At 41.4% G+C, this 144179-nt stretch overlaps 3 protein-coding genes and 1 pseudogene across 5 annotated transcripts in view; 3 read left to right on the top strand and 1 right to left on the bottom strand.

Annotated features, from left to right (window-relative positions):
- Mcf2l2 (MCF.2 cell line derived transforming sequence-like 2) overlaps positions 1 to 16902 on the top strand; it is a 214640-nt gene extending 197738 nt beyond the window's left edge. The window contains exons 27-30 of the mRNA XM_070029674.1: positions 983 to 1080; positions 13781 to 13869; positions 14205 to 14320; positions 14392 to 16902. Of these exons, the coding sequence (XP_069885775.1) occupies positions 983 to 1080; positions 13781 to 13869; positions 14205 to 14320; positions 14392 to 14503 (415 nt within the window). The 3' untranslated portion in view covers positions 14504 to 16902. The remainder of the gene's footprint in view (positions 1 to 982; positions 1081 to 13780; positions 13870 to 14204; positions 14321 to 14391) is intronic.
- Positions 16903 to 30983: 14081 nt separating this feature from the next.
- On the top strand, positions 30984 to 67771 carry Lamp3 (lysosomal associated membrane protein 3). 2 transcript variants are annotated; one of them, XM_070029672.1, is made up of 6 exons: positions 30984 to 31223; positions 41948 to 42675; positions 44134 to 44262; positions 52422 to 52479; positions 53880 to 54047; positions 58322 to 59155. In XM_070029672.1, exons 1-6 carry the CDS (start codon positions 31175 to 31177, stop codon positions 58459 to 58461), a joined length of 1272 nt encoding a protein of 423 aa, XP_069885773.1. In that variant the 5' UTR covers positions 30984 to 31174; the 3' UTR covers positions 58462 to 59155. The 2 variants fall into 2 exon arrangements, with proteins under 2 accessions (XP_069885773.1, XP_069885774.1); XM_070029673.1 differs by lacking the exon at positions 58322 to 59155 and adding an exon at positions 65693 to 67771 and having other exon boundaries at positions 30996 to 31223.
- A 13281-nt stretch (positions 67772 to 81052) lies between these two features.
- On the top strand, positions 81053 to 142232 carry Mccc1 (methylcrotonyl-CoA carboxylase subunit 1). The gene is made up of 19 exons (XM_070029670.1): positions 81053 to 81218; positions 86623 to 86669; positions 87862 to 87998; positions 91479 to 91574; positions 100146 to 100267; positions 100711 to 100858; positions 100947 to 101068; positions 102362 to 102473; positions 104633 to 104714; positions 109849 to 109976; positions 113380 to 113563; positions 119388 to 119497; positions 121450 to 121666; positions 123551 to 123637; positions 128873 to 128922; positions 133800 to 133937; positions 135140 to 135250; positions 139457 to 139528; positions 141325 to 142232. The coding sequence occupies exons 1-19, from the start codon at positions 81136 to 81138 to the stop codon at positions 141451 to 141453; spliced, it is 2175 nt and encodes a 724-aa protein (XP_069885771.1). The 5' UTR covers positions 81053 to 81135; the 3' UTR covers positions 141454 to 142232.
- On the bottom strand, positions 108876 to 109319 carry LOC138831631 (small ribosomal subunit protein eS24-like; annotated as a pseudogene). The gene has a single exon (XR_011373406.1). The product of XR_011373406.1 is annotated as a small ribosomal subunit protein eS24-like (transcript).
- Positions 142233 to 144179: the final 1947 nt, after the last annotated feature.

Here is a 144179-nt window from a genome sequence, read left to right as displayed (position 1 = left end):
AACCAGTTCAGGCATCATCAGGGCCTGCTTGTATTCTCTAGGCTCACAGGTCTGACCCTAATGGATCTACCCCAGCTCCAGCCTGAAGAGATGACAGATGAGTGGGTGTGCTCTAGTGGTATCTACCCCTCCTCTCCACCCCCAGGATATTACAAAGAACTCTAGTACAGCACTTCACAAGAGTGTTTTTATATAATTTTTTTATTTATTAGTTTTCTCTCTCTACCAGACCATGAACCTCTAGGTCATTGTGGTTGTATTTCTAGTTTAGCTTCCCTTGGGCTTCATATGCAATCTGAATGATCAAACAGGACTAGCAAATGACTCTAAAAACAAAGCCTGAGGGCTCGTGAGGTTTAGGGTAGGCACAGCTCATTTATTTTGGACCTCCTATCTAGAATGTATTTATTGACATAACCAAATCCAAAAGACATGGTACAATAGTTGGCATTTTAAAGACAGAAGAAGAGAACTATAGAAAGACAGTGAAGCCATTTTAAGAGGGCAGAAGCAGAGTTGCCTCTCCCCATTTAAGATTTGTAGCCAGGTTAACTATATAACAGTGGTCCTTGGAAAGTCTTTTAGACCATGGGTAAGAGAGGAGACAGACATCAGCCCTTGAGTATTGGGCAAGATAAGCTGGTGTGAGCCAGCATTGCTCTGGCTGGGAGAAGAAATGCATGTGTCAAGCCTTTTTTTTTTTTTTGGTTGGTCGTGGGGCTTGAACTCTGGGCCTAGGCGCTGTCCCTCAACTCTTTAGCTCAAGGCTAGTGCTTTACCACTTGAGCTACAACACCACTTCTATTTTTCTGGTGGTTTATTGGAGATAAGAGTCTCATGTACTTCCTTGCCCAGGCTGGTTTTGAACCATGATCCTCAGATCTCAGCCTCCTGAGTAGCTAGGATTACAGGCATGAGCTACTAGCACCTGGCTTGTGCCATGCCTTTTAATAATTCAATGTCTATGTATCTTTCCTTAAAGCAAAGGCAATGGAGGGGAATGTGCTCCCTGGATTGACAATGTGGAAAGGGCTACAACTAGGAAAGAAGACCCAGGCTTCAGCACACATGGGATTAAAGGTAAGAGCCAGTGGAGGGTGATACATCCATGCTCAGATGCTGAGAAAGATACTACCTGAGACCCAGCCCTTCCTTGGTTATTTGGGAGAATATGGAAACATGGTATTTGGCCAGGATTCTCACATTAAGAACTAACTAACTTCCTCTTTAGAAAGTGGTCCTCTTCTACAATGATGATTGCAGGGATAGCAGCATTACTTGAAGGTCTTGTACTTTAGAATCAAAACACTGGATGGTGATGATCTATTCCTTGCTCTAGCCAAGATTTATAGATTATATCTCCTCTCAGAACTGTCTGTAGTGATATTAAAAGCTTTGGATCTGGGTAATTTTCTATAGGATTTCAGCTCTGACTTATCGGCCATTGCTTTCTTATAGGCACAATTGGATATAACAAAAGAAATTCAGATATATGAGTATTTTATATCTTATGTTTCAATGGCTTAAGAGTTGGTTATGTTTATGGGGCTTTAAAAATGCTATTTTCATTGACTTTTTTTTTCAATCACTTCTAAAGAAAATCTTTGTCCCTCCCTCCCCAAAAAAGCCCTCCTATTTTATGGTTTCGCCACTGCTGGTAGTGCATGTCTCGGGAATTTACAAGTTTTGGCTTTTGGACTCTGCCTTAGTCAGCTCAGGCTATCACAGACAAAATACCATAGATGAAGTGACTTAAATGATAGAAATGTATTTTTCACAGTTCTGGAGGCTAGAAGTGTGAGATCAGAGTGCCAGTGTAGTCAGTTCTATTGAATACTCACTTCCATAGATGGCTGCTTCCTCAATGTTTGTGGGGGAAGGAGTAGAGCCAACTCTCCAACAACTCTCTCTCTCTCTCTCCCTCTCTCTCTCTCTCTCCCTCTCTCTCTCTCTCCCTTTCTCTCTCTCTCCCTTTCTCTCTCTCTCCCTTTCTCTCTCTCTCTCTCTCTCTCTCTCTCTCTCTCTCTCTCTCTCTCTCTCTCTCTCTCTCTCTCTCTCTCTCTCTCTCTCTCAAGGACACTAATTTAATCAGATCAGGACCCCATCTTGAACTCATGTAGCCTTCATTACCTTCTAAAGGCTCCATCTCTGAATACCATCACTTTAGGGCTTTGGCATATGGATGGGGTAGACTATTTGATGGAATACAAAATGTATCTTTAGGGCCATGTTTAATTTGGCAATGCCTCTAGAATGAGTTTTTTAGCTCAACATACATTTATTGAGCACCTAGACAGTATAAAAAATCATTTCTCTCTCTCTATTTTTCTCTCTCTCACAAACATACACACACACACACACACACACACACACACACACACACTCACACACACACAGTAACAAGATGTCTCGCTGGACTTCACTTCTTAAAAGTCTCAGCTGAAACTACGCCCTGGTGGTTTATGCCTATAATCCTAGTTACTCAGGAGGCTGAGATCTGAGGATTGCAGTTCTAAGCCAGCCCAACTAGAAAATCCCCATGAAACTCTTATCTCCAATTACCACTCAAAAACCAGAAGAGGCTTTGTGACTCAAGTAGTAGAACACTAGCCTTGAGTACAAAGCTCAGGAAGAGTACCCAGGCCTTGAGTTCATGCCCCAAACCACCACCACCAACCACAATAAAGTCTCAGCTGAGAACCAAGCCTTCAACACATGGGCCTTTGCAGGACACAAACCAGATGCATCTCCAATGTTAGGAACACTGGCTGGTCCCATGAGGCAGACATGTAGAAGGAGAGATTTTGACCTTAGGTGACCTTTCTGAGAGTTAAGCACAGCACATTCCATCAGCTTCTCAGAAGGTTGATTGATTCCTTAAAACTAAATCTTTACATTGTGAAAAGTAGTATGTAGACCGAAATGCCCAAATGCTGGTAGGGATGTAGGGCAACAGGAATTGGCTCTACAGTTAGCCATAGTGAATGGGGGAATGAGGCGCGGTATGGCTATCTTGCAAGATACTTTGGCAATTCTTACAAAGCTCAGGATAGCCTTGCCAGTAACCCAGCAGTCACACTCCTTGGTATTTACCCTAATGAGATGCAAACTGTGAAAAATGTCTATACAATAGAATAATTTTGAATGATTTTTAAACAAGCCATCTAGACTCAAAGACATGAGGAAATCTTAAATACATTTTTGAAGTAAAATGTGCCACTATGAAAAGACTATATACCAGGCACTGGTAGCAAGCTATACTAGTAGGCTGATATCTGAGGATTACAGTTCCTGCCAATCTGGGCAAGAAAGTCTGTGAGACTTTTATCCCCACTAAAAACTACCCTCCAGGGCTGGGAAGGTGGCTCAGTGGTAGAGTGCTTGCCTTCCTCAGCACCACATAAGCAGAAAAAGCTAGAAGTGACGCTGTGGCTCAAGTGGTAGGGCACTAGCTTTGAGCTGAAGAGCTGAGGGACAGTGCTCAGGCCCAGAGTTCAGGCCCCATGACCGACAAAAATAAATAAATAAATAAATAAAATAAATGGCAAAATCATTGAAAAAAAAAAAACTACCCTCCAAAAAAACAAGCTGGAAGTGGAGTTATAGCTCATGTGGTAGAGCTCTAGCCTTGAGCACAAAAACACAGGGATAGCACCCAGGCCAAGAATTCAAGCCCCTGGACTAGCAATAAAGAAAAAAGAAAGAAAAAAAGGTTGTGTACTATAGGATTCCAACTATATGTCATTCTAAGAGAGCCAGAACCATAGAGAGAGCTAAAAGATCAGTGATTATTGAAGAGTTCTGGGAGCAGAAGTGGTGAAGCAGTAAGGTGAAGCACCAAGATTTTTAGGGCAGTGACACTGTTCTATATGGTTCTGTAAAAATGAAAACATGAGCTAGGCACTGATGGCTCATGACTATAATCCTAGCTACTCAGGAGACTGAGACCTGAGGATCATGGTTCAAAGCCAGCCCAATGAGGAAAGTCCCTAAAACTTTTACCTTCAATTAATCATCCAAAAAGCTGAAAGTGGAACTGTGGCTCTCAGTAGAGCACCAGCCTTGAGCAAGAAAACTCAGGGACAGGGACAGCAACCAGATCCTGAGTTCAAGCCCCAAACTAGCACAAAACAAAATAAACAAGCAAACAAAAAGGAAATACGACACTGTGCATCTGAAAAGCTTACAACACTTTGGACCAGCATATTCTTTGGACTTCAGTTAATAATAATGTATCAAGCTGGGTACACACTTGTATCCTAGCTACTCAGGAAGCTGAGATCTGAGGATCACAGTCAAAGTCAGCCCAGGTAGTCAAATCTAAAAGACTCTTGTCACCAATTAACCAACCAAAGAAGCAAAAGTATGGCTTATGTGGTAGAGTGGCAGCCTTGAGCCAAAAAGTAAAGTGAGAAGATGAGGGCCTTTGTTCAAGCCCTAGTACTGGCACAAAAAAACAAAACAACTATATTCACACAAATTCCTGAACACAAATGTTTAAAGCAGCATTACTCATAATTACCAAAACTTAGAAATAACCCAGATGCCCTTAAGTCAATAATGGATAAATACAGTTTTGTCCTTCCAGAAAATGGGATTTTATTCTTCACCAAAGAAATAAGCTTTGAAACCATGAAGAGAGGTAGAAGAACTTTAAATGTGTATTATCACTGAAAAGAGCCAATCTGAATGTTCCTAGCTTTGTGGTTTTCTGGTAGAAGGATGCATATGGAGGCAAGAAAAGGATCTGTGAAAAAAAAAGGATCTGTGAACTGGGTACTAGAAGCTGGAGGTTCAAGGCCATCCCAGGCATACACTTGAGACCCCTTCTCAACCAATAGCTGGGAAGAATTGCATCTACCTATCAACCAATCAAACCCTATTTGAAGTTCTAGGCCAGTCTGAGTTACAAAAAATCCACAATACTCTGTCTTAAAGGAAGAAGTTGGTTGCGGTTGTTCACACTTGTCATACTAGCTCTGAGAGGAAGCATAAAATAGGTAGGTGGAGATCTAGTTGCAGGCCAAAATTGAGATATGATCTTAAAATAACCAGATAAGGGGAAAGCAAAGTAAATACCAGCCAACAGTGGTAGAGTACTTACTAGCAAGTGTGGCACCCAGAGGTCCAGCCCCATTTCTGGAGAAAAAGAAAAAAGCATCAGTGTTTGTAGAGGTCAGTGGGGAGCGAAGGATGGATAGACAGAGCAGGGAGGGATTTTAAAGTGGTGAAAATACTCCTTAGGACACTACATTAGGAGATTTATGTCATTATAAATTTGTCCATTTCAGGGTGCTGGTAGCTCATGCCTGAAATACTAGCTACTCCAGAGTCTGAGATCTGAGGATTGCAGTTCAAAGCCAGCCCAGGCAGGAAATTAACTACCAAAAAGCCAAAAGTGGAGATGTGGCTCAAGTGATAGAGTGCTAGACTTAAGCAAAAAAGCTCAGGGACAGGGACAGTTCAACCCTCAGGACTGGAACAAACTAAAAATAAGATAAGATAAAATAAAAGCATCCCAGCCCATAGAAGATACAACACCAGGAGTAACCCCTGATTTATGGACTCTGGCTGGCAATAACATAGTTCACCAGTTATAACAACGCATTTCCCCCCCCCCCACCTCTGATGGGGGTAGCTGATAGTGGAGAAGGCTAGGCACATAGAGGGATACAGGATGTATGAAAGAACTCCAAACCTTCTTCTGTTTTACTGTGAACTTATAAACTGCTTTTTTTTTAAAAAAAAAAAAGACTGCTAGAAAAGTCCAGTAAGCCATATGTGCTATAGGATGGCAGTATCTCACACCCTGCCCAGTTCCTGTTTCTCAAGCTGATGTACTCATTTAGTTCCCTGTTAGTTCAAGATTAGCTACTGACATTTCACAGCTGTGTAGTTCTGAGAAGTGTCTCAATGGCAGAGCTGTCTAGCCAGGAAATGCCTAAGAGGGTATATCCTACCCCCTATGACCCATCAGTCACTTCCTGGCTCAGGGAACAGAAGTCACCAACCTGGTGCATCCTGGGGTAGCATTCACACACCAGCATTTCCTAGAGGATTGGGCTGTTGCTGGGCTTCAGCCAAACCCATGTCTATGCCCGTGTCTTCTGAATCCCATCTTCTGCCCTCTCTGCCTTCCAGGCTTCAGCAGAAATCCCTTTGTCCACAATATGCTTGTCCAATCTGCTTCTGGGGAGCTGGCCCTAAGAAAATACCAGGAAAGGGCCCAGCAATTATAGGATGCTAGTGTTGCTTCACTTGTTGGCTAAATGGCAATGAGGGCCTCAGTACCACAAAGTACCCAGAGTCCTGGTCCCTGGCCTGCTGAGGTAGTCAATTGCCCAAATGGATAGACACACAGGAGCTGGTGCAACTTCTTTAGCCATTAACAGATTTGAGGTAAAATATGATCTATCAGGATGGCAGAACTGAGAGGCTGTGGCTAACCATCGCTGAAGCACTAAAGAGAAAATGAAAGGCTCAGATGAGTCACCGTCTAAAGCCCAGTGTGAGAGCAAGAGCCTAGGTCAGTGCCTAGCTCCCAGCCCCTTACAGCACTGCATGGGCAGACTGAGCTCAAGAGCTAGTGGCAGAACTTGAGAAATGGATGAATTCTCCACATGAGCAGGTCTGCTCTCGGCCATGTGGGGACGTCAGGTGTCAGAGGAGCAGCAAAGTCTGGCCCTGGTATGGAAAATGAACCTACCACTTGCAATGAGAATGTCTGACTATATGCTTTTTGACCCTATGAGCTAGCAGCTAGCTCCCCATTGTTGGAGGATAAATCTCTTGGTCCCCTAAGACTGCAGAAGGTTCAGATAAGGCTTACAGGACAATGCTTACTTTCTCTACATTCATCCCCACCTCCTTTTCTGACTCCTTTCAGAACAATAACATGGCAAATTACAGCAGGTTCTGATTCAACAAGAGGCACACAGATGTAGGACACACTCATCCCTTAAAATAAGAGCATTTTTGAATTGTGCCCTCCAAAGAAAATCCAGTGTAGAGAATTACCAAATGGCCAGACAGGTGTCAACCAGCTTCCTTTGTAGCATACCAGTACCTACAGCATGGACTTCTAAGCACAGGAGTTTTGGTAGTAGCATTGCAGGCCATGTGTGGGCTCCCTGTTGTCAAGGCTGATCTAAGATGTGACTACAGGGTTGATTTGACAGGTCTGGCTGGCTAGCCCGGTATTCCTTGACTCTTTCAGCACTCCATGTGTGACCCTCCCCAAGCTGAGTGATTAGACAACTTTCTCTAATAAAGGAGGACCATTGTTCAGTTCAGGGTACCCAAGTAGCTGGGGGTCCTTGCTAGATACTCCAAACAAGCCTCTAAAGTCTAGACTAGTCCCAGTGTGCTGCTGCGTGGGCCAGTCTGCCTTTCTTTTTTGCTTTCTTTCTGTAGTTTGCTTTTCTTCTTTTCTCTTTTCCTTCTTTCCTTCCTTTTTTCTTTCTTTCTTTCGTGCGTGTGAGTGCCTGTATGCGAGCATGTGTGTGTACATCTGTATGTGTTGGTACTAGGGCTTGAACTCAGGGTCTGGAAACTGTCCCTTTGCTTTTTTCACTCAAGACTGGTGCACTACCACTTGAGCTGTGGCTCCACTTCCAGCTTTTTGGTGTCTAATTGGAAATGAGTCTCATAGACTTTTCTGTTTGGATTGGCTTTGAACCACCATCCTTAGATCTCAGTATCCTGAGTAGCTAGGATTACAGACGTGAGCCACAAGTGTCTGATTTTGATTGTTTGATTGATTTTAAGATTGTTCTAGCTGCATGTCCAATATGGCAGCAGAGAGCCACATGAAGGTCAGGGCGGCTCCTCAGTATTTGGAGGAAAACAGATTATTTCATCAGCCGTCTTCAGGCCAACTAGTACAATGTATGATCAATTGCATAACGGGGCTTTGATGAAGGGACTCAACATGGAAAAAGAGGAAGAGTTGTGGACATATGACTGTAGGACCTTCCTCATTTAGAAGCTGCCAGGCTGGGAGTGAGAAGCTGGTCAAAGGTGAGGCAGCATGCAGGGGGGCTGTGGTAGTGTTGGAGCAGGAGGGGTGTTCTTCAGGATGCTCTGTGCGACTTAGCTTTTGTGCTAAGGCTGGCACTCTACTACTAGAGCCACAGCTCTACTTCTGGCTTTTCAGCACATGCATTTCCCTGCCTGGTCTTGGAATGGAGATCTTCAGATCTCAGCCTCCTGAGTCCTCTCACTCAGTTTAGACACAACTCCCCAGCCCCATCGGCACTTTCTGATGTTACCGACAGGGGCGGTATTGAACTCTCCCCCATGCTTGCCCATTTCAGCCCATTACAGCCAGTTACAGAGTATTGCGAGATATCCCAGTGCACCAGTTCTGTCCTCCTGATGGTCTGGACTATTCCTTCTCCTATGGCATATGCTTTCTTTGCCCGCCAATCTATTAGCATGTGGACAAGGGGATGGGGCTCTGCCTACCAGGAGTGATAAGGCCCAAATAGGAGAAGGGAGGAAAGCTGACATTCTTCCTAGGAACCATACAATTCCCTAATGGGACAGTCTCAGAGCTTGTGGGTAAATCAGGTATTTTTGATGCTATTGGTTAACCAACTCTGTGCTCACTGATAATGAAGTAAAGGAGAAAAACTAATAATGGCATGGATGGCACTACATGTGTTGAATTCTGAGTTCACTTTTGTTCCTGATTTGCACAGCACTAGCCATAAGACAGATATATGAAATTAGAATCAAGTTCTACCTCAGAGATAACAGAGAGAATCCCTGCAGAGTCCAGAGCGCCCTCTCTTTGGGTCTTCCCGGTAGCCAGTAGACTATCTAGTATAGCACACAAGGCTGTTTCTTTGCTAACTTGTTATTGTTGTTATTGGTCGTGGGGTTGAATTCAAGCTGGGCACTGTCCCTGGGCTCTTTTGCTCAAGGCTAACATTATACCACTTTGAGCCACAGCTCTACTTCTGGCTTTCTGGTTAATTGGAGATAAGAGACTTTCCTATCTGGGATGGCTTTGAACCATTATCCCCAGATCTCTCCTAAGTAGTTAGGCTTATAGGAGACACCAGCACCCATCTTCTTTGATAACTTTTAGAGTGTTTACTTTTTAGGTCTAAATAATTTACTTTTGCCAAAGTTATTACTCAAATTTATTTCATTTACTCATGTATTTGAATGAGGAAAATAAGTTCTGTCATGCATTCTTGTTCCATACATGTGATCCATTGGTTTGAACCATTTTAAGGTTTTTTCCTACTTATAAAAAGTAATAGGCAGTTTGGGTGCAGTGCCTCACACCTGTAATCCCAGCTACTCAGAAGGCAGAGATCAGAAAGATCACAGTTGGAGGCTAGCCCAGGCAAAAACCAAACAAGCTGGGCACAGTGGTGCACATCTGTCATCCAGCTATGAGGGAGGTGTACGTAGAAGGGAGGTATAGTTAGGTGGTCAGCCCTTGTAGAAGCATGAGACCTTATCTGAAAAATGATTACAGCACAAAAAGCGAGCTACCTGCCTAGAAATCAAATTCAAACTATATTGCTACCAATAATAACAATAGTCAAAGTTTTAGGAGTTACAACGAAGTACAAATAAAAATGCGAACATAATCATTATAACTATTTCCTATCAGATTTTTTTGTCTATACAATGCATAATTATAGAAAACGAAGGAAGGAAGGAAGGAAGGAAGGAAGGAAGGAAGGAAGGAAGGAAGGAAGGAAGGAAGGAAAGAAGGAAGGAAGGAAGGAAGGAAGGAAAAATGGAACCATACTACAGTGTAGGAGCTTTATTTTTATTTTTTCTTGAAAATCCCCATGAAATCTAGTAAAGTGACTAAAACTTGACCAACTTGGCTTGTCTTTCACCCTGCCACTCACCATGGAACTGTTCCAAAAGGCAGTTGACTGCTGGGAGAGGAGGTGATTTCCCCATTATGAGGTTTTGGTGACCCCCCAACCTACAGCACCTCTGAAAATCTAAGAATCAGCTCAACTATGTGGGAAGCTGGCGAGGACCTAACAACAGAAAATTCTCCAGGGAAAAAGTATGCCCTAAGAATATGTGAAGTTAAATGAATGCTTAAGAAAGGAAGGCTTATTTCCTTTACCCAAAGACAGCTCTTCAAATAGACACATCAGCCATTGGCTAGCCTCCAGACCTATGGAAACACCAAACAAAAGACCCTAATCCAGACTGGAAGCTCTGGGAACATTCTGGTGCTCCCTCACCTGGGAGCTCTGGGGAAAGGCAGGGATTATCAGGCAGAAGATGGGGAGGTCCTTCAAACCCAGGAAGACAGGGAGCTTGTTTAGCATCACAGCAGTACTAAAGACTGAGATCAGTTAGATCCAGGATCAAGGCCAGTTCCAGCCCTTTGGACAGTGCTTTACTCTTTGTGCTTAAGGTGACTTTATCATTTGTTTTATAAAATGGAGGTAACCATGCATAGTCTTGTGAGAACAAATAACCAGATGCTCATGGGCTAGTGCCCATGTATCTTTTAGCACTGTTCCTTTGAAGAAAGGAAGGCACCTCAATTTCCTCCCTAGGGAACACAGGCATTACTACTTTAGGACAGATTACCACCTCCAGCTCCTAGGAGAGAATGACAAAACTTTAGTTCATGTGATGGAATTGGTAAAGTTGTGCCAACTTGTAAGAGAATAGAGAAAAATCTAATTTGAATTGTACTTAGTATCTATTACAGATGAGAGCTGCATCTGAGCAGCAGGATCCACAGTGCCATCCAGTGGACAGCAAGAGAAAAGCTATGGTTTTTGTCTTCCAAGTCTACCAAATATCTACCAAAAATGTCTTCTCTGCTGAGGATAATAGAAACTCATGCAAAGGTCCACTTATGGATGAATTTCATTCAATGTACATAGGCAAAATGAATACAGAATTCTAACCTTGAAATGCTAAGACTAGGTTCCCTAAACCATACAGGGTGTATGTAGTATGCTCTACAATCATCAACTGGAAAAAAAAGAGAATACTTCTCAGTCCTTACCAGCAAGAAGTCCATGGCTGGCTTTCCTTTTCATTCTTGTCTTTCCCACAAACACTCTGAACTTGTCCTGATATGTGGCCCCTAAAGTTCCCCCCGGAGATGCAGCCCAATGCCCTGCTCACCTTGGTTGGGATCAGCCATCCCATGCATTGAGGGGGTGGGGGAGAGCACCAGTCACTTAACATTTGGTTGTAATTAATCAAATTAAGCATTTGTCATGGGCCCTGTGTGTGTACTTTGGTTTTTCAAAGGTGTGTGTGTGTGTGTGTGTGTGTGTGTGTGTGTGTGTGTGCGCGCACGTGCATGCACGCACGTGTGTGCATATATTGTTTCTTTTTTTCTTTTTGTAGGATCAGGGTTTGAACTCAGGGCTTCAGGCTTCCTCAGCTTGTTTGGTACTCAGCTCTGCTTTTTGAGGGTTATTTTTGGAAATGAGGGTCTCTAGGACTTTTCTGCTTAGGCTGGCTTTAAATCATAATGCTCTGAATCTCAGCCTCCTGAGTAGCTAGCATTAGGCATGAGCCCTCAGCTTCTGTGTTCCTTAATGAAGCCACTGATCACCTATTTAATCTGGTTCCTGTCCTGGGTATTTATGAGGATGAGACAATGTCTAACAAATCTCCCCAATTAACTAACCATACCGCTATGAAATACCCAGAGCCGCTCCCTAAGAATCTTCTCTTGAGTGTTATTAGCATTGCTCTTGACAATTATCACAGAACTCCTATGGTGAACAGGAATTTTACCAACATTTAGCTAATTCTTGCACCACCTCTCTGAAGTAGTAAACATTGTCCTCCTTTTTATTGTTTCTATTTAATTTTTATTGTAAAGGTGATATACAGAGGGGCTACAATCATATGTCACATATTGAATACATTTGTTTTTGAACAGTTTAGAGATAAAGAAACTAGTACTCAAAATGACTTCCCCGAGAATACATAGCTAGTGAATGGCAATGTGAGACTCACTCTCAAATCTGCTGACTCTGAAGTCCCCTTCTCCCAGCTCTGGCCACTGGCCTCATTCTTACCTGCCTGCACTGGCCAATCCCTGAGTCTAAGATTGTGGATCCCTTGGTGCTTAGCTCTTAGCACCTAAGACTCAGAATTTCAAAGCCCATCAAGGGAATGGGGGGGGGGGGAAGGATACCATTTCAGGTAGAGCCAAAAGCAGCCCAGGGAGCCAGAGCTGGAAGGGCCTGGGTGAGGGAGGGGACATTGTACAGGGGCCAGGCCAAGCCAGGTCCTGACTCACTCAGGATGTGAACAAGACCTAATGTACTCACAGCCTGTGATCAAAACTGCTCCTGGCTGATGCCCATGAGCTAGCTGCACCTTCATCCTGTAACCCAGGCATGATGTGGTTCTAAGAATCCTGGCCTTCTTCCAGGAGCCATGGGGGAGCCTGGTGAATAGGTGTGTTCTTTCTGCTGCCAAATCCCAAGGCCCATTGGGGGAGGAGGAGATGCCAGGGCCCAAGCCAGAGCAGCTACAATTGAAGACTTGCTCTGCAAAGGCCTTGTGACCCTGTCCCTCCATCCCATCACCTCCCACTGCACCTGTCCTGCCTGTCTGCTGAAGGACAGAACATGATTGGACCAATGGAGCAGGGCAGGATGGGGTGGGGAGGGGTGGGACAGAAGAGATGAAGATATCACACACTCTGAGAATAAACATTGTCCAGGAAGCTTTCAGTTTTGTGTATATGGCTGAGTGTGCATACATTTGGTATTGTGTATACATTTGGATCTCACTCTAAAGAGTATGGAAAAGCTAATTCTACAAATATGGAGTCCCTATGGGTATTTTGGTTGTCTCTACCCTCACCTGAAGCTCTACGAGCTGAGGTGGCCCTGACTTCCTACCTTTCCTACATGGGTCCTATGTCTTTCTCTCCCTAGTCACAGGGAGTGACAACAACCCACCCACATTGAGGTGGAACCTGGATCCTGATGTCAGAGGACTTTCCTCTCCAGGCTTAGGCAGATCCTTGCCTGTAGGTAGCAGTGGTCTAGAAAAGTTCTGAAATGGTTCTGTCCCCCAGGAGACAGGGGAGCAGGTGGGCGGGGTCATCCCTTTGCCAGGTGCCAATTCCCCTGCTGAGTGGTGAGAACCTGTCAGACCCCTTAGCTCCAGTGTTGCCCACAGCCCTGCCCTCTCACGGCACAGCCATGGGAGTTCCAAGGCTGGTGAAGGCTTCAGAGCCACACCACCATCCCCAGCTTCCAGTAGGTGCTGTGTGGTACTAGAAAGTCCAGAGTTATCTGGGAACACAGGCTAGGGGCCTGGAGATACAATCCTCTTGGGTCACTCAGAGGATGAAGAAGCTCACAGCTCTTTATCTCTCCAGCTTGCCTCCAAAGTTAAGGTCTCAGGAAAGTGGGTGGCCAAGTCCACAGTTCTCTGACCTTCTAGGTCACCATTCTTCCATTCTTGCCAAGGTGCTATTTACCCTGTTGGAACTTACAGCTTATGGTCTCTCTAGCCTGTCTCCCAGCCCAGCCTACCCAGGCCATACAAAACCCCTTGAGATTCCCCTTCGGACAGTTATCCAATGCTGGGTCCCCTTATGCTCTGGGAAAACAAAGGAGACAGAAAAGCGAAGCTCTTGCTGAAAGAGCGTGCCATGGCCTAATGACAGACAGCATGTAGTTAGATGAGAGAAGGCAAGGTCTTTGAGTCTGGGAGCTACCTGCTGCATTCTGCCATGAGCAGATGGACCATCCCACTCCCTCCCAGAGACCCAAACTCTTCTTTCCTTCCCAAGGCTGCTCCAGCAGGGAGTTCATCTCCATGGAAACCGGTGAAAGCCATGAAAGAACAGAAGACATGGAAAAGGAGAACAGCGCTCTGAGTGTAATTTATCCCCCCAGCCTACCCCCCAACATCCCTCCTCCTGTCCCTCTCCACTCCCTCCCACTCCCCTCCTTTTCCTCATCCCTCCCCCCATAAGGATGTGGCCTATGGAGAAGCTAAGGTCATTGGACCTTGATTGGGCCCTCCCCCCTCTCAACCCTGCAGGCCCACACATCTTTGTCTCCATGGCAACTCTCACAACTGGAGGCCTCCTGCTGGGAACCCCAGTGACCCCCCCCATGAGCTGGGGCCTGAGAGCCCCCAGTGGCCTTATCTGGGCAGGGGCTTTCTCCCACTGCTAACTCAGGGGGCACCCCTTTCTCCCCACCTTTCAGCTCTCGGGGCTTTTCCAGCTGGATGACAGTTATGAGACTTGTGAGTCTAAATCTGTTCTTCTGGAGATGGGAGAAAGCATGGAGAAAGAAAAGGACAAAGACAAGGAGGAGGAAAGGTGAGTGGAAGAGAAATAAAAGTCCGGCTGCTCTCCTTGTGCTTGGCTGACTCTGTTCCTTCCAATTCTAGGGCTACCAGCAGCACCCAGGAGAGCACAAGGGTATCCCCTGGCCTGCTGGCTCCTGCCCAGGACATGGGGGCGAGGATGGAACATACCAGGCCCTCCTCCGAAGAGAACTGACTCCTTCCAGACACCCAAGGCCCCCAGCCCAGCTGCCCATGCCCTCTGAATTTTGGGGAGCAAGAGCAGCCAATCTATACCCTGGAAGGGGCACCCAGAGCCTCACACTCACCAGGCTCTTCCGTCTAGTGGAGAAGCTGATTCTCACCCTCCCTGGGCACAAAACCCAGAGCCCAGAGCCCAGAGTCCATGCCCAGAGCTCCACCACCGCTTCACTGCTTCTAGCAAGTCACTGGGGGCCTGGTTCTGTGCCGTGCAGGACGTGTAACAGAGGCCCTGGCCTCTCAACACCAGATGCCAGGAACATGCCACCCCCTGCCCAGCTGTTTGTAAATGGTGACAATCAAAAATGCCTTCAGACATTGCCAAAGTTCTCGAGGGTCAGAGAGGGGGAAGGCTGGGTGGGAATCCATTGACCCCCCTACTTAGTAGGGGGGGACACAGTGGGCCTATCCCCACCCCCAGCATCTCTAGAGGGGGAGTGCCATGAGTTCTGTGTTCCTCCCACGGTGCTTGAGTTTCCCACAGGGCTGATTCCAAGTTCATTTCTGAGGTATTTGCCATTCAAGTTAGTCAGTTATGACTACATTAATCACTTTGTGTTTTGTCTTGTTAGTCCATTTTTTTAAATTTTTTAATTTATTTTTTCCCAGTACTGGGACATGACCTTATTGGGCTTCATGATCTTAGTCGGCTCTCTTGTTCTACCACTTGATCCACATCTCCACTTCTGTTTATTGGGATATTTTTTTGTTGATTAATTGGAGATTAGAGTCTTACAGATTTTTTTTCTGCCCTGGCTGTTTTTGAACCTAGTCTTCAGACCTCAGCCTCCTAAGTAGCTAGGATTAATTACAAGTGTGAGCCACTGGTGTCCCACTATCTTTCTAGTATTTTTTTTAATTCTATGCCTCTAATTATCTGTTTATACTTGTCTTATTTCTAAAGTTATTTAGCTTTTGAGTTACTTGGTCCAGTTATTTATTTGTAGCCATTTTAAGAGATCAGTTTTTGCAAGTCAATATAAGTATTTCCATTATCTTTACAATTATCTGAGCTGTTTTCTGGTTATAGAAGTTTTGTTTTGTGTAACTTCATAGTTATTTGACTATTTGAAACTCATTGAAAGCTTTGAGTTACTGGAAATATAAAGTGAAATATTTTTATTTGGTTTAGGCTTTGTTTCTGAGTTATTTAGTAGAGGGTTTCACCGGGTTTCTTTGTTTCTGTTATTTTAGATTCTGAGTTGTTGTTTTTATCTTCTTTTTTTTTCAGTTATTTGGTTTTGAGTTATTTTAGTCTTTTTTAATTTTCAGCTTTATTTTATTTTCAAACATATATTTTAAACTTTTTAATTTTCAGATTTTTTTAGTCATTTCATTTTTGAGTTGTTTTCAGTTACTTATTCTCCATCATTTCTCTTTTTGTTACGTCTTGGCCATTTGATTCATTTCCCTCTTCTTTTTTATTTCAGTCAGCTTTATTTTCAGTTATTTAGAATGCTTTACTGGGCATATCCCTTAACAAGAGAACAACACTGGATTAGCTATTTTTAACAGAGAAAAATTAATATAAAGAACTGTTATCCAGATATTGGAGATTGTTTTTTAAGAAAAGAAGGAATAACACTGGAATATCATGAAGATTTTTTTTTAGCATTCAAGAAGCAGCTACTACTCCAGGAGCTAAAGGAAGAAAGGGCAGAGGTTAGAGGTGCCCAGGACTGAGGTTTGGTCCTCTGAGGAAAAGACTCTGCCCATGTCTCAGGTGCCAGCAGGTGCCAGAGGTTCTGATGGCTTTAAGGAGACAGTATTAGAAGTGCTGGAAAAGTGCAACCTAGAGCCCAATGCTGCTGGAACCCACAGTGGTGCTGTCAGAACCCACAAAGGTCAAGGGCCTCCCTGTCCTCTCCTCCAGCCTGAGTATGGAGGGGTAGGCGAGAAGCTAAGAAATTCTGCCTTGCTAACCAGAACACTTTGCTTTGGAACCACTTACTTTTATAGTTAGTTTTAGATTCCATTTGTTTTTGGTTATTAGGGGCGATTTGATTTTTAAGTTTTGCCTGGATGTGGGCTCTGGCTGAGTCTTTGGTTCTGATTTTTTTTCTAGACTAAAGTGAGCCATTCAAACCTGAGATGCTCAAGAAAATCACTGAGAAATTAAGAAAACAAAACATCTCTCACTTTGTTCATACAAAAGAGCAGAGATTAAAGGGGATTCTCAGAACCGCTATCCAGTGGACAGCGGAAAGCATTTTCCTGGGTGGAAATTCTCACCAAGGGAAGCTGTGTTGTTCCCTCACCCTCTCCTACTTCTTTTCCTAACAACGAATGATGTTTCTTGATCATTGTGTTTCAAGTTTGTAGATTGTTTGTCCAGTAAAGTTCTTCCTAAATCTATTATCTGTAATCTCTGGTTTCTTTATCTTCTGACAACTCACATTGTTCAATTTTGACCATAATACTCTCTCTCTCCCCCTCCCCTTTGTGTGTGTGTGTGTGTGTGTGTGTGAGTGTGTGTGTGTGTGTGTGTGTGTGTGTGTGTGTGTGCGCGCGCGGGAGGGTCCCAGCATTCAACACCTGTTCCCAAATTACTGTCCTGAAGAAAGTGAGTAAGAAACTACCACTCCAGCAGAGGAGACAGATAAGGAAACAGAATCACAACACAGGCTAATAAATACTCCTGGGGCACAGAACCCAATCCCTGGCTCTTCCCTTGGGAGGGTGGATATGAGCTGTGTCTTATGGGCCTAGAATTTCCTCCTGGGCCTGGGGAATAGCATGTTCTCAGGCCCCAGGGCACTTAGAAGCCAGGCACGGAGGGAGGATGAGCTTAGAGTGACGGCCAGGTTACAGGGCTCAAAAGGGCACCAACACGGGGGTTGGCTGATAATGGGATGTCACTTCAGAAGTCCAATGTCCTGTTGTCACTGTTCCCAAAGTAGTTACATTACTAGAACCCTTCACTCCTTATTCCTTCCTGGCTTTCTTTCACTTGTCCACTGGAGCTGAGTTCTTCCTCCTTCTTTTTTTTAACCCCTGCTTTTTATACCTCTGTGGGGAAGGATGAAGGGTAGGAAGCAGCCATCTGGGAAGCACAGGCTATAGAGAGTCATCTGCTGAAGAGGTCAGGAAGAGAGGGGCCAAGCAGATCTGCTATGGGAATTGGTTAAGAGGCCTGGGCTGTGCACAAAACCACTCATGGCCTCCCCTAGTTGCATTCAGCACACATTGAATGGCAGCTAAAGAGAAAGAGAACTAGTAGAAAGAGTAGAAAGAGAACTCTACCAAGTCAAATCGAAGTATAGTCCCACATGATAGCCAATGATGTATTTCCATACCTTTTATAAAACACACCTTTCCCTTCAGTCACAAATATGTGTGTGTGTGTGTGTGTGTGTGTGTGTGTCTGTCTGTCTGTCTGCCTGTCTGTCTGAGCAGACTTCCTCACTCATCTTGTTAATCACAGCTATTCACTTCTCTACAAGAAGATGCCAGGGCTGGGTGCTGGTGGCTTGTGCCTATAATCTTAACTATGTAGGAGGCTGAGATTTGAGGATCACAGTTCAGAGCCAGCCCAGACAGAAAAATCTGGGAAACTCTTCTCTCCAGCTAACCAGCAAAATGCTGAAGTGGAGGAATGGCTCAAACATAGAGTGCCAGCCTTAAGTGAAAGAGTGAAGCAAGAATGTGAGGGCCTGAGTTTAAGCCCCAAGACCAGGACCAAAAAGAAAAAGAAACAAGCTGGGCACCGGTGGCTCACACCTATAATCTTAGCTACTCAGGAGATCTGAGGATCCCGATTCAAAGCCAGCCTGGAAGGAAAGTCCATTTGACTCTTATCTCCAATAAACTACCAGAAATCTGGAAGTGGCGCTGTGGCTCAAGGGGTAGAGCGCTCTCCTTGAGCTGAAGAGCTGAGGGACAGCGCCCAGGCCCCGAGTTCAGGCCTCACAACTGACAAAAAAAAAAGGAGCTTCAGATAATTTCTTACCTTAGCTGAACAGAGGAATTCTCAGGATTCTGATCACTTGCTTCAAGAAACACCAGATGGATATTTGAAACACATGTGAGTAGCCAGCAGCTTAACACAGGATTATAGTCCTCCGGATCTGAACTGAGTCTTTTGCTAAGTCTACAGAAATATCCTCACTTGAAGGTGCTGACAGAGGCAAAGTGCCCAAACCTCCTAGGAGTCATCTCTCTGAGGATCTCATGCCATGGAAGGCTGACCAGAGAAACTTTTCCAGTGCCATCTTTGCTTGATGTCTAGGACAGTGTACTCTAACCTCCCACCCTGGTCTCCTTGTGGGAGCCCCACCGAAGGCCATCCAGCCCGGCTCAGGAACCAGGAACCTGACTACCTGGGGCCCAGGGTGGACTTCAGGGTGGGACAGAAATAGGGAGATAATTTTCCTAAAGCCATGGCAGGTCCACAGTGGGTGTCCAGAGGACACTACATGCCCTACCTTAGGCCTGGCATGCTGCTCCATCTGGAAGTAGTTGTAAACTATTAGACATCTCAAAAACACAAAGAAGACAAAAAGACTGGGTTTTCTGTAAGGGAAATGACTAATGGACAAAAATCCAAAACCACTTGGTAACATCCCTGAGTCGTCTTCCCTGCATTTGCAATGGCGTCTGTAATCCACTAGTGGGCGTCAGTTGTTACAATTGCTGCCGGTTATAGCCTGGATTTCACTGTAACATCTGCCCTGAACCTGTGACATCTGGTGAGCGTCTCAGTCCATCCTAAATACCAGCCATGTATTCTACAAGGATCCAGGGATCCTTGGAACTGCCAGTTATTCCTGAGTATATTTTGCAGAATACACAGAAATAAGAGTTCAATGAGTTAACCCCACAACATGCTAGTCAGAAAGCTGCATGACTTTTAAGCTCATTGGCTAGCCTGTGGACCTTCTCAGACCCCAGACCTTCTCAGAGGCTCCATGCAGCCTGTATGAGCTCTCCACATGTCCTTTAGCCCCTCTGACTAAGTGCCTGTTCCAGTGCATGCCTCCAAGGTCCACTCAGCCTGTTCTTCATGTGCAAGCCTTCCAGGGGCAGAGGCCATGGCTCGGTCATATGACATCTCAGGACCTGCACACAGGACTGCTCAAGGCCATCGTGAGGGCTACAGAGGCTCTGTGGGAGATGTCCTTTGCCTGGATTGTCTAGTCAAGCTCTTCCTCTGCTCTAGCTCATGCAAATGAATGAAATATGTATTAAAACATTCACCTTAGCATCATTTTTAATAGCAAAGCAAATCTAAATATCCATGATAATATCAGATTTTACCCTTCAATTGATGTTCTCTTCAAGAATTGAAATCAAAGAACCATCCCTATGAGAAAGGGCTGTACTAATGACTCTAACTAACAAAATGCAGTGGTAGTGGTGGTTAATAGGCTCCCAGGACCAAGTTACAGAAGGCACTTGTTCTCTCTTGGATGGCTCATCATGGAGGAAGCCAGTGACCATGTTGAATAGACAGTCTACCAGTCCTGTAGAGAGACTGGGATTTGAAGCCTCTTCAGCTTAGTTTGTTTAGGGTAACCATAACAACAAACCAAGACCTTACCCAAAGGAAAGAAAACTGCAAGAGATGGTAATTATATGAATAAGTCTAAAAGCTTTGGTTTCTACATGCATGGATAAAAATGTAGCAATGAACCCATTATTTCATACTACTAATATATACTTAGAAAAGCTTTCTCCCTCTTTTAAAAAATCTTTAAAAAAGATAATTGACTTTAAATTAAAAAGCAATGATAATATGCTCTAATTCATGAGATAAAAGTGTAAGACAGTAATAGAACAGAAGTTAGGAAAAAACTGAAGTTCATTGTTGTATTCTTTGATATGTTTCTTATATGTACATGGTAAACTATTACTTGAAAGTACATTGTGATACCTTAAAAATGTATACCACAAAGATTAGGCCCTAAAATAATATGACACAGTTGTAAATAATAAGTTAAAAGGTGAGGTGAAATAGGAAATTGGTAAAGAGAAAAATAAAGCTAATAATATGTAATAAAAGTAAAAAAGAATCACCATTTGGTAAATATAAACACAGGTCAATAATCACATGGGCTAAATACCTCAGTTAAAAAATGATTGTTAAATTGTATATTTAAGGGGAAGAGGGAAGGAGAGAGTCAGAGGGGGAAGGGAGAGGGAGAGAAATAGGGGAGGAGGGAGGGAGGGAGAGAGGAAGGGAGGCAGGGAAAAAGGGAGGGAGGGAGGAAGGGAAAAAGAGAAAGAGAGAGAAAAGGAGAGACCATGCTAATCCTAATCAAAAGAAAGCTAGAATGATTATGTTAAAAATAAAGGGAGTCCTGGTCAGGCATCATGGTACATGACTGTCCTCCTGATTGGGAGGCCGAAATTGGGAGGATTTTAATTTCAGGCCAACTTGGACAAAAAGTTAGGACTCCATCTAAATGAACAAAAGGCTGGGAGTTATGCATGTTTGTAATCCTAGATACATGAGAGACATAGATAGAAGTATCAAAGTCTATCTGAGGCTAGTCCTGGACAAAAAAATCCATGGGATCATAACTAAAATAGTAATAATAATAACTAAAGCCCAAAAGAACTGGGGCTGTGGCTCAAGTGGTAGAGCAACTGCCCCTGAATTCGAACCTCAAAATTGCCAAAAAGAAGGAAGAAGAGGAGGAAGAGGAAGAAGGGGAAGAGAAAGAAGAGAAAAAATTGTCAAGACAAAGAGTATGACTGAAATCAGTCATTTCAAAAGTGTTCATTCAGACAAGAAGACATATAATAATTTTTTTAACATAAGACATTTGGGCTGGGAAGGTGGTTCAGTGGTAGAGTGCTTGCCTTGCATGCATGAGGCCCTGGGTTTGATTCCTCAGCACCACATAAGCAGAAAAAGCCAGAAGTGGCACTGTGGCTCAAGTGGTAGAGCACTAGCCTTGAGCTGAAGAGCTCAGGGACAGTGCCTAGGCCCAGAGTTCAGGATTTATTTTACCTAATTAATGTTCATAAACCATTGAATACAACAACAGAATACACATTTTTTTGAAAATGTGCACAGACTGTTTAACATGACAGTAATTGTTCTGAACTGAATTGTGTAACTCCACCAGGATTCACAGGCAAAAGCCTTAACCTCAAGTGCCTCCAAATGTGACTAGATTTGGAGTGAGAAGATGAAGGAAAAGACCACTATCCATCTGCCAAGGAAAGAAGCCTGGAGGGAGCAGCCCTGCAGACATTTGCACCACAGATGACTGGTCTGAGTTGGGAGATAATAAACTTCTCTTGTGTAACTGTCCAACCTGGGGCACTTTATTGTGACAGTTCAGGAAACTAATACATCCATAGGCTTGGTTAAAAAACAAGTTTCAATAAATTTATTATTTCATTGTATTCCATTCTATCTTACTTACACAGGGCTTTCAACTCCATATGTCAGGTTATGAGTACAGTGCATCTTGCTTTGTATTTCCCCCCATCTAAGTTTCAATAATTTTAGAAGATTTAGATCCTGTAACTGTTTCCAACCATGAAATTAAATTTTACAATAAACGAGAAAGACATCTGGAAAAGTCCAATGTACTTACAAAGAAAATAACTATTTGAAATAACTGCAAGGAAAGGACATCAAAAAGGAAATTAAGAAGTACTCATATCTAGGTGAAAATGAAAAGATACTGAAATCTGTGGAACCCACATAAAGTAATAGAGAGGAATTTATAGCAAGAAATACATTTATTAGAGAAAAGAGCACCAGCTAATGGCTTAAACTTCTATGTTCAATAGCATAAAAGAGTAGACAAAAGAAAAATTTTTAAATGAAATGGAGAGAGGTCTGGAGGAAGATGGCAGAGGAAAAGCTGGAGGCTAAACAAGCTCTCACATAGAAAGCAGTTTTAGTGTTCCAGTGAACAGTCCTAGGCTAGAGAATCACACCAAGTGTGCCATCACAGTACAGAGAGTTTGGCCAGAGAGGGAAAATCCAGGCAGCTTGGTCAAGGAGACAGATCTGGGCACTTACTGGTAGCCACGGCTGCAGTGGCTGTGGTGGTGGCTGCAGCTGCCACACCAATGGAGAAAAACCAGGACAAAGGCACCAGACAGGGCTTGCTGGTCATTCTACTCACCACCAGCAAGAACTAACAAGGAGCAGAAATCTTCATCCTGCTGATCACAGACCAGGGATGGCCCAGGAACCAAGAGTCTGGCCTGAGTAGAACCCTGACATCCTCACTCATTCTCACAGAGCAGCAGTGGGAAGGCAGCTCCTCCCCCACCACAGGAGAAGATCTATATACTTGATACTGACAAAGGCCAGGCCCAGAAGCCAACACCAGTTCAGGCCTTGGAAGAATACAATTGGAGCCATTTATCAGGTCACAGAAACATGACATGACCTGCTAGGCTCAGTCCACCCAGGCAGAGGCAGCTCCACCCTGAGAAGTAACTTTCTTCACTGGGTAAACAGAGCGAAAGGCTGTCCCTCCCCACTGCAGCCTAGACAAACAATTGAAATGCAGTAAATATAAACCCTGAGAATGGCTCAAGGCTGGGCTCTGTGAGTGTCCCAGGAGCTACCCTCTCAAGGGAAACCTAATAATTTCTGGTTTGCTGAATCCCTCTTTAATGTTCTTAGCCTGTTAATTCATAGTTGTTTGATGTTGAATAGATTGTATCTGTTGAACTAGATTGTATCTGCAGCCATTGACTGTACAACTACAGGACTCTGGTTGATACTTGCCTTAATATAGTGTTCTAGCACAAAATTGGTGTTACTTTCATAACAAATGGGCAGAAACCAAAGAAACACAAGAAAAATGGCAAGTCCGGGTATCTAAGCTCCCACTCAGGATAATCAGGTGACAGAACATTTAATGAATTATCTGAAGGAGAGTTTCCCCAAAGCCCTGCAAACACTAGTGGTAAACATGGTGAATGAAAAGATTGAAAACCTGCAAAGGACTCTGTGAGCATGACAGGGAGTGAGACTAGGCAAACCAAAGATTAATGCCGGAACTTCAAAAGCATAATGAGGCTAACCAAAAATTACCACAGCAATCTCATAAGCCTGAGGAATCTACTCAAAGCTTAATACAAGAATTGCATGAGCAGGATGAGAACAGTCAAAGAGAAAGACAAGAATTGCATGAGCAGGCTAAGAACAGTCAAAAAGAAATACAGGAATACAATGTGAGGAAGCTAATCAAACAGTAATACAGGAATTGCGTGAGGAGGATGAGTATAAACAAAGATCAATAGAGGCATTCATGGAATCTATAAACAGGCAGCTGAAGGAATCCAGAGAGCCAACAAAGAGAATGCTAAATGGAGCCTGTCAGAAGGAAAGGGAGTCCAAGGAAACCATAACCAATCAACTAAGTGATTTGAGAATAAACACTGAACACTAACAAGGAAGTAAAGAAAATCATACAAGATCTAAAACAAAGCTCCAACAAAGAATTTGAAATCATCAAAGCCAACCAATTAGAAAGAAAGGAAATAAAAAACAAAGTAGAAAGCCTTGACAGTAGGTTAGAGCATGCAGAAGATCGAATCTTGGGGATTGAAGACAGCCTAGATATTATAGAGAAGGAACATACAATTATCCAAGACAAATTCAAGAAATATGATAAATCTGAGGATAATGGATGTAAAGGAGCACCTAGACACAAAAGTTAATGGTCTAGGAAATTTACTTAACAGGTTCCTAGAAGAGAACTTCCCAAACACACAACCAAAAAGATACAAGAAACTTTTAGAACCCCAAATAGACCAGACTAGAACAGGAAATCCCACTGCCACATTATAATCCACACAGGATCAATTCAGACCAAGGAAAGGATCCTTAAAGCTGTCAAGGAGAAAAGATAATCACCTATTAAGGGAAGCCAATTAGAATAACCTCAGATGTCTCAGCAGAGACAATTAAAACAAGAAGAGCCTGGAATGATGTATGCCACACCTTAAAGACAATCAACTATCAACCAAGAATACTGTACCCAGCTAAACTCTCCTTCATAACAGAAGGTCAAATAAAATCTTCCCTAGCAAAGAAAAACTGAAACAATATATCTCCACCAAACCAGCCCTACAAAAGATACTTAAAGATGTCCTACACATAGAAAACCAACAACACAATAAAGGCCAAGAAACTGCACCCAAACTGAGAATACAAGAACCATAGGAAGAACCCAGCTGTCACAGACCCAAGAAGGTGGATAACATGGAAGGAACTACCAAACACTTCTCAGTCCTAACTCTCAACATTAATGGACTAAACTCTCCAATTAAGTGACATAGACTGTCTAGGTGGATTAAAAAGCAAGATCCTTCTATCTGCTGCCTTCAAAAGTCACACCTTGCCCATAAAAACAAACACATTCTGAAAGTGAAAGGCTGGAATAAGATCTATCAAGCAAATGGCCCCCATAAACAGACAGGAGTTGCAATCCTAACATCAGATAAAATAGACATCAAATTAAAATTAGTGAGAAGAAATAAAGAAGGTTGCTACATAGAAATTAAAGGATCTCTCCTTCAGGAAGATATTACAATTCTAAATATCTATTCACCAAACAAAGGAGCACCCAAATTCATCCAAGAAACACTACTGTCCCTCAAATCTCACATATATCCAAAGACACTAATTGTTGGGGACTTTAACACACCACTATCCCACTATATAGATCAACTTGGCAAAAACTCAACAGAGAAAATGCAGGTCTGAACAACTGCATAGATCAACTAGATTTAACACACATCTACCAAATATTTCAGCAACATCAGAATACACGTTTTTCTCAGGAGCACATGGATCGTTTTCCAAAATATAGACCACATTTTAGGTTACAAAGCAAACTTGTTCAAATTCAGAAACATTGAAGTTATGCCCTGCATTCTCTCAGAAAACAAGGGAATAAAATTAAAACTCAACACCAAAAGCCACCAAAGAAAGCCCTGTAACACATGGAGACTGAACAACACACTATTGAATCACCAGTGGGTCATGGAAGAGATCAGACAGGAAATTCAAATGTTCATGATATTCAACAAAAATGAACACACAGATGGAGCTGGGAAGGTGGCTCAGTGGTAGAGCGCTTGCCTTGCAAGCCTGAGGCCCTGGGTTCGATTCCTCAGCACCATATAAGCAAAAAGAAAAAAGCCGGAAGTGGCGCTGTGGCTCAAGTGGTAGAGTGCTAGCCTTGAGCTGAAGAGCTGAGGGACAGCACCCAGGCCCAGAGTTCAGGCCCCACAACCGGACCCCCCCCCAAAAAAATTATCAGGTCCTCTGGGACACAGCAAAGGCAGTACTCAGAGGCAAATTTATAGTTCCTACATCAACAAATTGGAGAGATCTGGAACCAACAATTTAATGAGACATCTGAACCTCCTTGAAAAAGAGCAGCAAACTAAACCCCAATCCAGTAGACAGAAAGAAATAATTAAAATTAAATCAGAATTAAATGAATTAGAATCCAAAAACACCAAAGAAAGAATCAACAAAACAAAGAGTTAGTTCTTCAAAAATATTAACAAAATAGACAGACCCTCAGCAAATCTTATCAGAAAAAGAAGAGAGAACACACCCAAATAAACAAACTCAGAGATGAGAATGGAAACATCACCACAGAAACAACCAAGATCCAGAACATTATAAGGAAATACTTCTCAAACCTCTATGCTAATAAGCTTGAGAACCTGGAAGAAATGGACAATTGCCTAGCAAATACTGACATGCCAAAACTAAACCAAGATGAGTTAAACCAACTTAACAGGCCCATATCAAGCATTGAAATAAAACAGCAATAAGGGACCTCCCATTTAAGAAAAGCCCAGGACCGGATGGATTTACAGCAGAATTCTATAAGGACTTCAAAGCAGAACTCACACCAATACTCCTTCAACTCTTCATTGAAATTGAAAGAGAAAGTTCACTACTGAACTCTTTCTATGAAGCCATCATAACCCTCATCCCAAAACCAGGCAGGGACTCATCAAAGAAACAGAACTATAGACCCATTTCTTTGATGAACATCGATACAAAACTTCTCAACAAAATTTTGGCCAATAGACTTCAATATTTCATCTAAAAAAGCATACATCACAATCAAACAGGATTCATTTCAGGGATGCAAAGCTGATTCAATATACACAAATCAATTAAATGGATTAATATAATTCATCACATCAACAAGAGCAAGGATAACAACTACATGGTTATCTCGATAGATGCAGAAAAAGCATTTGACAAGATCCAACACCCCTTTATGATGAAAGCTCTGGAAAAATTAGGAATCCATGGAACATTCCTACAGCCAGCATTATACTTAGTGGTGAAAAACTAAAGCCATTTCCTCTAAACTCAGGAATGAGACAAGGATGTGCACTCTCTCCACTTCTTTTCAATTTAGTATTAGAATGCCTATCTACAGCAATAAGACAAGATGCAAACATAAAGGGGATCCAAATAGGGAAAGATGAGGTAAAACTCTCCCTCTCTGCAGATAACACGATCTTGTATTTAAAGAATCCCACAGACTCCACTCCCAAATTTCTCCAACTGATTCAAAACTTTGACAAAGTAGCAAGGTATAAAATTAACCCTCAAAAATCCATGGCTTTTCTGTATGCCAAAAATGTGAAGAGGCAGCTGAAAACAGGAAAGCAACTCCATTCATAATAGCCCCACAAAAAATGAAATACATAGGAATTAACTCAATAAAAGAAGTGAAGGACTTCCATGATGAAAACTTTAAAAACCTGAAAAAGGAAATCAAAACAGAACTTAGAAAGTGGAAAACCTCCCATGCTCCTGGATTGGAAGGATCAACATTGTGAAAATGGCAATACTTCCCAAGGCTATCTACAAATTCAATGCAATATCTATCAGTATTCCAATCTCATTCTTCAAGGAAATAGAAGAGGCAATCAAAAAATTGATATGGAACAATAAAAGACCCGGAATAGCAAATACAGCTTGGTACTGGCACAAGAAGAGACCTCAGGACCAATGGAATAGAATTGAAAACCCAGAAATGAACCCACAGACCTATAGCCAACTAATCTTCGATAACGGAGCTAAAAAAATAGAAAGACAGCCTCTTCAGTAAATGGTGCTGGAAAAATTGGTTAATCACTTGTAGAAAACTAAAGCTAAATCCTTATATATCACCCTACATCAGAATCAACTCCAAATGGATCAAAGACCTTGAGTCAAAGCAGACACCCTGAAAACATTACAGGACGGAATAGGAGAAACCCTAGGTCTCCTTGGCACAGGCCAAAATTTTTCTTAATAGAGCCCCAGAAACACAACAAATCAAAGAAAGATTGGACAAATGGGATTGCATGAAGTTGCAGAGCTTCTGCATGGCAAAGGACATAGCTAGCAAGATCAATAGAAAGCCCATGGATTGGGCTTCACTAGCCATACAACAGACAAGGGTCTCAGATCTAAAATACACCTGGAACTCAAAAAATTAAATCCCCCAACAACAATGCCTCAAAGAAACAACTGCCCAATAAATAAGTGGGCTAACGACTTAAAGGGAAACTTCTCTGAAGAGGAAATAAGAATGGCCAATAGACACATGAAGAAATGCTCAACCTCTCTAGCCATAAAATTAATGCAAATCATAACAGTATTGAGGTACCACCTCACCCTAGTTAGAATGGCTATAATCAAGAACTCTAATAACATCTGGAGGCGATGTGGCCAGAAGGGAATCTTACTGCATTGTTGGTGGGAATGTAAACTTGTTCAACCACTTTGGAAAGTAGTATGGAGGTTCCTCAAAAGACTCCATGTAGAGTTCCCCTATGACCCAGCCATCCCACTTTGGGGCATTTACCTGAATGATCACAAACAAGACCATACTAAAGCTACTAGCACAACCATGTTTATTGCAGCATTATTTACCATAGCTAAGATGTGGAACCAACCCAGATGCCCCTTAGTAGATGAATGGATCAAGAAAATATGGTATATATACACAATGGAATTCTATGCCTTCATCAGAAAGAATGACATTGCCCCATTTGTTAGGAAATGGAAAGACTTGGAAAAAATTATATTAAGTGAAGTAAGCCAGGCCCAAAGAAACATAGGTCCCATGGTTTCCTTTATTTGCAATAACTAGTATATGTCTTAGACAAGCAGAAAAAGTCAGATAAGATGATGTTAAGTGAAATGAATCCCAAGATAAGGACCCAAGTGGTTTTTTCTTTCTCACTATTGTTTCTAACCTATTTATAAGGTACCACATGCTTTTTTTGTTGCTTTGTATGTCTTTCCCCCATGGTATAACCCCTGTTTTCACTGTATTTGATGTTAATATAATTTGGGGAGGTGAAGGGGAAAAACAAATTGTTCAAACACGGATACAGTTTGACCCATTGCCACAATGAGATATACAAGATGCTATGTCAAAAAACAAACTTTACAATTTAGGCGGGGGGGGGGGGGGAAATGTACTTGTGGAGATGGGAAGGAAGGGCTGGTAGGGGAAAAACAAAGAAGGAGGCAACAATGCTTGATAAGAAATGCACTCGTTACCTCGCTCATGTAACCCCTCCTCTGTACAGCATTTTCACAATAAAAATCTTATTTAATTAAAAAAAAGATTAAAAAAAAGAAATAGCAATCAATAAAACAGAAAACAGGACAATGAAGAAACTCAATGAAGCCAAATTTTTATTCTTTGAGAACATGAATAAAATGGATAAACATCAAGCCAGAATGACCAGGGAAAGAGAAATAAAGACAAGTTAGCCAACACCAGTAGAACACATAATCCTCGCTACTCAGGAGGCTGAAATCTGATAATCTCAGTTCAATCTCCAGCCCAGGCAGGAAAATCCATGGGAGTTATCTCTCATTAATCACCAAATAAAGCTGGAAGTAGACCTGTAGCTCACATGGTAGCGCACTAGCCTTGAACAAAAAAGCTCAGGGAAAATAGCTAGACCCTGAGTTCAAGCACCAGGATTAGCATACATACTCACACAAAAAATGACAAATTATTACTAATGATAAAAGAAATGGCATCACTAATGCAAGACTTATAAGGCAATATGGTAAAAAGCTTTATGTGAATAAATTCAGCAAATTGAATGGGAAAAAAAATCTTCTTTAAAATAATAAACTACTCTAAGATTGTCATAATAAGAAATACATACTTGCTTTCTCCTCTAGTTCCTAAGGCAGAGCTCCTCAAACCCTTGCAGACAGGGTATGAAAAGAACCTCTTGTTCTATCATCTGGTCTTTGACCCCAGCTCATGACACAAAGCAGCTAAAATTTGTATGAGTCTCTTATAACAACAGGACAGTTTTCAGAACTTGAAATATGCTTCCATAGGTCTCCAGAACCCAGCAACTGCTCTGCTGGTTATGGGTTGTGTGGAAGTTCCACAGCCTGTCTGCTTCTGAACCACCCAACTGTGACATTTCTCCGTTAGTCAAAGGCAGAAGCTGTGAAAATTCACCTCTAGTTTAAATCAAACACTTGCTCAGGAGATGGGTCTAGATCTTCTTCAGTAACTACTGTCCCATCAATGGATGAGCCATCTCCCCTAAGAACCTCAGACCTAGCCCTTGGGAGCATCAGACTGACACCTATTTTCATATACAACTTCCTGAGCACTCCTGGGTTGAGGCAGAACTTTTCTGTGGGGCTTTTTTAGACTCCAGTTGCAGTTTTATTGTTTTTGTGCTGGTACTAGGGTTTGAACTCAGGGCCTGGGAGCTATCCCTTAGCTTTTTTTTTTTTTTTACTCAAGGCTGGCACTTTACCATTGAACCACAGTTCAAAAAGTGGCTCAAGCTTGACACCAGTGGCTCATACTTGTAATCTTAGCTACTCAGGAGGCTGAAATCTGAGGATCATGGTTCAAAGCTGGCCAAGTCAGGAAAGTCCATGAGACTCTTACCTCCAATTAACCACCAGAAAACCAGAAGTGGCTCAACTGGTAGAGTGCTAGCCTTGAGCTGAAGAGCTCAAGGACAGTACCCAGGCCTGCCTAGAGTTCAAGCCCCATGACAGACAATAAGAAAAGACTTCTGGCTTTTTGGTGGGTAACTGGAGGTAAGAGTTTCACAAACTTTCCTACCCAGATCTAGCTTTGAACCTTGATCACCAGGATTATAGGCATCAACCACCAGCACTAGACTCCAACTGTTATATTTTAAGACTCCTGCTCAACCTTCTAAGGGACTTTTCTCTCAGTTGATAAGGGTCTCTGGGTTTACAAACATGTGCCCACTCTGTGAGAATGAGGGGAGCTAGCTTAGGAGAGGAAGTACTGTCAGAGACTCTCCATTTCTTGTGGAGAAGTACTTTACCTTGGCTGGTCCCCATGCAGATCCCCACCCCTTGGGAACAGGACAGGCAGAGGTACAAAGAGCTACTTGTGGTTTTCTTCCTGCAAACCCAGCACTCCACCGGGGCGGGCCTTTCGACTACTTGTCATAATCTTAAGTAACTTCAGTTTTTCCCAGCCACAAGCAGATCAGAAGCCGGGAGCTGAGTCGTCCCTGGTGTTCTGGGGACCTGCCCTGGAATTAACTCCAAGTGAGCAGTTTGGAAATCCCAGCTGTGACCAGCCAAGCACAGAGCAGTGGAGTCCCCATCAGTGCAGACGGTCTCCCCAAAGTGCCCGTCATGCCTCGGCAGCTCTCTGCGTCAATGGTGATCTTCCTGTCTCTGGCTGGTGAGTGATACACACCACTTTCTGTGGTGGCCCTCTAGTCCTTTTAAATCATTCTGGTGGTGGTCCCCAGTCTACAGATATGGCTTCTGCTACTATAGGTGTTTAGCCCCAAATATCTCCAACTTGGTCTTGTTGGAGCACACCTTGTTTTTTCAAGGGTTTTTGCAGCTTAGACGTGTTTTGGTTTAGTTAGGCAAAGTAGGTGTCACTGTCTGGTGCCAACATTCATTTAGAGCACCTGATTCAGGCTGCGTTTGTAGAAATCACTTTGATTTAGGAGATGGAAAACTGAGTCAGGGTTCAGACACAGGGCTCTTGCTTTGTTATCTGGTAGGCATATCTTATTTTCCTTGTTTTACTTAAGCTCTGTTGGTCTGATATAAACAGTGAACTGTGAAGATGCATTAGATGTAGTCTGACCAGTTGCATCATTCCAGAAAGATATAAATCAGGGCATCAAAGGTTTTGTTTGTTGGTTTGTTGGTTGGTTTGTTAAGAAACAAGGAGAAGCCGGGCACTGGTGGCTCACACCTGTAATCCTAGCTACTCGGGAGGCTGAGATCTGAGGATCCCTTCAAAGCCAGCCCTGGCAGGGAAGTCTGTGAGACTTATCTCCAATAAATCACTAGAAAACCAGAAGTGGTACTGTGGCTCAAGCGGTAGAGCACTTGCCTTGAGCTGAAGAGCTCAGGGACAGTGCCCAGAAAGGTTCAAGCCCCACAACCGACAAAAAAAAAAAAAAAAAAAAGAAAAAGAAAAGAACAAAAAATGGAAGGAAGGAAGGAGAAGGGAAGGGAAGGGAAGGAGAAGGGAAGGGAAGGGAAAGCAAAGCAAAGCAAAGAAAACAAAGCAAAGCAAAGCAAAGTAAAGCAAAAAAAAAAAAAATTACTCTTTCACCTCGGCTCAGAAGGCTGTCTGAGGAGCTCCTGTTCCCACCAGAGCATTCTCTGCCTAGGATGTTGAGTATTTTTTCTGCTGGTCTGCTCTTGTTACCAAATTCACTAAATAATCCCAAGTTTCTTCTAGAACTAGAACTGAACTGAGCATGTCAGAGGAGCCCAATGAGCCCATACTCTGCCCTGCTGCCATGTTCCAGGAGAGGACTTAGTGGCCCTTGTCTGGGATGTGAATGTGTGCAGTAAGGCCTGCTCCCCTAAGCCAGCCTGCTTTTCATTATGGCATGCTTTCACAGTTATAATGCCATGTTCTTTGGGGCTCAGCATAAAACTCACCTTCCTTAGGTTCTATCCCCACATCACAGCAGAGTAGAGAGAGAAAGAGGGGGGGAGAAGGGATGGAGGGAAGGGGGAAGGGGGAGGGAAGGAGAGAGGGAAGGAGGAAAGGAGAGAGGAAGCATGCAAGAAAGGAAGGAGAGAAAGAAAAAGAGAAAGCAAGGAGAGGAAGCAAGGAAAGAAAAAGAAAGAAAGAAAGAACGAAAGAAAGAAAGAAAGAAAGAACGAAAGAAAGAAAGAAAGAAAGAAAGAAAGAAAGAAAGAAAGAAAGAAAGAAAGAAAGAAAGGTAAGAAAGGTAAGAAAGAAAGGTAAGAAAGAAAGAAAGAAAGAAAGAAAGAAAGAAAGAAAGAAAGAAAGAAAGAAAGAAAGAAAGAAAGAGAGAGAAAGAGAGAGAGAAAGGAAGGAAGGAAGGAAGGAAAGAGAGGGAAAGGAAAGGGGGAGGGAAAGGAAAGGAAAGAAAGTGAAAAAAGGAGAAAGGAGGAGAAAGAAAAGAGAGAAGAAAAAAAGAAGTCATTATTAGAAACCAATAGAAAAGCAAAATTATATCTACTTAGCTTCCTCAGTGACCTGCCATGTGGCCACCAAATGAAAGGCTAACAGGGACGGGTGTGTTCAGGAACCCAAGCACTGACAAGTACAGGATACATGGGGGGGCTGGGAGTGCAGCAGTGCCCTTTTCTCCTTGCACTGATACAGGGTGAAGGAAGCATATGAAGCTGCTGCAGGACATAGGTGTCATGGGGCCTCTGAGGGGCCATACCTGGATAGCAGCCTCCCCGTGGGACCCTCCCCAGGAGGGAGACACTGAGAATATCCCTTAACCTTTCAGAGGTCCAGTTTCCTCGCTGAGAAATGATGGCATCCTCTCCCAGGGTGCTGAGGAGACAAACCCGTATGTGTGGGAAATAGGTACTTGTGCTTGGTCAGGTCAGTCCCACCTGCCTCACTGTCCTCCCAGGGCCCTCTCTGCACGCACCTCTGAAGCTTTCTTCTCAGCACACAGCACAGTGATGGTGAGACCTTGCTTGTATCTGCTGTGTGCCAGGCTCCATTCATGGCTCTTCTATCCTCAATATGACATTGCAAATACAGATACCACCTTCATTCCACTTAGGAGAAGAAAGAGGCTTCGAACCTAAAGAACTTGCTCACGCCAGGTGCCCACTGGCTCACATCTATAATCCTTGCATCTCAGGAGGCTGAGATCTGAGGATCAAGGCTGGAAGCCAGCCCGGTAGACAAACAAGTGTGACTCTAATTTCCAATGTACCAACAAAAAGCCAGAAGTAAAGCTGCAGTTCAAATGGTCAAGTGCTGGTTTTGAGTAAAGAATCTAAAGGACAGTGCCCATGCACTGAGTTCAAGCAGAGTTTGGACAGTAAAGAAATGAATGAATAAACATACAAATAAAACTTGCTCATAATTACATGGGTGGTAACAACCTGAGCCGTGAACCTGCCTGTTCTCATGACATCTCTCCTGCCTATAACTTGTGTGGTCTCATGAGAACACTGAGCAGTAGCTTCTTGCTTTATGTCCATCATATTGATGAAGGGCCCAAGGCAGAGGGAGGCTCAGAGGCTTCCTGTGGCACCCCAGTTAGTAGTGGCAGCCCTAGTACTGGTGTCCAAGAAGCTGAGCTTTAGAGCTCAGATGTGTACTTCTCTCCACATGATCCTGCATACAGTGTCAGGAAATATTTGTGGAATCAGATGATCAAAAGCCATGAGACACTTTGCTGGGAGAAACATAGCTCCTGGGTAAACCTCAGGAGTGATCTTTATCTAGGCCCTTTGCTTCCTGGTCTCAAATTCTTAATCCTACCCTCAAATGAAAGGATTTAATTTGCAAAGTTTAGGATCAGCTACATAAAAACAATAAGCTCCAAATGACAGTGAATGAACCAGCATACCCTTGATACTCCTTCATGTGAAAGGAAAGGCAGGGGAATATACATCTGTGCTAGAGGGTTTTCATAAAGGATCCAGTGATGGATCTCAGTTCAAAGCCAGCTTGGTTAGAAAAGTCTATGAGATTCTTTTTTTTTGGGGGGGAGAGGGGTCAATCATGGGGCTTGAACTAAGGTCCTGAGTGCTTTTCCCTGAGCTTTTTTGCTAAAAGCTAGTGCTCTACCACTTGAGCCACAGCTCTGCTTCTAGCCTTTTGGTGGTTGATTGGAGATAAAATTCACATGAACTTGTGATCTTCAGATCTCAGCCTCCTGAGTAATGTGAGCCACCAATGCCCACTCCAGGAGACTTTCATCTCAAATCAACCAACAAAAAGCTAGTAGTAGAGGTCAAGTGGTAGAGTATTAGCCTTGAACAAAAAAGCTAAGTGAGCATGGGAGGCACTGAGTTCAAGCCCCAGTGCCAGCATGCACACGTGCGCATGTACACACACACACACACACACACACACACACGGAATCCAGTGTCCTAACATATTTTCAACACCTCCTCATAGTTTTGCATATCTTTGAGTTGCTGGTTGACTGAAGAAGAGAAAACAAAAACCGAATAGGGAAGTGGGACTTACAGTTGATGGAGGTCCTTTCCACCAGCCTTCCCAGAAGGCCTGTGACCTCATCAATTCTACTGCTTTGTAAAATCCCACCATACATTCCTATCCAGCTAGACAGGACAGTGGACAAAGGGTTCTTAATTTCAGGTAACAAGTGCTCAATAAAACTCAGGTCTCTACTATCAAGGAAGAAGGGGAGAGTAATTTTGGAGCAGTTGGCCTGTAGATTGCCACAGGGCAAGTCCTTCTTGTTCTAGGGGATCCCTTGACTCTTTCTGCACATCCTTTTTAGAACTTTCCAAGGAGGTGTCAGGTAAGTTGTTCAGGGAGCTAAAAATCTGGTCTCCTTTGCCAGATGCCATTTGCTCACACTTGTAATCCTAGCTAATCAGTAGGCTGAAATCTGAGGATCTGAGATCTGAAGATCACAGTTCAAAGCCAGCCGGGACAAGAAAGTGTCATACTTCACCACCAAAAATTGGTTCACCACCAAGAAACTGAAAGTGGAACTATAGCTCACGTGGTAAAGTGCAAAAGAGCTCAAAGACAGTGCATAATCCCTAAATTCAAGTCCCAGGACCAGCATGAACACACACACACACACACACACACACACACACACACACACACACACACACTCACACACACCAAAAAACTGATCTCCCAGGCCTGAACATAGTCTCAAGCTTTCAATTACTCCTTGCCTGAGCTCCTCAGAGGCCTTCAAACAAGTGGGATTCTCCAAGGCCTGCAAGTCTGGCTCCCCATGGATCCCCCTTTCATGCCCTTCCTCTCTTTAAGTTCTCATCATGCTGACTCCATTTTTGTTGTTGTTGTTGTTGTTTGTTTATGGTTTTGGTTTTAATTTTGTGCTGGTCCTGGCCCTTCAACTCAGAGCCGAAGCACTGTCCCTTTGCTTTTTTACTCCAGGCTGGTGCTCTATCACTTGAGCCACAGCTCCATTATTCCAGCTTTTTGGTAATTAATTGGAAGTAAGAGTCTTAATTGACTTTCCTGCCCAGGTTTGCTCTGAACCTGGATCCTCAGATGTCAGCTTCCTGAGTAGCTAAGATTACAAGCAGGAGTCACCCGTGCCCAGCTCTGACTCCTTCTTGTCCTCTAAACATACATGTCTTCTGAACCTCTGTGCCCTTTCACATACTTATCTTTCTGTAGGATACTGTCCATTCTTTTGTCTACCTGAAGAATTTGGTATTGGATACCCCTAACTACATTCTGTCATGGCACCCTGTGGCTGTTTCTAATATAACTTTGTCACACAGAAGAATGTAAACTACTTCAATGTCTGCCTCACAAGAATTTGACCCTTCCCCACCTCTCGCCAATGCTGAGCATGGAGACAACCACAGGAGGCAGGCAACCAACTGTCTAGGAAGACACTGTCTGGGGAAAACTAAGGGGAAACTTTCAGTGGAAAACTTAAAAGGTCAACCTGGGCCTTGTGTGGCCACTGACTTTCCCAAGAACTAGGCAATGCTTCATCTCTCAGCTTCTTCTGCTGGTTGTAAGGGAACCAAAACCTTCTCACATTTCTGTCCTGTGCATTTAAAAGAGTTTGAGCAATGGATTAAGGCCTGGAACACTTGTTTTCTGAATCTGGTCTGGAATGCTGATGGGGTTGGCCAATTACTGTGTAAACTGTAGTGCTGTGTTGTTTAGAATAAAGGGTCAAGATTCTGCTCTGCTCTCCTTCTCCTCCTGACCTCTCTGTGATAGTGACCTTGACAAAACTCTGAGAGCTAGAGACTCTCAGAGGTTAAAACTTTGCCCAATTTTGACAAAGGTTGGATAAAAGTGTGGCCATATAGAAAGGATTTGTAAAAACAGATGATTGTGTCCCAGATTCACTGATTAACTCATACACACACAAACTTTCTGGGACATATTAGGATGTACAAAATACTTTCTTCCAACCTACTCACCAATATGGCATTTATACCACACACTCCTAAAGGAAAAGGGAAGGGAGGGAGGGTGGGAGAGGAGAGGGGGAATACTAAACTATATACTACAGTGAGCCAATCTGTAATACAACTGAAAACTTGGCACTTTGGGTCCAGCCCCTGTTTACCCAGCTTTCTACTCATTACTGTGTTAGTCAGCTTTCTGTCACTGTAACAAATGCCTAAGATGATAAACTTATAAAGAGAAAAGGTTTGGGGCTAGGATATAACCAGATACAACAGTACTTGCCTAGCATACTCTAGGTCCTATGATCAGTCCCTAACACTTCAAAACAAACAGCTAAGTGAATAGAAAAGTTTACTTTGGCTGGTGGTTGCAGAAGTTTCAGTTCATGATTGATTGGCCCTGGCATTTGGTAAAGCAAAACCATCACCATCATAGAATTGTGTGATGTAGCAAAACCACTCACCTCATAGCTGGAAAGTGAGAAAGAGACACAATGTCCTGAGAGCACACCAATGACCTAAAAAAGACCTTCTGTTAGGCTCTACCTACTAAGGTTCTACCACCTTCTAATAGCACAAGCTGGGCACCAAGCCTAGAACACATGGATCTTTGGAGGATGCCACCCCAACCCAAATTGTAGCAATTACACACTTTCCTCCTCCCAAAGACACACCTGTACACCAAATCAAAACTGTCTACCAACCACCACCCCACTAAGACTTCCATCATACCAAGCATGCTTTGCAGGAAACCATGAACCTTCTTAGAATGTGGTTCATTTGTAGAGAACCAAATCTCCTTTCTTATCTATTGGAGTTCATTTCTCCCTCCTGAAAGAGGAGCTTTAGGAAGGCTATTTTTTTAAGTTTAGGAAAATCTACTCAGTTGAAATTTGCTTCTAGCCCTAGTCATTCCTGGGGGCAGGAGGAGTATTTTCACAAGGATACAATGATCATCCCAAGAGAATAGGCAAGTGATAATCAGTCTCCAGAGGTTCTCTGTAAAGTTATCACTCATTCTCCCAAGAAATTCATAGAAACCACATCTGGGAATGAATTTTCTTTCTCCATATGGATAATATAAACTTATTTAGAGTTATTGTTTAATTCTTGACCAAAGAATCAGCATCTGAGGTTTAGCTCGTATGAATTATGAAAATAAATCTTCAACAACAGTTGAATTCAGTCACAATCTTGAAGTGAAAAGTCTTTCTTGAAGCTCTACAACCAGACATAAATATCCCACATGTAAAGAGTTTATAAAGGTTTGTAAAGGAAACCTACAGTCATAAAATCTACAGCTTTTGAGATCATGTATTAATCTTATTCAAACGAATACTTAAGCTATACAAAAACACTCTCTTCAATGATGATCTCACATAATTATTAATGTCATTAATAATAATTCTTTGTGTATATACTGGTACTAAGACTTGAACTCAGGGTCTTGTGATCTTGCTTGGCTTTTTCCCTCAAAGCTGGCACTCTACCACTTGAGCCACAGCTCCACTTACAGCTTTTTGCTAATTAACTGGAGATAAGAGTCTCAGACTTTTTTTTCCAGGCTAGCTTCAAACCATGGTCCTCAGATCTGGTTTGATTACAGGTTACAAGTGTGTGCCACCAGAGTCTGGTATTATCAATTCTTTTTAGAAAGGAGATCCAACACAATTTAAATGAATGTTTTTTTGTGCGTGCAGAAATAACTTATAAGGTCAGAACTTTTCTTCTAGAAAATAATTGTCATTTTGGAAGGTGACCTTTTGAATGCCTCACCAATGGCCACCATTATGAGTTTTCCGTGAGTTCGGGTCCCTGAAGAGCACCCTGCTAGTTCTCATCCTTCTGCCTGTATGTTTTCTCATTGTTCTTCCCAGGGACACACTCTACTCTTCCCCCAAATGCAGTGGCAGACTGATTTACATTTACAGGAGCTCAAGTCTCAACTCCAACAGTAACCAGTTCTGTTACATAACTTTACTCAAGTTGATGGAATTTTGTAGCCTGAGTTTCCTCAATAAAGGTAGTTTGCCTCAGAGGGGTTTTGAAAGGATCAGTTAAAGAATCAACCAAATTTAACCTCAAGTTTCCTTGTATTAACTGTTGAGAAACTTAGGGTTTTTGTTGTTGTCGTTATCTGTTAATATGGAGACAATAAACAGAAAATTATTGAACTGCCAGGTGCTGGTGGCTCACACCTGTAATCCTAACTATTCAGGAGGCTGATATCTGAGGATAAGGGTTCAAAGCCAATCTTTGCAGGAAAGTCTTATCTTCAATTAACTACCCAAAAAGCTGGAAGTGAAGCTGTGACTGAAGTGGTGAGGCCTGAGTACTCAGGCCGTGAGTTCAAACCCCAGGACACTCTGTGTGTGTGTGAGTGTGAGTGTGTCTGTGTGTCTGTGTGTATCTGTCTGTCTGTATCTGTTTCTGTCTCTCTCCTTCTCTCTCTCTTATACACACACACACACACACACACACACACACACACACACACACACACACACACAGTAATTTATTGAACTGAATAGGAAGAAGGAGATGGAAAGATACTTATTGGTTATTTTGATAGGAGATGAGCTTTAGGATTTTATAAAACACCAGCTAGTGGCATCTTCTTTTCCTCTCTGCATGTTTCCCCAAGTCTCAACCTAGCATCCAGCAACTACAGCTTTCATGAGTTAACACAACTGAGCCACAGAACTGAAGGGAAAGTTATACCCAGTATACCTGATTGTGGGTTCCAGGGCCATCATTTGCATTTGGTCCACTTTTCTGGATTGCTGTGTGTCTGGAAGGCGGAGACTATCCTGGATAAAAGAGCAAGAAATCTTTGGCCCCTGATAGACAACCTCAGAAAGACTCTTTCAAGAGTAGCCACTAGATGTGCTCAATAATGAAGCAGATTTTCACTGTAAGCCAACTCATTTGACTCTTAGAAGAAACCTGGAGGGTCCACTTTATTATCCTCTTCTACCCATTCAGTTATTTTTTCATCCAACTTGTATGTGTAAGTACTGATGACAGAAGCTGTACACACAGTTCCTACCGCTTGAGTGTTGTATGTGCATGTGTGCGCATGCACACACGCATGCATGCGATGCTTGCCTGGGTCTTGAACTCAAGACCTGAGCACTGTCCCTGAGCTTTTCTGCTAAAGGCTAGTGCCCTACTACTTGAGCCACAGCTCTACTTCCAGATTTTTGGTAGTTAATTGAAGATTAAGAGTCTCATGGACTTTCCTACCCAGGCTGGTTTCAAGTCATGATTCTCAGATCTCAGCCTTGTGAGTTTGTAGGATTACAGACGTGAGCTACCAGTGTACAATTAGCCACTAAACCAATAAGTTAATGATTTCTAGGGCTGAAATTCTGCTGGTATCTACACCAGGCTGGTCATGCACTATTTTAACGCTGTCTCTCTCTATAAGTATGAAATTTCACTGCTGCAATGAAAGCTATATATGTATATATGTATTATATTATATATTATATAATACACACATATGAAGGGGGGATTGAGGGCCTATTTTATATCAAGAAGATAGGGAAGATTCTGAGGAGTTGACTGATGATTAAGCCAGGGGCTTAATTGAAATATTGGAGCAGATACACCTCCATTTTCTTTCTTAGTTGGGACAGATTGGGCTGCTCAAAAAGGTTAGGGAAAGAATTGGGCGGGGCTGGGAAGGTGGCTCAGTGGTAGAGTGCTTGTCTTGCATTCATGAGGCCCTGGGTTCGATTCCTCAGCACCACATAAGCAAGAAGAAAAAAGCTGGAAGTGGTGCTGTGGCTCAAGTGGTAGAGCGCTAGCCTTGAGCTGAAGAACTGAGGGACAGTGCCCAGGCCCAGAGTTCAGGCCCCACGACCAGACCCCCCCCCCCAAAAAAAAAGAATTAGCCTATATTTAGAAAAATAAGTGGCAAAATGAAAATGGAAAGGAGTATATTATGAAGAAATGAGTCTCCCACCGTAGGGACAGTTAAGCTTGTATGGAATGAACACATGGAGAAGAGCCATAGTCACAACCCAAGCACCAGGTTAGACATGATGACCCTCAAGACCCTCTGCAAACTTTGACTTATGAGATTCTACGAACATTAGAAAGCTCTGTAAATTCTTAGCACTGCTTCAGCTGCCTCAGATCATCACAGGAGCTGTCTACCTAGGACACCATTGTTACATGTGAGGGTGGGCAGTGGCGAGGCATTGACTTTAGTACCTAGCTGAGTGTGACCACTTTGATGTGCTTACTACCATACCCTATGCAGACAAAGGGATTATGTGCAGAAGCATGTGTGTAGTATCATAATGACCATGTAAAAACTATTGGTGAATGAAAAACACTACAACTGTGGTCTAGTACTAACTAGTCTTTGTCTTTATTTTATTGATACCACCTTGAGAATTTTCTTCATATTTAAAATTATATATGTTAAACTTATTTTTTGTCTACACTGGCACTTGAACTCAGGACTTGGGCATTGTGCCTTAGCTGTTTGCTCAAGACTGGTATCGCTACCACTTGAGCCACAGACCTACTTCCAGATTTTAGTGGTTAACTGCAAGTAAGAGTCCCAGGGACTTTCCTGCATGGGCTGGCTTTGAACCACAATCTCAGCCTCCAGTACCTAGGATGACAAGTATGAGCTTGGCTTGCATGGTTGTTTTTTGTGCATGCGTGTGTGTGTGTGTGTGTGTGTGTGTGTGTGTGTGTGTGTGTGTGTGTGTGCTGGTTCTGAGGCTTGAACTCGGGACCTGGGCACTGTCCTAGAGCTTTTTTGTTGTTGTTGTTCAAGGCAAACACTCTTACCTCCTGAACCACAGCTCCATTTCTGGGTGTTTGGGTAGCCTACCCAAGCTACCTTCAAACTGCAGTCCTCAGATCTCAGCCTCCAATTAGCTAAGATTAAAAGCATTAGCTACCAACACCCAGCTGCATGTTATTATTCTTAATGAACTAACAGTAAAACAAGAATGGAGGAGGGATTTTTAGTGATTGGTTAGTATCTTAACACTTTTGTTTCCTAATTTACAGTAATTTTGCATGATGGCCATCAAATACAAGCACAAGTATCTTCAGAAACAAGAAGCTATCTTCAACCCAATCCAACAGGAACAGGGCAGACCACATCCAAACCTCTCCAGCAGACAACTAGCCATGTACCTCACAAAACTTCAGCAGCAACAACGGATGGTCACCTCACCTCTGAAACGGCTGGTGAAAATTTCAGCTCTCAAGTCTTAACACACACAACCATAAAAATCCCAACTACCACACTTCCAGTAACTACAGGAAGCCCTCCATCCACCAGCCCAATTATCTATACATTGGCTACATCTAATGATTCACACACCACTACTATAATTACTAAAGCTACCATTATTCCTGCTTCAACTACACATTCACAGCAACCCATCACCTCACCAGCCCCTACAACTGGAACAAGTCCATCCATTATCAGTTACACAACTGGGCAAACACCCCTACCTGGTGGCCAGACCACCCTTTCAAAAACTTTGTTTACAGCACCACCTCAAAGCACACCCTATCAGATGCCTACTTCACCTACCCATGGTCCAGGAACACCGACATCCACACACAATGCCACTCAAACAGCTGCCCCTTCCCCCACAGTTCCCAGACCCACCCTTGCCCCTCAGCCATCATTAGTCAAGACAGGAACTTACCAAGTTCTAAATGGAAGCAAGCTCTGTATAAAAGCAGAGATGGGGATAGTGCTGATTGTTCACGAAAAGGAGTTGGTAAGTTGGGATCATAGGACTGTAACACTGTCTTCAGAAAGTCTGAATAGAGTTTGGTAGGAATGAGAATTTCCTTGTACCTGTCTTTAAGAGGATGTGCAAAAATAGAAAAGAGGGGGGGGGCTGGGAAGGTGGCTCAGTGGTAGAGCGCTTGCCTTGCATGCCTGAGGCCCTGGGTTCGATTCCTCCGCACCACATAAGCAAAAAGAAAAAAGCCGGAAGTGGCGCTGTGGCTTAAGTGGTAGAGCGCTAGCCTTGAGCTGAAGAGCTGAGGGACAGCGCCCAGGCCAAGAGTTCAAGCCCCACAACCGGACCCAAAAAAAGAAAGAAAGAAAGAAAGAAAGAAAGAAAGAAAGAAAGAAAGAAAGAAAGAAAGAAAGAAAGAAAGAAAGAAAGAAAGAAAGAAAGAAAGAAAGAAAGAAAGAAAGAAAGAAAGAAAGAAAGATAGAAAGAAAGAAAGAAAGAAAGAAAGAAGGAAGGAAAGAAGGAAAGAAAGAAAGAAAGAAAGAAAGGAAGGAAGAAAGGAAGAAAAGAAAGGCAGGCACACAATAAAACTTTCAATCTGACACCCTTCTTCTACCTAGCCAGGATGGGGAAAAGGTTGGAAAGAGTTGGAGGTAGCACAACCCTGCCTCTCTGTGTAACTTCCCAATAGCACATCCCTCCTGTGAGATGAGAAATTGAAATCTAATGTTCCCTATGGGTCCCATCTGTTATGATATTAGTATGAAAATTCAAATGAACAAGAATTTCAGGCCAGGTGCTGGTGGCTGATATCTGTAATCTAAACTATTCGGGAGGCTGGGATCTGAGGATCATGATTTGAAGCCAGCCCACTCAGACAAATCTGTGAGACTCTTGCCTCCGGTTAGCCAACAAAAACCTAGAAGTAGAGATGTACATCAAGTGGTAGAGCTCCAGTCTTGAGCAGAAAAAGCCAAGCACAAGTGTGAGGCCCTAAGTTTAAGCCCCTGTGCTGGCACAAAACAAACAACAATAACAACAAAGCCACCAGAACATCAAATAGAGCATTTGGAGTATCTGATTTATTAATAAATCAAAATAATGGTTTTATGTTCCAGACAGTTTTTATGATTTTAAATGAAACTTCCACCTCTAGGTTTTTATTTAAGTCAGAAGTACCTCAGAATTCAACCCTTCTTTTAGCACCTTGCAACATGTTTAACTTTAAAAAAAAAAAAAAAAAGCTCTATGTGGCTTATCAGGAACATACCTGCCATGAGTTACCTATCAAGGAGCTGCAGCTCTCTCTTATGGGCACTCTTTCTAGAAAGAAACCTGTGAGCAAGACTGTGGAGATGAAAAAAGTCCCACCCATCTGGTTTGATTTTGCTGTTCTCAGGTGAACATCCACCTAGCTAGTCTGTGTGTCTAGGTTCCCAACTTGAGTTTCATTCTGCCTCCATGGAGCTGATCTGTCTATCTTATTTGGTTTAGGATTTTTCACCACAGAAATACTTCAACGTCGATCCTAATGTAACCCAAATCTCTGGAAAATGTGAGTCCCGAAAATCGAAACTTCTCTTGAACTTCCCAGGCGGATCTGTGAATTTCACATTTACTAAGGTGAGGCATGAGCTCCTTCACCCTGCTTGGCTCTGACTTCCCTTGGCTTCTCTCCGCAATCACAGGTCTCCACTTCATCTGGGCCCAGCGGAAGAATCTTGAGATCTTTGCTGATAAGGATGAAGGGCTGGGGGATGGAGAGAGGGAAGTGTGGACATCTGTTTACTTTCTTCCTTCTCCAGCCTTCTCTGTAGAGGCCCAAGAAGGGCTCCAGGGGCTCTTATGGGAAACTAGGCTTTTGAGGAACCTGGTCTCTAGTGCCCTTTACAAACCACCAAAAGAGGAAGTTGTGTAGATTTAAAATAAAATTGTAGAAATTCCCAGTGGATACCACATAAAAAGGATGAGTTGAAGATCAAACGTCAGAGTGGGTTATTTCCAAACCCAGAAGGCAAAATTCAGGGACTAATGAAACTGGGTTTTCCAGACCGTATTTTGGGTATATGTGGGTAGACAACACAATAAAGTGGAAAGTGGGTGTTGAGATAAGAGTCAGCAGCATATCTGATTCTACCACTGGCTTTTCACGTGACTGTGAGCAGCCTCCTTAATCTCTCCAAGCTTTGCTTTATCACTTGAAAATATCACCTCTATAAAGAGTATGCTCAATAGACAGGATATGGTAGGCATTTACTAGAAATAGCTATAATTACAGTAACCAGAGCAAACAAATGTCCTGGGAATCTTAGAAGCCTGGTGAGCCCACCCTCCTGGGGAGACTCACCCATGTGGCCATGTGCTGAGACTCTACCAGCTCTATGACTCTGGCTATGTGGGGCCATTTTCCTCAACTGTGGAAATGATTACATAATTATGCCTACCAACTAGGACTGCTTGGAAGATTAGAGGTGTGTTTAACTGGGCACTGGTGGCTCACACTCATGATCCTAGCTACTTAGGAGGCTGAGATCAGACAATCACTGTTCAAAGTTAGACAAGGCAGAAAAATCTGCCATTGACCAGCAAAAAGCCGGAAATGGAGATATGGCTCAAGTGGTAGAGCACCAGCCTTAACAAAAAAGACAATTGAAAGCGTGAGGTCCTGAGTTCAATTCATAGTACCAATACACACACTCACGTATGTGAGTAAACTTGCTAGTACAGTGCTTGGTACAAAAGATAAAAATATAAGAAATCTATTTAAAGTTCTTCATTAGCCCTTATTCATGATTCTAGATTGACCCATACTTTATTCTGTGTGGCAGAACAAGTGTTCCGATGAGCTGAGCAGGTAAAGAAAGGTGAGGAAAGTAGAACAGAAGATGGATCCAAGTTTTCAAAGTTCCCTTCTTTGTGCGGTTAAGGCAGAGGAGACTTCCTTATCATGTGAGCTAAAACTGACTTGTGTAGAGATTTGACCACTATCTATCTCTCTCCTGACTTCTGGGCAGGTCAGATAAGCAAATGAGTTTTGGCTTGTTAGCCTGGAACTTCAGTGAGAGTGACCTACTTTTAATTTATCTGTTGGGTCCAATTCAGGAGCTCAATCCAAAGCAATGGCTTTCTGTACATTTTGTTTGACAGTTTAGTTTCTTCAGTAAAGGGTACTGGTGATGCACACTTTTCTTTAAAAAGTGGAGATACACTGGAAAAATCACAGGAGTCTCTCTAGTACCCCTCGGAAAGGCATAATCCCTCACTTAGAAGCCATTCAGAGCAAAGAAAGTGCTCTATCTCTGGACAAAATCATAGAAGGGTCCATATTTTCTTTAAAAACCCACTTTTGGCCCAGCACCAGTGGTTCATGCCTGTAATCCCAGCTACTCAGAAGTCTGAGATCTAAGGATTACAATCAAAGACAGGGCTGGAAAGTTCATGTGAATTTCATCTACAATTAACTACCAAAAAGCTAGAAGCAGAGCTGTGGTTCAAATGGCAGAGCACTGGCCTTGAGCAAAAAAGGGACATTGTCCAGGCCCCGAGTTCAAGCCCGGGAACCAACAAAAAATAAGTTAAATAAAGAAAACATTATGTCATAGGATATAGATTTATTATTCCTCAGATTCCACTTCCACCTAGAGCCTCTCCCAAGCCCTGAGTGAACAATGGCGTCAGGGCTGCAGCAGAAATCTCTGCATCTGTCTGCAGCACACTATGGCAGCTGCCTAGGCCTTGGGTGGAACTGCAAACTGGAGTTTCTTTGGCTGCCTTCCAAAGTCTCTTCTCTGCCTCCTCAAGTTTCCTCCCTGCCCATCTGAAACCTTCAAGCTGGACTGTCACCAAACTCCACCACATGTTGGATTTTGTAAAACAAAAATATGTGTCCCTGATTTTTGCTCCTTTCATACACATGGGGTTGGAAAGGAGGGTCCAGAAGGATCTAGAACCCCAGCTGACCCTCCCTCCTCCTTTCCCCATACACCTTCCTGAACTCCTCATCTCTAGTGTTGCTCAAGCAGCCCACTTAGTCACTCCACTCTCCAACACAAATTGTCCAGGCAGCTGACTCAGGTTCCAGAACTGGAGGAAAGCAAAAGCCTTTGAGAAAGTCAAAATCCCTGCCAGACATCATCCTCTTGGGCACTTTCTGCATTTCAGAGAGCTGGCTTAAGTTAAACAGGCCATAAATTAAAGGGCTGCGTGAGCTAAGCCTGTAATGCAACGAATGAAGCAGGCTAGTGAAAACAGTGTTTTTTGAACTAGAATTGTAGTTTAATGGTAGAGCACCAGCCTTGAATGAAAAAGTGAAGGGACAGTGCCTAGGTCCTGAGTTCAAGCCCTAGTTCTGGGGTGCGTGCGTGCACACATGTGCACACACACACACACACACACACACACACACACACACACACACGACACAGTCTGTCCTTAGCTCCAGCTATGGTACCAATAACAGGGTTGGTGACTAACTCTGGGGTTTGTCACAATCTTTTATGGAGACATTTATATATTCTTGAAGGTCAGCTGTCCATTCTGAGGGCTGCCTACAGTATCAGCTGTTAAATAACTTACATATATAGTTATCACAATATGAAGCTAGTGTTTCCAAATTGTTTGTGTGATTATTCAAGCGAAGTCAGAAATCCAATGTCTTCAGAAAAGTACATTATTTTAAATGTTAGTAACATGTTTTAAAATTTGAACATCATGCTAGCCAAATAAAACTCAGCTGAGGGCCAGATTTAGCCTATAGGACCTTGATTCTGTGCTTCTGCCTTAACAGATATATTGTGTAAAAATAGCCAGGCAAGAAAAAAAACCACCTAGATTTTTCTAAAAGAGAAATGAGCTCTTTACTTCATTTTACTTTTGTTGTTTGTTTGTTTGTGCTAGTATAAGGCTTGAACACAAAGTTAGCATAGTAAAGCCATAGATTTACTTCCAGATTTTTTGCTAGCTAAGTGGAGATAAGCGTCTCACAGACTTTCCTGCCCAGGTGGACTTTGAACAGTGTTCCTCAGATCTCAACCTCCTAAGTAGCTTACAGACATGTATCACCAGCACTTGGCTTCAACCAAGTTTCAACCTACTGTGGAAGAAATACAATTTTTCCCAACCCTCACAAGTCTGTCCCCAACTTATGGAGCAGATTCCTATAACAAAACACAGATTCATAAGAGAAGACAAGCAAATGTGTACAGCACACATTACTTGGGAGAAACCTCCATGAAAGGTGGTTTGAAGCAATGACTTAGAACTCAGCTTCTGTGACAGCTTCAACAAAAAGCAATAGATTTTGGAAAAGTAGCAAGACAAAGAAAGCAGCCTTTGGCTTACAGAGGTAAAGAGTTCAGGAAAGCAAATATGTGGGGAAACTAATGGTAGGTGAGGGTTAATTAATAGGATTGAAAGTGGAATCTCTGGTGTGATTTCTCCAGAAGACAGGGGTCTCCAATGTCTCCAATGACTAATTTCTGTCCTTCCTGATGGACAGGAGAGGAGGTGATGAATGTACCAATCTATGTCTTGCCTCTAGGTAATCAGGGAGGGAAGAACACTTCTGAAGCTGCCTCTTCTCAGCTGTCTTCAGCTCAACCATGCTTCATGTCAAAAAAAAATCCACTGCTCTTTCACAGACCTTAACAATGAGTTAGGCAGAAGGGGAACAACAAAAGACCCAAAGCTATAGTTCCCAGGATTACAAGGGCAGCAAGATGAAGAAGAGGAGAGATGAAGGAGACTAGCCAGTTAGCAGTTGCAGGTCAAACCAACAACATTGTTTTGCATTCCTGAATGTATGTTAAAACCATGGCCAAAGTTCTCTCATTATCTCCTTAGAGATGCGCCACATCCTGCTTTAGTCCCAACAAGCACAGAAGCAACAATCAGACCTGTGGGCCATCCTATCCCAAAGCTTCCCTGCTTCATATTGTCCCGCCCCTCTTCTCCATAGCCAATGCAGTCTCCATAGAAACAGCTAAATGCTTTCCTTCCTCAGAAGGTCATTATGGAAATATTCTTAGTGTTAAGTCTGGTGGACTTCTCTCTAAGCCTGTAACTAGAAATTGAGAGAAACTGTCCCCAGACATGCTCCTTTTCCTGGCTAGCATCTGTAGTGGCTTCACAAACTGTATTTCAAAGTTCCCTCCACCTCAAACAAGAGGTTTGCTATAACAATTTGTTAGGTTTCTGGGAGAATATAAAGGTGCTGAGTATAATATTTGGTCTGTCATGGCAGGAGGTGGGGGGAGAGGGTGTGAGGAGAAGGATAGTTTCCTGTCTCATTTTTATCAGCTCTAGCTAGCTAGCTAGCTATTGTGCTGGTACTGGTGCTGGAACTCAGGGTGTAGGCACTGTACCTTGGCTTTACTCTGTTCAAGAATGGTGCTCTACTACCTGAGCCACAGCTTCACTCCTGGCTTTTGGCTAGTAAATTAGAGATAAGAGTCTCATGGACTTTCCCGTCCAGGCTAGCTTCAAACCTCAGTCTTCAGATCTCAGCCATCTGGAATAGCTAAACTTATAGATAGATGTGAGCCACTAGTGTCCAGGTTAGTTTCATCTTTTTTAAGACCTGAAAACCTTTCCCTGTCTGTCTTATTTGATTAGGGTGGCATACTTACAGTTCTTCAGACCCTTCAAGTTCAAGATAAATATACCCTCATCTCCTCACTTCTTTCCTGCCCTGTTTGTTTTAGGACATCCTTCTGGAATTCTGTCCGGAGTTTACTCTTAATCTACCAGTTCCACATCTATAGTTTTGCCAACCTCTCATAGCAAATATTCGGATACACTTTGTCAACTGTGACATTCTCATAGAAATGCCAGATTTTCATAGGTGCAGAAGATCAGGGAGCTGTTAGAGGAAAGGGAAGATGCCAGGAGGCCTCTGAGAGGCTGAGTGGCCTTGGTCTGTACCGATGCCCTTTAAATCAATCTCACACTACACCCTAAGCAATTCCCAAACACAAAACCCTGCTTCAAATGCTTTGATGGCTTCCTTTTAATTTTTGGATGGAGCAGGGGTCTTGTAACCCTGACTGTGGGCCCTAAGGTTCAGGTCTTTTTTTATGCTAAATGGAAACCCAATTAAGTAATATCCCTCAAAAAATGGTATGTGAAAGTAACCCAAAAAGAGACTGAGTCGCGGCTGGTTTTCCCTAAAGCATATGCATGGCCTGAGCATATTATTCAAATTCCCTTCAAAACTGCCAAGACTGAATGCCTTGAAGAAGGACAGCCTAGTTTAGTCCCCTTCCAGGACCTGGAAACAATCCTAACATAGAAGGTATATAAAAGATATATATCCGGGACTGAGGGACAGGCAACTAGAGCTCACATCTTCCCCTGTCACCTCTTTACACTGTGACATTGGGTAAGTCACTGAACCTATGTCTCCTCTCATAGTTGGGAGGATTAAATATGGAAATGCCTGCTACAGTGCCTCACACAAGGTTAACCAGTCTGTGATAGGTGAAATCAGTGAATTAGATGATCTAGAGTTCAGTGTATCTAGAGCAAAGCCCCTCCTTACAAAAGCATGTTGCATTGTGCAATGAATCACCATTTCATCCATAAATAATATAACATGGACTCTACCATGGTATAGATTATTATTGTTAAATTCCTTTTGTAACTAGATTTAAAGTTCTATAACTAATTTGATTTCAGATTATAATTTTAGTTACTCTTTTTTTTATACATCTTTCTTGTGAGAATGCTGTAGATCATCAAACTTAAAAAACAGAAATAGGCTGGGTGTGTTGCTCAGGTATAGAGTGTGTATTTAGCATGCATGAGACCACTAAAATTTGAGGGAATTTTTTTTTGCTTAACTTTAACAGAGGCTAAGCTCTAGGGACAGAGACTCAATTTCAAGACTATATTTTTAGGGGCTGGGAAGGTGGCTCAGTGGTAGAGCGCTTGCCTTGCATGCTTGAGGCCCTGGGTTCGATTTCTCAGCACCACATAAGCAAAAAGAAAAAAGCCGGAAGTGGCGTTGTAACTCAAGTGGTAGAGTGCTAGCCTTGAGCTGAAGAGCTGAGGGACAGCGCCCAGAGTTCAGGCCCCACAACCGGACCCCCCCCCCAAAAAAGACTATATTTTTGGACTATAAACTGGTAGAAAGATTTCCTGAAATTAAGTGATCAATACAATGGAAGAAAAAGAGAAGGAGGAGGAAGAGGAGATGAGGAGGAAGAGTAAGAGAAGGAAGAGGAGGAAGAAGAAGAGGAGAAGGAAGAAGAAGAAGGACCACTATAGCCCTGGATTCAATATCCAGCATGAACAAAAGAGAAAACAAAAGAAGAAAAAAAGAAAGAAAGAAAAGAAATTCTCTCTTCTATTTGCTCTTTTTTGTTGTTGTTGTTGGTTATGGGGCCTGTACTCTGGGCCTGGGCACTGCCCCTTAGCTCTTCAGCTCAAGGCTAGCGCTCTACCACTTGAGCCACAGTGCCACTTCCGGCTTTCCCCCAATTTAATTCCCTTGAAGGGTTTATGTCCCCTATCATTCAAGAGGTTAAAGGGGTATTTTGTAGTTGATTTGGTTTGTTTTTTCCAAAAGGACAATCTCTAGATAAAATGCAGGACACTGCTTTGTGTTTCAAAATGGGTCTTGTTCTGTGGTAAATGGTTTCTCCTTAGAATCCCCCCTGGTGACCCAACTTAAACAGTTTAGAAACATGGATTTACTAATCTCTCCAGAGTAAATAACATCCTACCCAGAAAAATGCACATCTGGTTTTATATTCATTATTTTCCCCCAGAGGATTTGTGAACTCCATTCATTCTATCCAAGTAGCCTCAGGTTAAGAACCACCACATCTTGATGTTATTTACTTATAAAGGCTCATGTGTGGCCCTCCAACCCCTCTACCCTCCAGATGAACTTATATTTTAACAAGGAAACTTGGACACCATAGACCAAATGGACTTGACAGACATCTATAGAATACCTAGTAGCTAGCTACTCAGTACATATTCTTCTCAGAAACCCATGGAACTTTCTAAAAAAATAGATCTTGTTCCAGGACAGAAAGTCAGTATTAGCAAATGTAAAAACAATTAAAATATTTCCCTATGTTCTATCAGACCATAGTGGAATTAAAACTAATAAGCTAGGAATGTAGCTTAGTGGTGTAGTGCTTGCCTAGCATGCACGAAGCCCTGGGTTCAATTCCTCAGAACCACATAAACTGAAAAGGCCAGAAATGGAGCTGTGACTCTAGTGGTAGAGTTCTAGACTTGAACAAATGAAGCTCAGAGACAGTACCCCAGCCCTGAGTTCAAGCCCCAGGACTGGTAAAATACACACACACACACACACACACACACACACACACACAATAACAACTAATAAATATTTAAACATACAGGGACTGACCAACATGTGATTAAGTCTTTGAAACAACAAAAAAAAAGAAATCAAAAGGTTCTTGGAGTAACAGAATGAAAATAAAAACACAACATTCAGAACCTTTGGGATACAATAAAGAAATATGGTTCATGAAGGGACTCAAATTATACTGATGGAATTTCATTTATTGCAACAAGTAAACAATAGAGGAATTTAGAGACAGGGATAAGGTATTACTTATTTTGAATATTTTGTGTGACATGTGTTTTTTTTTTATTTCAAGCACAACTGTGGTTCTATACCCTAATTCTTCCCCATAGCAAGCATTTAATAGTTGAAATTGTCAGTAAAAAAAAATGTGTAGGCCATGAGCATAACATTAAAATGGAGAGTATCTAAACTTTATCATGCTGGTATTTTATAGGAAGAAAATTCATATTACATCAGTGAAGTGGGAGCCTATTTGACCGTCTCAAATCCAGGTTAGTCCTCAGAGAACAGCTTTTTGACCATCAATGGCAATGTGTATCTGGCTAGCTCATTTTTCATTTCATTGGATCAGCTAATCTTTGATGCTGCTTTGTGCTTTGTGTGTGTGTGTGTGTGTGCGTGCTGATAGGGGTTTGAACTCAGAGCATCATATTCATTCTTAGTTTTGCTCAAGGCAGCCATTTTATTACTTGAGCCATGCCTTCACTTCCTGCTTTTTAGTGATTAATTAGAGATAAGTCTCTTGGATTTGTCTGTCTGGACTGGCTTTGACCTGAGATCCTTAGATCAGTCTCCTGAGTAGCTTGCGTTACAGACAGGAACCACTGGTGCCTAGTGCATTCAAGAAACAGAATGGAAGCCAGGCACTGGTGGCTCATGCCTGTAGTCCTAGCTACTCAGGAGGTTGAGATCTGAGGATCTTGGTTCAAAGCCAGCCCAGGCAGGAAAGTTCATGAGACTCTTATCTCCAATAAACCACTAGAAAACTGGAAGTGGTGCTGTGGCTCAAGCAGTAGAGCGCTTGCCTTGAGCTGAAGAGAGCAGGGACAGCGCCCAAGCCCAGAGTTCAAGCCCCATGACCAACCAAAAAACAAACAAAAAAGAAACAGAATGGAGGAGGCATCCAGCAATTAAACTTTGGTAGGAGGGAGGGAATATTTATTACTGTGTGCTTCCATTTCTCTACCTTCTCATAGATGAGATTTGCTTATGTCAGAGAGCACACGATCAGAATAGTAACAAATTTAATGACTTTTTAACAGATTTGTGGTGGATAGTGCAATTCATTCTCTCAGAAAAAATATATTCACTACAAAATATAGTTGCTGAGCCCTGCCTGCATTGGGCATTGACGATTCATAATTATCCAAAGTGGGGCCAGGTGCTGGTGGCTCATGCCTACACTATAAGCTAGTCAGGAAGCTGAGATCTGAGGATCTTGGTTTGAGGCCAGCCCATGCAGACAAATCCATGAGAATCTCATCTCCAATTAACTAGCAAAAAGCCTGAAGTGGAGGTGTGGCTCAAGTGGTAGAGTAAGCACTGGTTGAAAGAAAAAAAAAAAATCCAAGTGAGAGCATGCGTCCCCGAGTTCAAGCCCCAGTACCAGCACCAAAAAATAAAATAAAAAATAAAAACAAAACCACATAATTATTCAAAGTGATAGCACCTGACTTGTTGGATGGAGTATGCACTCTGGAAGGAAGCACACAGTATGGGAACTCACGTGAATCTGTACTCACAATTGGTAATAAGGTCAGAAGCAATCCCAAGCACTAACGGAGAGGCTCGGCAAGCTACTTCCTTCAGGAAGCCCTCAGGGCAGCCGAACAGCAGTTTGGTGAATAGCATCAGGATTCCTATACATCCACATTTTACTTTTTCTCTTCAGAGGAAACGTACCAGGGGATGAAACGTGCTGTGATTTTTGAAACTGCGGTGGGGCATTCCTTCAAGTGTGTGAGTGAACAAAGCCTCCAGCTGTCAACCCAGCTGCGACTGAAGACAATGAATCTCCAACTTCAGGCCTTCGACTTTGAAGGAGATGGCTTTGGAAATGGTAAGTTAAAGGCTCATGAAGTCACAAACAGAAGCTTTGAGATTCGGGGGTAGCTCCAAGCTGTGTTTGGTTTGAAGGTGTCAAGGGGCAGGAAGCAGATGCTTTCTAGAACAGTGTGGCACCCCCACACCTCAAAGACAGACTCCTCAGCCCCCTTGGCACAGTCTCCTGTGTCTGATCTCTTCATCTAACCAAAACCCATAGTTCTCAGTTCAACAGTCAGAAACCACCATTGGTGACCTTGCCTATACATGCCGATGAGCAGTGGGGAATTTGTGTATGTTCAGAGAATACTTTAAAGATCCTAAGAATTAGTGACTTAAGATTTCAGAATAGAATCCTTCCCACCTGCAGAGGGAAAGGAGCCAGACACAATAACTCAAGAAAGAAATCAATTCTATTGGATCCACTCATTTATAAATTGTTGAATCTGACAGCATTTCGAAAGAGTCAACACTCATTTCCACCTGATTGCTGCTTTGGGGTTGACTTCAAAAGGCAGGGCTGGCCTGATGATGCCCATGAGGGACCTTGGTCTTTGGATAAGGGCCAGGTACAGAGCAGGGTGACTTTCCAGAAAAGTCCTTTCTTGTCTGCCAGGAAAACAGCATTATAAGGACTTCTACATCTTCTCAGGAGGGCCATGAACTTCGATTTCTAAAACAGGCTCTCAAAACTCAAAAATATTTTAAGTGTTTCTCAACTATCCAAAGTTGATTTAGCTAGAAGCTTAGCCTTATGTTAAATATCCATACTGAGAATCAGATTTCACTCTGGCTTTCATTGTAAAATTAAAGATGTGTCTAGCAGAAAACTTTCCTGACCTAGTGGAAACAGTTGGCAGAGGAGTCAGCTGCTGCTTTGCCTTGAATCCCTGGTTTTTGTTGGGGGGTTCCTGTGTCTATAGATGCTGCTTTTGTTTAATTTGGGCCTTTGCCACAGCATTCAGGCTCACTATTAAGATTTAGTATTAAGACCGACTTCATCAGCAGGTCTCAAAGCTTCTAATGTTGGAAAGTATTTATTCCTTTGAAAATTCATGATGAAGGTTTGAAAAACCTCTGAGATGAATCATGTGATCTTAAAATGAGGCACATACTAGCTTATTTTCCCATCAAATCTTTTGTGGGGCTGGGAAGGTGGCTCAGTGGTAGAGAGTTTGCCTTGCATGCATGAGGCCCTGGGTTTGATTCCTCAGCACCACATAAGCAGAAATAAAGCCGGAAGTGGCACTGTGGCTCAAGTGGTAGAGCGCTAGCCTTGAGCTGAAGAGCTGAGGGACAATGCCAAGGCCCAGAGTTCAGGCCCCACAACAACAACAAAAAAAAACCTTTTGTGAAATAGGAAGTAGGCAGGTGGCAGTAAGCTACTATTAGTATTCACAAGTAGATGAAGAAAAGCTTTATTTTTATCTTGTTTCCTAAAAACAAAAAAAATCACCATTAATGGAGTGTGCCTAGCTACTCAGTAGGCTGAGATCTGAAAATTGTGGTTTGGAGCAGACAAATCCTGGAGACTATTTCCAATTAACCAGTAAAAAGCCAGAAGTGGAGGTACAGTTCAAGTGGTAGAGTGTGGTAGAGTGCCAGACTTGAGCAAAAAAGCCAAGCAAGAGCTAGAGGCCCTGAGTTCACATCTCAATAGTGCCAGCGCACGCACACACACACACACACACACACACACACACACACACACACACACACACACACACACACACACACACACACACACACCCCTTTCATTGGAAAGTCCCCAAACAAGAGACCTCAGTTATCACTTAGCCCTGTCTATCCTTGTCACCCTTTGCTCACAAAGCCCTGCCAATCTTTCTGTCAAAGGACTTACTTCTCTTGTTTACTTCATGCTAACTGCTTCAGCTCAGCTCCATATTCCATGATTTTACTAATCAGATGGGAAGAAAACAAATCACTCTATCACTCTTAAGCTGTGCTGTTTGTGTGTGTTGGTACTGAGGCTGAAACTCAAGACCTGGACATTTTCACCTAAGCATTTTCACTCAAGGCTGGTACTCTACCACTTGCTCCACAGTTCCATTTCCAGTTTTTTACTGGGTAAGGGAGATAAGAGTCTCATACTAGCCTGCCTAGGCTAGCTTTAGAACATCTAGCCTTAGATACTCAGCCTTCTGAGTAGTTATAATTACAAGTGTGAGCCATGCACAGCCAGCTTGTAAACTATATCTTTACCAGTAAGAGTAGATGGTAACAAGGAGCATGCCACTGTGCAATAAATTGTATTAAACATGTTTGAGCAAGGTTCTGGAATCTCAGCGAAAGGTGAAAGTGTTGGTGGAGAGTGATGTGTTAGAGAAGCTCTGGCCAATGGGGAAATTATTTTTAATTTAAATTTTATTGTAAAGATGATGCACAGAGGGGTTACAGTTACATAAATAAGGTAATGAGTATATTCTTTTTGAACAGTGTTACCACCTCTCTCATTTTATCCCACTTCTCCTCCTCATCCTCCCCCCAAGTTGTAAAGCTTATTTACAACATAGTGTCTAGTAACTATCACTGCTGAATTGTCTCACCCTTTATCCTACCATTTCTGTGATTCCCCTCCCCATCCCCAAATAGGACACACTTATATACAAGATAAAAGGTACATAAATAAAAAAAACAGTGACAACAGAGAATAAACCAAAGGAGGAAAAAAAGAAAGAAAAAAGAAATAACTGCAAATAGTACAATAGAAATCCTCATTTCCATTTCTTGGAGTTCATTTCAATAAGCATCATTGTATATTGTCATATGCACATAGCTATTGAGCCATTGTGATCCTCTCCTAAGAATATCCTCATTTGTTTTCAGTGTGTGAATGCTGTTTAATTAATCATTTCCCAGTGTAATTAATTGTCTTTTATTATCCATTGGATTCAAACTGGCCCTCATTAATGCCACCAACACAATTATGTTCCTTGCAGCATTATTAACCATAGCTAAGATATAGAATCAACCCAGATACCCTGCAGTGGATAAATGGATCAAGAAAATATGGTACACAATGGAATTCTGTGCTTCCATAAGAAAGAATGGCACTGGCCCATTCATCAGGAAATGGAATTATAGTTAGTGAAGTAAGCCAGACCTAAAGAAACAGTCTGCATGTTTTCCCTCATTTGTAATAACTACAATGGTGACATTGTAAATCAAAGAACTTAGAGAGGAATCCAGCAAGTGTAAAAGCTCAGCTTTGTCCAAGGGAATGGTTTCTAATTGCGTTCACAACTCCTCCATGGGGCTTGCCTTTATTTACTTATTTACTATGCCTTTTATTTTCCCCTATCATCCAAGGGACATCAGGCTGTCCCAGTAGCCCCTTTCTTTCTTTATTGTGTACCAGTACTGGAATTTGAACTCAGAACCTTGCAGTCTGGCTTGACTTTCCCACTCAAGGCTGGTGCTCTACCACATGAGCCATACTCCCACTTCCTTTTTTGCTGGTTAATTGAGGATAAGAGTCTCTCAGATTTGTCTGTTTAGGCTGGCTTTGAACCAGGATTCTCAGATCTCAGCCTCCTGAGTAGCTAAGATGGCAGGTGTGAGTCACTGGTGCTCTGCCAGTAGCCCCTCCCCCACGGTATAACCCCTGCTTTCACTGTATTTGATGTCGGTATAATTTGTGGAGGGGAAGGGAAAAAACAAATCGTTTAAATAGGGATACAGGTGGACCCATTGCAACAATGAGATGTACAAGTTGTTATGTCAAAAACGAACATTACAACTTTGGCTGGGGCCGGCGGGGAGGGGGGGGGAAGGGGGAGGGAGAGAAAATGGGAAGGGATGGGAAGGGAAAACAAAGGAGGAGGCAACAACAATGCTTGATAAGAAATGTACTCATTATCTTGCCCATGTAATTGTAACCCCTCTATACAGTATTTTCATAATTTTAAAAAAAGCAGCAGTTTGAATAGAAAACTTGGGCTCCGAGACGTGGTTTCTGGAGTTTAAGAACAGAGCCAGAAGAGAATCAAAATCCCCAGACCCACCATAGACCCTTTTGGATCACAAATTTTCAGGCATGTAACCTAGAGATCTGTGATTGAATACTCTCTAAGAGCCCAACCCGTTTGAGACCCACTATCTGGACCCTTTTCCTCCCCCATTTTCACCCATTTGTGGTCTGAGGCAGCAGACCCCTTCCTCTACCCACCCCAGTTTCCTTGTCTCCTAAACTGAGGCAGACAGATGCAGTATCATTTCCTAGCGTGTGTGGCCAGCCTGTAACACCTGTTACTCTGACTTCAATTACAGAGAATGAATGCTTCAGTGACAAAAACAGGAGAGAAATCCCTGTGGCCATGGGCCTGAGTATCGCAGTTCTGCTTGTCATTTTGCTAACAGCATATCTGGTGGCCAGAAAGAGTCCCAGGAGGGGATATGAACGCGTGTAAAGCACTGCCATCTTCAGGATGTGTGAGGTTAAGGCTTTTGGCATTCTAGATTCATATTCAACCAGAAGTGAAAGGACTGACCTCTCTAGTTAACTGATCGGCATATCTACCCTAAACTGGGGAGGCCCCAGAGCTCCCCACCACAGAACCATCTGGTCTGTGAGCTGCAGATCCCACCCATTTCCTTATGTAGGCTGAGTGAGGGGGGGGGGCGTCTGTGACCCACTGCCTTGGATGCCATCTTCCTCATAAGCATAAACAGGACTGTTATGAGAATTTGGGGCAAAGGAAGAGACGTGAATGGGGTGCTTGTGAGAAGGAGAGAGTAAAGCCCACAGGGAGAACCATAAGGAAACCATTTTTTAGACTCTATTGATCTTTCTTTGTGTACATACATGTTCTAGTACTAGGGCTTGAATTCAGGGGTTGGGCACTGTCTTTTTCCACTCAAGGCTGGTGCTCTACCACTTGGGCCACACTTTCACTGCCAAGATTTTGCTGGATAATTGGAGGCAAGTGTCTCACAAACTTTTCTGCCCAGACTGGCTTCGAGCTGTGATCATCAGCTCTCATCCTCTTGAGTAGCTAGGATTACAGGCATGAATGAACCACCCGTGCCTGGTTTCATATATATATATTACTATGTAGTGTTCTTTTGAATATTACTCTAGAAAACTCAATTCATTTTGTTTGTTTTTTTGGTTTTTTTTTTGGGGGGGGGGGGGTCCGGTCATGGGGCCTGAACTCTGGGCCTGGGTGCTATCCCTCAGCTCTTCAGCTCAAGGCTAGCACTCTACCACTTGAGCCACAGCGCCACTTCCGGCTTTTTTTTCTTTTTGCTTATGTGGTGCTGAGGAATCGAACCCAGGGCCTCATGCATGCAAGGCAAGCGCTCTACCACTGAGCCACCGTCCCAGCCCCTGAATTCATTTCAAACTATATCATGAAATGATTTGGATTTGCTCAAATTCTTACTCAAATTCTACATAGCCTTCACATGCTATCATTTTTTAAAGATTATATGCTATTGTAATATATTATTATTATTATTATTATTATTAGGATACTGCTAGTATTTCTTTTGTAATGTAAAGCATATACTAATTTTTTGGCAAACAAATCAAAGGCTCAATAAATGCTAGTTCCTAATTCCTTCAACCTCATTTGTTGTCTGTTTTCTTGACATTTTTTCTTGTTTTTCTTTAATGCCATTCTGTCCTTGAAAAATGTGTTGATTTGGACCATTGCAGAAGGGGATGTAGGTAAGCAACAAGAGGAAGACCTGCCCAGACTGGGTCTCTCATTCCTATTTCACAAACCACAAAATTGTAATTCAGTAAATTCCAGATTGGGTGTAATGAGTAGTTGGAGGAACATATTCTATTAAAATATGGCTTAGGATGCTATTCGTGTTTATTTTTATTACACTGCCAGCTTAAATATGAGAACTGGGATATCATTTTCTCTGGAAAAGGAAGCATAATCCACTTTTAGATTTTTTTTCTCTTTTTTGCATATTTGTTTTTGTGCTGATACTGGGGCTTGAACTCAGGACTGTGGTGCTGTCCCTTAGCTTTTTTGTTTTTTCTCAAAGTTACCAATCTCCCTCTTGAGCCACAACTCCACCTTTTTGCTGTTTAATTGGAGATCAAAGTTTCAGTATTCCTGGTTGGGGATGGCTTCAAACTCAGCCTCCTGAGTAGCTAAGGTTACAAACATGAGCCCCTGGCCCCAGCTTCTTCAATGTTCTTATCTGATTTTACTCATAGGAAACTTTGTTTTCTTTTCTATATTTTCCAACGATGTCATTCATTATTTTTAACAGGCAACTTATGAGATTTGTCAACAACTCTACTGCTTATCTAGACATGTACAGACGTTCTTTAGCAGCACTTTAGCTCTCTCCATTTCCTTAGAAGTGAGGGGATCTGGAGGACACTCGGCAGCTCAAGAGAATGCTAAGAGCCCCTGAAGACATCAGAGTATCAGGAAATGCCTATTTCCCCCTGAAAACACAGTTGCCACTGATGGAAATGTGGGTGTGAGGACCCCCATGCTCTGCAAAGAAACTCAGATCTCACAGTGAGAGCTTGGCTCTGGAGAGATGTGAACTCTTTCCTCCTCCTCCCTCAGATACACACCTGCTCTGGGTTCTCATGTGTGCAGTGTTAAGGGCACTTGAAAACTTCTACAGTGCAGAGCGTTGAGGTGTTAATTACCAAACCACTGGCCATGTGCAGAATGACTACAGTAGTTTTTCTATTATGTGGAAGTCTCCCAGAGCTGATGGAAACCTCAGCAGTAGAGGAATAAGGTTGTTCATGTCATTTTAATTTTCTTTTCTACTATCTTCAGTGATTTCTTTCTTTCTCCTCCTCTTCTTCTACCTCCTCCTCTTCTTCTTTTCCTCCTACTCCTCCTCCTTCCTCTTCTCCTTTTGGTGCTGGTACTGGGACTTGGACTCTGGGCCTGGGTGCTGTCCTTCAGTGTCCTGTGCTCTACCACTTGAACCACAGCACGACTTCCAGCCTTTTTTGAATAGTTTCTTGTAGATAAGGCTCTCACAGACTTTCCTGCCTGGGCTGGTTTCAAACCCCAATCCTCAGATCTCAGCCTCCTGGGTAAGTAGGGTTACGAGTGTGAGGCACGAGCAGCCAGCTCTTCAGTGATTTCTTTGGAGGGCACTATTGATACTTACTACCACCACAAATTAGCCTTAAAATTGATTTGGATTCACATTTTGTAACTACATAGAGCAGAGGCTTCAGTGTGGTACCTTCCTCACAGCTCTTCTCACTTTCTGCAGTGGTAAGTGGACAGCAGCCAAGCCAGGTTCCCAGGCATACCCTCCTCCCACCATCACACACATATTCACCCTAAGAAGCCTACAATGACAGAGCAGAGCTCTGTGGACTCCCTGCCAATCTTAAGTCTGGAGTAAACAAACTAGCAGAGTACACATCTTCCATCTCCGACTGAGGATGTGAACATTGCTCTTAGAAGACCAGAAATGGTGAACACAGGGACTGATGGAAGTGAATTGGGGACCTAACCCCAAACTAGAGGCTGTCTCTAGTTTCCAGGCTACGAAAAAGGAATAGAATACAAATATTGATTTACAGAGAATCTTTGACAGATCTCAGATAGAATGAGAAAAAAAATCAACATAATTTTCCCAAAAAGGTATGGCAGGAAATTGAATCTCTAGACTGTCAGGCTCAAGAACAGCCAAGATAAACTGGGCCCAGGTGGCTCGCGCTTGTAATCCTAGCTACTCTGGGGGCTGAGATCTGAGGATCACAGTTCAAAGCCAGCCCGGGCAGGAAAGTCTGTGAGACTCTTATCTCCAATTAACCACCAGAAAACTGGAAGTAGTGCTGTGGCTTCAGTGGTAGAGTGCTCACCTTGAGCTAAAGAGCTAAGGGACAGCGCCCAGGCCCAGAGTTCAAGCCCCATGACCGACCAAAAAAAAAAAAAGCCAAGATTTAAAACACACACACACACACACACACACACACACACACACACACACACACACACACACACAAATGCATGTCTTCTATGAAAGCAGTGTGGAGGAAAATAACTATAAGAATGCTATGAGCTGGGCACCAGTGTCTCACACATGTAACCCTAACTATTCAGGAGGCTGAAATCTGAGGATCATGGTTCAAAGACAATCCAGGCAGGAAAGTCCATGAGACTATCATCTCCAATAAACAACCAGGAAACTGGAAGTGGCTCTGTGGCTCAAGTGGTAGAGCACTCGCCTTGAGCTGACAACCTGAAGGACAGCACCCAGACCCAGAGTTCAAGCCCCATGACCAACAAAAGAGAAAAGAAAATAAAATGAATGGTATGAAGTTAAATTGATTAAAGAAGGGAGGTTTGCTAGGAATACCATAACAAAGTACCGCAGACAAAAGTCCTTAAATAACAGAAACTTAATTTTACAGTTCCAAGGTCTAGAAATCCAAGATCAGCACACTGGAATCATTGGTTTCTTCTGAGGCTTCTCTCCTTGGTTGTAATGTTCCAGGTCTTTATATGGTCTTTACTCTATATGCCTATCAATGTCTAAATATCCTCTTCTTATGAGGACTATTCATGATGGGTTGTGGATAACCCTCATGAGCTAATTTTACTTCATTCTTTAGAGACATTGATTTCCTATATAGTCATTTTCTCTGGTCCTTAGGGATTAAGATTTCAATTGTGAATTTTAGAAGGGGACAGTTGGCTTATAGCAGAAAGTTGGAAACCAACACAGTTGATACAAAATAGTACTAAGAAAAGCCAAGAAACAAAGAAGTCCTTGAAACTTTCTTTATGCTAAGAATCACTTAATAAGAATTAATTTGATATAACTAGAAGTTACATAGTTAAGATGTTAAATGAAATGTAAGCTAAAAGGAGCATTCACATCTAAGAAAATAAATAGAGCACCATCACATACTGTACAGAAACTACAAGAGCAAAATAGATAATGCTGAAAGTATAGTATTTTCATAGACTGATTGGAGCAATCACATGTACTGCAGATTTTTAAAGCATTATAGAGAAGTTACTAGCAATAGAAGTTATTCTGATCATCTGACATAGTGCCAGCTGGTGCCTGTTTAGAGAGCTGAAAAATGGAATGAAGATATAGTTGAATAATTCCCTTAACATAAATATTTGAAGATGGGGTTGAAAGTTCATACTGAGTCACAGAGATGAACTGGTACAAAAAGTCTAACTCAGGGACATATCTGACATCATGCAAGTTTTATATAGGCCTGTGGAGAAAATTAGGAAAAATAGTGCCCACTGCCAAATTATATACTATACTACAAGTACAATTTCTTTCTTATATAAATGTTCCTTTTTTCTATTATCTCTAATTGTCATTCTCTATGCCCTGCCTGCTATTTGGACTTCAGGTACACAAGAGTGAGTTAGTGGTAATCCTTGGTTTAGGACAAAGTTTCATACTGGCTCATATACATATACTTTCATATCTATGAGTGAAACATATGTACATATATTTTTCTGTGTATTTGACCTTTTTTGCACTGAGATTTTTTTATCCCCATGTCCTTCATCCTTTTCCAGTCAAAATTGGTGAGTTTCTTAACAAATGCTGGAAAGGATATGGGGAAAAAGAAATCCTATTACATCGTTGGTGGGAATGTAAACTACTGCTGCCACTATGGAGATTCTTCAAAAAACTAAACAAAACTATTCTATGATTCAGGGTTATCACTCAGACATCTATTCAAAATATTATAATTCAGGATACAGTAAAGATATACATCCATAGTCAGTGCTGCACTATTAACCACAGCCAAATTATGGAAACAGCCCAGATTTCCATAACTTGTCTATAGTGAATATATATTATATGCATATTTTACTTATTCATCAAGAAGAATAATATTATATCATTTGCAGGGAAATTATGAACCTGAGAACAGTTCTGTTAAGTGAAGTATCAGACTCAGAGAAACAAAGGGCCCATGTTTTCTCTCATATGTAGAACAGATCTAAATTATAAACACATATGAAAACATATACAGGGTCATATGAACATATACACAAACAAATTGATTAAAGTACTGTATGTGCAAGGGAGGATTCCAATGGTATAGTTTGTTTAAACAACTAAAGTATGGTTTAACAAAATGAATACCAGGAAACTGAAGCATATTTTGTCAGAGGGAGGAGGTCAAGGGGAGGGAAGGGGAAGACAAATGGAGAAAGGAGGGTGGGCAAATACATTGTATTATATGCAAACTCATTGCATTCAATGTACATACGTGAAAATGGAATCAGGTAACTTGAAGGGATGGATGAAGTCGAAATGGATGGGGGTTGAAAGAATGATGAAATGGGTGTCATCAATCAAGATGCATTATACTTATACACTGTCAAGTTGAAATCTCTTTGTGAATCTACTTGGATAATTTTTAAAGGCACTTTAAAAAGCAATTTTTTTGGTTGGTTGTGGGGCTTGAACTCTGGTCTTAGGCGCTGTCCCTCAGCTCTTCAGCTCAAGGCAAGCACTCTACCACTTGAGCTACAGCACCACTTCCAGTTTTCTATTGGTTTATTGGAGATAAGAGTCTCACAGACTTTCCTGCCTGGGCTGGCTTTGAACTGCAATCCTCAGATCTCAGCCTCCTGAGTAGCTAGGATTACAGGCATGAGCCACTGGTGCCCGGTATAAAAAGCAATTATTTTAAAAGATTGACTAGTTTCGGATCCAACCAAATTTCATTTTAAATGAGTTGAGTTAAGTGCTCTCTAGTGAAATAAAGAAAAACCAGTTTGGGCAATCTAAACTCTTAAGCTCTCACAAAAAAAAATGGTCTTTTAAAAAAAAAATTAGCTAAAAACCTTTGAGTCTTGCACCAGTGGTTTATACCTGTAATCCCAGCTACTCAGGAGGTTGAGATCTGAGGATCGTGGTTCAAAGCCATCCTGGGCAGAAAAGTCCATGAGACTCTTATCTCTAATTAACAACCACAAAGCTAGAAGTAGAGGTGTGCCTCAAGTGGCAGAGCACAAGCCTTGAGCAAAAAAAAACTCAGGAACAGTGCCCAGGCCCCACGTTTAAGCCTTGCAATATTTCATAATTGGACAAAGAACCCATGTTCCCTGAAGGATCATTTGGGATATAGGGACACTTCCCCCTGTTCAGAGAACAGCTCTGAAGGTCACTCACTAACTTGGGCTAAAAATATTCATGCCGGGGCTGGGAAGGTAGCTCAGTGGTAGAGTGCTTGCCTTGCATGCATGAGGCCCTGGGTTCGATTCCTCAGCACCACATAAGCAGAAAAAGCCAGAAGTGGTGCTTGGCTCAAGTGGTAAAGCACTAGCCTTGAGCTGAAGAGCTAAGGGACAACACCTAGGCCCAGAGTTCAGGCCCCACAACCAACAAAATATATATTAGTGCTATTATCAATGTTGAGAAAATTACTATTAATGTTTGGAACATTATTAACTTTTGAGAACATAAGACAAATATTTTATTTAAGCAGTCTGTCATTTTGTATAAATTATCTGCTTACTTTATGAAGGATTGATTACCTGCCTCCAATCACACTGCAAATTAATGGTGTCAAGAAAAGTCAAAATTAGATTTGTTTTGACTCCAAAGCTCACACATTATTTTTTCCTAGTCTAGCCTATTTTCTGGCTTGTCATTGCCAAACCTCATCTGTTGTTTCGTATTTGTTTTCTCTCTTAGTGAACGAGTGCTCTTCTGACTACACAGTTGTGCTTCCTGTGATTGGGGCCATCGTGGTTGCCCTCTGCACTGTGGGTCTGGGGGTCTATATAATCCGCCTGAAGCGCCAATTATCCGGATACCAGAGAATCTAACTGGTGCCCAAGAAATTAAACAATAAAGTTGAGAAAATTCGTTCATGATTTCCAGAATGTTGGGACTTCCTTTTAAGTGTGGGTCCTTCAAACCACAAACCATCTTCCACTAAATGATGTACCATCTTCCACCAAACCCGCGTAAGCCTTTGTAAGCCATGCAAGTTCAAGCAGCCCACCAATTCCTGACTATTTTTAAATCATCTTATGAAAGACTTAGTGAGTTGTGGAAGAGTATTTTCTACAGAGTATCTTAAAGTCAATATCTGAGGTACATTGAGTTGACATAATAGATGTAAAGTAGCATGGTCCCTCCTAAGAGTTAATTGTGCTACTTCTGTTTACATTAAGAATTTTATGTTACCCTTGACCTTTCCCAGTTAAGAAAAAAAAGTCTATACTTTTTCTGTCAACTGGCCTTTCAATACTTTTGCTGTTTGAGTCTATTTCATATTTGTATGCCTAGTATGATACCTCCTTTTCTACTTACTCATTTTGTTTTGCTTTTTCTGTCTTTATTTAACCATTGAAAAGAACAATGTGTCTCAGGTTATCTAAATTTTTACTGTGAAACAGAAAAAACAAATCAGCATATATGTATATATATACAAATTTACCTATATATACATATATAAGTTCTATATGTGTATATATATTTGATACATATTCCTGATATTTACAATATTACATGTATGTATATGTCATGCACACATATATATGTATATATGAATATATATCTGTACATGTACATATATGTATGCATACACACAAATCCAATTCCTGATCTGGAATTATTAAAGACTAAGAATTACCTGCTTAGAGACAATATAATTAAATAATAAGGAAACAACAATAATCATGGCACTTAATTATTGAACACATGTATGTAAAACACTAGGATAAGCAATTTAAATACATCTCATTTAATCACAAATTTAATCACTTTATAGCTTAAAGGTGAGTAAACTCAGAGCTAAAGGAATTTTGTGTGTGTGTGCCAATACTCAGGCTTGTGCTCTTGATTGACTTTTTCACTCAAAGTTGGCACTCTACTTCTGGTTTCTTGGTGGTTAATCAGAGATAAGAATCTCAGGGACTTTTCTGCCTAGGCTGGCTTCAAACTTGGATCCTTAGACCTCAGTCTCCTGCAAAGTATTATAGGAATGTACCACCAGCTCCCAGCTCTTGCTTAAAGAAATTAAATCACTCAAATGTTGTACAACTAACAGTAGGCAGAGCCAGAATTGGAACTCATGTAGCTCTGGTTCAAATGTCTTTCATCTTTCCTACCAGGACATGACACTGAGTGTTGCCCTCAGTGTCTCTCAATCCACCTCTACAGGGAGTGGCTTTATCCAGAACAGCAGACAGGGTAGATGAAAGAAGACTTAATGAAATGCTAATACATTTCCCCACTCTCTACTCTCTTGAAGAGGCTTGGAGCTCTGTAAAATGTCACTTCTTACTTTTATGGGAGTGTTTAACTGTGAATCTAAAGATGAAGATGTATTTTCCCCCACCCCCCAACCCTCAACTTCAAAAATGGAGAAGTCATCTGATCACACACTGACCAATTTCTCTCTCTTGAATGTAGATCCCCCTCTTGTGGTAAGTTGCCACTTTTACACTTTTCAGTCACATTTCCTTTTGTAGTTCTCTTCATCCTGCAGAGCAGCCTGTATTTGTTTTCCTGTTGCATTCCACCACTCCAGGAAGGAAACTAGATCAGGATAGCAGGAGACACATAATCCCAGCATCTTTAGTAAAGAGACAATTCATGTTAACCCAGAGAGCACATCAACTAATCTGACATGTGCCCTTATAAATCAGTAGAGTTTATAACTTGTGGAGGAGATGGGGAAAAACCAGTTGTTTAAGGATACAGGTGGACCTGTTGCAACAATGAGAAGTACAAGTTGTCATGTCCAAAACGAGCTTTACAACGTCGGTGTGGGGGGGGGGAGGGGAAGAGGGGAGGAGAAGGATTGGGATTGGGGGGGAGGGGGGAGGCTGGGAAGGGATGTGAAGGGTAAACCAAAGGAGGAGGCTGCAATGCTTGGTAAGAAATGTACGCATTATCCTGCCCATGTAATTGTAACCCCTCTGTATAGTATGTTCACAAATAAAATAAAATTAAATTAAAAATAAATAAATAAATCAGTAGAGTTGTAAGGTCCTGACTTTAGCCTTAATGGAATGTTGAATTGCATGAAAAACTCTTATAATAAACTGTTACTTTGGATATTCTTGTCATTTCTTTTGTATAATTCTTTGTGTAACATAAATGTTTACATTTTTCATGGTAGGCCTTTAGATGGAGGTCTTGATTTGAATCAATAAATTCAGTCATTTTTCATAAAAAATTTAATTTATTCTATTCTCTACTGCCCTATCACTACTAGAAAGACGCTTGGTGGGAGAAATGGAATTCCCAAGAAAATAAATCCTATTAATGTTGCAGATGTAATTTCTTCTCTCCTAGTTTAGAATAAATGATCACATTGTGGTCTGACTTAAGTGCTTTCATAATTCATCCATTCATTCCTTCACTCACCAGCACCAATTAAGGACATAGTGCCAGATGCTGGGATGGAGGTTCTCAAAATAAGAAGAGATAAGTTATCTATAGTGATTCAAGAGACAGAGGGAGATTGTGCTTTTTATAACCCAGTCATAGAAATGACATACTTTTTGTTATAGTTTAGAGGGGAAAGGTCTCTTAAAGGTTGGTGTGTTAAAAACCTTTGTTCCTGGGGTGGTGCTATGGGGTGTTATGATAGGCCTTTTGGAAGTGTAGCTTTATGGGAGATCCTTAAATCACTGGAGGCACTACACAGAGCTCCCTGATGAGTCAGCAATCCCGCTTTTGGGCATTTACCCAAACAATCACAAAAAAGGCTATACTAAAGCTACCAGCACAACTATGCTTGTTGCATCATTATTTACCATAGCTAAGATAGGGAACCAACCCAGATGACCCTCAGTAGATGAATGGATCAAGAAAATGTGATATATATGTATATATAGAGATATATAGAGATATAATGGAATCTGTGCCTCCATCAGAAAGAATGGCATCACCCCATTTGTGAGGAAATGGAAAGACTTGGGAAAAAATTATATTAAGTGAAGTAAGCCAGGCCCAAAGGAACATAGGTCCCATGGTTTCCCTTATTTGCAATACTAATACGTCTAAGACAAGCAGAATAGGTCAAAAGCTATGTAAATATGACCATATAAGATGATGTTAAAATGGGCAGAACAAGCCGGAGAAACACAAGAAAAATAACAAGTCCGGGTATCTCAGCTCAGGTGACAGAACAATTAATGAATTATCTAGAAGAGACTTCCCCAAAAGCTCTATAAACACTACTGGTAAACATGGTGAATGAAAAGATTGAAAACCTGCAAAGGACTCAGTGTGAGTGTGATAGGGAGCGACACTACACAGGAACTTCACAAGCATGAGGCTAACCAAAAATTACTACAGGAATCTCATGAGCCTGAGGAATCTACTCAAAGCTTAATACAGGAATTGCATGAACAGCCTGAGAACAGTCAAAGAGAAAGACAGAAATTCCTTGAGCAGGCTGAGAACAGTCAAAAAGAAATAAAGGAATTGCATGAGCATGAGGAAGCTAATGAAAGAATAATACAGGAATTGCATGAGCAGGATGAGAATAGGCAAAGATCAATAGAGGCATTCATGGAATCCATAAACAGACAGCTGAAGGACTCCAGGGAGACCACAAAGTGAATGCTGAATGGAGCCCATCAGAAGGAAAGGGAGTACAAGGAAACCATAACCAATCAACCAAGTATTTGAGAGTAAACACTGAACACCAAATTAAGGAAGTAAAGAAGTTCATACAAGATCTAAAACAAAGCTCCAACAAAGAATCTGAAGCCATCAAAGCTGACCAATTAGAAGGAAAGGAAATAAAAAACAAAGTAGAAAGTCTTGACAGTAGGTTAGACCATGCAGAAGATCGAATCTTAGGGACTGAAGACAGCCTAGCTGTTATAGAGAAAGAACATACAACTATCTAAGACAAATCCAAGAAATATGATAGATCTATTCAACATTTGGAAGACACCATCAGCAGGCCTATTCTGAGGATAATGGATGTAGAGGAGCACCTAGAGACAGAAATTAAAGGTCTAGGAAATTAATTAACAGGATACTAACAGAGAACTTCCCAAACATGCAAAAAGATAGGCTTATTGAGATACAAGAAGCTTTTAGAACCCAAAATAGACCAGACCAGAACAGGACATCCCACCATCACATTATAATACACACAGGATCAATTCAGACCAAGGAAAGGATCTTTAAAGCAGTCACAGAGAAAGAATCAATAACCTATAAAGGGAAACCAATTAGAATAACTTCTGATTTCTCAAGTGAGATAATTACAACAAGAAGATCCTGGAATGGTGTATGCCACAGCCTAAAGACAATCAACTATCAACCAAGAATACTGTACCCAGCTAAACTCTCCTTCATAACAGAAGGTCAAATAAAAACCTTCCCTAACAAAAAAAAAAAAAACTGAAACAATATATTTCCACCAAATCAGCCCTACAAAAAATACTTAAAGATGTGCTACACATAGAAAACCAACAACACAATAAAGGCCAAGAAACTGCACCCAAACTGAGAATACAAGAACCATAGGAAGAACTCAGCTGTCACAGCCCCCAAGAAGATGAATAACATGGAAGGAACTACCAAACACCTCTCAGTCCTAACTCTCAACATTAATGGACTAAACTCTCCAATTAAGTGACATAGACTGCCTAGTTGGATTAAAAAGCAAGATCCTTCCATCTGCTGCCTTCAAGAATCACACCTGGCCCATAAAAACAAACACATTCTGAAAGTGAAAGGCTAGAATAAAATTTACCAAGGAAACAGCCCCCATAAACAGGCAGGAATTGCAATCCTAATATCAGATAAAAGGGCTGGGAAGGTGGCTTAGTGGTAGAGTGCTTGCCTAGCATGCATGAAACCCTGGGTTCGATTCCTCAGTACCACATACACAGAAAAAATGCTGGAGTTGGTGCTGTGGCTCAAGTGGGTAGAGCACTCACCTTGAACAAAAGAAGCTCAGGGACAGGGCTCAGGCCCTGCATTCAAGCCCCAGGACTGGCAAAAACAAAACAAAACAAAGCTAATATCAGATAAAATAGACTTCAAATTAAAATTCGTGAGAAGAAATAAAGAAGGTTGCTACATAGAAATTAAAGGATCTCTCCTTCAGGAAGATATTACATTCTAAATATCTACTCACCAAACAAATGAGCACCCAAATTCATCCAAGAAACTCTACTTTCCCTCAAATCTCACATAGATCCAAAGACACTAATTGGTGGGGATTTTAACAAACCACTATCCTCACTAGATAGATCAACTCGGCAAAAACTCAACAGAGAAAATGCAGATCTGAACAACTGCATAGATCAACTAGACTTAGACATCTACCGAATATTTCACCCAGTAACGTCAGAATACACATTTTTCTCAGCAGCACATGAATCATTTTCCAAAATAGACCACATTTTAGGTCACAAAGCAAACTTGTCCAAATTCAGAAACATTGAAGTTATGCCCTGCATTCTCTCAGACAACAGGGGAATAAAATTGGAACTCAACACCAAAAGCCACCAAAGAAAGCTCTGTAACACATGGAGACTGAACAACACACTGTTGAATCACCAGTGGGTCATGGAAGAGATCAGAAAGGAAATTCAAATGTTCATGATATTCAACAAAAATGAACACACAAATTACCAGGTCCTCTGGGACACAGCAAAGGCAGTACTCAGAGGCAAGTTTATAGCTCTGAGTTCCTACATCAACAAATCGGAGAGATCTGGAACCAACAATTTAATGAGACATCTGAACCTCCTTGAAAAAGAGCAGCAAGCTAAACCTCAACCCAGTAATGGAAAGAAATAATTAAAATTAAATCAAAATTAAACAAATTAGAATCCAAAAACACCATAGAAAGAATCAACAACAAAAAGAATTTGTTCTTCGAAAAAATTAACAAAATTGACAGACCCTTAGCAAATCTTATCAGAAAAAGAAGAGAACACACCAAAATAAACTCAGAGATGAGAACGGAAATACCACCACAGAAACAACCAAGATCCAGAACATTAAAAGGGAATACTTCTCAAACCTTTATTGCAATAAGCATGAGAACCTGGAAGAAATGGATGATTGCCTAGCAAATATCAACCTGTTGAAACTAAACCAAGATGAGTTAAAACAACTTAACAGGCCCATATCAAGCAATGAAATAGAAACAGCAATAAGAGACCTCCCATCTAAGAAAAGCCCAGGACTGGATGGATGGATTTACAGCAGAATTCTATAAGGACTTCAAAGCAGAACTCACACCAATACTCCAACTCTTCAATGAAATTGAGAGAGAAAGTTCACTACCAAACTAATTCTATAAAGCCATCATAACCCTCATCCCAAAACCAGGCAGGGACTCATCAAAGAAACAGAACTACAGACCCATTTCTTTGATGAACATTGATGCAAAACTTCTCAACAAAATTTTGGCCAATCGACTTCAACAATTCATCAAAAAATCATACACCATGGTCAAACGGGATTCATTTCAGGGATGTAAAGCTGATTCAATATACACAAATCAATTAAATGGATTAATATAATTTATCACTTCAACAAGAGCAAGGATAACAACTACATGGTTATCTCAATAGATGCAGAAAAAGCATTTGACAAGATCCAACACCCTTTTATGATGAAGGCTCTGGAAAAATTAGGAATCCATGGAACATTCCTCAATACAATAAAGGCTATTTATGACAAACCTACAGCCAGCATTATACTTAATGGTGAAAAACTAAAGCCATTTCCTCTAAACTCAGGAATGAGACAAGGATGTACACTCTCTCCACTTCTTTTCAATTTAGTATTAGAATGCCTATCTACAGCAATAAGACAAGATGCAAACATAAAAGGGATCCAAATAGGAAAGATGAAGTAAAACTCTCCCTCTTTGCAATGACATGCTCTTGTTTTTAAAGAATCCCATGGACTCCACTCCCCAATTACTCCAGCTGATTCAAAACTTTGGCAAAGTAGCAAGGTATAAAATTAACCCTCAAACATCTGTATGCCAACAATGAGAAAAGCGTGGCTGAAATCAGGAAAGCAACTCCATTTGTAATAGCCCCACAAAAAATAAAATACCTAGGAATTAACTTAACCAAAGAAGTGAAGGATCTCTATGATGAAAACGTTAAAAACCTGAAAAAGGAAATCAAAACAGAACTTAGAAAGTGGAAAAACCTCCCATGCTCCTGGATTGGAAGTATCAGCATCGTGAAAATGGCAATACTTCCCAAGGCTATCTATAAATTCAGTGTGATAGCTATTAATCTTCCAACCTCATTCTTCAAGGAAATAGAAGCAGCAATCCAAAAATTCATATGGAACAATAAAAGACCCTGAATAGCAGAAACGATCCTTAACAGAAAGAACAATGGCAGAGGAATATCAATAACAAATTTCAAACTCTACTACAAAGCCATAGTAATCAGAACAACTTGGTACTGGCACAAGAACATACCTCAGGACCAATGGAATAAAATTGAAAACCCAGAAATGAACCCACAGACCGATAGCCACCTAATCTTAGATAAGGGAGCTAAAAAAAATAGAATAGAAGAAAGACAACCTATTCAGTAAATGGTGCTGGAAAAATTGGTTAATCTAAAGCTAGATTCTTATATATCACCCTGTACCAGAATCAACTCCAAATGGATCAAAGACCTAGGAGTCAAAGCAGACACCCTGAAAACATTACAGGACGGAATAGGAGAAACCCTAGGTCTCCTTGGCACAGGCCAAAATTTTCTTAATAGAGCCCCAGAAACACAACAAATCAAAGAAAGGTTGGACAAATGGGATTGCATAAGGTTGCAGAGCTTCTGCATAATAAGGGACATAGCTAGCAAGATCAATAGAAGGCCCATGGATTGGGAGAAGATCTTCACTAGCCATACAACGGACAAGGGTCTCATATCTAAAATCTACCTGGAACTCAAAAAATTAAATCCCCCAACAACAAATCTTCAAAGAAACAACTGCCCAATAAATAAGTGGGTTAAAGACTTAAAGAGAAACTTCTCTGAAGAGGAAATAAGAAAGGCCAATAGACACATGAAGAAATGTTCAACATCCCTAGCCATAAAAGAAATGCAAATCAAAACAACATTGAGATATCACCTCACCCCAGTTAGAACGGCAAAAATCAAGAACTCTAACAACAACAGATGCTGGAGGGGATGTGGACAGAAAGGAACCTTACTTCATTGTTGGTGGGAATGTAAACTTGTTCAACCACTTTGGAAAGCAGTATGGAGGTTCCTCAAAAGACTCCACATAGAGCCCCTCTATGACCCAGCAATCCCACTTTTGGGCATTTACCTGAATGATCACAAACAAGACCATACTAAAACTACCTGCACAACTGTGTTTATTGCAGCATTATTTACCATAGCTAAGATATGGAACCAACCCAGATGCCCCTCAGTAGATGAATGGATCAAGAAAATGTGGTATATATACACAATGGAATTCTATGCCTCCATCAGAAAGAATGGCATTGCCCCATTTGTTAGGAAATGGAAAGACGTGGAAAAAATTATATTAAGTGAAGTAAGCCAGGTCCAAAGAAACATAGGTCCCATGGTTTTCCTTATTTGCAATAACTAGTTCAGATAAGATGATGTTAAGTGAAATGAACCCCAAGATAAGGACACACGTGGTTTTTTTCTTTGCTGCTATTGTTTCTAATATATTTATAAGGTACTAGGTGATTTTTTTTTGTTGCTTTGTATGTCCTTCCCCTACGGTATAAACTGTTTTCACTGTATTTGATGTTGGTATAATTTGGGGACCAGAATTGAAAAAACTAATTGTTTAAAAAAGGATACAGGTTGACCCATTACAACAATGAGATGCACAAGATGCTATGTTGAAAAACGAACTTTACAATTTAGGTGTTGGTGGGGCATGTAGTTGTGGAGATGGGAGGGAAGGGATGGTGGGGAAAAAAGAAAGGAGGAGGCAACAATGCTTGATAAGAAATGTACTCATTACCTTGCTCATGTGATTGTAACCCCTCTGTACAGTATTTTCACAATAAAAAACTTATTTTTTTAAAAAAATGATATTAAGTGAAATGAGCCCCAAGATAGGGAGAAAAGGGTCTTTTTCTCTCTTGCTATTGTTTTTAATGTATTTACAATGTGATTTTTTTTGTTTCTCTTGTATATTCTTCTCCCATGGTATAACACCCTGTTTTCACTATATTTGATGTCGGTGCCCTGCATCTTGTGTATACATTTTTCTAATTTGGGGAGAAGTGAAATAACCAAATGCTGAAATAAGGACACAGGTTGACCCATTGTGACAATGAGATGTGCAAGCACTACGTTGAAAACAAACTTTACAACTTGGTAGGGGGGCAGGAGGAAGTGGGGAGGTAGGGAGTGAAGGGATAGTAGGGGAAAAACAAAGGAGTAGGTAACAATGCTGGATAGGAAATGTACTCATTACCTTACTCATGTAACTGTAACACCTCTGTACAGTAATATTACAATAAAAACATATAAAAAATCACTGGAGGCAGGCTCTGGAAGGGAATTGGCTTATGAAGTGAGTAGTCTTGCTGTACCACATGCTCCCACCAAGTACATGCCATCTCTTTAAACACCTGGAATCACTCTATCTTAAACTGGGAACTTCCAAAACTGGGAGTCAAAACTAACTCTGTTGTTAAAATTCTCTAACTCTCTTGCTTTCTAGATCCTGCTTCTTGACTGTTCTAGCAAACTTACTTGTTAATTCATTCTATTGGTCAGTTTTCTAATACTATAACAAAATGACAGAAGCTACCTACTTTCTACAATAAAAAAAAAGAGCTCAGTTCACTCCATCATAGAAATAGAAAGTTCCAAGATCAAGCAGTTGTAGTGTTTTGACCTTTGGTGAAGACCTAATGGCAGATAACATCATACAGGAGTTTGTGGATTGGAAAGATGCCACCTTACCAAGAAGCCAAAGAAAGATATGGGCAGGAATAGCTCATAGCAACTGACTTTTGAGATAACTCAGGATCTTAAGAGAACTACAACAATCCTCTCTGAGGGCAATGTCCCCATACCCTAAGATTTTCTCTTTTGGACACTCTTAATAAAGATCTACAACATCTTCCAACATTTCCACTCAAGCCTCTAACACAAGAACCCTTGGGGGAAACCAAAAACCATATCCAAACCATGGCAGTGCCCAGAGATTATACTGACTTCTTCAGATATCCACCCACCTCATAATCCATTCCAACTTGAGTCAGCTGATCTCCCCCAATCTCATTAAGTAGTTGATTATCATATGTTAGTGTTAGTGGCTGTTTAGGGACTTTCCTAAAGCGACTTGCATTTTGTCATGACAATAACTTTAACCCAAAGTCAGAAAGCTCTGATGATGAGGTTTTAAGCTTGAAAAAAGACTACCAAGAGGAATCTCTCAAAGCAGCAGGATATTCCAGCCTTCATCGTTTCCCACTACCTACCTGTCAGGGGCCTCTTACCACACTTCCTAACAAGACAGCTGTGGCTATGAGCTTATTCCACACAATCTTTGTCAACTCCTTTTGCACTTGGACACTCTTAATCAAGTAGTTAAATTCCTTCAGTGACAGGTGAGCTGTAGATAATAGGCAGATAGTTACAGATAGAATTTTTCATGACCAAACTTTCCTATTTCCCTCTTTGTTCACTTCTATGACCTGAAACTGTTTACTGGACCTTCTTGGAAGCTGTCGTCCATGGCCTCTGATCTACCACACTCCAGAGTTCCACCTCTGCTTCCTTCTACTCACCCCTACTCTCCACTGGTCCTCCTGCCTTCTCCGGGATTTTAAATACTGACTACATTACTCTGAATTTCCCTGAAGACAGAGCCAATAAGGGTGGGGGGAGAAGGAGAAGAAGGAATGGGGGGCAGAGAAGAGAGGGAGAAAGAGAGAAGAAAGAAAAAGGATGATAGGTGTAGAGGGACTGAAATATATTGAAACTCAGAAAAGTATTGGTACTTTAGTCTTAACACAGAAGTACTCTGAAAGAAATCTCAGTTTTTAACTCTAAGTGTTAAGTCTGCTTAGCCAAGGTACCTCCTTGGGTACCTGCCCAGAAGTTTTGTTTAAAATCAGCTCAAGGGCTGGGAATGTAGCTTAGTAGTAGAGTGCTTGCCAAGCATGCATGCAGCCCTGGGTTCAATTTCTTAGTGCCACAGACACAGAAAAAGCCAGAAGTGGTACTATGGCTCAAGTGGTAAAGTGCTAGCTTTCAGCAAAAATTCAGGGACAGTGCCCAAGCCCTGCATTCAAGCCCCAGTACTGGCAAAAAAAAAAAAATCAGCTCAAAATAGAAAACTTCCCTTTTTCCTCTCACTACCTCCTCACTACTTCCTAAGTCAGCATAAAATCCACCCAGACCACAAGTAACACCCTTCACCCCAGATGACAGTCTGTGCCCCTAAAGACCTCAGACTTCATCCTTAGCTACCCTCCTAACAACCCTGAACCTATCATTTCTTATTGCCCAGCACCTACGGGCACCTAACCCCCTCCCTCCCTCATGACCTGCTCTCCTGCCCCTATAAAACTCTTCAGTCCATAAATGGGATTGGGGTCTAGCTTTTTTCTGGAGGACATACACACACACACACACACACACACACACACACACACACACACACACACACACACACACACACACACACACACAGAGGCTTTTCTCCCCAGTAAACCTTACTGGCATTGAGCTGTCTTCTTGCCGACTTTCTGTGCCTTTTTGGGTTCTAACACTAAGGCCTTCAATTATTTGTGTGAGATCCATCCGAATTATCAGGGAGAATCCCCTCTACTCAAACTCAGATATGTGTGGATATTAATCACATCTATAAAATGTCTTCAGAATCATTATATTAATGTTATATTATAATGTTATATTAATATTTTCAAATTATATTTTTCCTATCTCTAAGTAGTTTTACAAAAGGGTTACCACTCAAATCAATTTATGAATACAATGCATCTTGAGACTAATGCTTGACTAAATCACTGGGTATTATGGCTGATTGAAGTAGACACATTAACCATAAAAACTTTGAAGAGGGCTGGGAAGGTGGCTCAGTGGTAGAGTGCTTGCCTTGCATGCCTGAGGCCCTGGGTTCGATTCCTCAGCACCATATAAACAGAAAAAGCCAGAATGGCACTGTGGCTCAAGTGGTAGAGCACTTATCTTGAGCTGAAGAGCTGATGAGCTGAGGGACAGCGCCTAGGCCCAGAGTTCAGGTCCACCACCGGCAAAAAAAAAACAAAAAAACAAAACAAAACAAAAGCTTGGAAGAAAACCAAAGTGCAAGTCTCTCCCTAAGTCCTTGGCCATCTTTTTTTTTTTTTTTTCAGTTCTGGGGCTTGAACTCAGGGCATGAACACTGTCTCTGAACTTCTTTTTGCTTAAAGCTAGCACTCTGCCATTTGAACTATAGCTCTACTTCTGGGTTTGGGGTAGTTAATTGGAGTTAAGAGTCTCACAGATTCTCTTGACTGGGCTGGCTTCAAATAGTAAACCTCATATCTCAGCCTCCTGAGTAGCTAGGATTACAGGTGTGAGCTATGTAAGAGACATATCTCAAACCTAACAAGTTGCAAACAAAGGCTAGGTCTGCCCCTTTTACTCTCCAAACCTCCCCTTCCTTTCCTTCCATTTTAACATCATTCGTTTTGATTCTAAAAATGTAAGCATTAGCCCTAATCCTTCCCATCACCTCACCATTTTTACTATCTGCAAGTCTAGTATCTCACCTGTGCCACCTATACCTGTGTCACCACCACCACAGTCAATCATCGCTCTGCCAGGCTACTCTAACAATTTTGCCTTCTGGCTCCTTTGAATCCACTCTTTAAAACATAAATCAAGCTGGGCTATTGTGTCTCACCCTGTAATCCTAGCTATTTAGGAGGCTAAGATCTGAGGATCACAGTTCAAAGCCAGCCCAGGCAGGAAAGTCCATGAGACGCTTATCTCCAATTAACCACCAGGAAACTGGAAGTGGCGCTGTGGCTCAAGTGGTAGAGCACTTGTCTTGAGCTGAAGAGCTGAGGGACAGCACCCAGGCCCAGAGTTCAAGCCACATAATTGACAAGGAAAAAAAACAACAACAACAAAAAAACGCATAAGTCAGATCCTGACACCCTTGTGGTAAAACATCTTTCAATGGTTTTTCCACTGTGACTTTCTGGGATCAGCCAATCCTAGTCCTATCTTCCCTTCTAATTGCAGACCACTACCCTTTTTCCTCCTGGCACCACACCAAGCTATGTAGACTCCCTTCCATCCTAGGTGTGAGCCTCTTTGGGAGCCGTGCCCTGTCCTCCTCCAGCCTTATGTTTTCAGGGTGCAGCAAGCAGGGACTTCACTTACATAGTCACTCGTGAGTGAGTGAATGTATGTGTGTACATATGTGTGTGTGTGTGTGTGTGTGTGTGTGTGTGTGTGTGTGTGTGTGTGTGTGCCGGTACTGAGAAGTAAAGTCAAGGCCGCTTATCTTTACTTACCCTTTTTACCCAAGCTAGTGCTTTACTACTTGATCCATGCCTCCACTTCTGGAATTTCAGTGGTTAATTGGAGATAAGATTCTCATGGATGGGGCTGGGAAGGTGGCTCAGTGGTAGAGTGCTTGCCTTGCATGCATGAGGCCCTGGGTTTGATTCCTCAGCACCACATAGCAAAAAGAAAAAAAAAAAGCCAGAAGTGGTGCTGTGGCTCAAGTGGTAGAGCGCTAGCCTTGAGCTGAAGAGCTGAGGGACAGCGCCCAGGCCTAGAGTTCAGGCCCCACGACCAGACCTCCTCTCCCCCCTAAAAAAAAGATTCTCATGGACTTTCAGGACTGGCATTGAACTATAATCCTCAGATCTCAGCCTTCTCAGCAGCTAAGATTACAGATGTGAGCCACCAATATCTGTGTCCGAGTCACTCTGGATCCCAGCACCTTGCTCACTTTTTCTACACCAGTCACCTACTGAAATTATCTTCTTTTTTTTCCTAACCATTCTATAAATTTTATGATAGAACAGGGAGAGACAGAGCCCAGAAGAGAATAGTTCCATTTTCCTGTGATTCAGCCAGTGGTGACTATGGGAATGTGCCTAGCAGAATTTCAGCTACAGGACATGTCATTAACCAAGGGTCCCAACAGTGTTGAACTTTGAAAGGTTTCTCACATTTGAACTCTTCCATTTGAGCCACACCTACAGCCCTTTTAAATTTAGCCATTTTTTGGATATTGTCTTACTCATCTTTTTTAGATCAGAACGTAGTTCTCCTACTTATGATTTCTGAATAGCTAGGATTACAAAGGCATACTATGGTGCCCAGGGTTGTTGTTTTTGTTTTGTCTTTCTGAAATGAGGTCTTGTTAACTTTTTGACAGAGCTATCCCCAAATTGGAATCCTCTCCATCTCTGTCTTCTATGTAGTTGGAATGACAGACATGAGCCACTGTGCCTAGCTTTAATCTCCTGATCTACATCTTGAACTTTTCTGCACAATGCAATTGGGCATTTGGATCGTTCTAGATGCTTGCCACTTTCCTAGTCAGCAGTAAGTCCTGCTTCCTAATAATTTAAAAGTTCTTTCAATTTTGTTTTCATTCTAGATAGATAGATAGATAGATAGATAGATAGATAGATAGATAGATAGATAGATAGATAGATAGATAGATAGATAGATAGATAGATGATGGATAGATAGATAGATGGATAGATAGATAGATAGATCAGACGTAAGAGAGAAAGCAAACAAAAAATACATTCTGAGAAATCTAGGTGAAAACATTGGTCTGCAACTTTTCTGTTAGTGGAGGGTTTCGGGATTTTTATCTTAAAGGTCACAGGGGTGCGCTGTTTCTAAAGCCAGCAGAGAACAAAACTCGGCGAAGGCTGAGGGGACTTCCCCACACTCTAGACCTAAGGGACCGAAGGGAGAGACCACACCCCCGTGGGCCGGAGCGGATTGGCCAATCACCACCACGGAAACGCTCCTCAGTCCACTGATTGGCTCTTGAGGAGACGCCCCCTCCTGCCCTGGACCGGACGGTGGCCGGCCGAGGACAGCCGGCGTGCGGAGCAGAGGCAAGCGTCTGCGTGTGTGGGACGGCGCCTCCGGTCTACCCGCGTCCAGCTCCAGGAGATGGCGGCTTCGGCAGTGTCAGTGCTGCTGCTGGCAGCAGAGAGGCACCGGTGGCAGCGTCTCCCGATTCTGCTTCCCCCAAGGTAACGGGGGGTGGAGGGCTGGTGGATCTGTGCGCCGGGGCTAGGGCTCGCGGGTTCGCGGACTCCCGTGAGCCACGCGAGGTGCAGAAGGACCAAGGCAGGGGCCAGGTGGAAGGGCACTGAGCACCCACACCCATCCGTACCGCGGTTCTGGTCCGCCCTGGCCTCGGGAAGGAGTCTTCCCCACTCCCTGCACTCCCGGCCTTCCAGCCTTCAGCCCGCCCCGGAGAAAGGTGAGGCTGGGCCTGCAGCGTCTTCTTCCTCTCCTTCCTCTCCCCTCCTCCCCCACCTCTCCCTCCTCTCTCTTCTCTCTCCTCTTCCTTCCCCCTCCTTTCTCTCTCCTTTCTCCTCCCTCATTCCTGACAGGCCCCAGCTTTTCCTGCATGCTTTGTTTGTTACACTCACATTTGTTACACTGCACATGTTTGTTGACAGTACTCATGCATTGTTACACTCCCAGCTCTGATAAAGTGGAATCCGAGACCTGCCCAAGCAGTGAGGGCCAGGATCCCCTGGACGTGCGTTTCTGTTCAGCTATTCCCCAGTTCTGAGACATACTCTCGGGGATTCTTTCCCATTGTTGGAATGAATCAAATTAACCGGAGCAAATTTACCTTCCAGAGTGCTGAGAAGTTGTGTCTCAGTGAGCTTTTGTTCTATTTTGTTTCACTGTTGTTGTGTCACTTGACTCCAGATCCAAATTTTAGAGTCTAAGCTTCAGTTATCGTGAAAACACCTTCAGACTTTTAAGTAGCTCTGGTAGCTTCATTGTTACCATCACCCTCCATAATTCTAGAGACAGTGTGGCTTAGTGATTAAGGACACAAACTGCAGAGGGAAGGCTAAGATCTTGTAGTTCTCAGTAGATGTGACCTTGGTTGAGTTACTTAATCTCTCTTCAATTTCCTAACCTAGCTAGAGTGAAGATACTAAATTGACTGAGGTCCACATGAGACAATCCACAAAGCAGACTTTGCATATCGAAGCATTTAGACCAACTTTTTGTTTCCTTTGACTTTCCACAAGTGATTGTATATGCCTTTCATTTTCAATTAGAGGCCTAGCCCAAGCCAAAGAAAAAAGTTTGTGGAAATAATGTTTGTGTTCTCTTTTTCCTTACTTGTCTTGGGTTCTTCAAGAAACTACTGCAACCCCTTTTCTTCTCTCTCAAAGCTTATCTATTGTCTATGAATCATTCTGAGATAGCTATCACTGTTAATAGTTTGTAGAATTAAAAAATTTTAAGTTTCCTTTTTGTCATTATTCTCTAATAGCTCAGAGGAAAGAATCTTAAAGTCATGGGTTTATAGGCATGAAAATAGAAGTTAATTTGAATCAGTATAGTTATCCCATGGAAGCAGCTTCTTTGTGTGCATGTATGTATACGTGTGTGTATGTGTGTGTGTGTGTGTTCTAGTAGTAGAGCTTGAACTCAGAACCTGGGCTCTGTCCCTTAGCTTTTTTGTTCAAGGCTGGCACTTTGTGACTTGAGCCACAACAGAAGCAACTTCTTAAGCTTGTTGTTTAACTGCTGTTCTAAGTTATAGTTGCAATGATTATGAAAAGGGGATAAACCATTCCAAACATTTTGTGATATAGGATTATAGTTAAGTGGTGAATATGTATGTGTGTGTGTATGTGTGTGTATATGTCTGTCTGTCTGTCTGTCTGTCTATCTGTCCTTACTAGACGTTAGCAAAGAAAGTTTTAGATCAACAATGACCTTGGATCTTAGTCAGAGTCTTAAGCTAAATTTACCAAAAATCAGCTATTTTATAAATACATCTTCCCCGGACAGGCCTTAAATTTTATCAGACACTACCTGAAGAGTTTGAAGAAAGTAGATGTTATGAGCTAGAAAACACTTGGGATCAGGAAAAATAGTTCCTTCTTGAAGAGCAAGGAAGGCAACTTCCTCCATCAACTAAATTGGAAGGATTTGAAAGAGCAGTAGCCTCCTGTAGAAGCTGCTTTATGGAACGCATGTACAATCGCTGTGAGTCAGTGTTAGGTAAATTAAGTCAGCAGCTGAGGAAAGAGAGAGCAGCACGTGGTATTCAGGCAAGGGAAAGGTTTACTTTCAAGCTTCAGGCTCTGGTCAGGTTGGAAGCCCACACAGCAGGCTAAAAACGATTGAACCAGGACTTATCAAGGCCAGGGGTGGGAGAAGGTGTGGCTACACCGGATGTGGATGTGACCTCAGGAGGGGGGAGGTGACTGCCTCCAGGTGTGCCAGTTGCCTCAGTGGTGCAGGTACTGGGCAGAGACTTAGCCAAGAGGAGGGAGGAGTCCACTCTGCCTTCCCAGGGCAGACCTTAGAGTCAGCCTTTCAGGAATGGAGGCATGTGATTGAGTGAACAGAAGCACTGAGGTGACCCTGTATCCTATTGCCACTCTCAGTTGCATAGTTATATGCAAAATAAATAAATATATTGCAGCATAATTGCATGTATCTAATGCACAGGTGTGATTTTTATTTTGTGCCCTATGGATTAAAGTTGTCAGTCTTCATACTCATGGCTTTGCCACATCTTCCAATAGAGATGGAAAAGAAATAAGATGGAATTGATTCTGCAATTTGTTGATTTCCCAATGAGGCAGATTAGAGGAGTCCATTCTGTACTGGGGCACTGGGACAAGAGTTAAACATTAGGACACTTTTCAGTCAGTGTTACTATTAATGGCAGGCCTTTATTGTAAGCTCCCCTTTTATTGTTTTTTTTTTTCATTGTACAAGGTGATTTCGATTTAACATGTAAGCACCCATTTTAACGTTTACTTTTTTTTTTTTTTAATAAGCTAAGATATTGGGAGCCAGGAAAATATGACTCTGAGTGAGCACTGTTAGACCTTTCCCTGATGCCCTGGCTATCTTAAATGGAGAATTCTCAGCCAGGCAGCCCTGTTACTGGTAATTTGCTAGACTGGCCCTAAGCCAACTAGCTGTTTTGGACACTTTGTAATTACTCTGATATTCTAGCAGCTGCAGAAGACCAGTATAACCATGATGGAAGGCATGCCTCAGACAACTTCTCTGGCCATGGAGATGGCTCTCTAAGCCAGACAAGCCTCTGAGAACCCTAGATGACCCTGTAGTCATCTCTACCCCATGTCAGAAGGGGAGCACTTCCTGCAGAAGGCTTGTGGGTCATGCAAATGTAGTCTTTCATTTATATGATGGACTAGGCCATGATTGGTGCATCACAGTCCCTCATTTGCATGAATATCTACCAAGATGAGCAAACATCCTTGCCACACTCCTTTTTCTGGCTAGGCAGGATGTTTGGCTCACTTTTCAAGCTGGCTGGAAACAGATACTCCTGTGTTGCCCCTGATGTTGCAACATTAGGCCACATAAAAGGATTCCCAAAATGGTATTTTCTCACCCAGTTTTGATCTTTACCATTAGTATGCTAATGGTAACATGAAGAGGGAAGAAATGGCAGCAAAGCAGTAGTAATAGCAAAGGTGATGCAGTAGCAGAGGTAGCGACAATATCAGCAATAGCAGTGAGCAGCAGATTCCTGAAGATTCCAGAGAGCAAATGGGCACAAACCATATGAAGCAGCTGCAAGGCAGACAATGTGGGCTGTAAGGAGCTAAGCAGGAGAAACTGCAGGCCCTGGTCACTGGAATGTTGCAGAAAGCTGCCTCAGATACCTTAGACCCAAGAGCTGTAAGAGTAGCAGCCCAATGGTTGCAACACTTGTCACTGTGAGACTGAGAATCCTAACACCTGAGGCCTATTCAAGAGCTGTAACACCAGCAGGCATTGCCTGCTGCTGCTTGCTGTTTTCTGAGACTACTACTCACTACTGCTGGAAGCTGAGGATTAAGTAGCTACCAAGAGCCCAGGGCCTTTGGTATTGGAAGCCCCAGAGCAATAAGCCTCAAATCTGAATACCTAGAGTCTGAGGTTGCTAAAGTCTGGAGCAATAGGCCAGGGTTTAAGGCTTGAAGCATCTGGCTTTGCCAATCCACCTGTAGACCTTGGGTATTTTAGGGCCTAGTATTGCCAGGAAGAGCTTCTACTCAAGATTTATCTCAAGATAGAATAAAAGGGTTTCATCCAACTGATTGGTAACACTACTGTGTTTTCAGTTGAAATCTAATAGGTATAATAATTCTTTTTTTGGGGGGGGGGGTCCGGTCATGGGGCCTGAACTCTGGGCTTGGGCGCTGTCCTTCAGCTCTTCAGCTCAAGGATAGCGCTCTACCACTTGAGCCACAGCGCCACTTCTGGCTTTTTTTTCTTTTTGCTTATATGGTGCTGAGGAATCGAACCCAGAGCCTCTGGCTTGCAAGGCAAGCACTCTACCACTGAGCCACCGTCCCAGCCCCAATAATTCTTTTTTTTATTACCAGAGCAAACCTGGCCTGCTTTCTGTTAGTTATAAGTTAACATTTCAATGTTGACCTACTGCATGAACAGTTATTACAGAACTTAAGATTGTTGTACCTTCACAGTCTTCTCTCTAGTTTAGATATGTCTAGCAAGTCATTTTTCCTTTCTTTTAGTACAAGGACTTTGGGGGAAAAATATATCTTTTTAAAACGGAAAGATCTTGAAGATTTTGTAAGAGAATACTGAATCAAGATATGAAATATCATTCTCAACTGGGATAGTATTCCCCATTAAAGTTCTTAAGAATGTAAAAACACTTAGATATTATCATGCTTTGTGGTATTCTGGAGCTCAACTCTATCTATAAAATTGTATTCCTTAGTATTTAAGCTTTCTTATTAGGAGGGCAATCGAACAGAGATTCTCAGATGAAAACTCAGCTCTTCTGGCTCCACAGCTGACATTCTTTCTTTCTGCTTACCCTGTTCAGCTTTCTTCCCTCTACTCTTTGGTTATGATGTCAAACCTTCTTACCAGAGGCTTGAATTCGATTGACATTTTTTTTCAAATTGTAGTTTGGCAAGCATGTTTTATTTAATAAATAGAACTGTCAGAATGCTGGGTGAGTCATCTGGCATACTGAAGAGTTTTTACTGTGACTTAAAGTCAAAAAGTTTAAAAAACCCTTCTCAAAAAACTTTTTCAAACTTGAAAATTCATGATCTAGAAGTACATAATCTTGGAGAACCTTGATTGTTTAATCATTTCTTAACTCTAGTCAAATGCCAGCTGTAAGTGTTAAACAGGTTAGGTGACTTATTCAAGGATTTGTAGAACAAAGGGAAACAGCCATGAGGATATGTTAACTTTTGATTTTTAAATTTGTTGGTTCTTTCTCCCCCTTCCCCCCCCCCCATAATGGCATTCTTAATAAACTACTTTGTTAGTGAGTTTAAGGCTTACCTGGACTTGGTTTCAAGTTTTAAAAACAATAGCTGGGTTTTTTTTAAAAAAATTCTGATTAATAATAATCCTGTTTGGATTTTCTTTTTTTAATAGGAAATGTTCTTGGAAGCAAAGAACCATGAAGTATACCACAACCACAGGTACTGAAAGACTTTATATTCTTTGAACTCTGGCTTTGCTGCAGACTATGAACTGAAGTAGAGAAATATTTAATCCTTTATTTGTACACAGTTAACTTGTTTCTCATAAACCTTTGAACCATTGTATTTTTACAATAATTTTCTTGCTAATTATTAAGTCAGTTTCCATCTCTTTTATATCAAATCCCTCTTGCAATTGAGCCTAAAATTTAAAGAAGAATATTTTATATTTGCATCACTACTTCTGTCTGTTAGAACTCATAATATATTTAGTTAGAAAAACATAATTAGGATGATCTGAATCACTGTTTGTAAAATAATTTCTTTTAAATATCAGAGTCTCTTTTTTTGTCAAATACAATTTTAGATGGACTACTCAATTAAGACCTAGGAAAGTGTACTAAAAGTATAGACTGTTTAGCTGTAAACCCTGTTTATTCCAAAACACACGTAAACACGATACTAGCAGCACCTTATGAACTGTGACAATTCTTGGGCTGTATAGATCCTCACTGGAAAACACTTTAAAATTATAGGAGCCAGATGTCTGTCACTCATGTCTGTAATCCTAGCTACTCAGGAGGCTGAGATCTGAGGTTCAGGGTTTGAAGCCAGTCCAGGCAGGAAAGTCCAGGAGACTCTTATCTCCAGTTAGCCACCAGAAAAGCCAGAAATGGAGCTGGGGCTTAAGTGGTAGAATACTAGCTTTGCACTAAAAACCTCAGGGCCAGCACTCAGGCCCTAAATTCAAGCCCTGATACCAGCACAAAAGAAAATAATAATTATGATAATGTAAGAATTAAAATCAAGACTTTATCATAAGACTTAAAACATAGAAGATACTTATTAATGATTAATTATAACTATGGTGACTTTTTAAACTAGTATAATTTTATTTTAAACCCAAAAGGCTGGTTAATTTCAGAGTGTGTGTGTGTGTGTGTGTGTGTGTGTGTGTGTGTGTGTGAGTATGTGTGTGTGTGCATGTACATATGAAGAGTTTATATTAGTAAGGATATTTTGAACTTTAATGAGTTGAAAAAAATGAGCTTTTTAGTTTTTAAATTAATTTTAGGCTCCATTATGTGAATTTTACCAAAAGAAATCCTTATGAACTGGTTAATAATATCTTCCTTCTCATTTCTTGCTCCTCAGTAACATGTGTGTATGGTCTTCATGGTATTTTGAACAGGAAGAAACATTACCAAGATCCTCATTGCCAACAGAGGAGAAATTGCCTGCAGGGTGATACGAACAGCCAAAAAAATGGGTGTGCAGTCGGTGGCTGTGTACAGTGAAGCTGACAGGAATTCCATGCATGTAGATATGGTATGTTATTAAAAGCAGCAAGCTAAATCTTGTAAGTGATCACTTATGTGTTAGAGTTAACAGAGTTTAAGATGTGTATAAGTTCAAACTACTCCCACTTGGGAACACTTAAAAATACAATACTAGTTGAACCAAAGTGTGCTCAATGGCATAGCTGATCTAAAGGCAAGATCAGTTCACCCAATGGGTGGCACATGTCCAGATCCCTCATGTACGAAGAGATGACGACTCTTTTGTTAGCAATTACCACTTACTGGCACTGAGCCTGTAAATTCTGTAAAATCTGTAAATTCTCACTAAAAAGATTCACCTTCCTTCATGTTTTTGCGTGTTTTTGGTTATTATCAGTTCTTATCCACCAAACAGAATGACAGGCATGGATGAATCCAACTGTTGGCCTTCCATGTTCTGTAGTGAGATTCTAAGCACCAGCATCCATTCCTGGGACCAGCTTGGTCCACATAGCCATTCCAGGGAGCACACTAGCCACTTCTGTGCAGTGACTATTTCAAACCTGTTTTGCTTCATTCCAGCCTCTCTTAATTCTCTCCCTCTATTCACCTGTTCCCAGCAGACAATCTTGATTTCACAGAAAAATTAGAGCTGAACTTCCCGTACAGAATCTGCTGACCCATCTGTCTCTGCCTCCATCCTGTCCTCATCTTGGATGGCCTCGGCCTGGGCTCTGGAGTCCTTCTCTCCTTGCCTTTGGAGGAATTCACCTGGGCTCAGGGTGATCTCAGTGGTAGGGCATGTGACTAGCATCCAGGTCCTGGTTCAAGCCCCAGAATCACAGTGTAGAAAGAAAAAAGAAGAAAAGATTGAATTTTCTTCAGATAACTAAGAACATGAATTTCAAATGTCTCACCATACATAAGTGTCAGTAAAGCCAGGTGATATGTTAATTGGCTTGACTAACTATTTCACATTATAGACCTATACCAGAGAGCATCACTTACCATATGGTATGTTAATGATTTGTCAGTTTTAGATATTAGTCATTAAAGAAAAGGGTACAACTTTATTTTCAGTGGTGTGTCTTTAATCATTCTCTACTGGATTTTTCCTAAAATCATTTTCATAGATTATCACTTGTCCATCTTCGTAACTATTGCTGCCTCTACATTACCTTTTATCCACTTTGCTTTCTTTCTTCCCCCATTTATTGCCAATTTAAGAAGTATTTGTTCTGCTCTTTTTTTTTTTTAAATCTTCCACTCTTTTCTCTGTTCACACCTGTTGAGCTCATTGGCACAGTCCCTGTGCACATCCTTAATAATGTCTGTATCACTAAATCTGATGCAGTTGATTTGGCCTCTTACCATCATGTAGCATCATTGAACATTATTCAGATTCTTCTCACTTTCAGACCTCTGACCCTGTCTTAATGTCCTTTTGTTGTCTCCCACTCATCTTGATGAACTTCAACCCTTAATGTTGATGTTCTAAGGACTTAGTCTTTGACCTTCTCGGCTCTCACTGTTTTCTTTCATTCTAGTTTATCTTACCTACTCCAGTAACTTTGTGAAAACCTCCCAAATTCCTGTTTCTACCTCAGACTTCCTTTTGAGCATGACATATTGATACCCAACTGCCTACTTTATGTCTCCACTTTGTTGTATGTCACAAGTACCAAACTAATATATCTATTATTGAATTCCTGATGTTTCATCTGTACCAAATTTTAGACAATAACACTTTTTTTTTTAAAAAAAATAGTATTTCCAGAGATCTGGGATTCTTTGAAAATCTTTCTCTTTCTCCCTACTGTCTATCCTTCATCCTCCCATTATCTACAAAGTCACCAGTGCTGTTAATTCTATCCCAGACACCTCTGCTCACTTCTTCCTGTTTCTCCGACCTGTACCCCCAGTAAAACCACAGTCACCTCTTGCCTAACCTCCCAAAGTCATCTTCCTGCTTACTCTTTTGGCCCCTTCTGCAATCTGTTTCTTACATTTCAGTCAGACTGAGAGTTTAAAAGATAACCTTGTTCTTGTTATTCCTCTACATTAAATCCTGTAACCCTTTCTGTGACTTGTTAGATTAAAAATAATTTTAAAATATAAAAATGGTTCTAGTGAAGTGTGGAAGGGAAGAGGCAGCACTGAAGGCTACTTTGCCTTTTTGCCATTATTCATGTTCTTCAGCATGTGAATGGATTAGATTTGTGCTTTTTAAACTTAAAAACTAAAACCCTCCCTTCCCCTTTAAAAAATATCTTGTATTTCTTTAGGAGAAAACCTAACACTTTCTAACCTCCCCCTAAATCTACAGTATCTTCTTCCTACCACCATCCAAACCCATCTCTGCTCCTTAAACCCCCACTCTCTGTGTTTAGTGACAACGGCTTGTCAGTTGCTCAAATGGGCCAGATTCCTTCTGTCATCAGAACTTTCCCACATATGTTGTTTTCTCTCTGTGGAAGGCTCATCTCCATCTCCATTCCTGTCCCCAGTTCAAGCTTCTCCATCCATTTGCCAGGCCAAGTCCCAGTCATCATTGGGGAATCTTCCTTTCAGCTTGTTCCAGCCACTTCAGACCATCTCCAGGATTCCTCTTACATCTGTTAGGTCCTTGGTCTTTCCTCTAGGGCCTTTATCACAGCTGTCAAAAAGTGTGTGACTGTTTAATGTCTGTTCCATCATCTTGTTTACTGCTGTAAATACAGCTCCTGCTGCAAAGCATATGACATATAGTATATATTCAGTAAGCCTTTGAACAAATGAATTAATACTCATGAGTATATGAATAAATGTCTGTTTTTTTCTAGTCTATTTCAAGGAATGCTATGACTATAAAAGTTTTAAAGGATAGCATAGAATATTTCTCAAATATATGAAAGGAACATTATTATCCTCTATATAAAGTTTCTAAATTTTTTCTTACTATTTATATCTGGTACATTTTGTATATTTGGTACATTTAAATTTATCAGAGATTATTATTGTTACAAATGATATCATGACTGACCAATCAATGCCCATTGCTTTTTGTTTTGGTTTTTTGTTTGTCTGTTTGCCAGTCCCAGGGCTTTACTCAGGGCCTGAGCACTGTCCCTGAGCTTCTTTTTGCTCAAGGCAAGCACGCTGCCACTTGAGCCATAGCACCACTTCTGGCTTTTTCTGTTTATGTGGTGCTGAGGAATCAAACCGAGGGCTTTGTGCGTGCTAGGTAAGCACTGTACCACTAAGCCACATTCTCAGCCCTGCCAATTGCTTTTATACTTGTGAACATTTTAATTTTATTTTACTGTATAGTTTGTATGCGATATACCAAGTTTGGGCAGTATGTTCATTGTAATAACATAGTTATGAGCTGGTGCTTCTACTTCCCATGCTCATTGTCTCTGTTCATTGCTCTTGTCGTTGTGTACAGCATTTTTAATTTGTGACAACAAAATGACCCAGAAGTGGTTCTATATGCATCCAAATATGTACCAACCGTGTCATCTTTTAAGCATGTAATATTCTTAAACAGGCAGATGAAGCATATTCCATTGGCCCAGCCCCCTCACAGCAGAGTTACCTCTCTATGGAGAAGATCATTCAAGTGGCCAAAATCTCTGCTGCACAGGTAAGAGCTGTGGGAAGGAATAAATGTATTCAAAATTACTTACATAAATTCTTTTGAATCAAAATTTTTATATTTGGTGATTGAGTTATTATTTTATTTATTAAGTATGATGCTCCTCATTCTTCACTTGCTCTACTATGTTCCTTCTATACTGTGTTCTTTAGTTCTTTGGGAATAAGTTGAGGGAGGGCCTAACCATAAAGTTAAGAGAGGTGAAATTCAGCTCTTTCACTTCCAAAAGCATTTGATGTTTGGAGAGAAGTAGATCTTGCTCACATCACAGTGTGAAATATAATCAGAAGAGAAATCTCTTCCCTCTGATCTTCCAATCTCATTCTAAAACCCTACTACCAATATGCCCAGACCCCAAATTGGATTTCATTACATCTCTTCTACATCTTTTTAAATGAAATAGGAACCAATTTCTGTGGAATCTTTATTTGAAATATTTCAAGAGATAGTTCTTTTTGTCACACAGATTGCATGATTTGTCTTTTAAATCTGGATTTTTGAGCCTCAGCTAAATTTGCTATTTCTAATTCTCTTACCAACTCAACCAAATCTTTTCTCTACTGGATAAACACTCTTTATACACATTCCATTGGTATCTCCTGTCCCCACCCTGTTGCTTTGAAAACTTCATGTTTTCCCCATCCTATCCAGTTGGTCAATCTTCAGTGGTTAAAAGTTGAGACTTTTCAGCTTGGCTTTAAAAGAGTTTCAAATATGGTCCCATTCTATTGCCAAACTTGTTTTATCTCCATTTCTTTCTTTCAGTAATAATGACTCTTCCTCTCCTTTATGCTTCAAGCCTATTTCTTCTTCATGCATTTTTTACATGGTTCTATCACCTAACAATCTCTTCCCCCTTTCTTTTCACTTTCATATTTATTCTCAACAAACACCACATGGCCACCTGCTTAGTGGCAGCTTCCAAGCCTACATACCACAATGAATAAGTCAGCCAGTCTCCCCTGTGTAGCTCCAGTGTAGTTGTGAAGTACATAATAAATATTGAAACCAGTAATTCAAGAAGCAGAGTTATACTATTGGGAAGAAAGTAAAGCAGTATAAAAAGATGAAGATTGGGTGGGAGTTACTTCTAAATAAAGTAGTTAGAAGATAACAATTGAACTAAGACCTAAGGGATGAGAAGGGGCCTGCCATCTAAGATATTTAAGGAAAAGCATTCTGTTGGCATTGCTAAGGCTAGGAGTTCCCTCCATCAGTGTCAGAGAGTAGAATAACAGAGGATAAAGTGTAAGCTTCTCAGAGATACAAAGTGAGCAGCCTCTTGGTTTGGAGAAGAAGCTGGAGGCGGACACTTCTGCAGCTGTAGCTCTGATCTGGGGAGAGGCCTTATCTAGCAGCAGGGCATATAGTAATGCAGCTTGTGACCATGTTACCTTTTGATGAACCCAAGTCAGAAAAAGACATATATAGTCTCTAATTCCCTGCCAATGTACCAAATATGTTACCAGAAATTTAATGCAGCTAAATTGACCTTTATTATTTGCATCTGACAAGAGAAAATTCAGGCAAGACCTGAACATCGTAAAGATGATAGCATTAGAAATAGTTCAGTATGTTGAGAATGTTGAGGAAATAAGGACATCAATTTGAAAGGAACTTGGCAAGGCAAAATTTACTTCAGTAGAAGGGTGCACCATCAGCCAAAAATCTGCAAGCAAGCACACAGAACAGGCAGGCTGCTCCCTTTTTATCCTTAACACGGCAGACCCTGCCCCTCTGCTCCCATTGGCTGACCTCAGGTTCACAATCTGCAAAAGGATGTGGTTTAGTTAACAGGATGTAACTAAAATGCAAGGAGCTTCTAATAGGATGTCTTAGTTCATGTGCAGCAGGAAAAGGATTTAACTAAAATGTAATTAACAAGGGCCAAGCCACCTGGCCAGAGCCAGAACTTTTCAGAAAAATCAGTTCTCACAAGATTAACAGAAAGGAATCAAACTACTCTAATAGAAAAGACACTTTTCTCACAATAGGAAAATGTATTAGGAAATATGGCAGAGAAAGAGCATGTGGCATAGATATGCTACTGGAATACAGATAATCAGCCCATCTCAGTCATCCAGTGCCATCCTCCTTATTAGAGCTTGGCTTTGGGTTAAATAGTGAGAATTGGAGTCCTGGAAGACGGCATTCTGATTGGTAGGTCTCTCTTCTGTTTCCTGTAACGCTGTGGTGCCAAAGATTTAATGTCCTGTCCTATTTCTACATTCTTTTGTATTTCTTACTTCCTCATACTTTTCTAGACTTGTTTTGTCTTATCAGCTTGTCAGTTGTTTAGGCCACAATTCCTTGACTGCTTGCTTTTCAACTAACTCCTATCAGGAGTGCTAATAAAGCTGAAAATTGGAATCAACTGCTTCTTCCCAAGATGGAGGTATAGGAAAACTGCCCATTTCCAGTGGTTATAGGTAGAGAACCCAACCAAACCTACCTGGCAAAACTTCAGAGCCTCTTTCAAAGCCCAGAATGGAAGGTTGACCTTGTTACTGAGAAAGGAAGAAATTGATGTGGACCCGGAAGCATAAGATGGGGTTGCATTATTATTTTAGGACATTAAAAGAGTCTGTATGTATTTAGGACTTGACAAGGAGTTTTTGTATTGCATTCGAAGTAGCTTTTGGAAGAATTCAGCAGGTGACTGAGCTGATTTGTATTTTAATGAGATCACTCGCTGGCTGGTAGACTTGGAAGCTGGCAGAATGATTAGGGGTCATTTGCAGTAGTCTTGCTCTTCACCCCCATCTCAGTTCTTGCCTCTTATAAATTCTTGCCTCCTCGGTCTTACCAATTTCTCCCTCTTGAGCATTAACATTTCTTGTTCCAGTCATTTAATACTTAATACTAACGAGCAACCCAAAGAGCAAACACCCAGGGGCATTGAATTAATGATTGTATGAAGTTGTTTTACATTTATGTCTCTGTGTTCCTTTTTTTAGAACCAAAATTTCTAAACTGAATAATTTTGGCATTAATTATAACACAGGTTTTTGTGTATGTTTTTAAAGGCTTCTCAATGCATACAGTCAAAGACTCTTAGGCAGAAAAGTAGAGGATAATAATACCTATTGGTAGAAATCCATGTACTTTAACATAAATATCACTTAATATATACATGACAGTATTATTATCTGTTTTACAGATATAAAATCTAATACACAAAAAGTTCTACATGATATTTTTCAAAATTTATGAAGTCCTTTTTGCCATACCAAACAACACTTCTCACCACCAATTAGGAGTTTCTTAGAAATGCACACTTTTTGGATCCACCTCAAACCCAATGGGATTTAAATTTTATAGACAGTTTATGCTTTTAAAAAGTTTTATTGGGGCTGGGAAGGTGGCTTAGTGGTAGAGCGCTTGCCTTGCATACCTGAGGCCCTGGGTTCGATGCCTCAGCACCACATAAGCAAAAAGAAAAAAGCTGGAAGTGGCGCTGTGGCTCAAGTGGTAGAGTGCTAGCCTTGAGCTGAAGAGCTGAGGGACAGCGTCCAGGCCCAGAGTTCAGGCCTGGGACCCAAAAAAAAAAAAAAGTTTTATTATTATAAAGGTGATTACAGAGGGCTACAGTTACAGAAGTCAGGTAAAGAATACTTTTCTTTTTGGACAACGTCATCCCTTCCCTCACTCTCTCCCAGTTTTTCCATCCCATCCCTACCCACAAGTTGTGTAGTTCCATTTCAACATAATGTCTAGTGAGGATCACTGCTACGTTTGTTCATCCTTTGTCCCTCCATTTTTGTGCCTCCCTTTTCCCTCTGCAAGACAGATAAGCAAGACAAAAAAGAAAAGAAACCAACAATATTTTCTGGAGTAGAGTTCAAATTTGTTATCCTTGAGCAAAAAAAAAAGAAGCTCAGGGACAATGCACAGGCTCTGAACTCAAGCCACAGGACTGGCAAAAAAAAAATCTACAATTGCTGGGCACTAGTGGCTCACTCCTGTAATCCTAGCTACTCAGGAGGCTGAGATATGAGGATCACAGTTCAAAGCCAGGCCAGGCAGGAAAGTCCATGAGTCTCTATCTCCAATTAACCACCAGAAAACTGGAAGTGGCGCTGTGGCTCAAGTGGTAGAACACTTGCCTTGTGCTGAAGAGCTCAGAGACAGTGTCCAAGCCTAGAGTTCAAGCCCCACAACTGACAAAACAATAACAACAACAAAATGATGTGCTATAAAAGTCTATTTGTGTCAACAGTTTTAGAAGACAAAACTAAATAAAAACTGAACCAGGCACAAGTGGCTCATGCAACCCTAGCCACTCAAGAGTTTGAAATCTGAGGATTTCAGTTGAAGGCAGTTCAAGCAGGAAAGTCTATGAGAGTCCTATTTCCGATTAACAAAAAATGGAGCAGTAGCTCAAGTGGTAGAGTGCCAGTCTTGAGCAAAATAGCTAAGGAACAGCACTTAGGTTCTGAATTCAAGCCCTAGTACTGGTACAAAAGAAAAAAAGTAAATACAAAATAAAAAAATAGGAAAAAAATGGAGGTCAGAGGTGGGTTGGGTGACAGCTTGTGAGTACAGGGAACATTTCAAATGAGGGAAGTGTCCTAAAACTTGATTATAGTGATGGTTGCAGTTTTATGAATTTACTAAATTTATCAACTTACAAATTGGTGAATCATTCTTCAAAGAGACAGAAAATGAAACATAACCAGAGAAGACAGTGTAGACCTATTTTACTTTCCCAACATAAATATTTGACCATTTTATATAAAAGTAAAAAAGTTGAAACCCTCACAGCAAAATGTGAAGTTTTAATCTGAATTAATTTGTTTTTATTGTCATTGGAATGTAGGTTTCTTTTTCCTTTTCCTTTTTTTTAAGTACTAGGATTTGAACTCAAGGGATGCTACTTGCTAGGAAGGCACTCTATCACTTGAGCTATGCTCCTGTTCTTTCTGTTCTTTCTTTTCTTTTTTTTATCAGTCATGGGGCTTGAACTCTGGGCCTGGGCACTATCCCTCAGCTCTTCAGATCAGGGCTCCACCACTTGAGCCACAGCGCCACGGTTTTCTGAGTGGTTTATTGGAGATGAGAATCTCACGGACTTTCCTGCCTGGGCTGGCTTTGAACCATGATCCTCAGATCTCAACCTCCTGAGTAGCTAGGATTATAGGTATGAGCCACCAATGCCCAACCTCTTTCTTTTTTTTTTTTTTTTTTTTGGTCCGGTCATGGGGCCAGAACTCTGGGCCTGGGCGCTGTCCCTCAGCTCTTCAGCTCAAGGCTAGCGCTCTACCACTTGAGCCACAGCGCCACTTCCAGCTTTTTTCTTATGTGGTGCTGAGGAATCGAACCCAGGGCCTCATGCATGCAAGGCAAGCGCTCTACCACTGAGCCATCTTCCCAGCCCATAAAGGGTTGGGTTCTTTTTGTTTGGGTTTTTTTTTTTAACTGTATTTTTTTTTGTCTTTTTTTTTTTTTTTTTTTTTTGGTACTGGGGATCGAACCCAGGACGTTGTACTTGCTAGGCAAGTGCTTTGCCACTGAGCTACATCCCAGCCCAACCTCTTTCTTTTCTTTTCTTTTCTTTTCTGTTAAGATGCCTTCTTTTTATTCAGGTTTCATTTTACTCAGAACTCAGGTTCTGAGGCTTGAACTCATGGCCTGGGTGCTGTCACTGAACTTTCTTTTGTGCTCAAAGCTAGTGCTCTACCACTTGAGCCATAGCTCTACTACTGGGTGTTTCTGTGATTAATTGGAGATAAGAGTCTCACAGACTTTCCTGCCTGGCTAGAACTAGGATCCTCAGATCTCAGCCTCTGAGCAGCTAGGATTACAATCATGAGCCACTACTGCCTGGCTCTTTTTACATTTTTTCTTTGACAATATTAGTAGTACAAGGGGAGTTCATCTTCCATCTATGTACACAATGTACCCTGATGTAATTCACTCCTACCCTCCCCCCACTGCCCTTCTTACAATAATTTCAACATACATGCATATAAAATACTTTGAACTATATTTATCCTATTCACCCTTCCTATTAGTCCTCCCTCATTGCTCTGGTTCCCACACCCGCCAAAAGGTGTTATTTGTAGGAAAATGGATGGAACTGTATGCAGGTCTTGTTTTTTGTTTACTTTGCTTTTTTGCGCCAATTCTGGGACTTGAACTTGGGCTTTGTTCTCATTTGAGTTTTTCACTCAGGGCTGGCACTCTTACCACTTGAGCCACAGCTCCACTTCCAGGTTTTTGCTGGTTAATAGTAGATAAGAGTCTTCAGGGCTTTTCTGCCCAGGCTGACTTTGAACCACAAACTTCTAATATTAGCCTTCTGAATAGCTAGGATTGCAGGTTTGAGCCACCAGCATGTGGCTTGAAGATTGTGTTGAACAAGATAAACCAAGCCCAGAAAGCAAATATTGCAATTTTTTTGCTATTATTGAAGATAGATTTATTCACTGATTTACACAAACATATATACATATACATATTTATGTGTGTAATAGAATGTAATGGAAACTGTGGGACAGTTTGAGGAACAAGAGGGTAGAAGGAGAGGAAAGGAGAATGAAGAAAGATGAATAATACTGAAATGCAATGCCTCTGTGAAGATAGCATAAGGGAACTGAGTGAATAGGGAGGGAGGGAAGAGAACAACAGAGTGGTAAATCAAGTTAAAAGAAGGTCTTGCACAAGGGAAATAGTATGGTACTCCCTCCTTGTACAATTACACACATAAAAGAATGCTATGTGTTGTGCTGTTCATGAGTTTACCAGATTTCTGAAGCTTACCCCTTTAATTTGGAAATGTTCTTTGAACTTAACTATTGGCTAAGCTTTACTCTCTTTTTGTATTCTGCTTATTATAATACACTTATTATTTTAAAAGAACCAATTTTTATCCTTTTTTTTTTTTTTGGTCTGGTCGTGGGGCCTGAACTCTGGGCCTGGGCGCTGTCCCTCAGCTCTTCAGCTCAAGGCTAGTACTCTACCACTTGAGCCACAGTGTCACTTCCAGCTTTTTTTTTTTCTGCTTATGTGGTGCTGAGGAATCGAACCCAGGGCCTCATGCATGCAAGGCAAGTGCTCTACCACTGAGCCACCTGCCCAGCCCCCAAGTTTTATCCTTTATTAAAGTATGGAAGCCACTTCTGCCCCCCTCTTTCTTTCTTTGGCTAAATCTGTGATTGTTATTGGTGTGTTTACTCTTTCAAATTTTGCTCTTCTTCAGTTTCTGATTTCCCTTCAGAGCCAGATAAACAGATTTGTTAAAATTTGTTAAAATTCTGAGTAAATTAGAGCCGACTAGGTTCCTCTTTCACTAAGCCCTCCCTCTCTTTCTCTCTCCCCCCTCTGTGTATGTGTGTGTGTGATGTGATATATGATTTATTGAATTTGCTTCTTGACTATGTTCTAGACAGATAACATAGATTGTGGCTTGAAGATAATAGTGTATTATTGCCCCAGTGGGCTCTTTCCAGCTTTTAGATATTATGGTTTCACTTTCAGGCTAGTTTTACACAGAGACAGAGCACACACATCACCCTTATCACTCTGAAACCCTTATCTTTGGCATTCTTCCCTAATAGCAGTATTATTTTAATTAAAGGACAGAGTTGCTGTAGATTACCAAATGATCGTGTGACCCAGTAGTTTCCATTTCTAGTTACGTATCTAAAAGAATTTAAACCAGGGAGTCAGATACTTGTGTACCACTGTCCATCACAGCATTACTCATAGTAGATAAAATATAGGAGTCACTCATATGTCTATCAGCAGATGAATGGATAAACAAAATGTAGATTACATACAAACAGTGAAATATTATTCAGCTTTAAAAAGGAATAAAATTCTGATACCTGCTACAACATGGATGAACTTTGGAAACATTATGCTTAGTGAAATAAGCCAAATCCACAAGAACAAAATAATTCCATTTATATGAGGTGCTCAGACTAGGCAAGTTCACAGAGGTGTGAAATAAAATAGAGATTGCCAGAGACTAGAGAGAGAAGGAAGTGGGAGTTGTTTGGGATGATGAAAATGTTCTGGAGATGAATGGTGGTAATGACTGTACAGCAATGTGAATGTACTCCATGCCACTGAATTATGTACTTCAAAGGGGTTGAAGTGTTGCTGGGCACTAGTGGCTCATATCTATAATCCTAGCTGCTCAGGAAGCTGAGATCTGGAGGATTGTAGGTCAAGGCAAGCTAGGGCAGAAAAGTCTGAGAGATCCCATCTCCAAAACAATTAGCCAAAAGCTGGCTAGAGGCATGGCCTAAATGCCAGCTATGAGACAGCAAGCAAGCCAAACAAAAGCTTGAGACTCTGAGTTCAAACCTTGGTACTGGAGAGAAAAGGTCAAGAGGTAAATTTTAAGTTATGTATATATATCTTACAACAGCAAAAAGAAATACAGAACTGGGAATGTAGCTCAGTGGTAGCACACTTGCCTAGCCTGTGCAAAGGCCCTGAGCTTGATTTCCCAGCATCTCAAAAGAAAAGATTCTTCTTCTGGTTTAGGCAATGTCTCCAAGCCCAGCCAGTTGAGAACTAACAAGGGTGTCATTTTATTTTTCACTCTAGGCTATCCATCCAGGATATGGGTTTCTTTCAGAAAACATGGAATTTGCTGAACTTTGTAAGCAAGAAGGGATTATCTTTGTAGGTCCTCCTTCTTCTGCAATTAGAGACATGGGAATAAAGAGGTATGAGTTCATATCTTTCTAAATAGACTACACAAAGGTTATTTGATACAGATCTTTTTTTTACCTCCAGTGGGCAATTTAATCCTACCATTTTGTTGCCATGGATGTAAGTGACTTACCTGCCCATGTAAGAAAACTCCACTGAGTTACAGAAAATATTCAATTAGGGATTCTAATCTGTACACTGAGTAAAAGGTGGGATGGGCTGCCATATGATGTGAGAAAAAGCAACAAGCAAGTTAGTATATATATTAATATTTATCATATATTATATGTATTATATGTTAATATCATTATATGTTAATATTATTATATGTTAATATTATTTGTGTGTATGGGATAGTTTCTTAGAATTCATTGTAATTTGTGGACTAGGCTATATCTGTGTTTCCCCTCTATGAAAGAATTCATAGATCAGGCATCTTGGTGTTTTCACTCCACAGTACATCCAAATCCATCATGGCTGCTGCTGGAGTGCCTGTTATTGAAGGGTACCACGGCGAGGACCAGTCCACCCAGTGCCTGAAGGAGCACGCTGGGAGAATTGGTTATCCAGTCATGATTAAAGCCGTCCGAGGCGGAGGGGGAAAGGTGAGCACTGGGTATTTGCCTTTGCAAATTCAGCCAAGTCATCTTTGCTTTATTTATCTTGCAGTCATAGCCATCCTATCTCTCCTAGGGCATGAGGATCGTTCGATCGGAAAAAGAATTTCAAGAGCAATTAGAATCGGCTCGGAGAGAAGCAAAGAAGTCTTTCAATGATGATGCCATGCTCATTGAGAAGTTTGTGGACACACCAAGGTAGACAGCTTTTGTCCTGACTCTTGACTTCTTAAACTAAATGACAAAAGCAATGTATTTGTGTGTTCTATAAAATATAGAAATGGAGCTGGGCGCTGATGGCTCACACGTAATCCAGCTACTCATCCTGGGCTGGCTCACTCTCCTTAGTGGTGTCTTGCCTCCAGAAGCCCTGGTAGATTCTCACAAGGCGTATCCATGAAAAGGAAAGTAATTGCTTTGCAATAGACTCAGAACATTCTGTTCTTCTTAGCAAAAGGACCACCAACTCCTAATTCCCTGAGAAACTGCCAAAGTCCTTTCTGTCCCTGGAGGAAGTTAGCTAGCAGTAACCTCCTCTATGTTTCCTGGCTCACTGAAGAGAGAAAATGAACAAAATTAAGAGACACTACTGAAGGTTATAGTTCAAGCACAGGCCCACAAGAAGACTATGATTTAATCTGACCTTATAATAAGGCTGCTTTACTCCCCTCCACCCTACTACCATGTCCTGTGGCCTGGGTCTTTCCAAAAGTCGTATGTTCAAATCTAACCCCTTAAAGTGATAGTGAAGTCATATGGCCGGGTTAAGCATATTCTTAAAATACTAAGTAGTCTATATTTGTTTATCTTATGTGTCACTTAATTTATTTCTTAGGTTTTTTGTGGATGAGACATTTTGATTACAGTTTTCCATGGTTTATAAAGTCTGATATAGGGGCTGGGAATGTGGCTTAGTGGTAGAGTGCTTGCCTAGCATACATAAAACCCTGCGTTCAGTTCCTCAGTACCACATAAACAGAAAAGGCTAGAATTGGTGCTGCGGCACAACTGGTAAAGTGCTAGCCTTGAGCAAAAGAAGCTCAGGGACAGTGCCCAGGCCCTCAGTTCAAGCCCCAGGACTGGTTAAATAAGTAAACATATGATATAAAAAAAATTTTTAAGTCTGCTTATAAAGTTATAAAATGATCATATGAAAGATAACTGTAACTTGTAACTTTTATGTAGTCAGATTTGCCAGTCTTTCCCTTAACGATGTGAATTTTATATTTTGAGTTTTCTGTATTTTCAGTCTTTAGTTTTCCAAATATTTCAGATATATAATTATTTTCCTCTCAAATATCTGTTGTACAAATGAGATTAGACAAGAATGTAGTTCTGTTTCTAAATCTATAACTTCTATTTTGAAGTCAAAATACCAGGTCTAAAAAGAAAAAAACAAGAGAAAAATGAAAATGGGGGAATCCTGATTAGAGCCAACCATTTGGAATGTGACATTCATCACCCTTAACCAACGTGTTTGCTTTTAAATAGGCATGTGGAAGTCCAGGTGTTTGGTGATCACCATGGCAATGCAGTGTACTTGTTTGAAAGAGACTGTAGCGTGCAGAGGCGACATCAGAAGATCATTGAGGAGGCCCCAGCGGTAAGGATCCACAAAGGAAGCGTTCTGAACTTCTCTGGAATGCACACCTGGTTCCCATCTGTCTCAGAAGTGTCTCCTACCCCTCAAAGTCCTGTTGGATACCAGCTTCCTAGCAGCAGTGTAACCATAAGACCTTGCTTCAGGGCTGGGGATCTGGAGCTCGTCGATGCTCCAAGGCCAGGCACATTAGGGCCATGTTCCTTCCAGAAAAAAAAAAATCTCAGAAAATCTACTCTGATCTGTCAGCTGAAGAGTTACCAGCTGGGTTGTGAGGTTTCCTTTCCCATTTTCAATTATAATTCACTGGAATTAGTTGCAGGAGTGGAACAAGAATGATCCGATTAATTGGAAGGGTTTTGTTTTGTTTTGTTTTGTTTTGTTTTTTTGTTGGTTGTGGGGCCTGAACTCTGGGCCTGGCACTGTACCTCAGCTCTTCAGCTCAAGGTTAGAGCTCTACCATTTGAGCCATAGCGCCACTTCCAGCTTTTTCTGCTTATGTGGTGCTAAGAAATCAAATCCAGGGCCTCATGCATGCAAGACAAGCACTCTACCACTGAGCCACCTTCCCAGCCCTGGATGTATTTTTTAATAGCAAAAACTTGTTTTTACCAACTGTTTCTGGTGTTTCTACAATGCATTAGATATCTTCCTGCCTTTGGTCATTTCTATGGAAGAGAGTCACTCTTCTTTGGCACTTTAACTTTAATGGTTTATGTCTCTTTGAACCTTTTTAATTATTTTAGATAGTCTTGTCCTTTTTTTGAATCTTTATTTCTTTTTGCCGGTCCTGGGGCTTGAACTTAGGGCCTGGGCTTGTCCCTGAGCTTCTTTGTGCTCAAGACCTAGCACTCTACCGCTTTCAAGAGCCATTTCTGGCTTTTTCTGAGAGATTATTGGAAATTAGAATCTCATGATTTACCTGCCCTGGCTGGCTTTGAACTGTGATCCTCAGATCTCAGCCTCCTGAGTAATTAGGTTTATAGATGTAAGCCACCAGCAACTGGTAAATGCTAATTCTTCAATAAACAGTCATTGCTTAAATATTTTTCTCTTGAGCTTTCTTTTAAAATGCTAAAATTTTTACTGATTGATACATACTTCTTTTTATGAACCTTACTTCTTAACATGAAATCTCAAGGAATCCTTTGTTCTAGAAAGTCATTAGTTGCTATATCATCCCAAAGGAAAATGGAGATCAGTGAAAGTTTCCTACTAGTTGTTGTATTTTTAATATAGTTATGAAAGTTGCTAACTAGACACAAAGCATAAGGATGTAATTATATACCAAGTAATATCTGTAACACAGACATTAAAACATTAAACCTTGTGATATTGAAAGTTAAGTCACAGAACAGTATTTCTTACTGGAGTAATTAACCTTAGCTTTTTAATCCTTATCTGTTTTGTTTTCATTTTTGTTGGTCATGGGGCTTGAACTTAGGGCCTGGGCACTGACCCTGATCTTTTTGCTCAAGGTTAATGTCTTACCACTTTGAGCTACCTCTCCACTTCTGGGTTTCTGGTAGTTAAGTGGAGATATGAGTCTCAGAGATTTTCTTACCCATCTGGATTCAAACTACAGTCGTCAGATCTCAACCTCCTACTAGCTATAATTCTTATCTTTAAAATATATGTGTAGGGGCTGGGAAGGTGGCTCAGTGGTAGAGCACTTGCCTTGCATGCAGGAGGCCCTGGGTTCGATTCCTTAGCACCACATAAGCAAAAAAGAAAAAAGCCGGAAGTGGCGCTGTGGCCAAGTGATAGAGCGCTAACCTTGAGCTGAAGAGCTGAGGGACAGCGCCCAGGCCCAGAGTACAGGCCCCACGACCAGACCCAAAAAAACAAAACAAAACAAAATATATGTGTAATTGTTATTAAGGTTTCATACAGAAGGGTTATTGCTTCATAAGTCAGATAATGAGTACATTCCTTTTGGACAATGTCATCCTGTTCCTTTACTCTCTCCCCATTTCCCCCTCCTGTCCCTGCCAACAAATTGTGTAGTTCATTTCCCACATAGTGTCTCCTGAGTACCATGCCTGCTAATCCTTATTTTTTTCCCACAGTTGTTTGCTAAATAAAAATATGATATTACATTAGATGGAAATCTCCAGCAAGTCAAAGTAGTAATGCAGATGTGTTTTAATCCTTTTTCCTAGCCTGGTATTAAACCTGAAGTAAGAAGAAAGCTAGGAGAAGCTGCAGTCAGAGCTGCGAAAGCTGTAAACTATGTTGGAGCAGGTATGCTAAGTTTCACTCCTAACACAAGAGAAGAAAACAATTTATCTTTGTTTCAGAAGTTAAAAAAATACATATATAATCAGTAGTGTTCAACCTTTTAACCATACTCACAATAAGAAATAAATTTTATGTTAAGACCAATTACAAGCCAGGCTCCAGTGGCTATTACCTGAAATCTTAGCTATTCAGGAGGCTTGTGATCTGAGGATAGCAGTTTGAGGCCAAACCAGTTCCTTTTCAAGGAACTAGTTTGGGCTTTATTGACTTTCTCTACTAATTTTATATTTTCAATTGCATTGGGTTTTTTCCCTCTATTTTAAAATTTTTGTCTATACTTACTTTGGAATTAATTTGCTGTTATTTTTCTAATATTCTTTGTTGGAAGGTTGGCTTACTGATTTTAAGTCTTTTCTTCTTTCCCAATATATTTATTTAGGTCTGTGAATTTCCCTCTAGACATTGGTTTTGTTGCATCTCACAAGCGTTTGATGTTGTATTTTCAATTTCATTTAGTTTAAAAATATTGTAAAATTTTTCTTTTTTTTAACCAATCTTGGGGCTTGAACTCAGGGCCTGGGCACCACTCAAGGCTAACACTCTTACCACTTGAGCCACAGCACCACTTCTGGCTTTTTCTGTGTATGTGGTACTGAGGAATCGAACCCAGAGCTTCATGCATGCTAGGCGGGCTCTACTAAGGTACTACTAAGCCACATTCTCTGTAAGATTTTTCTTGATACTGGTTCTTCAGATATCCTTCTGTTACTGACTTCTGTGTGTTCCAAGAATAGATACTATATGTTGCCTATATTTTAATTGTAATTATTAAATTATATTAATTTTTCAGACTAGTGGTTTTCACTGTAAATTTCCATATATACATATATTGTGCTTTGATCTTGCACCCTCCCCTCTGCCCTTTCCTGCCCTCCTTTCACTCCTCCTTTCCACTGGTCCCCTATTCTTCCCTAAAAGTTCTTATTTTCATGGTGGTTCGTATCAGGAGACTAAGACCTGTAGAATTGAGATTCGAAGCCAGCCCAGGCAGAAGAGTATAAGAGTTCATCTCCAATTAATAGAAAAATGCTAGACAGAGGCATGGCTTAAGTGGTAGTGTTAGCTATGAGCAAGAAAGCTGAATAAAAACACATGGCCCTAAGTTCAAGCCTGGTACGGGTGCGCGAGCGCATGAGCACACGCGTGCGCACGCGTGCGCACACACACACACACACACACACACACACACACACACACACACACACACAAAAGAATCTGGGCGCTGGTGGCTCACACCTGTAATCCTAGCTCCTCAGGAGGCTGAGATCTGAGGGTTGCCATTGGAAGCCAGATGGAGCAGGAAAGTCCCCATGAGACACTTATCTCCAATTAACCAATCAAAAAGTGGAGCCATGACACAAAATGGAAGAGCACTAGCCTTGAGCAAAAGAGTTCAAGGATAGCACCCAGGCCCTGAGTTCAAGCCCCATGACCCACAGGGAGAGAGAGAGAAGGGTAGGAGATAATTTTTAAAGTAGTTAAAGGAAAGTAGAGATCCAAGTAAAGATAAGATAAATGAAATCAAGGGCTGGGATATAGCTCAGTGGTAGCACCTTCCTAGCATGTACAAGGCTTTGGGTTCCATCCCCAGCACTGCAAAAATAAATAAATAAATAACAATAAGGGAAAAGTGAGAAAGAGAGAGGTAAAAAAAAATCCACTTAAAAGATTTTTGTTTTTTATTTTGTTTATTGTAAAGGTGATATACAGAGGGGTTACAGTTACATAAGTAAGGTAATGAGTACATTTCTTGTTGAACATGGTTACCCCCTTCCCTCATTTTTCTCCCACTTTCCCTCCCCTCAACTCCCCTCCCCCCAAGTTGTACAGTTCATTTCCAACATAGTGTCTTATGAGTATCACTATTGCATTAGTTCACCCTTTGTCCTCTGTCTCACCATTTTGTTATTCCTCTTCCCTTCTCAAATCAGATAAAGACACAAAATTAAAAACAATGGCAACAGAGGATAAACTAAAGGGGGGGAAAGGAAAGAAAAAAGAAAGAACTTCACACAGTACATTAAAAAAACACAAACAAAAAACCCTCTTGTGTCCATATCTTGGAGTTCATTTCAATTAGCATCAGTTTATATGGTCATATGTACACAGCTACTAAGCTATTGTGATCCTCTGCTGGGACTATCCTAGACATATACTAATTAGTACAAATGAGGGAAATCATGGAAAGGAAGACTGGATACTGGTAGTTCGGCCTATAATCCTGTCTACTCAGGAGGCTTGAGACCTGAGGATCGCTGTTCAAAGCCAGTCCCAACAGGAAAGTCTGTGAGACTCTTATCTCCAATGAACCACCAGAAAACCAGAAGTAGAGCTGTGGCTCAAAATGGTAGAGTATTAGCCTCGTGCAAAAGAGCTCAGGTATAGTGCCCAGCCCCACAACCAACAACAATAATAAAAAGTTTGAAAGGAAAAAAGAAAACAAAATTAATATTTTTTAAAACAAGAAATAACTTTTTTTTTTTAAACTGAGGTTTGCGCAGGCCCCAACCTGCCTGTGGTTTGGGGTTGCTATTTTCCTCATAAAGAAAAGTGAAGGTTTTATCTTTTAGGAAGACAGAGTCATTGTCTTCTCTGAAAATTTCTCCTTCAGATATATCTTTGGCTTTTTCCAGAAGTAGAAGGGCAAGGACAAAGCCTCATATGTCTAAGGCTTCGAATGAGGTCAGAAGCAATGACAGTGCTATGACCAGAAAATTGAATAGATCATGGTTAACTTTCAGAGCCTGGATTTCATGACAGTCATAGAACTGAATTTCTTTCTTTCTCACTTCTTTCTTTCTTTCCTTTCTTTTTTTTTCTTTCTTTCCTTTCTTTCTTTCTTTCTCACTCTTTTGTTCTTTTTCTTTCTTTCTTTCTTCCTTCCTTTCTTTCTTTCTTTCCTTTTGCACCAGATATTGGGCTTAAACTCATGGTCTGGGCTTTTTGGCTCAATGCTAGCACCCTACCACTTGAGCTATAGGTCCACTTCCAGATTTTTGGTTAATTGGAGATAAGAGTCTCATGGACTTTCTGCTCCAGCCTGCTTTGAACCACAGTCCTCACATCTCAGCTTCCTGAGTAGTTAGTGGTATGAGCCACTGGTGCCAGGTATATTTTTTCATAATAAGAACGTATAACTATCTCCCTTCCCCCCAGATAGGCTCAGGGAGAGATGGGCACTAATGACTCAGGAGGCTGTGATGTGAGACTCAAGGTGCAAAGCCAGTCTGGGCAGGCAAGTATGTGAGACTCTTATCTCCAGAGTAGAAGCTAGAGGTAGAGGTGTGACTCAAGTGGCAAAGTGCCCAGCCTTGAGAGAAAAAGCCAAATGAGTACAAGAACCTGCGTTCAGCCTCAATATGGCACCAAAAACAAAGAGCTTTAACTTTTCCTCTTATTCTTTCTGTTACTGTCATCATGAATCTCATACATAAGCATATATATGAAGGTATACATAAGCTATTGTTTTTTGTTAAGTCAGTCAAGAATAAGAAAATTAAGATTTTCTTTAACATTCACTTGATTCATGCTCCAGTGCTCTCACTCTCGAGTGCTGAGCTCTTTCATTTATCTTCTCTGTGAAGAACTTAATGTGTTTTGCAAGACAGGTATACTAATTACATAAATTGACAAAACCAATACATTTACACTTAAAATAATTAAAGTTTATTTTCTAAAATTAAACCTTAACCAAGCTAGGAGACACTTGCCTAAATATGCTTGAGGTTCTAGGTTTTATCTCTAGCCCCATGGGAAAAAAGAGCTAGAAGTAAAATTATAATTTTTCATTGTTGTTAATGCTAGGGTGTGTGTGTGTGTGTGTGTGTGTGTGTGTGTGTGTGTGTGTGTGTGTGTGTGTGTGTGTGTGTGTGTGTGTGTGTGTGTGTGTGTGTGTGTGTGTGTGTGTGTGTGTGTGTGTGTGTGTGTGTGTGTGTGTGTGTGTGTGCGCGCGCGCGCATATGCGTGCACGCTGTGCGAGTGTACTGGGTCATGATATTAGAGTATCATGGACTCATGTTCTCAGCCTTTTCTTCTTTTTTTTTTTTTTTGATTTTTACAGTTTATTAATCCCTTCGTGAAAAATTCGTCACCGCTGCAGGTCAAGTCAATGTGGGATCTTCAATCCTTTGGCTTCTTGCCAGCTCCAACATTGGCCTTTGCAGTCCCTCTGACTTCCTTCATTCTGTTTTTGCATTCCTTTCACTGTTCCTCGAAGTCTTCTTCTTTTTATACAGGCATGTCTTGCAAGTCTGTGTTTGGGCTCATTTTTCTTTGCATAATCCAAAGAGTCATAAATCATGCCAAAACCAGTTGTTTTGCCACCACCAAAATGGGTTCTGAATCCAAATACAAAGATGACATCGGGTGTGGTCTTGTACATTCTGGCAAGTTTTTCCCGAATTTCTGTCTTAGGTACTGTTGCCTTTCCAGGGTGAAGGACATCAATGACCATCTGCTTCCACTGAAGTAGTCGGTTGGTCATGAACTTCCTGGTCTGGATAGTTACTGTGTCATTCATGATGGCGGCAGACCTTCAGACAGCCAGGGAGGAAAAGAGCATTCTCAGCCTTTTCTACTCAAGGCTTTCTACTCATAATTTGGGCTTCCCGTCTGCTCACAACCCCAAATATACTATTCCATTGTTAATTCTCAGGCAGCTCCCTATTTTGAATTGGTACTCATTTACTGCTGGAAAATGTGAGATGCTTTCCTTATGAAATGCAAAATGTTTAGCATTAAGTGAACCCACAGTAGTACTCAATATTCTATACTGTGGAAGACCTTGACTTGATACTGATTATGTGCAATTGAAATGTGACCATTCTATTTGTTTTTCCTCTGCCAGTTCTGGGGCTTAAACTCAGGGCCCAAATCCTGTCTATTAGATTTTTTCACTCAAGGCTGGTCCACTTAAGCAGTACCTCCTCCTTTTTGCTGATTAATTGGAGATTAAAGTCTCAAGGATTTCTCCAGGCTGGCTTCAAACCATGCTCCTCAGATCTCAGCCTCCTGAGTAGCTAGGATTACAGATATGAGCCCGAGGTACCCTACTTGACCATGGTATTTTGTCTTTTAGGAACTGTGGAGTTTATTATGGATGCAAAGCACAATTTCTACTTCATGGAGATGAATACAAGGCTGCAGGTAGAACACCCTGTTACTGAGATGATCACAGGAACAGACTTGGTGGAATGGCAGCTCAGGGTGAGAATACTTCATCGGTTGATGAAGTATTTTTTTTCCTTCATTTTATTTTATTTTATTTTATTTTTTTAGGTTACCTGCTGGTCTCCTTTTAAGAGACATGTCAAGAATCATTTGGACAGGAATCATTTTTTAGTGGTTGTAAAGGAAACCGGGAAATAAGAGTGAAAAATAGAGCTTACATTGGATGCTGACATTAATGGCACTTTAGGGTCTCTGATTTCTCATTTATTACTTACCTTCAGTTCCCCATAGGCACTGGGCAGCCAGCAGGTGAACCACCACTGCCAACACTTGTCTAATGCATGATTTTGAGACTAAGCCTTAAGACCAAAGTGTTATAAGCCATACCATAATTTGACTCTTTTTTTTTTTTAATTCTTGCAGTACTGGAGCTTGAACTCAGGGCCTGGGCACTGTCCCAGAGCTTTTGTAGTCAAGGATTTTGTGCTCACATTTTTGTGCTCTACCACCTGAAGCACAGCTCCACTTCTGACTGTTTTGGTGGCTTATTGGAGATGAGAGTCTCACAGACCTTCCTGCTTGGGCTGGCTTTGAACCATTCGCTTCAGATCTCAGACTCCTGAGTAGCTAGGATTACAGGTATAGCCACTTATGCCCAGCTTGAAGTTTTATTTCAAGAATTTTGTCTTTTCTGAACTTCTGTGGACAATCTGATGTTCCTTTAGTGAGTGATTGGTGTTTTTAATTGAACCAAAAGATTCTTCTAGGTTTCTATAACTTTGGGAGCTAATGAAAGTTGCTGAAGTTGAGTAGATTGGTGTCATCCCAGCTCATAGGTAGTAATGGAGGCCTCACAGATCACAAGGGTCGGTTTGAAGGCATGCCCAGCAATCTTGAGACCCTGATTTCAAACTCTAGTACCACCGAATAAAAAGGCAAAAACAACAGATTTTTTCCTCTGGAACTCAAAAAATTACACCGGCTCACACCTGTAATTCTAGCTACTGAGGTGACTGAGATCTATAGATTGAAGTTCAGGGGGGTTGGGGGGTGGATGGGAAGTTATGGGAAGGGGAAACAAAGGAGGAGGCTACAACGCTTAATAAGAAATGTATTCATTATCTTGCCCATGTAATTGTAACCTCTCCTTACAGTATTTTCACAATAAAAAAAGAAAAAAAAGAAAGATGCACATTACTTAACCTTAAAAAAAAAAAAAAAGTTCAAAGCCAGCACAGAAAAGGAAAATCCATGAGATTCTTATCTCCAGTTGAGCACCAAAACAGCCAGAAGTGGAGCTGTGGCTCAACTGGCAGAGTGTCAGCCTTGAGTGAAAAACATGAGACAGTACGTAGGCCCTGAGTTAAAGCCCCAGAACTGGCAGAGAGACAGAGAGAGAGGCAGAGAAAGATAGAGGAGAAAGAATAAAAAGAAAAGTAGGTTATAGCAACTGTTTTTTTGAAAAGTGAGTTTTTATCATGTAAGAAGAGATTCTAGAAGTTAAGGAAGCTTCTGTACCTAGAGCTCAAAGCACTTTGGAATGTGTTTTCCAGACACAGGAAAAGCAAGGGACCTCCTTGTTTGATGAGTCAAGAGCTTGCACTCCAGGACCTGCCTGTAGATACAGCCAGACAGCTTAGATAGAAGGTTCAATGATGTGTGCATTGGTTCCAGCTGCAGGTGCAGATGGCTAGCTGTGACCTGAGAAGGTAGGAAGATGTTCAAGGTTAGGGTTTCAGTGAGCTGGCATCTAAGCCTGAGAGAACCCAAGTGTACTGAATTCCCAACAACTGCAGGCATGATTGACCCAGGAATATAGGACAAGCCAAGCCAATTGTACATGGGTCTGTGTAATTAAAAGTCAGATCATATTTTGCAGTATGGTACATGGTCAATTTTTTAAAATATTTAAACACACAAAACTGCTTGTTGAGATTGGAGGTGTGGGTCAATTGGTAGAGTGCAAGCCAAGGAAGCCAGTGTCAGGTACCAAGTTTGAGTTCCCGTCTTGAACAACAACAACAACAACAAAAACCTGCTAAACCACCAAAGGCATTGTGAAAGATAGGGATGAAATGATACCAGCTCATGCTTCAATGGTGCTTGCTTACAGCAGGTGCTTTCCTCAAAGCATGGAGAGCTGAAGAAGTTTGCCTGGCTCTGTGATATAGAAACAAAATCAAACCAGACAATATGGCTGTAGAGGGTGTGGTTGAGAATACCATGCCAAGGAGGCATTTAAATCTTAGTTACTTTTCATTTTGTTCCTATTGTGATTCTCGATATTTCCTATTTATATGTGCAAAGTGATGAGACGTTTTCCTTGTAGTGTACTTCCCTTTTCCTGTTGCTTTATCACTCTCTTGCTGATGATAATGACACCATAGGATAGTTAAGTTCAGTCCCACTGTCCCCATGACTGAACACAAACTAATAATTTAATATAAAAATGTTGCATTTGGGAATGGAGTTCTAATATCTCAGGTGAAAAGAATATCTTGCCAGTAAGATACTTTTGTTTCCATTCTTACTAAATAAATATGAATTTTCTTGTGTGTGTACCAGTACTGGAACTGGCACTTGGGCTTGGGTACTGTCCCTTAGCTTTTTTGCTCAAGACTCGTGCTCTCCATTTGAGCTACACCTCCACTTCTGACTTAACTTTTTGCTGGTGAAATAGAGATAAGAGTCTGATGCACTTTCCTGCGTGGGCTGGTTTCAAATCACTTCCCCAGATCTCAGCCTCCTGAGAAACTAGGATTATAGGCATGAGCCTCCAGCTCCCAGCTCAAACATTGATTTTTTTTTTTTTTTTTTTTTTTTGTCGGTCGTGGGGCTTGAACTCTGGGCCTGGGTGCTGTCCCTCAGCTCTTCAGCTCAAGGCGAGCGCTCTACCACTTGAGCTACAGCGCCACTTCCAAACATTGATTTTTATAGTTATAAAGTAGTCATCAGTTTGTGAATTTGCTTTTTCTCTATTAAAAGAGTTGACAAATCTGTTGTAACTAACAGATGCTTCCAAAGCTGTGTGTTTTTAATTTGTTTTTTTTTTCCTACCACTCCAGTGGATAGGTAAAGGCACATATATGGCAGCATTGCAAAATCCAAATGTATATTTTCCATAGGAAAAGCAAGACCATTGTCTGTCTAAATCTCATAGCTGCTGTGTGGTGAGGGTTTTTTTTCTTGTTGTTGTTTTGGTTTGTTTGTTTTGTTGGTGGTGGGGCCTGAACTCTGGGCCTGGGCGCTGTCCCTCAGCTCTTCAGCTCAAGACAGGCACTCTACCACTTGAGCCACAGCTCCACTTCCACGTTTTCTACTTACGTGGTGCTGAGGAATTGAACCCAGGGCCTCCTGCATGCAAGGCAAGCACTCTACCACTAAGCCACCTTCCCAGCCTTGTGGTAGGTTTTTATAAGAAGCATTCTTCTATTGCCAGATTGCAGCAGGAGAGAAGATTCCTTTGAGCCAGGAAGAAATACCTCTACAAGGTCATGCCTTTGAGGCTCGAATATACGCAGAAGATCCTGACAACAACTTCATGCCAGGGGCTGGCCCATTGGTGCATCTGTCTTCCCCTCAACCAGACCTTTCTACTAGGATTGAAACTGGAGTGCGGCAAGGTGAAGTGAAATAAAACAAAGTCTCACTCTTGCTAAACTTTCAATACTTTTCTTTGAGGCGAGGTCTTACTATGTTACACAGCTCAAGTGATCCTCCTGCCACAGCCTTCTGAATAGCTGAAACTACAGACTTGTGTGACCATATCCTACTTTATTGCATTATTTATTTTGTAATAATGCAAAATAGAGAATTCAATTGAGTTCTCATAAACTTTTACCCTTTTTCCTTCTGGATATGGGGGCAGAGGGACGTGGTAGTAGTGGGGATTGAACTTAAAAACCTTGAACTCTTTGTCCTTGTTTACAACTGATTTTCTAGCACTTGAGTTATGCAAGCTGGTATTTTGCTGATTAATTAGAAATAGACTTTTCTGGCTTTGAATTATAATCCTCCATTATTGAGTAGCCTAGTGAGTAGCTAAGATTATAGGTATGAGCCACCAGTGCCCTGCTCCTTCTGGAATTTTTTTTTTTTTTTTAGGTTTTTTTTTTTTTTTTTTTTTTTTTTTGGTCGTAGGGCTTGAACTCTGGGTTTGGGTGCTGTCCCTTAGCTCTTCAGCTCAAGGAGAGTGCACTGCCACTTGAGCCACAATGTCACTCCAGTTTTCTAATGGTTTATTGAAGATAAGAGTCTCACAGACTTTTCTGCCTGGGCTGGCTTTGAACCGTGATCCTCAGATCTCAGCTTCCTGAGTAGCTCCCGGCACTTCTGGAATATTTTTAAAGCATAGCTAGTATTTGAAATAATACAAATTTAAATATATGTGCATATATATATAAATATATATACTTTGGGGGGGTCAGTTGTGGGGCTTGAACTGTGGGCATGGGCTCTGTCCCTCAGCTCTTCAGCTCAAGGCAAGCACTCAACCACCTGAACTACAGTGCCACTTCTGGTTTTCTAATGTGTTATTAGAGATAAGAGTCTCGTGGACTTGCCTGCCCAGGCTAGCTTTGAGCCCTCATCCTCAGATCTCAGCCTCCTGAGTAGCTAGGATTACAGGTGTGACAAACAGATGCCCGGCCACATATATATTTGTGTGTGTGTGTGTGTGTGTGTGTGTGTGTGTGTGTGTAAATCTTACTGTCATTAAGGTATTGCACAGATGACTTACTGTTTTGTAAATCAGGTAATCAGTACAATTCTTTTTGGACAGTGTCACTACTTCTTTCCCTTTCCCCTAGTTTCCCCCTCCCATATCTGCCCAAAAGTTACATAGTTCATTTTCCACATAGTGTATACTGAATACCATGACAGAAAAAGACAAAAAGCAATATCAGCAACAACAACAACAAAAAAAAACAATACTTCCACCACCACCACCAACAACAACAAAAAACATGTTTCCATTTGAAATAATACAAACTTGTTTTAAAATGCAAGGTACTTGGTCAGATTTTATCAAGAAATATTTTGTGTATATTTGTTGCCTAATACTAAAAGTGATTTTAAAAGTCAAAGAATTAAGATATAAATTCAGTATAAAGTAAACTGATAAAATAAATAGATTACATGAAAAGATAGCAGTGCAAGTGCCAGCTTAGTGTGTGATTCCTAGCTAACAGTTCCTTAATGCTTCCTACATAAAGTAACTACTGTGGGTAATTTTATATATAGGTTTCTTAGACCATGAAAGCACACTATTTGTAAACAGCTTCGGGATGATGAGTAAAGTGATTTGGCCAAGGTTATCCTTGGAGCCATGTTGTTTACTGCCTACTCGATGGCAGTAGCCACACTGTGATAGTATGCAACCATCCTCAGCAATCAGCGGTTAGGTTAACATTGACATAATCAGGACTGGAGTTTAAGAGGAAGTCTGGCATGGAGTAAGTAGGCAAATCTAACAGCATTAGAAGAACAAAGAGAAGAGAAAGTTTAAAGAACTGTGAGAGAGTGTACACTGAAGAAAAGAGTCTCTTGGCCACTGGTGACTCATACCTGTAGTCCTTGCTACTTTGGAGACTGAGATTAGAGGATCCTAGCTCAAAGCCAGCTTGAACAAATAAACTGGAGAGACTTTTATCTCCAGTTAATCACCAAAAAGCCAGAAGTGGATCTGTGGCTCAAATGGTAGAGCACTGATCTTCAATATAAAAGCCAAGCAAGAACTCAAAGCCCTTTGTTCAAACCACAGTGGCAACACACACTCACACATACACACACAGGCATACACAAAAGGTAGGTGTCTAGCTGGAAACACGGGTTGAAGACAAATTATATATTTTAAAAACTTTTTTATTTGGGTTTTTATTTTTTAAATAAGTGAAAATTTATTGTGAAAATACTGTACAGAGGGGTTACAGTTACATGAGCAAGTGTAACTGTAGAGGTGGGAGGGAAGGGATGGTAGGGGAAAAACAAAGGAGGAGGCAACAATGCTTGATAAGAAATGTACTCATTACCTTGCTCATGTAACTGTAACCCCTCTGTACAGTATTTTTACAATAAAAACTTTTGAAAGCCAAAGTAAAGAAGTAGGACTTTTTTTTTAATAGTAGGGTTTGAAATTAAGGACGTTGCACTTGCTAGACTGATAGTCTACCACTTGAGCCATATCTCCAGCCTGGCTTTATGCTGGTTAATTTGAAGATGGAGTTTAGTGAACTTTTCCTGTCCTGGCTGGCCTCAAATGGAATCATCCAGATTTTAGCCTCCTGAGTAGCTTAGATGGTAGACATGAACCACTAGCACTTAGTCAGAATTAGCATTTGTAAGTAATTAACAGCATTTTGAGGGCACTGGCTAAGCTACAGAAGGATTAGTAGTTGGGAAACATTTTAACTTCTCCATAGAGCATGTAAGCAACAAAAGAGGACATTGCAGGTCTATCCCTTTGAGAGCACCAACACTCTGTACTTAGGGTGTCTCTGCTTTTTTGCTTGTCTGCTTGTCTGTCTGTCTGCTTATAGAGCTCTGCCAAGTTTTTTTTATTTGAAAAAAAAGACACTGCAGTCCAACAGCAAAAACCTTTTTTAAAACTTTTTTTAATTTTTAATTTTTTGTGCTGGTCCTGGGGATTGAATTTAGGGTCTGCATACTGCCCCTGAGCTTTTTGTTCAAGGCTAGTGCTACCACTTGAGCCACAGCACTTGAAGATTTTTGGTGGTTAATTAAAGATAAGAATGTCAGAGACTTTCTTGCCCAGGCTGGCTTTGACCTGTGATTCTCAAATCTCAGCCTCCTGAGTAGCTAGGATTAATAGGCATGAGCCATGGGCACCTGGTTTAAATTATATTTTTATTATCTTTAGTACAAAGGAGTCATCATTCAACAAATCATTTTTTGGTGTTTTTTTTTTTGGGGGGGGGATCCAGTCATGGGGCCTGAACTCTGGGCCTGGGTGCTGTCCCTCAGCTCTTCAGCTCAAGGCTAGCGCTCTACCACTTGAGCCACAGCGCCACTCTGGCTTTTTTCTTTTTGCTTATGTGGTGCTGAGGAATCGAACCCAGGGCCTCAGGCATGCAAGGCAAGCGCTCTACCACTGAGCCACCTTCCCAGTCCCAACAAATCATTTTTTATAAGTCCAATGCATCTTGATTGACGTCACCCTTTTATCATTTTCCCTTCCACCCTGATTCCTCCCTTCAGTTTTCTTAATTTCATAGGATATAAATTAAATATTATGACTTCATTCTCTATCCTCTCTTTGTCTCCTCTCCTCCCTTTCACTTCCACCTAACACCTTTCAAGTGCCAGTTTCCTGATATTCAGGAAACAGGACTGTGAGTTTTTCTAAGGAATTGCACCATTTGAATTCTCCCCTGCAAATACCATACTAAAGCCAATACATTGTGTACACTTGTATATTCTTATATGTGTGTTTACTTGTACACTTATAAATTAGTTCTAGCTTCCACATATGTGAGAAAACATGTGTCCTTTGTCTCTCTGGGCCTGACTAACTTTATTTAACATATTTTTTCCCATGTCCATCATTTCTTTGCAAATGATTTAATATCATTCTTTCTATAGGATAAGGAAAGCATCCCAAAAGTGTGAAAGGATAGCAGACATAGGAGTTAAAGACATTCCCCCAGCCTCCTCTTCTGTGTGCCCTGAATGACTTTTGTAGGCAAAGTGCCATCATCCTGCAGTTTTTTTTACGTCATTTCCTTGTTAGGTTGTTAGACACTTAAGGAAGACTGTCTTCCATGTTGCATTTGCAACCTGTAGCTCAAGCCTAGGCCTAATAGGTGTTCAAGATGTATTGATAGATGAATAGGCAGGAAAATTGGTGAGAGTGTATTATATTTCCTTGGTATTAGAGATGAGAACCCTCTGGTCCTGCGAGGTCAATTGAGCTGACACAATCATGAAAAGTCCTTCAAACAGTCTTCCTGGTGATGCTCCACTGTTTGTAACCAGTAGAATGTGACATGACTCAGATTCTTATTCTTTAGGACTGTAGTCATAGAAATGATGGTTACTGCTATATATAGCTCTTGGTACTTTCTAGTCATTCTTCCCAACAACTCTGCAGGATGCAGAAACTATTGTCTTTATTGATGAGGAAACTCAGGAGTGGAGGGAGGGGAATGCTAAGAGCAGAAAGAAGTGGAATATGCAATGATAGAAGTTGGCCCCGACTTTCAAAATGAGAAAGGAAAAGAAAGTTCAAAAAAAGATAGGATGAGCCCAACATTAGTAGCGCATGCCTGTAATCCTAGCTACTCAGGAGTCTGAGAGCTGAAGATTATGGCTCAAAGCCAGTGCCGGCAGAAATATCTGTTGAGACTTTTATTTCCAAATGGCAAGCAAAAAGTTGGAAGTGAAGCCAGGCACCAGTGGCTCACAACAGTAATCCTGGCTACTCAAAAGGCTGAGATCTGAACCCAGTGCCTGTGGCTCATGCCTGTAATCCTAGCCATTCAGGAGGCTGAGATCTGAGGATCACGGTTCAAAGCCAGGAAAGTCCATGAGACTCTTTTCTCCAATAAAACCACTAGAAAACTAGGAGTGGTGCTGTAGCTCAAGCGGTAGAGTACTTGCCTTGAGCTGAAGAGCTGAGGGACAGCACCCAAGCCCAGAGCTCAAGTCCCACAACCAACCAAAAAAAAAAAAAAAAGGCTAAGATCTGAAGATCTGGTTCAAAACCACCCCAGGCAGGAAAGTCCATGAGATTCTTCTCTCCAACTAACCAGAAAAAAAAAAAAACCAGGAGTAGAACTGTGGCTCAAATAGTAAAGGACTAGCCTTGAGCAAAAAAGCTCAGGGAAAGCCGGGCGCTGGTGGCTCATGCCTGTAATCCTAGCTACTTAGGAGACTGATTTCGTGATTCAAAGCCAGACCAGGCAGGAAAGTCCATGAGACTCTTGTCTCCAATAAACCACTGAAAAAAACAGAAGTGGCACTGTGGCTCAAGTGGTAGAGTGCTAGCCTTGAGCTGAAGAGCTGAGGGACAGCACCCAGGCCCAGAGTTCAAGTCCCAGGACTGGCATAAAAATAAAAGTTGGAAGTGGAGGTATAGCTCAAGTGGTAGAGTTCTAGTTTTGAGCAAAAAGGCTGAGAGCAGAAGGCCCTGAGTTCAAGTCTCAGTACGGGCACCAAAAACAAAACAATAAAACAAACATAGGATTGAGAAAGCCAGCCGGCATGGCACTGAATTACCATGTTAGGGCCAGGGGCTTTTCAGTGGTCACATCCTCCTTAGTGTTTGGGGTACTTTTAACAACCCCTCTGAGCCTCAGTTTCCTCACTTATCTAACAGTGGTAATTCAGGGGTTTTTGAGGACTGTGACATGTGATAAGCAGAGTATATTAGCAGTCGTGTTTCATCTCCTTAGGTTTTGACTTTGAGGTTACTGTGTTTCTCACTTTCAGGGGATGAAGTTTCAGTGCATTATGACCCCATGATTGCAAAGCTGGTTGTCTGGGCTGCTGATCGGCAGGCAGCCTTGTCAAAACTGAGGTACAGCCTTCTCCAATACAATGTGAGTGATCTATGGCCATGTAAATGACCTGCATGCCCTTGGTGTACATCAAACTTATCCTTTCCCTTGGCAGACCTTGATGTTGTCAGCCTATTTCCACTAATTGCCTATGTGTTGCAAGCACAATAATGTTGCCTTAGAGGATTTCCCGTGATCAGATGAGGGTCTGATGACTTCTAGCTTCCAGCTGGAAGAGGAAAATTCAGAAACAAGATTATTAATATCAGTATATTATAGTGACACCCTCATTATTCTGTAAATAAGATCAACTGTACAAGTGCTGCTTAAGTCTGATAATTTTACTCCAAAGACAATTATGATTAGTTTCATCTTTGTGACAGGTTGTTATTTTTGGGCAGCACATTCATTTCCTTAGTGCAATGAAGATTTATCTCTTTGTTATTAATTTATGGTTAGAGCCATGATTTCTATAACTCTACCACACTGCCTCCTTGCCATTCCTCAGATGCACCCAGCATGGAGTTAGGGTCCCATTCTTCCTTCCAGAATGTTTTCCCCCTCATGATCTCAGGGCTCCCAGTTAATCATCCTCACCCCTGATTACTTCCTGAGTCCTCACCAGTTGCTCCATTTAAAATAGGACCCTTTTCTGTTCTCTGTTGCCTTAGCCAGCCTAGTTTTATTCATTAATGTGATGTTATATTGTTTGCTTAGAGATCTTCTTTATACTGTCTTCCTAGCATATAAGCTGAGAGGGCAGGGCCCTTGTCTGCTCATTCCTCACTATCCCCAGACCTAGATCAGAGACTGACCTAAAAGTGCTCAATAAGTGGCTATTGAATGAATGTATGGCTGAGTGGATGACTGAATGAACCTGAGCCTCGGATAGCTATTTTTACCTCTGATCCTGTTTATTGGCTGGATTTGGGTTAATTTGTTTTCTTTTTATATCAATATATAAAAATGTTATGTCAATATAAAGCTCTTTTTATATCAATGTATAAAATTTGAATTTTAATATTTTTAACCAGTAGACTATGCGTGTGTGTGTGTGTGTGTGTGTGTGTGTGTGTGTGTGTGTGTATTCCAGTTCTAGGGTTTGAGCTCAGGGCCTGAGCATTGTCCTTAAGCTTTTCTGTTCAAGGCTGGCACTCTACCACTTGAGCTACATCTCTATTTCTGGCTTTTTGCTGGTTAATTGGAGATAAGAGTCTCATGGACTTTCCTGACCAAGCTGGCTTTGAATCTCGATCCTCAGATCTGAACATCCTCAGTAGCTAAGATCTCAGGTTGACCTATAGATGTCCAGCAGAAAGCAGTTCTGAGGTGTTTTGATCTTATTTCTTCCTCAGTGTAGCCTCCAGTCTGATCCTTGTCATCACCCTATTTTGTGATGGTGTTCTAAGTTACAAATCTTCAATATGAATTCACTTATCTCTCTTGGCATTTACCATTTCCCTAACCTGAGTCAATTAAATGTTTTACACTGCCTTCTGTAACACCATTTTCTCCCCTCCCTCTCTTTTTTTTGTGCCAGTACTGGGGCTTGAACTCTGGGTCTTGAACTCTGAGCCTGAGCATTATTCCTGAGCTCTTTTGCTTAAGGCTAATGGTCTACCACTTGAGCCTCAGCTCCACTTCTGACATCTTGTGGTTAATTGGAGATAAGGATCTCACAGGCACTTCCTGCTTCTGTCTTCAAACCAAGAACCTCAGATCTCTGCCTCCTGAGTAGCTAGGATTACAGTCATGAGCCACCAGTGCCCAGCTTTACCACTGCCTTTTATTGGAAGGGAGTGTCACACATAAAGTCCAGGCATACTGTGTTGCATACAGAAACAGTGGATGGCCTTTTACATGGAATAACAGTAGATTTTTCATTTATCATGAGTCGTGTATAGTAGAACATACTTAAAAGAAGAAAGCAGGTAGCTTTTTGAATATGTTGTTTTCCACACTCAGTAGGAACTGGAACTTAATTCTCTTCCCAGATTGTCGGACTGCGTACCAACATTGACTTCCTGCTCCGCCTGTCCAGCCACCCAGACTTTGAAGCTGGGAATGTGCACACTGATTTCATCACCCAGCACCACAAGGACTTGCTGCCTGCTGGGAGGGCCACAGCCAAAGAGTCTTTATGCCAGGCAGCTCTGGGCCTCATTCTCAAAGAGAAAGCTATGACTGATGCTTTCAAACTTCAGACACAAGGTATAGAATGCTTTGCTCTTTTCGCTGCCTGGAACACTTTGCGACACCATTAAACAGCCTTCTCTTCACATAGGCCACTCTTGCCTCCCTCTTCTGCTGTCAGCAACTAACATTTCTCATAAGCATCTCATGAACTATCTTGCCAGGGCTGGCTTTGAACTGAGATCCTCAGATCTCAACTTCCTGAGTAGCTAAGATTACAGGCATGCACCATTGATGCTCAGCTTCTGTTCTCTGTTTTTAAACTGTGGAAGAGAATTCTTCACATATCATGGATATGGCACAAATACTGGATTTTTTTGGGGGGGGGGTCCGGTCGTGGGGCCTGAACTCTGGGCCTGGGCGCAGTCTCTCAGCTCTTCAGCTCAAGGCTAGTGCTCTACCACTGAGCCACCTTCCCAGCCCCATAAATACTGTTTTTTGTGTGTCTGCCAATACTGAGCCTTGAACTCAAGGTCTTGACCTCTCACTTGACCTTGTCACAAGGCTGCTGCTCTACCACTTGAGCTATACCTCCCCTTCCAGCTTTTTTTTTTGGTTTGATTAGATATGAGTTTCATGGGATTGTCTGCCTGGGTTGGCTGTGAATGGCGATCCTCACATCTCAACCTCCTGAGTAGTTAAGATTACTACTGTGAGCCACCAGTGTGCCAGCGGTGCTCTTTTTCTCATTTTGTCCTTTTACCTTAAGTAGAAGTGCATCCAAATGTGCCCCTTATGGTGTTCCTTAGTTTTTCACTGAAGATTGGTGTTCTACCACTTGAGCTGTGCTACCACTTGAGCTGTGCCTCCACTTCCAATTTTTGCTGGTTAATTGGAAATAAGAGTCTCATGGACTTTTCTGATGATCCTCAAATCTCAGTCTCCTGAATAGCTAGGATTACAAGCATGAGCCACCAGGGCCTGAGAATATATTCCTCTTAAATAAGGAAACTTAACATTTCTAGAATTTCTTGCTACCAACTTTCTTTTTAAACTTTTAAGTACTACAGTTATAAGCTTCATAATAAGTGGCTTTTGTTTAGTTATGCTCCTAGATTTTGTTCAACACTTGTAGTAGATGGACCAGTAGCACAGAAGAATAAAAGAGACCAGAAGTAAGAAAAATAGTGGTGGAGATTTGGGCTGGGGGATTCTTGAACGTATCTGCCTTATGAAAAAGGGTGACTTCAGTATAGTTTATGCCACCAGAGGATAAGATTTTTTTTTTTTTTTTTTTTTTTTGCCAGTCATGGGGCCTGAGCTCTGGGCCTGGGCGCTGTCCCTCAGCTCTTCAGCTCAAGGCTAGCACTCTACCACTTGAGCCACAGCGCCACTTCTGGCTTTTTCTGCTTATGTGGTGCTGAGGAATCGAACCCAGGGCCTCATGCATGCAAGGCAAGCACTCTAACCACTGAGCCACCTTCCCAGCCCCAGAGGATAAGATTTTAAGTTGTAAATAACCTAATTTTCCACAGAAGGTGAAAGATTTTATATATATATATGTTTCTGAAATAAGAATGAAAGTATATAATTTAAATTTAACACAGCTAGGCACCTGTGGCTCACACCTATAATTCTTGCTACTAAGGAGGCTGAGATCTGAAGACTGCAGTTCAAAGCCAACCCAAGCAAGAAAGTCCATGAGACTTTTATCTCCAATTAACCAGCAAAAGGCCAAAAGTGTGGTTCAAGTGGTAGAGTACCAGCCTTGAGTGAGAGCTAAGAGACAGTGCCCAGGTCCTGAGTTCAGACTCTAGTATCAGCAAAAAAATAAACAAGCAAATGTAACACAATAGGGAGAACAAAGAAAACACATTTGAGCTTATGTTTTCTTTTGTAAAGTGTACATTTAGTAGATGTGATATCTGTAAATTAGTTGTTGAATTTTCCATTTTTTTCTAGATCAATTTTCTCCATTTTCAATCAGCAGTGGAAGAAGACTGAACATCTTTTATACCAGAAATATTACTCTTAAAGATGGTAAAAACGGTAAGTAATATTTTATTGAAAAAGAAATATGCAACATAGAAATCGATCACATTAAACTGAAAAAGAAATTTCAGCCTAGTCATTTTCTTCAATCCTAATTTTTATTTTTTATTTTTTTGGGGGGGGTGGGTCATGGGGCTTAAAACTCTGGGCCTGGGCCCAGTCTCAGCTCTTCAGCTCAAGGCAAGCACTCTACCACTTGAGCTACAGCGCCACTTCCAGTTTTCTGGTGGTTTATTCGAGATAAGAATTTCACAGACTTTCTTGCCTGGGCTGGCTTTGAACCTTGATCCTTAGATCTCAGCCTCCTGAGTAGCTAGGATTACAGGCGTGAGCCACCAGCGCCTGGCTTCAATCCTAAATTTTTGAAGGGAATATATTAAACTTATAATTGATTGGGTGTGGGTGATAGAATTAATTATATGTATTTTTCTTTACACTTTTTCTGTGTTTTATAAACATTCAAAAAACGTACTATACAACATACACAGCAAACAACTGAAAGGAAATAACCAAAGTGTTGGCGAGGTTACCGTAAGTGGTAAGATGAGGGCAGTTTCTTTTTCCCCAATTTTTTGTACTTGTTTTACTTTGCAATTTTTCTGCAGTAAGGATGTCTTGCTTGTGTGTGTGTGTGTGTGTGTGTGTGTGTCTTTGCACATGCACATGCGCGCTTGGCCCTACTTGGGGCTTAAATTCAGGGCCTCATGCTCTAACTTGGCTTTTTGCTCAAGACTGGTGTTCTTCCACACCTCCACTTCCAGCTTTTTGCAGGTTCATTGGAAATAAGAGTCTCATGGGCTTTTCTGATGATCCACAGATCTCAGCCTCCTGAGTAGCTGACAAGCATGAGACATGAGTACCTGGCTGAGAATGTATTGATCTTACATAAGAAAAACATGTCAAACTATGTCATGGAGGGTGGATTAGCCATCACTCAAGCATTGTTTTAGGTAGAAGTAGGTCACTACAGAGCTATAATTTAGTGTATTTCTTGTCACATGTAAGGTTTTATCACACAATAGCTTAATGAGAGGAAATTCTTGTTACACTCACCTATGAATAATGAAACGAGGCACAGGAGGTGAAGGACTTTACTCAAATGTCTGAAGCTGATAGAACCTTATTGATACCCACTTCTTTTAACACTGACTTTCATGCTATTTCTCCCACTTCTCCTGTGAAACATTTAGTTGTTATTGCAAAGTAGTTTGAGTAGGCCCAAAATAGGAACTCATTTTATTTTAACTATAGTCAGAAGAAGTTGAAACCTAAGCCAAAATGCAGTTTATGGTTCATGCCTGGGACAGTATACTGAAGGGACCAGAATCCTGTGACAGATGATGAGCATGTCCTTTCTGCTGTGGGAAAGGTTGCATAGGAAGCCAGCTGGGCTTGAGACTGGATAACTTAACCATGAGGTATCCAGCTTGATCTCTGCTCCCTCTTCTCTAAACACAGCTTCCTTACTTCAGCTCTCTAGATATCTACTCACTTAGAATCAAACTCTTCCTTCACAAAAACTAATTGGAAAAGTTGAGATAGGAAGTAGGGCATCCTAGAATATCTGCACTGAGCCAACCAGACTTGAGACTGTCAGGCCTGAATCAGCATACAGGAAGAGAAGTAGAAAGGGAGAGATACTTAGGACCTGTTCTCAAGAAGCTATTTCGTTATCCAGAGGCCATATGGGCAATACCTTTAGTGCCTTGGGTGTATTTCCAAGCTCTGTGTGTGTGTATGTATGTATCAGGGCTTGAACTCAGGGCCTGGATACTGTCCGTGAGCTTCTTTTACACAAGTCTGAAGCTATAGATACAGCTTCATTTCCAGCTTTTTGCTGGTTAATTGGAGATAAGAATCTCATGGACTTTTTTTCCCTGCCTGGTTATGAACCATGATCCTCAGATCTCAGCCTTCTGAGTAGCCAAGATTACAGGTGTGAGCCACCGGCTCCTAGATCTCTCAAAGAAAGTTTTCTTAAAGAAACTATGTAGATATCCGTTATATAGTGGCATTCCACAAGTGGTTAACCTGTGCATTTTACACTGAGTTCTTTTCTCATTTCATTCTAAAAACCTACCTCCAAAATGTAGGAACATCTCACTGAAGACAATTATGTGAATGCAGGTAATCAGAAGCAAGAAAGTTGGAGTGGCCTCTTTGTAAATTAAGGAAAAGAATCGTATATGTGGTTGTTTCAGATGAGCCAGTTCTGTTAGTGGCATAGATAGATCTTCAGTAATGAGTACCTGACTCATGAAATGGTAATCCCTCTGTACAGCACCCTAATAATAACAATAAAATTACTTTAAAAATATTTCAAAAGTAAGTATTATTTAAAAATAAATAGCCAGATACTGGTAGTACACACCTGAGTTTAGAGCCCCAGGACTAGCACAAAAATAAATAAAATAAATATATGTGTGTATATTTATATAGCTAGAGAAAGAGAGAAAGAGAGAGAGAGAATTGAAAAGCCAATGCAGTTGCTGTTCACAGCATTCAGTGACAGTATTCCATAAAATAATCCTGTTCAACTATAGTAGCTTTGAGAAATGCGGCAGTGAGTCTGAAAGATACTAATCAGCTGTGTCTGGTTAGATAAGAGTACACCACACAGGAATCCCAGGGGCATTTATGAGTCTAAAGTAGAACCAGCCTTTCCAGATCTTAATGAGAATAACAGATATTTTAGGTTCTGTATTTAAGACTTGATTTTTTTTTTTTACTTTGTTACTATTGGCCTTGTTTCACAAGACCTTGCCTGACTTGCTATAATAAAAATGGCTATGATTTATTGAATATTCTCAGATACTGTGTGAAAACACTTTCCATAGAATATTTCATTTGCATTTTCAGAACAGTCCAGTGAAATCCATTTATTATCCATAAGATAATAAGAATCAGATCCTCAGATCTTATTCTCCTGAGTAGCTAGTATTACAGGCATGCGCCATTGACCCATTGACACTTGGCTCTGTACTTTTAGTTATTTTACAAAACTGATGGAGAGATAACCCACTCTATCTTAATTCTGGATAAGAGGAGAACTGAAATTAATTTTTTATATACACAAGAATAAATGTCCAGGGCTCGGAACGTGACTTAGTGGTAGAGTACTTGCATGAAGCCCTGGGTTGGATTCCTCAGTATCACATACACAGAAAAATCTGGGATAGCACTGTGGCTCAAGTGGTAAGAATACTTGAGCCAAAGAAGCTCAGGGACAGGGCTCAAGCCCTGAGTTTAAGCCCCAGGTCTGGGGTGGCGGGGGTGGCGAGGAGAATAAATGTCCAGAGGAGAGTGAATTCCTAGGCGTATAATTCCCAGAGACAGTAAGCATGGCAGAGAGGAGGTAAGTGGTTTCATTGTAGCTGGTTAGAGCAGTGTAGTGAAGGGGTAGCTATGAGTGTAGAACATATAGAATACTATTAGTTCCCCATTTTTCAGTTTGCTTGGAGCCTAGGGCCATGTGTATAGGAGAAAGACGGAGAAGTTGGGACCTTCAATACCAATAGGCCAAGGTTTTTTGTTGTTTTGTTTTGTTTGTGCCAGTATTGGGACTTGAACTCAGGGCCTTGGTACTGCCCCTTAGCTTTTCCTCAAAGCTAGTGCTTTATCATTTTAAGCCACAGCTCCACTTCCACCTTTTTAGTGGTTAATTAGAGACAAGAGTCTGGCTTTCTCCTGACTGAGCTGGTTCCAATCCTAGATCCTCAGCTCTCAGCCTCCTGAGTAGCTAGGATTATAGGCATGAGCCTCTGCTGCCTAGTTTCCAAGTGTTTTTGGAAACAAGAAGCAGGAAGAGCATGGAGGACTTCCTCAGAGCCAGCCAGACTGGAGACTTTTGGGCCTTGGGTCAAGGCTAAGCAATGGGAATGGGAAGAAACAATGCAGAGGCCAGTTCTCCAAGGGAAGAATGTAGCAGCTGTATAGTAACTATTGGATATGAAAAACAGAGAAGAATGAGGCAGGAATGACAAGTTTTAACCCAGGATTACAAGGAGAACAGCAGTATCCCTCATGGAGATCCCAGGTCAGGAGTAAGTCACCATTGGAGATGGTGACTTACTTGTCAGACACAGAATGTTTATTTCAAGGTGCAAGTACAGCATCCAGCTAGGAATGAATATTCAGGGTTCTAGAGAAAGGAAGTTGGGGCTACAAACATTCTTGTTGGCAGCATCAAAATGATTCTTGAAGTATCAGGAGGTGACAAAATGATAGAGTAATGTTGAGCAGTGTTCTCTGCCACACAGCATGTGGTCTGTCTTCCTTCCCTCCTCCCTCCTTCCCTTCTTCCCTCCCTTCCTCTCTGCCTGCCTTGGTCCTTGCCTCCCTCCCTCCCTTCCTTTCTTATTCCCTCCCTCCTTTCTCTCCCTTCTTCCCCTCTCTCCTTTCCTTTCCATCCCTCCCACTCTCCCTCCTTCCCATCTTTTTCTTCCTTCCTTCTCTTCCTTCCCTCTCTCTCTCTCCCTCCCTCCCTGTTCTTTCCTTCCTTTCTTCTTTCCTTCCTTCCTTCCTTCCTTCAGAAAGAAAGGAATTGAACCTCAGTCTCTGCATATGTATTATCACTGAGCTACACTTTGGTTTCCAACTTATAAAATAATCTTCATCCTATTTCTTTCAGTAATTTGAATAATTGCTTTGGTTTGTATGGTCTGTTAAAATTTGTAGATGGCTTTAGCATTTATTTGACCATCATTATAGTCTCATACACATTTAATAGCTCAAAAAATAGAGACAGACATGAAAATATCTAAAAGTCCATTCCTTTTTTTCTTTTTTGTCAGTTGTAGGGTTTGAACTCTGGGTCTGTCCCTCAGCTCTTCAGCTCAAGGCTAGTGCTCTACCACTTGAGCTACAGTGCCACTTCCAGTTTTCTGGTGGTTTATTGGAGATAAGAGTTTCATGGACTTTCCTGCCTGGCCTGGTTTTGAACCAAGATCCTCAGATCTCAGCCTCCTGAGTAGCTAAGATTACAGGCATGGGCCACCAGTGCCCAGCTAAAAGTCCATTCTTTTAAATAAAGATGGGAAAAACTTACTTTTCATTGAAACCTGCCCGACAGATGTCTTCCAAAGGAAAAATGTGTACCCACATCGAGCTAAAAGATCAATGTTTGTTTGAATAGCTGGTTATCGGATTGAAAGTGAGATTTTTGGCAGATCAGTTATGAAATAATTGAATGTCTTCTAATTTTTCTTCAATTTTTCCCCTTTTTCTGTAAAGATGTGACCATAGCTGTAACATATAACCCAGATGGGTCATACAGCATGCAGGTAAGCCTTGCAGCATTTGTTCTTTAGTTTGGAGCTAAATCTGATCTCTCTCGTACTTTATAGGGTCCTTTTTCACTCTCTAGTTTCTTGTAAGCCTTGGGCTATTGTAACTGTAGTTAGGAGAATGTCATGTGCTTTTACTTTAGACCAGTCTATGAAAATTACCCCTATGTAGTTTCTAATCCGTGTTTACTCCCTTTGGATGTGGTTGTGGTTCCCTGAAGAATACAAACTTGTCAAAAAGTTAATACCTTTGAATCACATACCTAATAAAGCCGTTGAAGTAGGTTTGTGTATTTACATCAAAAAGCGGTTCTCAAGTATTACATCTTAGAAACCTCGTACGCTCTTAAAAATTATTGAGGAAATTACACCTCGGTCAAAGAGCTTTTATTAGTTTCAAGTAAAGTTATTTAGCATTTAGAAAAGTTAACTAAGAAAAATGGTTTGTTGTCTTGCCAGTCATGAGGCTTGAACTCAGAGCCTAGGCACTATCCCTTAGATTTTTTTTGCTCAGGGGAAGTGCTGTGCCACTTGAGCTGCAGCTCTACTTCCAGCTTTTTGGTGGTTAATAGGAGATAAGACTTAATTGCCTGGCCTGGCTTTAAACTGCAATCTTCAGTTGGCAGCTTCCTGAGTATATAGAATTACAGGCATGAGCCATCAGCGCTTCGTTATTTTTTAATTGTGGTAAAATACACATAAAATGAAGCATGTTAATCATTTCTAATCCAGCTCCATGGTATCACATTCATACTGTTGCATAGTTATCACCACCATATGACTCCAGAGTTTCTTCTGTTTTCTAAAACCAAAATGCAGTACTGTTAACTCCAGTCTGTTTCTCCTCTGTTCCTGATACCCACCGGTCACAGCCTACTTGCTGTCTTGAATGTGACTACTCTAGGTACCTGACATAACTGAGATCATTTAATATCTCTCCTTTTGTTCCTGATATATTTCGGTTGGTCCAATGTAACATGCACCAGAATTTTCTTCCCTTGTTGAGGCATTTTATTACATGTATATGCCACCTTTTCTTTATCTACTCATCTGTCAGTGGCCACAGGTTATTTTCACCTTTGGCTATTGTGAATTAATGTTGCTAGGAAGATGAGAAGAAACTGTTTTAAACACTTTTGGGATCTATCACGAATTGTGAGATCATGGTATGATTCCATTATTTAGATTTGGAGAAGCCACCATACTATTCTCCACAGCAGTCGCATCATTTTGCACACTAGGGACCCAGGCTCTCTCTGTCCCACCCACTTCTATATCCTGTTTTGTTATTGCTGCTTTTGTAGTAATAGCCATCCAATGGCTATTACTTTCACCAGTGAGTAGAAGTGGTATGACATCATGACTGTGATTTGCAGATGGATAACTTAGGATGTTGAACATGTTTTCAGATAGGTGTTGACCATTTGTATATCTTGGGAGAAATGTCTGTTCAAGTCTTTTGCCTCCCCCTCCCCGCTCCCCACCCCACGCCACAGTCTTGCTATATAGTTGGGACTGGCCTAGAGATCATTGTGTAGCACAGGCTAGCCTCAAACTTATGATCCTCCTACCTTAGCCTCCTGAAGTCTGAGAGTACACATGTGTACTAACAGTCCCAATATTCTTTTGCCTGTTCTTTTTTCTCATAGGTTCTGCAGCTTGAACTCAGTGCCTCATACTCTCACAGCTGACTCTCTGCTACTTGAGCCATGGCTACAGCTTGGCATTTTATTAATTGGAGATGGAGCTTCACAAACTTTTCTGCTCAGGCTGGCTTCAAACCCAGATCCTTAGATCACAGCATTCTAAGTAGCTAAGATTATAGGCATGAGCCATCAGCACCTGGCTTTCTTTGTCTTGTTTATATATACATATGCATAGCACACACACACACACACACACACACACACACACACACACACACACACACACACACACACACACACACACACACACACACACACACACACACACACACACACACACACACACACACACACACACACACACACACACACACACACACACACACACACGGCCCAGACTATTTTTTTGTCAAGGCTAGTACATAATCACTTGAGCAACTTCTGGCTTTTTAGTGGTTGAAGATAATTGAAGATAAGAGTCTCACAGACTTCTTACCTGGGTTGGCTTTGAACCATACCCCTCAGATCTCAGCTACCTGAGTAGTTAAAATTACAGGCATGAACCACAAGTGTCTGGATTCTTTGTCTATTTTTTAACCTAATTATTCAGTTATTGTTGAGTTATAGGATAAATGGAAAAAATGGAAAATCTAAAATTATACAAGTACATATTCCACCAGCCATCAGAACGATAACTTTATCACATGTCCAGTAGCTTCTAGAATATTCCACCAAGTATTCCTGAGAAAATGAGAGTTTAACAGGCAAATAAAATGTTCGTTATTTAATGAAAATAGTTTGACTTCATGGATCCCTAAATGAATCTTAGGAACCCCAATGAATCTGCAGATTATATTTAATAACCTCCAGTGTTAAGTTGATGATAGCCCTCAATTAAAAGATGGCCATTGCATTGGCAAAATGAAACAGTAAAAACATTATATTGTTTTTTGTTTTTGTCAGTCATGGGGCTTGAACTCTGGGCTTGGGCGCTGTCCCTTAGCTCTTCAGCTCAAGGCGAGCACTCTACTGCTTGAGCCACAGCGCCACTTCCAGTTTTTGTGGTTTATTGGAGATAAGAGTCTCATGGATTTTCCTGCCCAGGCTGGCTTTGAACCGCGATCCTCAGATCTCAGCCTCCTGAGTAGCTAGGATTATAGGCATGAGCCACCAGTGCCCAGTTGTAAAAACGTTTTAAATTGTAGGAATTTTACCAAATTCCTATAGCAAGGAACAAACACAAGGAATAAAATATATTATTTTTATATGAGCTTAAAGGCTTTAAATCCTATGAAATGGAATTATTGGTGATAGTAGACTTCAAGACTTTGAGACAGAATGTTTTCCTTTCTCTGAGATTTGAAGAACCATGGGGTGTCCACCAGCTTTAGAATTCATATTGGTGACTGTTTCTGGGGCTCTTTCATGTCCCTGGTAACTACTGAAGTAAATTACCAGTTCTAATTGGTTCATGGAAGTAAATTCACAAATTGAGAATGCTTTTGTGAATCTTTAAACAGAACTATTTCCAACCCAACCCTTATATCCTGACGATTTCACATTCTAATGGCTCTTTTAGTAGGTTAGAAGGCAGAATAAAATATCACATTGAATTTAGGATAGATGAGAACCAAAGTCTAAATATTGCAGTATGACCTATTTTACCTTAGCCTATATAATGTATCAGAAAAGAATAGCCACAGAACTTAGGCACTAATAACAAAAGAATGTAAATGAAAAAAATATTTAAAATTGATTTTTTTCAGATAAGGGAATTTTTTCTTGAGTGGGTATAGGAGAAAATACCCTCAAAACACAAAAATTTCATGTGTTTTTATTAGCTTCCTTAAAACACTTAATGGAAAATCTGCTCTTTGGCATTCAATCTCTCAGAGTAAATACTGTGTTCAGTCTTCAGCTAACTTTTCTTCTTAAATCATAACCTAAACATATGAACTTGATCTATATATTAATGATATAAAAGAATACATATCAGGGTTGGGAATGTGGCCTAGTAGTAGAGTGCTTGCCTAGCAAGAATGAAGCCCTGGTTTCGATTCCTCAGAACCACATAAACAGAAAAAGCCAGAAGTAGTGCTGTGGCTCAAGTGGTAGACTGCTAGCCAGAGAAGGTCAGGGACAGCACCCAAGCGCTGAGTTCAAGCCCCAGGACTGGCAAATAATAATAATACGTACATACATATATACTGCCTAATTATATAATTCTGGTTTTCTTCATTACCAACATTGGCACAGGAAAACTAGGGTTTTTTTTTTTTTTTTTTTTTTTATCGAGGTGCTCAGAAATGAGAATTAATAGGTAAGCATTGATAGTTTCTGTAATCCTAGCTACTCAGGAAGGTGAGATCTGAAGATGGTGATTCAAAGAGAGCCTACACATAAAAGTTAGTGGAACTCATACCTGCAATTAATCAGCAAAAAAAGCTGGAAGTAGAGCTGTGGGTCAAGTGATACTATACCAGCCTTGAGTAAAAAAGTCCTAGCTTTGAGTTTAAGCCCTAGTACTGGCACAAAAAGAAAAAAAAAGGAAGAATAAATTAGCTTTAACATGTAATATACCCTTAATGTGTTTTAATGGTTTTAATTAATTTGAATGTTTTTAATTACTTAGCTAGTTTAATGTGATCTTAAAAAATTATGATCTTTAAGTAGTTGTACAAAAAGCTGCCATTTAACAAAGCAGTTGTATTGCTATTTCTGCCCTTTGTTGTTTTTTTTTGATTTGGGGTTTTTTTGTCTTGTCGGTCATGGGGCTTGAGCTCTAGGCCTGGGTGCTGTCCCTCAGCTCTTCAACTCAAGGCTAGTGCTCTATCACTTGAGCCACAGCGCCACTTCTGGTTTTCTGAGTGGTTAATTGGAGATAACAGTCTCCTGGACTTTCCTGCCTGGGCTGGCTTTGAACCGATCCTCAGGTCTCAGCCTCCTCAGTAGCTAGGATTACAGGCGTGAGCCACCAAACCCCATTTAACTATTTCTGTTCTTAAATTTATCTGTAGTATTATCAGGTTATGGGCAGATTATATAACTATTTTTTTTCAATCCTATTGCTGTTTCTATCTAAAGTATTTTGATAAGAAATCTCAGAGGGAAGTTCTTACAAGGCTTTTAAAAGTATATTTTATATTTTACCTTTAGAGTGAAGGCTGGTTCTGATTTTATTTATTCTGCAGGGTTGTTCTTTTTAAAGCTCTTTTCTGTTTCTTTCAGATTGAAGAGAAGACCTTCCAAGTCCTTGGTGATCTTCATAGCGAGGGAGATTGCACTTACCTCAAGTGTTCTGTCAATGGAGTGGCCAGTAAAGCTAAGCTGGTTATCCTGGACAACACGATTTACCTATTTTCCATGGTACTGTGTCTTCTTGGGGTTCAGAGGGAAATGCCCACTGTACGCATTTCACTGAAAGAGAGAAGATCCCGCTTCCTTCTGCTACTCTCGTTGCATTTCCCTGCGTTCCCCCTCCACTCCATGTCTCTGCCATACTCCTGCCTTCCCTGGTTCTCCCTTCATCTCTTACTCACACAGATTCTTGTTGTTAGACACGCAGCTGTTTTCTTCCTTTTTCTGAAATAAGACATTCTGTCCTTGTCGGTCTGGCCTTCATGGTGATGTTCCCCCAGGTTGTGATGTTTACACACGTTCCCCGGCCACCCTTCTCCTGACATCTGGAATCTGGGGTTTGGGAGGTGACCTCTGGGAGAGGATTCTGTGGGCCAGATGTTCCTTGTAGGGAAGTGGACAGCAGAAAGGCAGATGGGTTATAAGCACCTCATGATCAAAGGGTATCATGGCTTTGTTTAGGAGCCTACTGATGGATGAGTCCTTCTGCCCAGACAGATATGCCCAGGCATATCTGGGCACCATCTTTCAGATCACAGTGCTTTGTGATGAGATGGCTTTAATATCCCATAGTGGAGTCAAGGATGAATCCATGTTACCAAGTGTGTTCTCTTTCAAAGCCGACTGTGCCGTTACAATATGGTGGGAGACACATATGTGGAGTGGTGAAAAGCTTGAGTTCTGGAATGCAGAGCTGCTTTTGGTTCAGATCCTGACCCTTCCCACCTACTATCCGTATCTGGACCCTCCCTTCCCCACCCCCCATCATTAAACTATTTGGGCTTCAGTTGCCCATCTAGAAATAGGAACAACAGCAGTATCAACTTCATAGAGTTGTTTTTATGATTGATGATATAATATATAAATATACATAGTGATATAATAAATATAAATGTTAAGTTCCTGGCATAGATTAAGCACTAGCTAGTGGAGATTCTTCTAAAAACCACTTCCAGGTGGTACCTCTGTTACCTAATATACACTTCAACATTTACCCACTATGTATATTACTCCTTTTAATAGGAGACCAAATCTGAGAGCATTTAGTAATTTGTTCGAGACCACAAAGCAAGATCATAACCCTGGCATCCATGATGAAATAGTTAATGGGTAACTTGAGAAGCATCAGTAGCTCAGATGTATTAGAAAAAAAAATACAGTGGAGGAGGGGGGGCTCTTAATCCCATTTTCAGTTTGTTTTCTTTGTATAGGAAGGCAGAACTGAGATTGACATTCCAGTACCCAAATACCTGTCTTCTGTGAGCTCAGAAGGAATCCAAGGAGTAGGTGCCATAGCTCCAATGACTGGAACCATTGAAAAGGTAATTATGTGACATCTGTAGAATGGTGCTTACAGGCCCAGTAAGTGTCTTTGTTGACTTCATATGCATTCCTTCCTTTCTAATCCTGCTCAATAAAAGCATACATTTCAAGAAAGTAAGAGAGCCGGGAGCTGGTGGCTTACACCTGTAATCCTAGCTACTCAGGAGGCTGAGATCTGAGGATCGCCATTCAAAGCCAGCCCAGGAAGGAAAGTCCATGAGACTCTTATCTCCAATAAACCACCAGAAAACCATAAGTGGTGCTGTGGCTCAAGCGGTAGAGTGCTGAAGAGCACAGGGACAGCGCCCAAGCCCAGAGTTCAAGCTCCATGACCAACAAAAAAAAAAGAAAGAAAGAAAGAAAGAGGATTGGTTATAGATTTAACTTTAAGTATTTCTATTTTGAGTGAAAATACCTACATAGATAATTTATGAGAAAGAAATTTCTGGGTATATTAGTCACTGTTTTTGTTTTGGGGTGTGGTGAGGATTGAACCCAGGCCTTTTGCATGTTTAAGCATTCAGCCCAAGACTGATGTTTATTCTTTTTTTTTTTTCAGTTGACAGTGAGTCTTAAACTTGAGACCTGGGTGTCGCCCCCAGAGCTCTTTTGCTCAAGGCTAACATTTTGCCAAGCTTTGAGCCACAGCTCCACTTCTGTTTTTCTGCTGGGTCATTGGAGATAAGAGTCTCACAGACTTTTCCTCCCTGAGCTGGATTTGAACCACAGTCCTCATATCTCAGCCTCCTGAGTAGCTAGGAGTGAGCCACCAGCACCCAGATTTTGTTTTGTTTTTATTCTTTGAAAGGAACTTGTGTTTGTTTATTTGGTTGATTGGTTGGTTGGTTGGTTGGTTGGATTTGGAGACAAGCTCTCACTATATAGTTCAGAATGGCCTGAAACTCAATGGATTTCTGAACTAGCCTCAAACTCGATCTTCCTGCCTCAGCCTCCTGACTATAGATATATGCCATTACATCTGGCTGAGACTGCTATTTTTGAAAGTGAAATTTACAGCGAAGTACACTTGTGTGAGGTGTGGTAGATTGAACATGTGTGGTCTCAGCCATCTGGAAGGCTGAGGCAAGAGGATCATTTGAACTCAGGACTTGGAAGCCATCCTAGGAAACATAGCAAGACTTTCAAAAAGAAAAAAAAACACATATTTGTGTGTGTGATTCTGTGTGTCTGAGTGTATAAATAGAACTAATCCTGAACTGGAAGTCTATCTAGTTCAGTGGTAGAGAGTATGTGTTTACCATGCACAAAGATCTTGGTTCAAACCCCAGCACTGATAAAAAAAAAATTCAAATTGTCCTTTTTTTTGAGATGATGTCCTGTTTTCCAGGCTGATCTTGAACTACTGGGCTACAAGAGGATGTCACTACACGGAGCTAAAATAGTTTTTATGTATTAAAATGGAGTATTCCCTAAGCATTATCTAAGACAGGTTTTTGGGGTTTTTTTTGGGGGGAGAGAGGGGGTCCGGTTGTGGGCCTGAACTCTGGGCCTAGGTGCTGTCCCTCAGCTCTTCAGCTCAAGGCTAGTACTCTACCACTTGAGCCACAGCACCACTTCCAGGTTTTTTCTTTTTGCTTATGTGGTGCTGAGGAATCGAACCCAGGGCCTCAGGCATGCAAGGCAAGTGCTCTACCACTGAGCCACCTTCCCAGCTCCCTAAGACAGGTTTTTAATGTTAACAGGAACAATTTTATCCTGAAATAAAAGCATTTGCTCTAATATACACATCTATATCTGTGTTAAAGTAAAAGGTGAAAGGCTGGTATTGGTGAAGAAGACTGGTTGTATGGTGAATGTAAGATCTATTCAGAGTTGATCTAAACTATCTTAGTGCATTTTGACAGCTATAACAGAATTGTAGACTATGTGTGGCTTATATCTGAGAAATTTACTCTCAAAGTTCAGGAAGCTGGAAAATCCCAGATCAAAGTACCAGGCAATCTGGTGTGTGTTTCCTAGTTTCATGAAAAGAATGATCTCACTGTAACAGGCTTCTTGGGCCTCTTTTATTAGGACTCTGATCCTGTTTATGATTACAGAGCCTCATGAACCTAATGGACTCCCAAGAGCCCCAATTCCAAATACTGTTACATTGTGGGTTAAGATTTCAGTATATGAATTTCTGGGGGCACCACCATTCAGCCCATAACACAGACTGACAAGTGGTTATAGATTATCAGTCAGGGGGCTTGAGCTCTGGGCCTGGGCATTTTCTCTGTACTCTTCAGCTCAAGGCAAGTGCTCTACTGTTTGAGCCACAGCACCACTTCCAGTTTTCTAGTGGTTTATTGGAGATAAGAGTCTCATGGACTTTCTTGCTCAGGCTGACTTTGAACTGTGATCCTCAGATCTCAGCCTCCTGAGTAGATAGGATTACAGGTGTAAGCCACTGGCACCTGGCTCATCAGTCAACTTTTATGCACTTGATTACAGTAGAGCCTTCAGAGTACACTTCAGTCATAAAAATTCACCTATGGGTTAGGATCATAGCTCAGTGGGAGAGTGCTTCCCTCATACATTATGAGGCCCTGGGTTTAATCCCCAGTACGACACATACAAAGAAGCATGTAGCTATGTGTTCTTAGAACCCACAAAAAATACAGGAGGTTAATTATTGGAATCACCTACTGTACACCTCTGGAAATATTTGCTCCAAGGAAGGGTGAGCTTAAAGACCTGTTTCTATATATGTTTATTTATTTATTTATTTACTTATTTTGTGCTTGTACTGGAGCTTAAACACAGGCTGGATGCTGTGCCTTAGGTTTTTTGCTCCAGGCTGACACTCTACCACTTGAAGAACACCTCCACTTCTGGCTCTTTGCTGATTAATTGGGGATAAGAGTCTCTCAGATTTGTCTGCCCAGGCTGCTTAGAAACATGATTTTCAGATCTCAGTCTCTTGAGTAGTTAGGATTACAGACATGAGCCACCAGCACCCAGCTGTATATAGGTTTACAGAACCTCCAAATTGGGCTTCCTCTAGAGGGCGCTGCTTTGTTATTATACATGTACATGGTCTCTCTCTCTCTCTCTCTCTCTCTCTCTCTCTCTCTCTCTCTCTCTCTCTCTCTCTCTCTCTCTCTCTCTCTCTCTCTCTCTCTCTCTCTCTCTCTCTCTCATTTGAACCAAAACCTCTCATTTGCCACACAAGTGCTAAACCACTCCCCTTGACTTTTTTTTTTTTTTTGGTCAGTCATTGGGTTTGAACCCAGGGTGTGGGCACTGTCACTGAGCTTTTCTGCTGAAGGCTGGCACTTTACCACTTTGAGCCATAGCTCCATTTCGGTTTTCTGGTGGTTAATTGGAGGTAAGAGTCTCTCAGACTTTCCTACCCATGCTGGCTTCAAACCATGATCCTCAAATCTCAGCCTCCTGTGCAGTGGTAAAGTGCTAGCCTTCAGCTACATACAGCTGGTTGCAGGCGTGAGCTACAGGCACTCAGCTTCCCCTTGCCCTTTATTCCTCACATACTTACTTTCATTTTTGCCCAGGCCCACAGTTCTCCTACATAAGCCTCCCCTGGAGCTGAGATTGTGTGTGTATGCTACCTCTGCCTGGGTGAGATAGAGATCTCACTAACTTCTTTTGCCCAAGATGTCCTTGAACTATGATTTTTCTGACCTCTACTCCTGATGTAGCTGAGATTATAGGTATATGCCACCACATTGGGACCCAAAACTTTTTGGTAACTAGTTAACAAAAACATTGGGAACCCATGTGGGAAATATCAGTTTGTTCTTGCATGTAAAAAAGAAAGTAGAGACATCTGGGGGGAGTTTCTAATAAATTATTTCTCGTATACAAGGATTGCCTACACAATGCAGAGAACTGTTCCGATTTTACCTGTTGCCCTACATAATTCCAATGCTAGAAAATCAGGACATTCACCTCTCCACTCAGCGTGGACACATTTATATACATTTGTCTCTCCCTGTGCATGGTATATCTTATTTTATCATGAAAAGAATGCAAAATTTTATAGAGCATAGTCATCTGATTCAAGAAAACTAAGTGGTTTGGGGAAGGAGAAGGCTCTAGGCAGTGCTGCTGTCTGCCACTGGTGCCAGCATGCTGGAGTGGCTAGAGAGCTCTAGTTTGCACCAGCACATTTGTCTGGCAGACAACCTAGCCAGAAGGACCTCTGTGTTTTAAAATATTAACCCATCACTCTGAATCTCTAGGTGTTTGTGAAAGCTGGAGACAGAGTAAAAGCTGGGGATTCTCTCATGGTTATGATCGCCATGAAGATGGAGGTACGTGAGACCACAAGTTCACTGGCCAAGTAAACCTTGTGAACTGTCAGACCTGGTTGTTCTTTTGCCTTATTTAATAAGTTAATACTCTGTGTGTGTGTGTGTGTGTGTGTGTGTGTGTGTGTGTGTGTGTGTGTGTGTGTGTGTGTGTGTGTGTGTGTGTGTGTGTGTGTGTGTGTGTGTGTGTGTGTGTGTGTGTGTGTGTGTGTGTGTGTGTGTGATGGTCCTGGGGCTTGAACTAAAGACTTGGTCACTGTCCATGAGCTTTTTCCCTCAAAGGTGGTGCTCTACCACTTGAACCGCAGCTCCACTTCCAGATCTTTGGTGACTAATTGAAGATACGAGTCTCATGGATGTCCCTGCTTGGCTGTCTTCAAACTGAGACCCTTATGTCTCAGCCTTCTGAGTAGCTAGGATTATAGGCATGAGCCATTTGAGCTTGTTGTTAAAATCATTTTAAATACTACCACTCAAAGATTGGCTCAGAATTGATTGCATGAAACAAAACAAAACAATCATTCTTCTAAACATGTGTTTTTTATTTCGTGAAATTGCACCTGTCATTTTTTTTTTTTGTCAGTCGTGGGGCTTGGACTGTGGGCTTTGGTGCTGTCCTTCAGCTCTTCAGCTCAAGGCTAGCACTCTACCGCTTGAGCCACAGCTCCACTTCCGGTTTTCTGGTGGTTAATTGGAGATAAAGAGTCTCATGGACTTTCTTGCCTGGGCTGGCTTTGAACCACCATCCTCAGATCTCAGCCTCCAGAGTAGCTATGATTATAAGCGTGAGCCACCGGTACCCAACTGCCCCTGTCATTTCTAGATTCTGAGATGAATAAATTTGTCATTAGTCTGATGTCAGGTAATAACCCAACTGAATGTAAACTATATTAGTATTTTATAAGGCTGAGCCTTGAGTGCCAAGCCTTAGGTTAGTATCAGAGTGAAAACCTCAATCAGCTCAAATTGGCTTTTTAGGTTTTTGGATGGTTACAAACTATAGGTGATTGGTTCTCAGATTACATTCACCTAGGGAGCTTTTCAAAGTTATTTCCCCAAATGAGTTGGGATCTCCAGGAGTGGGGTCCATAGTTACTTTATATGGGCTGGGATTGAACCTCATGCCTCCTACACAGGGTCTCACAGGCCCCTAGTTTAGTACATACATTTTTCAAAGCTTCCTGGCTAAGAATCTAATGTGAAGCCAGAGTTGTTGACTGCTGGTTATACCACAGCTTCCTAGTCATGTATGTGAAGGGGTTTCTGCTGTGTCCAAGCATTGATCCCTTACAACCAAAAAAAAAAAAAAATGATACAATTATCTGTGTACTAAGATTTGGAGGGGGGGTGCAGAAGGAAGGAAGGAAGGGAGGGAGGGAGGGAGGGAGGGAAGTAAATCAAGCAAGCTGGCAAGCAAGCAAAGCTAAGCACCAATGGCTCATGCCTGTAATCCTAGCTACTCAGCCTATAATCATAACCACTCAGGAGGCTGAGATCTGAAATTGTGATCTGAAGCCAGCCAGCCAGGAAAGCCTGTGAAAAGCATCTCCAATTAACCACCAAAAAAGCCACAGGTAGAGCTGTGGCTGAAGTGGTAGAACACTAGCCTTGAACAAAATAGCTCAGGGAAATGCCCAGGCCCTGAGTTCAAGCCCCCCAGGACCATCACAGAGACGGGGGGAGGGGGGGGGTAAGAACATCAAAACCATGGATCCATTGTTTGTCTGGTTTTCCTGATGGTATATATCCAGCCCTCATTAATAAGGCCACCATTGTTTTTGGGTCTTGTGTCTCTGCAGCATACCATAAAGGCTCCAAAGAATGGCACAATAAAGAAGGTATTCTACAGAGAAGGTTCTCAGGCCAACAGACACACTCCTTTAGTGGAGTTTGAGGAGGAAGAAGCTGACAAAGGGAAATCACAGTAAACAACGCCTAAGAAGGAGTGAAGTGAGCAGTATCTTCTTACCTGTGGGGTAAAAACAAAGCCCCTCCCACTGGTCCCAGGTCTCTTAAAGAACATGTACTAGCTACCCAGGAGGCTGATTCTGAGGATTAGGGTTCAGTTCAAAGCCAGCCTGGGCGGGGAAGTCCTTAAGACTCTTTATCACCAATTAACTACCCAAAAGCCAGAAGTGGAGCTGTGGTCAAAGGGTAGAGCCCTACCCTTAAACGAAAAGAAAAGAAAAAGTCAGGGACAGTGCCTAGTCACAGAGTTCAAGCCCCAGGACTGGCACACACACAAACACACACACACACACACACACACACTCTTTCATATTTGGGAATCATGTACTTGGGTCACAAATACAATGAATTATCTTAAAAGATTTTCATATTAATAAATTGAACTCTACTTTTGTATTTGAAGCCAGTGTTATTTGTATATGCCTCACAATTTTATACGTTGTAACAAATATACATCCTTTTCAAAAAGGGGCCCAGCAACAACTTGCTCAAAGGAATTGTTGAAGGAGAAGGGATCAGTAATTCCAGGAATTACTTCCCAGTTACAATCATGATGAAAACACAGAGTAATGTGTTTCAGAGACATAAAGCCAGGATGTTATTTTACTTCTAATCTTTGTGATTGGTTTCTCTCTAGACACCTCTACCTTTATTCTACTATGCTTTCTAAGCTTGTAAAAATGTGTACTATACTAGAATTGTCCATTAATATTTAACTTGAATAAATTTGATTTCTACACAGGGTGTAAAAGGCTCTACTTCTACATTTGTGGGGGTTTTGTTGTTTTTGGTGCCATCTCACATCTCAGCCTCCTGAGTAGTGAGGATTACGGGCATGAGCCACCAGCACAAAACTACTTCTATATACTTAAATCTGGAAAGCCTTTTTCTTATTACAAAGGAAAAAAATTTTTTCAATTTTATTTTCTTCTTTTTGTCAAGGTTTTTATGTTACTATTACTAGCAAGTATTCAGTCCTCTGCATTTTCATAAATTATTGAAATATTAAACTGTTGAATTGTGGGTTTTTTTCCCAAGTACATAAAACTATGTTAAGTGCTGTGGAAAATACAAAGGAATATAAAATAGTCTCTATTTTAATATGCCTATGATTTAATTAGGAAAATAAAACATAATCGTGTCAAAGGTGAGATTATGTGGGATAATATCAAATCCCAAGTAGATGAATTCTCTGTCTGCTAAGGGCTATTCCATCAACAAGAAAACAAGTGAAAAAGGTACCAGAAGCTAAAATTGGAAATGGTGAGTCCTCAAATCAATCTGGCTGTGCTCCTTCATTAGAATGGCCATGCCTCCAACCTGAGAAGGCAACCTGGAACTCGTATCTCCAACTTGTAGTGGAGGTGAAGGCTGCTGCCATGACTGATACACAGTAGGTTTCGCAGCCAGGGTGAATGAGAGTTCTGAGGTGGAAAGTGATCAAGTAGGGCTCATGATGGAGGTCCCAGGGCAGGAAGGGGCCATGGAAGTTGTAGCCTAGAAAAGAAGGGGCAGGCAGGGCTTTGCTGTTGAAAGGAGTTGTGCTCTTAGCCAGAGAGCCGGTAGGTCCCACCAATGAGTGGAGGAGCTCCTGGGGAGTGGCGCTATAAGAAAGAAGGTGTGGAATTTAGCTTGGGGTCAGATTGTGCTGTTGAGTTTGGGCTTGGGGGGAGTGGTGATAGTTAAAAAAAAAAAAATTAGCTGGGAAAGCAGTAGTATTTGGAGGAGTGTGTATGTGTGTCTGTGTCTGTGTCTGGAGCTAGAACTCAGGGCCTCTCACTCTTGCTTGGCTTTTTCACTCAAGGTTAGTGCTCTGTCGTTTGAGCCACACCTCCACTTCTGGCTTCCTGCTAGCTAATTGGAAATAAGGGTCTCAGGGATGTTTCTGTCCAGGCTCGCTTCATATCTCAGCCTTCTGAGTAGCTAGGATTACAGGCATGAGGCACTAGTGTCCAACTCTACTTTGGTGCAATTTATCGAGCTATTTGAGCCCCTTTAAGAAATACTGACAAGCCGGGTGCCGGTGGCTCATGCCTATAATCCTAGCTACTCAGGAGGCTGAGATCTGAGGATAGTGGTTCAAAGCCAGCTGCAGCAGGAAAGTCCGTGAAACTCTTATCTCCAATAACCCCCCACTCCCCAACTCAGCCAGAAAACTGGGAGTGGCGCTGTAGCTCAAGTGGTAGAGTGCTAGCCTTGAGCTAAAGAGTTGAGGGACAGTGCTTAGGCCCAGAGTTCAAGTCCCACAACCGACAAAAAAAAAAAAAAAAAAAAAAATACACTGTTTCATAGTGGGGTTGGAAATGTGGGTCAGTGGTAGAGCTTGACTAGCATGAACAAGGCCCTTGGTTTTGGTCTCTAGCACCATAAAAGAGCTCAATGCTTATTGTTCTTAATAGCAAAATACTAAAAACAATCGCAGGAAAAGAGAGAAGTGTACCTTGGCCACACAGGACACTGCAGACTAACAAATAACCATGTTAATGGTGCCAACACGGCTGAACCTTGGGATCCTCATGCTGAGGTGAGATGAACATGCCCTAAGTGACACAGTGTGGAACAGCTTACTCATACCTCCAAAGTCGGTAGTCTGACAAGAAAGCATTTGTTCATACATATGTGTAACAAAACAAAACTCTATTTTTTTATTTATTTATTTTTTTTGCCAATCCTGGGGCTTGAGCTC

This window comes from Dipodomys merriami, unplaced genomic scaffold, assembly GCF_024711535.1.
Source record: "Dipodomys merriami isolate MVZ:Mamm:240054 unplaced genomic scaffold, mDipMer1.0.p SCAF_2, whole genome shotgun sequence".
Taxonomy (NCBI): domain Eukaryota; kingdom Metazoa; phylum Chordata; class Mammalia; order Rodentia; family Heteromyidae; genus Dipodomys; species Dipodomys merriami.
Note: the sequence above shows the minus strand (reverse complement) of the source record. Positions and strands in the feature narration are given on the sequence as shown.

What these genes read in the sequence shown, in the direction of transcription:
- Mccc1 (XM_070029670.1), top strand. Translation starts at nt 81,136, where the DNA reads ATGGCGGCTTCGGCAGTGTCAGTGCTGCTGCTGGCAGCAGAGAGGCAC. An exon ending in TGGTGGAATGGCAGCTCAGG is followed by an intron (nt 109,977 to 113,379) that starts GTGAGAATACTT and finishes TTCTATTGCCAG; the next exon opens with ATTGCAGCAGGAGAGAAGAT. An exon ending in TGATCGCCATGAAGATGGAG is followed by an intron (nt 139,529 to 141,324) that starts GTACGTGAGACC and finishes GTGTCTCTGCAG; the next exon opens with CATACCATAAAGGCTCCAAA.
- Lamp3 (XM_070029672.1), top strand. Translation starts at nt 31,175, where the DNA reads ATGCCTCGGCAGCTCTCTGCGTCAATGGTGATCTTCCTGTCTCTGGCT. An exon ending in GATCTTCCTGTCTCTGGCTG is followed by an intron (nt 31,224 to 41,947) that starts GTGAGTGATACA and finishes CCTAATTTACAG; the next exon opens with TAATTTTGCATGATGGCCAT. An exon ending in TTGTTCACGAAAAGGAGTTG is followed by an intron (nt 42,676 to 44,133) that starts GTAAGTTGGGAT and finishes TATTTGGTTTAG; the next exon opens with GATTTTTCACCACAGAAATA.